This window comes from Polistes canadensis, unplaced genomic scaffold (genome assembly GCF_001313835.1).
Source record: "Polistes canadensis isolate GaletaPanama2010 unplaced genomic scaffold, ASM131383v1 scaffold_47, whole genome shotgun sequence".
Classification (NCBI taxonomy): Eukaryota; Metazoa; Arthropoda; class Insecta; order Hymenoptera; family Vespidae; genus Polistes; species Polistes canadensis.
Window position 1 is genome coordinate 2744 of NW_014569594.1, and position 144179 is coordinate 146922.

Sequence of the window (144179 nt, forward strand, 5' to 3'; positions counted from 1 at the left end):
ATAGCAGTTTTAGGAAGAGCATTAATTTCCAAGTAAAAAATAAGTATTAAACATTGTTTGTTCTAAAGCTAATAAAAAATCCTCAAAATACAAATAGCAAATCGTTAACCTATTGCAAGGTAAATAAAAAATGTAAATGTCGGGTTATCGAATTAAGCGGCGTTCACAATCAAATAATAATTTCACGAATGATTTATTCGTTACGCAGTTTTCTATACAGAAGATCATTTCAGTTACTTGTCGAACTTAAGAAATGCTTTCTTCGTCACAAGCATGATTAAAATTCGTCTAAGTCTAGGAAAGTAAGGTTGCCCGCAGGTAGGAACCTCGTACAGTTGCGAGGGGTTAATTACATTCTTGCAAGTCCGCACGAACGAGTGAAACCGCATCTGCTTCCTCGATTGCACTTTAGCAAACCACAGTGCAATAAACGGTAGCATTGTGGGACCCCAACTCGGAGACCTTTAAAGCGCCCTGAAACGTTTTCGCACGTATGCGCAAACTCTTCGTCTCTTCTTTCCCGTGGGATCACTAAATTTTCCTTTTCTGCAAAAGAAACAGGTATTACACAGGACATTGAACGCTCCTTACATTTCTTTGTCAATATATTTTCATTAGTATTTTTTTACAAATTATTTTATCATTTTTTTAACGCACCTGTTACCGAAAAGTAGTTTTCTATAACATTTAAAAGTATTTACTCAATGGAAAATATATTTATTTGCTTTTATTTTATGCAACAGATATTTAAATGATCGATTATCGTAAAAAAAAATTCCTATGAATTTAATTCAACAAATTTTTAAGCATTTATTTTTTCATCTCGTATAAAAATTCTTAGAAAATATGTTTCTTAGGAACAAACATTTGTGAAAATTTTCGTTAATTATCGTTAACAATTTACCTGTAATTTTCTTCTTAGAAGAGGAATTTTTAGTTAAGGATCGACAAATCTTAGTTACTTTCCTGTCGAACACGAGATGAAAAAAGAATAGAAATGGAGTTGAGATAAAAGTTAAAAAGAATGATCAAGCCATCCGAAAGGGGTAGAGAGGCGCGAAGGAACGAAATCTCGCGGGGGTGGGGCTCTCCCGATTCGCGCCTCGTTCGCCCCACCCCCACCTGCTTTCCCAATGGGAAGCTCCGCCTCCAGGAGGTTGCGTGACGTCACGCGGACACTTGTTACGCCTTGCCGTTCGAACGGCGGGACCGCCACCACCACCTCCACCACTGTTCTGCTTGGATTTTCTATGCAAATGAATGGTGTATATACGTGTGTTTGTAAAAAAAAAAAAATTTATCCGCGATCTATATCTAAGATAATTATTAATTATCCTCTTTCTTTCATTTTTTTATCTCTTCGTTGAATATTTTTTATTTTTAATTATTTAAAAATTATTTCGTTCGTTTTTTTTTTGATCCAAAAGGAAAAATATTCCCCTATCGTTTTCTAATTTAAATAAGGTTTTATTAATTTTTCTCGTTAACGCGGTAAATTTCTTCGAAATCTAAACGTTCTCCTTAGAAACCACACGAATGCGATAAAACTTGGTTACCGCAAGAATCTTTTGTCTCAGGGGAAAAGAGTATGATAACGCGTGAGTCTTAGACGATACCGTTTTTTATTCTCTTTTTTTTTTTTTTATTATTCGTCACTCTCTCTCTCTCTCTTTCTCTCTCATCAGTTTTATAAAACGGGATTTAGAAATTAATTATTCCTACGATCATTCATCGCTTAGGATCATCAAACTAAGATAATGAACAATTGGTATTAGTAATCTCTATTATATTTGCAAAGATTCGATACCCGATAGCGGGAAAACTTATAAGTCAGCGTATAGGAAAAGTGTTTGAACGGATGACGCACAGGGAATTACCGTAAGATCTTTACGAGAATTCCCATTTTGCATTTGCATTTGTATTTGCATTAGAGTGTCTTGCATTCTTGTTAGCTCCAATAATTGGAGTCCAATCTTTGATAAAAATTCTGACAGAGAGATAGATAGAGAGACTCGACGAATATATCGGAGTTCCCGAAATTGCGAGCATTGAAATCCTGGAAAATGAGTGACCTAATATAAATTTAAAAAAAAAAAAATAAAAAGAAGATTTGTTATATTTAAAAAGAGGGTCTAGTAAAAATAAATTGTCGTCGTCATCGTCATCATCATCGTCGTCACTGGTGATGGTAGTATTAGTAGTGGCGATGGTAATGGTGGTAGTGGTAGTGGTTATGGTGATGGTGATGGTGGTGGTGGTTATGATCGTAGTGGGGAGATTGGTGAAGGAGCAAGAGCGTGTCCCGTGGCGAGCACGAGTAGGGTGGGGGTGGTGAGTTGCAGAGGAGAGTTGCAGAGGAGAGTTGCGGAGGTTATGCCGACCCGGGCCGCTTCCGCGGAACACGCGGCCTGCTCAGCCGCGGCATTACGTCGCGCACCGTCGACCGCGACTGACGTTAGTCAGTAAAATTGTTCACGTTGTTATACTATATTATTAACATTTTTTTCCTCCACGCCTCTGTGTGTATATTTATTTTTAATTGATTTCATTCGAAGTTATAGAGAAAAAGAAAGAAAGATAGAATAAAAAGAGACAGGAGAATCAGTAGTGATTAGATTAACGATTCATATTATACGCGAAAACGATTTCGGTTGATCATTGTAATAATAATATTATAAGATTATGCAAACTTTTTAGTGTTCGGAGTGATGATAGTGTAGGACGATTATATCCAGTGAGCCACGTGCTTAGTGATTCCCGCGCATTTTTTTTCTCTTTTGAGTGACTTATAAAATAATAAAAGAAAAATTTGGTTAAAAAAGACTTATTATTTATTGGTTATAAGTTAGTTTGAAAAAGGGGCTGATTAAATAATAGTGATTCGAATCGTTTGATGAGAGATAAAGAAAAAGGAGATATAATTTTGGTGAAATGGATAGAGAGGAGATTTTGATTAGATTTTAAAGGATGTATCGGTGAACCCAAAGGATGCGCTCGATCGGAGAAGACGAATGCGCGAGCGGAGGGCAACGTGGGGGTACCTGTTGGTAGCAAAGTGGTGGTCGCTCGTCGACGGGTCGACTAGATCGGCTCCGTCGGTAAGGTCCGCTTGAAGTAAAGGTCACGACGTCTCGCGCGGAGGATACGTGTTTGGTGGGTGACGAGGAGCGGCTACTGGCCGATGGGATGCATCTACCGGTGGGTTCCGTGGGCTGCGGGGAGAATTACGGCACCGTCGGATCTCAGGAAGGCGCCGGCCCGTGCGGTCCCTCCCTGGCACCCCTCCAAGGGGTCAACACCAGGTACCATCAGGGTGACGACGGCGAAAACGGCGGTGGTGCAGGCGAAATGAGCGAGAGTGCCGCCGTCGGCGAACTTTGGTGGACCGAGAGACTCGTCGGTGAGGCACAAGCTGAACATCCCGGCGAACTCGTTAGAACAGGTACGGTCATTCTTTTTCTTTCGTATATTCGATTAATTACTAATTTTGTGAAAATTGGAAAAATAAATATTATCTTATATATTTTTTTTTATTATCACAGGTTCGCCGTACTTCCTCTGCAGTCAATTGCCAACTCACTGGAGATCCAACAAAACCCTACCAGTGGCTTTTAAAGTAGTAGCCCTAGGCGAGGTTGGCGATGGAACCCTCGTTACTGTTCGCGCTGGTAACGATGAAAACTGTTGCGCTGAATTACGTAATTCGACTGCACTTATGAAAAATCAAGTCGCCAAATTTAATGATCTTAGGTTCGTCGGTAGAAGTGGAAGAGGTGAGCACGATTACACAGTTCATTATTTTACAAATAAAAATCAATATTAGATATCATTTGAAAAAGTAAGATAACAATCGATAATATTTCATTTATTTTTTTACATCGAGAAAATGATTTGTAAATACACGCGCGAAAGTAAAACGAGTCGAGAAGGGGAAAGTACGAGCGGTCGGGCAGTGATTTCGAACTGCCTAAAATCACGGTTATTGTGATCATTATCATTAACCACCCTCGAGTCTCCCGCTAGCCGTTCGGCAGCCCTGCGTTCGCGAGTTCCCGTTCCCGCCGCCCCCAGAGTCATTACTCGATGTCCGCCACGAGCCCCGGCTGAACGCACGAAACAACTGGCCGTTAATCAGAAATCATCGTCCGTCTGCTAGGGAGAGAGAGAGAAAAAGAGAGACATCGAGTCCCCAAAATCAACCAGATCTTTTGATCGACAGTTTCGAGTCATTTATTTCCCCAAAGCAGAATACAGACAAGGGAAATCGGAAATGCAACGAGATCACCGTATCTCTCTCTCTTTTCGCGATCATCAAAACGGTTAATAACGAAACCGAAACGATAAAGGGTATGATGTCAAGAGCAGTCATCCATCGAATTTATAACGAATATCGAAAACGTCCAACTTTATTACGACGCGTTTCTCCGTTATTCTTTCCCTTTGATTTTTATATGAAAACCACCCTGCGTGCACTTTACCATCAATTTATTTTCTTCTATATTTTGTTATTTAACTAGGATCACAAAATTTCGAAAGTTCTATCGTCGCGTATTAAGTAGCGACAATTATTTAGAGGACAGTCGGATAGATTTGTCAGGAGGTACAAATGCATTTTGCACCCTGTGCGAACCTACCATCGAGGGTCCGGCGTTTATGAATTAACGAGCTGTACTGCTCGTGCGAGCCGTTCGTTGATGGCACCATCTATGTTTCATTTGATTTCATCATGAAACGTAGGGTCGACGATTTTCACCTACCAGTCCTGCCTCCTCTCCTCTGCCTTTCCCCTTCCATCGATCTATCTTTATTTTTTCTTTCTTTCTTTTTTTTTTTATTCTCTTTCTCTCTGTCTCTCTTTCATTCTCTCTCTTTAACATTGATAATGAAATCAATTAGCATGAAAGACACTTCTCTCGTCAAAATTCTTCAATCCCTTTGTAACAACTGTTTTTTTTTTTCCTCCCCAATTCCTCTCCCACCTTTTCCTCTTTCCATACCCCAACTACCCTCCCAGATAATCCGTAATACTCAATTTCGACGATTGACCAAACTGCCCACGGTGTATTCGTATCAGCCGCGACCAAATGGAACCTCCTATCATGGAGGTTTTGTTTCCGCGACTTATTAATTTGATTGAACCGCGCCGCGTATCGCTTCCATCGACGATAGTGGCTTCAAGAAATATCCACCGAGTATATTTACGGATAGGAATATTGTTATGATATTAACTCGCGTTTCTCTCGTTTCTTTTTTTTCTATTCGCATTCGTAAAGAAATAATTTACCGGATGCACATATTACATATATATATATATATATATATATAAATATATCATCGGACTAATTGTCGTAAATTTCGAACCGAATTCGAATCGAATTCGTTAAATCAAAATAAGAGAGAAACATAATAGGAATACGGGAATGGGAAAGAGAACAATGTATTAAAGTTACAATTAGGCTGGTCTAAACGTGCCACGCTTCTACCTAGAGAAACTAGTCGAGGGTTAGGAGGAAAAGATAGAGAAACGAGACGAGGAGAGCCGATAGTAGCCGGATCAAAGAGGTCTGCGGAGACTAAAGCGGTCGTTCCATCATCGGGCGCGGACCTACCGGCCCGTGCCTATAATTAGTAATATACCGCAGTCTATATCGACACGGCTGAAATTACCAGCGATAGTAATTATTTGACAATTGCAGAGACATCCTGTTTCGAGACTATCTCTCTCTCTCTCTCTCTCTCTATCTCTCTCTCTATCTTTCTCTTTCACCTTCTACGTTCATTCCGCTACCCTTCATAGTCTCTCTCTCTCTCTCTCCTTCTCTTCCTCCTCGCCCAGAAGACCTCCTCCTCCACCTCTTCTTCCTACTCTTGATGCTCGTGTCCCCTCCGCCTCGTCGCCACGAGTATTAACGGACGGTTTCGAGTGGTTTCGGGTGGTTGTGTGGGCGGTTTGGGATGGCACTCATCCCATTCCTCGCTGTGTTACCAACGCGCGCGCACATACACACACATATATATTCGTACACGAGCTCGCGCGCGAGCGTGCACATCATACATAGCCATAGACATAGACACACATACATTCACCATTTGGATAGAAGCGTGCTACGCTAGGGACAGAATCATCGCGTACGGGATAGAGAGAAGCAAGCAAGCAAGCTTGGTGCTACTCGCGTTATATAGGTGACACATACGCGTGGCCCGGTTTTGTCCTACCGTCCGATCTGTCCGTCCGGTCCGTTCGTCCGTCCGTCAGTCCATCCGTCCGTCCGTTCGTCCGTCCATCCACCCGTCCGTCCGTCCGTTCGTTCGTTCGTTCGTTCCTCGCTCGCTCGCGAATGCACAGCCCGGCTCCTGTCTCTGCAGATGACCGTTCCCATCATCGAGTATTAACCGCAGCTCCGGGCACGAAGAGAGGGGGTGGCAGTCGGCTGTGCGGCATTATTAGCCCCAAATGCGATGGACTCTCTAGCCGTTGTCATCGGGGTGGGGGAGGAGAAGCTCGAAACTCGAAACGATCCTTTCGACTTAACTATGATTTTATATAGAGTTCTTTTTTAACTTTTACTATAACTTGAAGAAAAAAAAAAAGAGAATTCTTTTTTCTAATATTTTGTGTTGATTACGATCGTTAAAATCATACGTGTTTTCTAACTAGTTGCATCATGTTAATCGCATTGGGTAGAATTTTTGTATTTCTTTATCTTATATTGTTTTAGTTTATTAATTTGCTAGAATCTTTCATAGAGGGGGACGAAGTGAGGAAGGGGGGAACGGGTAATATTATTAATAGAATTGGATCGAATTGTAAAGATTGTTCGTCTCGTGTAAATCTGTAAAATCGTTTCGCGATGCAGGTTTACTCGGACTAGGTAGATTAGATTCGTCGGGAACGAATCATATTTTGTATCGTAACAGATACAAGCGATGACGGAGACAACAAGGATACAATGACAATTGGTTGAGAGAGAACAGCGACAGGATCGGTGATAGCGCGATCGCAGAGAGTAAAAGATAGAAAGAGAGAAGTTTAGAGGGGAAACGATATAACTAGGATATAACGCTACGTAACGTTCTCTCTCAGTTTGCAGTCAGTTGCAGTTCCCAGGGGGTGGGCGGGTGGGTAGTGATGCTGATGGTGATGGTGGTGGAGGTGGTGGTGGTGGTGGTAGTAGTGGGGTTCGGAGGGTGTTTGATGCCGGTTATCATGTTGACAGACACAGCGAGGTGGACCTAGGTGCACCAAGGGGAGACAATTACAAATCGTTGACGTTTACGCCAACACAAACGAATACATGTCCGCGACGCGTTAGATCGTGTCTCTCTTCGCGATCAACAACGATAGGACGCGTATCGTTTTTCAAGCAATCATTTTGTTTTTTTCCTTTTTTTGTTTTTGTTTTTGAGACCAACCCCCCTCCCGCCACGGCCCCCCCCGCTATTTTTGCGATAAAAATTCGATCTTCTTTAGTGATCGGTTAAAGGATACCGGTTTTGAAATTTACCAACCGGTCGGTCCGCCGAACTTTCTTTAAAGAAACCGAGACACAGACAATGTTGTAACGTTCGAAGAAACGTCCTCGTGGATTCTATCGGTCGAATGAGACAAGATGGGACTTCTCTCTCGTTCCATACGGACGAGAAGTTAGGAGCGGCGGCGAATTACCAAATGCATATTAGCGCGCGATGGGCCGTTTAAGAGCGCGTAGTCAATCTCTCCGACGGACATTTATGGAGAGGGAATTAATATACCGGACCTTCAACCTCGAGACCTTCGCTGGTGATATATGTACACGCTCGCTCCACCCCCTTCTAAACGTTCGTTTCTCTTCCTTCAGTTTCTTTTTTTTTTTTATTTTCTTTTTTTTTGTTTTTTTTTTTTATTCTTTTCCCTATCCTTTTTCAATCTTGCTTCTCTTTTTCTTTCTTATTTTTTTTTTACTTTCACCTTTTTAACGACTAACGAACCAACGAACGAACGAACGAACGAATAAATGGTATCGTATTGAAAACGAAACTAAACGAATTTTCTTTTATTTTCATTTTTGTCACCAGGAAAAAGCTTTAGCATCACGATAACAGTCTCGACGAGTCCACCTCAGGTAGCAACTTATACCAGGGCGATCAAAGTTACCGTCGATGGACCGAGAGAACCACGTTCGAAAACGAGTAAGTAAAAGACATTAAAAAAATTATGCGCACTCCTCCCGTGGCATAGTGTTCCGCGATAACGCGTTACGAGCAACGATCAGATCCATCTAATGGGATGTGACCGGCTGCTACTAGTCCCAGCATCCCTAGAAAATGTACCGATAATTCACCGAAAGTCCCTATACGCGGTAATAGCGGCGTCATTACCGAGCAGATGGTGCACGATGATGCAGTGGTCGAGCTACGTTACTCTCTTGCGTGTATGCGTGTTTTGGTTTTGCTATTCAACGAACGTCGCCCGGCGACGGGACCGACCAATGGCTTGGGCTTGGGTTTGGGTTTGGGCTTGGGTTTGGCTTGGCTTGGCTTTTCCCGTCACGGAATTTTCCTGCGAGAAAACTTCGCAACGTTTTCGACAATTAGGTATGAAGAGGTTTTCTTTTTTCTTGTTTTTTTTGTAACCGGCCAGTTATTTTCAGATGTATGCATTTCTCTCTTACTATATCTATGCACGACGTGTGTCCGTACACGTGTACGTGTGTGCATATAATAAAAAAAAAATAGAAAAATAAAAAAAAGAAGGGGGATCGTTATTTCGATATCAGATTAATAGCCGCTGCGGAATCGACCGCGGAGTACGGGCAGGTTTTTGCGGACGATTCGCATTTGTTGGATAAAGTATTGATGGGCGTAGGGCAATGCGTACACTCGCTGGACTCGCGAGTAATTTTTTTTCCTTCCTTTTTTTTTCTTTTTTTTTTWCTTTTTTTTTCTTTTTTTTTTTTTATTTCTCCTCCTTTTTTTATTTTTATTTTTTCATTTTTCCTATGTGTGTTTTTTTTTTTGTTATTTTATTTTTTTTTTTTGATTTTTTTATTTTTCGAAATGCTCCGTTTGATTGATTCAGCTCATTCACCAATTTTTCAGTTATCGCTCGGTATTATTTCAAAAAAGGATTAGATATTCATATCTATGTATATATGTAGATGTATTACATTTATATTTTGAAATGTTTAACAATCGTAAGGATCATTAACAAACGTGAGAACAACGTTGACAATTCTTTTGAAATTTATCGACGATTTCATAGGATTCTCGTCGAATCGTATCGGTCATTACCCACAATGAATTGTTGTATTTACATTGATTAAAAGTGTCGACATAGGAGAGATGCCCCGTAACGAGCCACGTTTACATATCGATGTCCGCCCCCGATATGTCAGAAATTAATATAAAATTAATTAACTTCGATTAAATAATTAAATCTATATCCAAACCGTGAGCGAAAACAATGAACATTTCCATTCCGTGTTTCAAAATAGCAAACTGACGTGCGACAGGTTATACGGATATTCGAGCGACGCGACGCGACGCGACGCAACGCATCGCAACGGAACGGAACGGAACGGAATACAACACATGCAACGCAATGCAACGCAATGCAATGCAATGCAACACAACACAACTAAGCGATGCAACGTGAACGAACGAACGAACGAGCGCGTGCAATGATGTATTTGTCAGAATTCCTCGCTCGGCGTTTAACAGTTTACGCTTCATTAGTGACCGCACGGTAAATATATTTTTAAGCTGTACGCAACTTTATAAAGAGCGTCCGTGGCATATAAAATTTTGTGTGAAAACAAGAAATATATAAAAGGGAAGAGAAAAAAAAGAGAGAGAGAATGAAAATTGTATAATCTCGTCTTATTCGTTACAAATTAATTATAAATATCAATGAATATACACGAAGTACAATATTAGAATTAAAATTAGTGATATTATTTTATTTCAAATGAAATTATGGTATCATTTTGAAAATGGATGTTCGATCAAAACTAAGGGAACGTCGCCAGCCTACTGACACTTTCGAGGAATCCTCCTCGGAGAAACAAGAGAAGAAAGAAAGGAAAGACAAAAGTAGTAGTAGTAGAAGAAGAAGAAGAAGAAGAAGAAGAAGAAAAGGCCGTGTCGCGTGGAGAAACGAAACTAAGCGCGAGCAGCCCCACGAAACTTTAGCCACGCACAACGACATATTGCATATGTGGGGTTGTCAAGGATAGCGTGTTGCTTGAACGGCACGCACCGTATGGATGATCTATGCGAAAGAAACTTCTACATAGATGGAAACGTATACACGTATTAGATATATTAGTATGGGTAAAGAAGAAGAGAAACGGTGGGATGCATCGACGGTTCTTTGAGCAGGCAAAACACGAGGACCCGAGCGAAATTTCATTGTCCTGTATCTCTTTCTCTCTCTTATTATTCGGTCTGACTCTAAACACGGCAACGAGACAATGCATCGACGCCCCGCAGACACCTGCCGTTCCTCATTATTACGCGGATAATCGCGAGCTTTTTGTTAAGCGAAAATCGTCCGTCCTCTCCCTTTCCCTACATCAAATACACCCTCCTTTCCTCCCCCAGCCCGTCGTCGTTTTACCTCTTCCACCCTTCCCAAACCTATAGCGCATGCCGTCCGTCCGTCCTCCTCGTTCCACTTCACCGGTAGGCCACCGACGGTAATCGAGCAATTTCTGTAATTCCTCGTTCGGCAGCACGTGGAAATGCGAATTGGAGGGGTTGTAACCGTGCGAAACGAGGTCGATCGTCGGAGGGATGAAACCTACAATCGACGGGAATTATTATCAACGTTAAGCAGCGAGTTTATGTGTTTTTTTTTATAAATATTTTGCGTGATTTTTTTTTTGTCACCAACCTTCTCTATATGTATTTTCTGTAATATATATATATATATTTTTGTTTTCTTTATTACAATTGAGAGACGCAATCGTTGAATTCGATTTTTCTCTACGAAATGTTTTAATTAATACGTCGTTGAATTATATATCTATCTATTTCTCTCTTTCTCTTTCTATTTGCATATATATATATATATATATATATGTATACATTTATACATATACATGTATAGAGAGAGAAATAGATGATCGTAAAACAACAAATGAATTTCCCGTCGGGAGCATCGCGGCGAATCAGCGAGCCGAACTTGTCAAGCGAACTTTTATCGTCCGGCCAAGCTCGCGTCCTCTTTGATCTAGTTCCAGTTCGGATCAAACGTGCGCGCGAGAGAGTTTCTATCGAACAGCGTAAAGCAGAATAGAGTCCAAATTGATATTTCGAGAAAGAGAAGAGAGGGACCGAAAGAGAGAAAGAGAGAGAGAGAGAGAAAGAGAGAGAGAGAAAGAGAGAGAACGATCTCCTCTCTCTCTTTCTCTCTCTTTCTCTCTCTTTCTCTCTCGCGAAACAAAGTGGCCGCCAGCCGTCACCCGTGGTCCAAAATCATCGAAATGTTCCCGACCGAAACAATATCGATGGACAGATGCTGTCAGTCAAAGGTCGAAATTGAATTTGCTTCGTTGGTAATTGCTCCGCGTTTGGAATATCGTCGATTAGCATGGGCATATCCCAGGGTCTCTGAGTCCCGCGAAATCATTACTGGCTTTGATAGAAAAGGAATACCCCCGTGATATCTAATTGTCGATGAATTTTCAACGATATCAATTGCTCTATCCCACGTTTCCGTCGGTTTCCCCCAGACCCTTCCCTTCCCTTCCCTGCCCCTGCCCCTGTCCATGCCCTACCTCCCTCCCGTCAGATATGCGAAACTAAATAATACAAACAAACTATTCAACTTGTGTTTTCTCCTCTCTTTCTACCTCCCACCATCCCTCTCCTCACCCGAGCGTTCCCTCCTTTTTTCTTTTTTCGTTTTTTTTTCATATTCTAGTTGAAAAAGAAATATGAAACAAATGTGTGCAGTAAGCGTTGCAGTAGGTATACTCTTGTCTATCGCGTACAACGATATTCGATAAATTGTCATATCGAGAACATGAGTCTTTAAAAAATTTCTTAACGCGTTAGAGATCAACGTTTTTTGTTTTTTTGCAAACGAACGATTCTAAATGAAATACTCAACGATGTAGGATTTCGTTAAAAAAATTTGTATTAATGATTTCTAAATGACGTAAGAGACTATACGTTCACCGGTCTCCTCCACCAAAATGCGTTAATAAAATAACTTTTAAATCAAATCTATAATATAATTTAAAAAAAAAAAAAAAAAGAAAATGTGTATATAAAATATATATCAATGACCGACAAAATTCGTTCATCCGTTGTGCGTGCGTGCGTTAAAAAACTATGGTCGAATATTGATACCATTACGGACAAAACTTTTTAAACGGTAAAGAAAAGAAATGAAAAGAAATGAAAAGAAATGAAATTCGAATCGAGATCCTCGCAATATTCGTGCCAGTTACAGACCCCTAGTGTCAAGAAGGACGTAAGATGCGGAGGGGGGAGGGGCCCGTTTATTAGAGAGGAGGAAAAAGCCGCGCTATTTCCGTCCACCGGGACCGCCACATTTTGATTAGATAAGTCGACTACTCGTGCTTGTAGAGATTGGAATTATTCTCTTTCGCTTTCTTTCTTTCTTTCTTTCTCTCTCTTTCTCATTCTCGTAGTTTTTTCTTTTTCTGTCTCTGTTCGCGTTTCACTGACTTAATTTGTATCGTTTCGAAGGTGTGTGTGTGTATAGCATCGAATTCTATTATTTAATTAAAAATTATTTTCGAAACTTTTTTTGTCTCTTTCTTTGCAACACAATGTCTCTCTCTCTCTCTTTCTTTCTTTTTATTAGGTCTCACATAAAACGACTAGAAACAATTCGTTAGTTCCCCATTATCCTCTTCTTCTCTAGCTCGTAGATACGATACGAACCGTTGTTAACCGATAACCGCCTCTGCGACTACGGGGCGTCGAAGAAAACGCACGGATGAAGTAAAAAGAGTCTTATCAATTATACGCAACGTATCCATTGGCGTGTTACGATAAGAATTCATGTAACTAGTCCAACCTCTAGAGAAATTAAACGAGTCAACGTTGGAATTTCCAACGGGGTACGAAAAATGTTACTCGTTTAATACGTATTACGACGAGATCGATTTATACCAAAATTTAATATTATCACGTGATTTGTGATTAATTCGTTAAAAAAAAAAAAATAATAACGATGAAAAGGAACGCACGATTGATTCGAATAATCAACGTACGTACGTACGTAAGTTTCAGTCGTTGTTCGTTTTGAAACATTCGACGAGGGCTCGACCATCTGCGTCTTTTGCAACGATTTAGCGTAGTTTGTGGTCAAACTTTATTTGTCCTTTCGCCCTTCTCTTTTTTCTTACCAGCCTTTTTTTTTTCTTTTTTTTTGTCGTCGTCTGGTCGATAATAATAATTTGTATTTAATTGTAATTGTGTGTAACTTCCTTTTCTATTATATTTTGTTTTCCAAAACAACGTAACCCTTTCTTTTTTTTTTTAAATATTGCAACGTTTGTCCATCACGATCTAGGATAACAGAAGACTAATAGATATTTCGGAATAAATAGATAGCCAAATGGTATATAGAGACATACCATAACAGGCAAGTTCTATCAAGTTACGGTGATACGAATCCGCTATCCGTCTTTGAGGGTAATCGTTCGATACCGCGCATGCATTGTGGCCTTCGACGATAAACTCGCTTCACTACAACAGCGGATTAACCTATCGGCGATCTAGTGCGTAGATGCCGCGATACTTGGATCCGAATTCTGTCGGCTCACGAATGGACGGAATGCGCGGAATGCTATTGAAGTCAATCGAGATACGGACCACTCGAGTTTCTTAATTATCCTACTCTGCGAGCTTAATTATACAAACATCTTCCTATCTCACTCTACCTCTCTCTCTCTCTCTCTCTCTCTCTCTCTCTCTCTCTTCTATCAATACAACAACCTGACGATGATACTTCGTTTTGGTAATCAGTGAGAGAGATTAATTAATTCGAGTTTAAATATGCAACGTTACAAAGCGTTTTAAAATCAACGACGTATAACCAAATATTACAAAAGACCCATTTAAAGATAATGACAATTAGAGAATGATACGATTGAAATAATTATTAAGGAAAGAATACAAATCGATCAATTCGATGATTGTTATTTAAGGACAACAGCATCAACAATTTCGAGCACTTGGTTTGGGTCAAAGACCATTCTTGGATGCACCAAACTCGTTCACCTCCCACCTACGAGAACTGGAGTCCTACAGGAGGAATAAGCATCACCATCATCACAGCAGTCACTTACACGGACAGCAGACTGGCAGCAACGTCACCGCGAATTCGGTTAGCGGTGCCTGCTCCAACCCCAACAACACCGACCCAACCGCATCGCCCGCTTCCAGTACACACCTCGGAGCTACCGGAGGAGGTTCCTCTAGTACTGCTCATCAGGATTGCTACAAGCATAGTCCTCAACACGGTGGTAAGTCCTCTTCCTTCGTCCTATCGATTTACTAACGATCACCCTGCAATCCTATCCTTCCTTATCTGTTTTCTCGACACGTGCCGTGCCGAGGAATGGCACGTATCATCGGATACTTATCTACCCTAACAGGTATAATCATCTTCGTACAATTTGCAAATCGTTCGATGCAAAACTTCCTCCATTTAAATTTAAACACAAGTTGAACTTATACATTTTGAAATCAATTTCTCTCCTTATCATAGTGTAAACAGGGGGGGATCCCAAATTTTATGCGAATATTAACACGTACGAACAATCATAGGATTGATTCGTTATACAAAAAAAAAACAAATAAAAAGAACAAATTTGTTATCCAAAATTTGTTCAGTAAAATCTCGAGTATAGTGTTAGATTTCAATTAAATTCCTGATAGAGATACAATCCGCTGTGCGACTTTCGATCCTTGTTATCCTATCTGAACGACTTCAGTGTGTAATGAGAAAGTAATCGTTAAACGATTTTAGAAACTCGTCGTACCTTAACCCTTTAGAAAAGTGTAAAGCAATAATAAAGAAAAACAATTGTAAGCTTTCGAAGGAAGAAAAAGCGACGGACGTTTGTTCATGATGAATGTTTCAACGGTATATCATAATCTTTCTATCTCTCTCGGTCTCCCTTCTTCTCGGCAAGCATCCTCGTGGCTCGTGAAACTACTACGCACTAAACCCACCCACCACCAGCACCACCAGCCCTCTCGCCAAAGTGGGGGAATGTCCGTTGTTGAAAGGAAGAGGTAAAGAGAGAGAGAGAGAGACAGAAAAAGAAAGAAAGAGAGAGAGTGAGAGAGGGGGAGGAGGTAATGAGGGGCTGGAAGGAGGGAAAGGGGTCCGCCGTTTCGCGAGGTAATAGTTTCATACCTCGTTCCGGCTCTGCACCCTCTAATTCAACGTAATAACGACATTCAACCTGCCGTTTCCATCTCTCTCCCCTCCCCCGTCTCTCTCTCTCTCTCTTCTCTCTCTTCTACCCTCTTTTCGATCTCTCCAGCCAACTCGAATTCACCATTGTATCTCTCTAGCACGAGACAAAAGTGTCCTTTCCATGGATTGACTTGATCGTTGATTATCTTTCTCTCACATTCTCTCTTTCTCTTACTCCTGTAAAAACATCAGTTAATATAAATATGCCATACTGCATAACGATGTGTTTTATAATCGATGATCGAGATGATATTCTTATCGTTGATTTTTTCTTCATTAAAAAAAATTCATTTATTTTCTTAAATATCCGAGAACGCGTACGTGACGACGACTTGTGTAAAGTCGCTCATTTGCTAAGAATTTTTATCGAAAACATACATGGTAATCAGAATAGTAGCAAAACGATTCCGCGAAAAAAAAAGAAAGGAAGAAAGGAAGGAAGGAAGGAAGAAAGGAAACGACGAGTCACAAACGCTAAAGACCTCCAACGAAGAAGTTTTGTACTCTTTTTATTTCCTCGTTTCTCCGAAAGTATTACATTATTGTTATCTTAATTACACGCGGATACTGGTCATTGTTTTATTCGTTTCGGTGAAGAAGAAGAAGAAGAAAAAGGAAAAAAGTAAGAAAAAAAGAGATATTTATCTAGTCGACGTGAAAAAATTCGCGGATTAAAGAAAGAACCATTGGTGATGGTGGTGGTGGTGGTGGTGGACAGCTCGATATCACGAGTTCATAATAATTTCGGATGCAAAAAGGCAGCTGGATGGATCGGTGGGCTAGTTGGCTGCTAGCTAGCTATAGCTATAGCTAGCTAGCTAGCTCAGGCACTTTATTTTCTACGTTGGTGCTCGTCTCGGATCAGCGGTCTCGACCTGATCAAAGTTAAGTAGACGCGCTTCTGCTGGCGAGACCTCTTTGAAGCTACGTTGCGGTTTCTCTTTGCCCTAATCTCCTCCTCCGCATCTTTCTCCCTCTCTTCCTTTCTCACTCTCACACTCTATGTCTGTTTCTCTCTCTCTCTCTTTCTCTCTCGCTCGCTAACTCAATCTCTTGTTCTTTCTTCGTCGATCAGCACCTTCCCGGGCGAACAACTTGACTTCACCCACGTTACCTTCCTAGGTCGCGTTGTCGTCTTCTTCGTCGTCGTCGTCGGCCATCACCACCGTTTCTAATTAGCTCGTTTATACAAACTAACGCGTTTTGGCCTTGTTCCAACCGCCCCAAAAGAATAAATAATACATTGTAGAAAGATTGTAGATGATCCGAATGAGAATACCTACATTTCGTGGCTACTTCGACGGGTTTCATCATTTCAAATCCTTCATTCATCTTATCATCTTTTTTCTTTTATTCATTTTTTTTTTCTCGATTTTGTACACCTTTGAACGACGAGTAGCTGCTGTTGAATCGTCGAAGCACGTACTCCTCGAGGAGCGTAGTGCAAAATGATCGAGCAAGCAAGCAAGCAAGCAAGCAAGCAAGCAAGCGTCGGTGGATCCAATTTTCTTTCTCTTATTCCCTTCTTCTTTCTCTTCGAAACTGACAGAGAGAGAAAGATAAAGAAAGAAAGAAAGAAAGAAAGAGAAAGAGAGTGGTCTCAGCACGTTCATCTTTCGTTACCCTACCGATTCGAACAAGCATTCGAGAGAAAGAGAGAGAGAGAGAAAATGGTTGGTACATGATCGGACTCCTCACGTACGACTCACGCGCACATCTGCGTAATACCAGGGATCGATCGGTCGATCGAGAAACGATCGAGTGCTCGATCCGTGTTGTTTTTGCCCTTCGCTCCTCGCAACCATCTTCTCCTTTTGTCTTGTGCTCGCTTCGTTTGCGATACCAGACATCGTACTGAATCGAAGCCTCTTCTTCTTCTTCTTCTTCTTCTACTACTTCTTCTTCTTCTCTTTACCTGATTGCTAGCAACCATCGGGAGAAGAACCCTTTGCAATCTCATCGATAGACATCGTTCCTTTGAAAAGTCTTCATCCAAAAACATCCGGATAAATCAGTTGAAATTCTATATCTCTCGCGGGTATATATATATAATTCTGATTATTTTACTAAATAAGAAGAATCGAAGAAAGAGACATCGTCGTCATCGTCATCGTCTTCTTCTTAGTAGTCGTCTTAGTAAATTGTTGAAAGAGTTGGCGGAGGAGACCTCGAACGGAAGGTCCTCGGGTGATGAAAAAAGAGGAAGCAAGCATTATTCCTGTCTCTTATAATATAACCGTGTCCGTTTCTCTCTTCTCTCGAGTTTCATCTCCAGTCGTGATCGGGGTAATGAGGCTTTGCCAGTAGCAGCGGCCTCACAGCCTGAGGTGGTGAGATACGGAGAGAGTGGAGGAAGATAAAAGATGAAGAAAGAAAGAAAGAAAGAAGGAGAGAGAGAGAGAACTCCTATGGTAGTTTGTACTACCGAAGAAGAGACGGAAAATGGAAGGTGTACAGTGAAAGAAAGAGAGAGAAAGAGAAAGGGGGAGAGAGAAAGAGAGAGAGGGTAACGCGAAAAGAGAGAAGCCGCGTTGGGTACCAGTGGTAGGGGTAAGGACGCTGATTATGGGGTGTCAAACAATCACACTGATTGTATATTCTGTTCCGACTCCTTCTGTCTACCTTTGCGTCTACGTCCGTATAACAGAACCACTCTTGTTTCCCTTCTCTCTTTCTCTTTCTTTCTCTTACCTTCGTTCACCTTTCATCTAAGTATATGCGTGTGTGTAAGTGTCTGTAAATGTGTGTTTGTATGTGTGTGTAGAAAAGAATTTAGAAGGAGAGATGTATTTTGTTGCCAGTTTAAAAAAGAAAATACGAAAACAGGAAGAAGATGAACGAAAGAAAAAGGAACAAACACCTTTCTTTCTCTGTCTTTCACTCTTGTAAAGATAATCGATAATAATGTTTTTTTGGAAATACACTTTTTAAATTTGCAATAATTTTTATTACTCTTGTTAAACACACAAAGCTTGCACAACTATTATTACTTTTATTCAAACTTATTAACTCGCTTTTTTTATTATTATTCTTTCTTTCGGTATTATTCTTTTGAATCTTTTTTACACGATTTTAATCAATCTTACTTTCGTTTTGACGTTTCGTGTTAATTAAAGAAAACCTAGAATCAAAATTGAATCCTTGTATCTAATTTTCCAAATATTTCATACTTTTCTCAATTACTTATTTATCTATTTTCATTCATTTGTACAATAAACACAAGACAATACTTATTTATTCGGATAAATGTCGTTTCTCAAATATGATGATGCGATTTTCTCATAGGAAAGTGAACGCTATGGGAATACGTATATATACTCGACTATTCAATCCGGTAAGAAAAGAGAGAGTGAGTGAAAGAGAGAGAAAACAAAGAAAGATCTTACAACTCTTTACCTGTTTACCAAGGAAGAACGGAAAGGAAGAAAATCGTTGAAGGGGTTGAAGGGGGGAGGTAAAAAGAGAAATAGAAAGAAAGATAGTAGCAGTGTGGAGGACCGATTTAGCGATTCCCACGTGCCTCCTCAGTAGCCATAACCAGGAATGCGGCTAGCTAGCTAGCTAGCTTGCTTCAACTTCAGCTTTCCTTCAACAAACATTTTTTCTACCTACTGATTGTCCCGCGCACAGAATCCTCTCGCTGAAGGATCATCCTCATCCTTGAAACGTTACGCCGATGCGCGTGCACGGGCCGGGCCGGGCCCTTAATGGAAACCAAGTGCACGCTTGTACAGGATTATTACTTCTTCCTGCAACACAACGTGGTTTTAGACTTTCCCAATGAGCGAGTGAGAAAGAACGAAAGACGATCTCTTTTCGTGAAGGAGGCAAGAGAAAACTTCAAGTCTTATTCTTAACTCTTTCAATTTCTATATTGCTTCCTTGTTAAACGATCTCTCCCTCTCTCTCTCTCTCTCTCTCTCTCTCTCTCTCTCTCTCTCTCTCTCTCTATTTCTCTATTTCTTTCTCTATCTTTCTCTCTTGATTGTTTCGAACATATCCGGATGATCGAAGAAATTCCAAGTAACGGCAAGTAGGAGTAACGGGTGGTTAAGGGTTGCCTTTCTTAAAGGGTGCCAAGTTGCTAGGCAATTAGGAAAGTGTCACACACACTCCTATCACGAGTCACCCTCGTGACGCAACAACAAACCCCTATCATGTTTTATCGCGAGCTTATTAACGTGTATACTTTCAAATATCTGCGATATTATCGAATGCCAAGATATAATAATTAGTCATCCCTCATCGTCCGTCAACTTTTCTTTTAAAAGAAACAACTAAAGGAAGGAAACATAGAACTAGAAATATTATTAATCCCCTGAAGATAAAATGTTTCATTCGATTTGTGTTTCTAGATAAAACTGTAGTTTTTAGAACCACCACTACTAGTTTTACACGCGAAAATATTCATTCTCTCGCGATTCGTACGACTCTTAGCTCTGAGAATCGAGAGAAAAAAAACAAAAAATAAAAAGAAAAAGAAGAAGGAGGAGAAGAAGGTGGTGGAGGAGGAGGATAAGAAAAAGGAAAAAAATAACGGAAGTTCAGTACCTACGGGCCGTCGCAAACGAGTCTTCGATGCCTGCTAAAATGACGAACGCGACCGCAGAACTTAATTAAACTCGTAAATCCGCCGGCACCATCGTCGTAGACAGCCACGAGCGTTGTCGTTGCTGCTTCTCCTACTGTACTTTATTTAGCATGCCGTGTAACATGTTTTAACTTATATACATGCGTATGAATCTATCAACGTGTGTGTGTGTGTGCGTTTGTATATAAAATATACCGTGCACGGACCAATCGAAACGCTTCGTGCGAGTAATAACTTACCCTCCTTTCTTCTTCTGCCATATCTACCAGGACACTTTTTCTTATTCTTATTCTTCTTATTTGCTTCGTGAAAGATCATCCTGTAGATCATTTTTTGACAATATATTCGTCGGAACACGAAGATGAAAATTGTAGTGATTTTTTTAATTGAACGCGTTTCCCTGCCTTCTTATTCTTATTCTTATTCTTATTCTTCTTCTTCTTCATCAATGGAATTTCCGAAATCCTCAAGTCCTCCCCCTTCGAGTCTGCCTTTATCCGTCTAACTTTATCAGGCCTCCGGTTTATCGCGTATCCTGGTGGGTACAACATCCTTCGTGTCCGTCCAATCAAGCCCGCACTTGGTGGACGGCTTAAGGAAACCCGTGGCGACCGCTTAAACTCAGACCGCGATAATAAACAGGGCCTCCAATTCTCCTCTCCCGCTCTTCTCCAACGTTTATTCCTTATTTCTGTATATAACACACGTTTACCGCAGGATCCCCTGCGAAAGACTTGTCCGCCGGATAAACGGAAGCGTTCTTCCCTCATTTTTATTATTATTATTATTATTATCGTCATCATCATCATCATCATCATTGATTTCTGTCGTATTTTCAATCGAACAGTTTAAATCGCGTCCCTCGACGAATTCATCTCGTTTTCATCAACTCTCATCTTTCTTTATATTCTTTTTTGTGTTTATTTTCTAATTCCTTTTTTTTTTTTTTAAGATTTATCGAAATATAAAATTGCACGCTCGTGAGAGAAACCGATCAGGAAAGAGGAAAATTTGTCATCATTTTAATCGTGCTAAACGATAAGAACAGTCGTTTCCTAGGATTAAATTTTCCTCGTTGCGTTTCTACTTTTGCCAAAGTAAAAAAAGTCCCGTAGTATTTCATTTGTTTTGTTCTTTTTTTCTTTTTCTTCTATCTATCTATCTATCTATTTATCTCGTTGTCGTCTCGTCTCGAGGATTCGACTACTACGAGCTATGGCACTCTCGTACTCTAGAATTTTATATCTCTCAATGAGGATGAGTTACATCCAAAGCGTTAACCTCTTCCTCCTCCTCCTACTCATCCTCCTCCTACCTTCGATCGAATCCGAACCCTTCGCTCGGACGCATTCACGATTTTCCCACGGCCATTTCGAAGGGTTCCAAGCCATTGGGTTTCGTTCGGATTCTGTTACTTCGAACGTACGGACTTCTTTGACCGATACTCGATTATCTAATATTTTATTTCCGCTTTGTGACAACGTTGCGTTAAGTAATCCGAATTAGAGATCGATTATTAATATATATTTTTTTTTCCTTATTTTTCTTTTTCTCTTCTCGCGTTTTTAGCGATTAACCCTTTGAGTGTTGAATAACTTTTAGCTGAAATGTTTTATTAGAATGGTATAGTTTATTTTTAGTGCGAATGTTTACCCCTTGATTGATATTATTGATCCCAGATCTAATAAGAAATTATATTTAATAATTAATGTGTTTTTTTTTGTATTTCTTATATATAATTTTCCAAATAATAATCTATACGCAAAACAACATTACATTATTTTACGTTGATATCGACAAACACGTATATGCATCGATAGACCACTCTGGTAATATTTATCAAACGCATATATGCGTCCATAGCAGTCAAAGGTTTAAACGTCGCGTAGTTTGGTAATTTATTGGCGTTGATATTATTATAAATGATAATTATTTATCGAATATTATTAAATGTATTTATGAGAAACAAAATTAAATTCTGATCTACTCTCTTGTGATAATAATAATAATTTTTTTCGCGAACAAATCTTTATTAGAAATTTCTGTTTTGCGTGCACAACAAAATTTATCAATTATTCTTTTTTTTTTGTATATTACGATAAATTATTTTGTAATACAAAAGAGATTCGATAATATAAAGACATAAATATTTAAGAATAATAAACAATGATCGTTTTAACATCGATCGATTATTCGGAAACGATTTATGTTAATCGAAGAAGGATGATGATCTTTCCTGCGAATCGATCAAGGTTTCCTCGAAAAAACGATCGAAAATTATAGAATCGAATCGAACGAGTGAAGCGGAAAAAAAGATTCCTACGTCTAACTTACCGAGAGGACATTAAAAATATTTGTTTAAACGACACGAAAAAAAAAACAAGAAAAGAAAAAAAATTATTAAAATTCCTCTCGCGAAAAATAAAATTCTTTTTATTATTTTTATTTTCTCACATAACACGCGCGAAAGAGACGAAGTTCGTCAGGGAAAGAATAAAAAAAAATGATAATACGAATGAAACGATTATTTAAGAAAATTTCTATAAGAAAACTCATTCGAATGTTAGATCGTTTTCTCCGTAATATCTTCTAATATCTTAACTAGAAGATGAAGATATATTGCGCATGTGTATAATATAAGTAAGAAGTAGTCTCTTAACGGAATCTCGTTCGTCGTCAGGTGCAACGCGTCTTACGCGAAAATTGTCCGTGGTCAAGATGAGAAAATATTCATAAGGAAAGGATAAACAGTAAATATATTATATATGAATGCATATAGAAATAGGGTGGAGGAGGGAGGGGGGGGGGAACTAAATAGAAAAATAGAATAAAATAAGTATCGTACAACTCCTGGTACTATCAAACTTTTTGTTTTACAATAATACATTGAGAATATCAAAACTTAAGATTACTTTAGTTCAAAATGATTATTATAGAATTTGTCAAATATTAACATTTGTGCCGATAATTAAAACAACAAACTAACACACAATGAGTTATAGAAATAAATTAATTTTATAATTACTACACACACACAATAATTTATATATAATAAAATATATATCATAAAATGAATTTTTTGACATGCATCCGCTGTCACAAACTCTCACGCAAATAGGGAAGAATATTTCCATAGTCGTAATATTATATTTCCTAGAAATATGTCGGAATCGTTGAAAATATTTGTACATAAAATATAGAAACGATAATTAAAATAAATAATAAAATATTACGAAAGATGTGTAATAGAAAGTTTCGAACTAATGAATGATTCAACAACAAAAATAGAAGAGTACAAAATCTTTCTTTTCTTTTTTTTCTTTTTTATAATAAGACTGATTACAAATAAATATATAATTTGTTAAATCGTTAATTCGCTTATCTCCTAACGACAGTTAAAATATCTTCGTGACGAGTTAACTCGTTTTTCCTGGTTAACAGGTTAACAGAACGGAGAGGTTCTCGCGTCTCATTACCGATTCCTACGGTTACTTCTTTTCCGTTATTTCTTATAAACCCAACCGTAAATGACGTTGGGTCTCTTTGGGATTTAAAGGTCCAGCCACGATAACTCGTAATCGTCGACGTTCGCGGAAACGGTTGCTCGGTTATGCGACGAATTACCATACTATTTCTTAACGAGCCAAGACTTTTCAAGAATTCCCCTTAGTTCGAATCAAAAATTCTAAGCAATGCCTTCTATTACTACTGCAGTTCCCCCTTCACCTCCTCCTTCACCTCCTGTACCCCCACGGTCCCCTTCTTCTTTCGAGTGAAACGACTATCGAGAACCCTACGATTATGCAAAAACTTTCATTCTCTAACATAGAGAAAGAGAGAGAGAGAGAGAGAAGAGTCATTTACATGAGCATTACGCAGCACAGATGTTACCCATATAATTTCTCTCGCGATCATTTTCACGAATAATAATGAATGGTATGCTTAAAAGAGAGAATTCTGCCTGGTTGGTTAGATGGATGGATGGATGGATGGATCGACGGAGGATGGTTGGAGATGGGCTGGGCGGCTTTGACTAGTAGCGTGACACGCGATGTGACTTTTGGAAAGAAACAAAAATCAAAGACATAAATTATTTCTATCGACGTTTTTTAAACGTGGGAATTTTTTTTTGTTTTTTTTTGTTTTTTGTTTTTATTAGCAATGCGTTAAAGTTATAATTATCTCGACGTTTGATTAAAAATTTACAAATATATATATATATATTATATTGTTAAATTAAAATAAACATGAATAAAAAAGAGAATAATATAACAACGAGATTCGTGTAATTTAGAAAAATAATTCAATTTTTATTGATTGTGCCAAATTAATTATAATTATTTGTAAAATGAATAAAAAAATCAAATGATCATTCGAAACTAATCTTTTTCGCCACCTGATCCTATCGAAAAAGATCGGACAGATGAGATTTCTTTGGTGAGGGAAGAATAGGTGAGAGGGAGGGAGGACGTGCAGGAAATTCCAGAAACGCCAGCGTCGTCATTCGACCTCGGCGATCATCCGTGACCCCTCCTCGGTATATAACTCAAGCAAGCAAGCATAATCTCTCATCTAAGGGATCAGAAGATTTTTGGCTCGGTAGAATTTAAGGAGCACCACTGAAACGTCCAACGGAAGTACCGAGCACGATGGACGAATTAGGATCGGGAGGAAGCTCTCTTTCGGTCTTTTTTCGTACACCAAATGCCTGTACTCGTAAGATCGTGCCAGGTACATCGACTCGATCGTGTCGATCCAAAAAAAAATATAGGGAAACAAAAAGAGAAAGATATAGAGAGAGAAAGAGAGAGAAAGAGAGATTATGGGATGAAGAGAGCAAAGAGAAAAGAGAATACAAGAGAATAAGAATAAGAATAAGAATAAGAATAAGAAGAGAGGAAGAATAATAAGAAGAAGATAGAAAGTAAAAAGAAAGAGAGAAACGAGTGGGATGATGAGGAGGTGGAGGAGCCAGTTACGTGATCCACGCTCGAGAGAGCACGAATCTTTTTCTCTTTCTTTCTATCTTTCTTTATTTCTTTCTTTCTCTCTCTCTCTTTCTTTCTCTATGGACGTTAAGATCATCTCATTTTACCTGCTGATGATTTTGGTCACCCATTATCGTCGCATGTTTCTTTTTGACCTACGACATTATCACCACTTTTAGAGAGACTACTTTTCTTTTCCTTATTAAAGGAATTAGCAGAAATCGTAGACAGGTAAAAATTGTTAATTTCATTTGATTTGATTTGTTTCGTTTCTTTCTTTCTTTCTTTCTTCTGTTCCCTTCCCTTGTTTTTTTTTTTCTATTTTTATTCCACGGACAAAAATCTAACTAACTATTTATCGTTGAACGTTTATAATCGTGAGAAAATGTTATGTTAGAAACTAAGTTGCGATAGAATTGTACGTAATAGGTAAACTGTTAAAGAGAATCGATATTTCTCAGTGTTTTACCACTATGCTGTTAGACTTTGAACGAAATCGAAAAAGAAATCAACGCGCGTGCACTCTCGTGTGCGTATGCGTGTATGTGTAAGATAAAAAAAAGTAGGCTCGGTGTTCTCTTACGGAAAAAAGAAAAAAAAAGAAGAAGAAGAAGAAGTTAAATTACAACAAAACAAGGAATTCTCTTCTTCGTCGATAAACAATAACGGAATCGATCTGAAGTTCGAGACGATTCTCGAAGTGAGTAAATTCGTTCCCAGCGAGAAACCCGTTCGTTCTCATTTTTTTTACCCCCCTTCCCCCCCCCCCCCACTCACCGACTCTTTTTTTCTTTCATACATCCATCGATCCTGTTAATTGATCGATCGCTTATTCGACGAATCCGTTCGGAGCGTGATCAATTGATTAACCGATTTACATCGTTTTCGTTGCAATAATATCTTGCCAAATGGTTTTCTCGGTAGCTCGTTGTAAAATTCGTTTCTTTAGTTGTTTCGTCGAAAAAGTATTTCACTGTAAAGAAATCAAAAAGCAAGAGATTTTGACGAGATTCTTCTTTCCCCCACTTCTTCTCTTTCTCTGTCTCTCTCTTTCGCTGTGCACCCCAATTATCCATTCCATCAAAGAACATTGCAAGGCAATCTCTCGCACGGTATAGCGAGCATCAACAAAGTACAAATTTGTGAAAGGGTTGTATAAGACAAACGTGAAACGTGAAATTTCATTCATTTCAGTACAAAAATCCTTGAAAAAAATTTCAAGATGCGGATATATTTTTAATCCCATTCGTATATTTATCTTGTTTTATATAAAGAAAAAAAAATTTTCAACCAAGTTACGAAACTCGTTGGAAAAAATTCTAAATAGAAAATTGAAAAAACAATAGTCACGTGTCCGAATTGTGTTTCGCGAAAGAAACCGAACGGTAGATGATGATCGAGAATTTAGAACGTACATACTACTACTATTACTACTACTACTACTACTACTACTACTACCGTCACGCGAAGAAAGAAGAAGAAGGAGGAGGCCTTCTTCTCGTGTTTCCGGACACGCCAGGAGGCCCAGTCCATTCATGCTCGGCAACTCTTCTTCTTCATTCACCCTTAAAATCGTTCCAAGTGCGGGAGAGAGGGGAAGGGGGAAAGGAAGGGTAGTCTTGAGAATGGGAAAGATTTCTTTCGGGACCGTTAAAAGATTACGATGGTAAACGCGCGCTCATGGTAAATGGAGTACGAAAAGATCGAGTAGGAAAGAATGAGAAAAGAAAGAGAGAGAGAGTGAGAGAGAGTGAGTGAGTAAAAAAAAAAGGGGGAAAGAGATAAGAAGAACGAAAAAAAATACAAGTCGATCTCTTAGTTCGTTCGTTCGGTGCCTAAATTCGAAGCAAAGAGAGAGGAGATGCATTGTTCGAGCCTCCAAGCAAAATTACCTTCAAGAGAGAGAGAAAGAGAGAGAGGGGGAGAGATTCGTGCGTGCGAAACACAACGCCCTGTGGCGAAGGTTGCGCTAAACAGATTTCCTTCCCTTACAAATTCAGTGAGGTCTGTTCGTTGAATGGGTCCAACAAATGGATTTGCCTGTTCCAAAAGTTAAGAGAGTGTATGAGAGAGAGAGAGAGAGAGAGAGAGAGAGAGAGAGAGAAAAGGAGACACTTTGCGAAGAAAGCTTAAAGGGAGGATACGCGAGGTTGTAAACAGGATGACCGAAATTACTTTTCGGCAATGGTCATTGAAACCGTCATCAAGAACCAAAAAGCATTGTGAGTTGGCAACTTGACGAACCACCGCCGTTCGATCGTATTATTTCTTTTTCTTATTCTCATTTTTCCTTCTTCTTCTTCTTATACTTATTCTTATTCTTCATCATCATCATCATCATCTTCAAGAGGAGACTCTTTGAGTTGGCGATTCTGCGGTATTCGTACGCAGGAAGAGGACGTTCGAGTTGGTAGTACATCTACACTTCTCTTGTGGTGAAATAAAAATCATTCGATGCACGGAATCGTTGCAACGGATTATGGGAAACTCAAGGATACTTTTTTAGGAACTTTTATAATCGATTTTTATTTTCGTTAATTAATTGAAAATTTAATTGTATACCTACGTATCCGTATCCGTAGAATGCAACAACAAAAGTCAGAGCAAAAGTCAGAGCAAAAGCTAAAGCAAGAGCAACAACGATACAGCAAACGCCGCTTCCATTCTCCCTCTCTTTCCCCGCATCCTTCGTCGAATCCCGTCGTCCCTGCGACGAAGAAATACTATCCTCGAGACAGGATACTCGGTATAAGAAGAAATCGTTGATGGTAAGCGATACGCAAGGAGGCAAGAGTTTCCTGAGCTCGCTCGTATGCTCGCATAAGACTTCTCTCTCTCTCTCTTTCTCTTTCTCTCTTCTTTTGCGACCGTTGAATATGCAGGTTTACGCTACTCTCTCTCTCTCTCTCTCTCTCTCTCTCTCTCTCTCTCTTTTTCTTACTCTTTTTCATTTTATCTCTCTTTATTTCTGTTTCTCTCTCTCTCTCTCTCTCTCTTTCTCTCTCTTTTTCTCTTCGTCTCTCGTCGTACGCGCGAGTGTTGAGCAAGTATATCGAGACGACGCAATATCGACTTACCTTACACGACCGAGCGAGCATCAATCTCGGTGGGAAACGAAGCCCTATGCTTTCGTACTCTTCGTTGTCAATATCTCTTTTTCTCTCTCTCTCTCTCTCTCTCTCTCTCTCTCTCTCTCTCTCTCTCTCTCTCTCTCTGTCAGATTCTGAATTCCGTCACAAACTTCTCCCTCTCTTTCTCTATCTCTCTCTCTTTCTATCGGAGACAAGATTTCTCTTACACTTTTTTCAAGAATCCATCTTCTTCTTATCGAGCAAAAAGCCAACATCTACGTTGAACGTAGTACACGATAGTAAGTTGTTTATTTCTCAAGAATTGTCTACTTTAAATCTTCCTTCTCTTCTTTCATATATATGCATAGATATCATATTGGAAATATTATCTCTCTCTCTCTCTCTATTTCTGTCTGATTTCTCTTCTCAATAAGATCGTCGGAAGATGATCTACGAACGATCTCAAGTGTCGGTAGCACGAAGAAGATGATGAGCTCGATCGAACCCACCGGACGATGCTGTTGAAACAAGAAAGATGGAAAGAGTAGAGACCTGGGGGAGGAGGAGGAGATGGTGAAGGAAGAGGTAGGGAGAAAGAGGGAGGGTGTTAGGTGGGAGAGAAACCGAGAAACGACGAAATGACGGCGGTCGATGGACGGTTCGTTAAGTAGATGGCTGGTCGGGGGACTAAGCACCAAAACCACCTCACTGTGGTTTCACACCCGCAGAGCAAGAGAGAACAAGAGATAAAAAGAGAGAGAGTGAGAGAGAGAGCAAGAGAGCAAGAGAGTAAACGAGAGAGACAGTAGGAAAGAGAGAACAAGAGAGTGAAGTAGTAAACAACTCGGAGTTCCTTTGGTCAGGACTCGTGCGTTCCTTCTGGTCAGGATCAACGACGAGAACCTTTACACCTTCTTTCTACGCTAAAGAATCCGTTGAGAATCGATCGTCTTGCGCCGATGCCCATTGCCGTGACCAAGACTTCCACCTGGTTAGCGGATCTACGGGCCTTTCTTTCTTTCTTTCTTCCTTTCCTTCCTTCTTTCCTTCCTGACTTACCAACTTACTTACTTACTTACTTACTTACTTATTTATTTCGATCTGCTTCAATCGAAAAGAACTGAGAGATCATTCGAGACATCGAGTACTATTTCCTTTCAATTATCTTCTAGCTAAGTTTTGTCGTTTGTTCGACACAAGATGAAAAATATTGTGGTTCGCCGTTTGAAAGAGTATAAAAACATTTTTATGTGATATTTTGTGTTTAGTGAAATATAGATTACTTTTTAACGAAATTGATTTATTTTGCTCGTCGATATTGTTTCTTTTTTTTTTTATTTTATTCTATATATACGCAATCGATTAATTTTATTTTTTTTTATTTCGTCTTCTATTTCTATTATTAAGTCGTCAAGTATGAAATTCGTGATGCAACGTATTGTCAATTTTATATTGTTTTCTTTTTTTTGTTACGTGTATTTTATATATATATACTACGATCATATTTAGTTTCAATATAATTGTTACGCAGCACAATTTTGATATGATATACAAAAGATATCACCGATTAAATACGAAATTCGTAACCCTTATCTTTTTTATTATTAACATATATATTACAATACAAAAAAATATAATAATAATCGGCATTGTCCAACGACAAAAGAAAGTGTTTGTAGTTTTATTAATATAGATTAGAAAAATCGAAGACTTTTTAACTGACCATCAGCAGTTCGACAACAGATGGTCGTCCCGAACTGGCGCACGCTGGTGTGTGGCTTTGTTTTGTTACCGTTGTTCCGGTAATTGCGGCAAATACACGGCCATTTTCGGTAATCACCCGCACGCCCCCTACCCTGCCCTATCCACGGCGGTCCCCTTTGAGAATTCCGAAACGACCTCGACCTTCCGCCGGTAGGCGTAACGACAGTTTCATCCTCGGTGGACCCACGCTGGCTACGACCTCGACTTTTAACTTAACCGTCCTATGTCAAAACTATATCTTCTAATATTTCTTTTTAATCATTTTCTTTTTCTTCCCTTTCATTTCTACTCTCATCGGTTATGTTCTTCTTTTTTTTCTTCTTCTCTTCTTTTCTTTTAAATCTTCCTACTCGCTTTTTAAAAACAAATTATATTTCGAGAATTAGAACGAGAAATTCACATTCGAATCGATAAACATTTTTTTTTAAACGTTATTCACATTCATTCATTCATTCATTATTAATGTTTTCGGATGAATCTTTAAATTATCGATTCGTCGAATAATAAACAAAACTTATCTATTATTCTTTTTCTTTACGATGTAACGTCAATAAAATATAAAAAAAAAAAAGAAAGATCTCTACCGATGATGGATCGTCTACTCTGATCGCGTGCGTCTCATCACTTAATATTCGCATTCGCGAGCATGCCATTAGCTGACCATAATTATCACCTCGCGCTCGTACGAGTTACCATCCGATGTAGACAAGTTTAACGTTTGAAAAGTATTTAACTGTCTTGTCTTAGACTGGCATAAAGTGTCAACGATTTATGTGTCTTCTTATTCGAGAGAAAATATATATATAATAATAATTTAAGATTAATATTTTCTTTTTTTTTTTTACAAAAATTACGAACTGCTGTTAACGTTTTCTTTTTTTTCTCTCTTGCCATTTTAAACGAATTGAAAAGGCGTTAATTAAATAAGATTTAATTGTTAAAATATAAAAATGCGATGATACACAAAATTGTTTAAAATGTTAATAAAACAACGATAGTTATCAAAATCCTGACGCGAATGTAATAACAAAATAATTCCCTAATGGAATTCTTTGTCGTATCTTGTAAATTTGTAAAGAAGTATTACGGAAAAAAATCGATAACGATTTAAAAAATAAAATTCAACGAGATGTGCTAGGTTTTATTCTCTTTTTTTTTTTTTCAAAATTGGAACAAAAATTCAATGCAAGTTTTGAAATTTCGAAAGAAAAAATTACGAAGAAAGGAGAATTCTGAGAAATGATTGGATAAAACAAACGACTCGCCCTTGAAAGTTAAGTTTTGTCATCGACTTCGGTTATAACCCGACGAGAATCGTCAATGCTCGGACTTTCCGTCGACGGCTACGTTTCTCGCCAGTCAACAACGATTTCCTTCGTCACGTATATGTCTTCTTTCTTATTCTTTATCCTTCTCTTTTTTCTTTTTCTTTTTCTTATACATACATACACACACATATATATACACATACACAAGTTAAATTCACGGAGATTCCAACAGCAAACGTGTTTTACGTTTCTGAGATTATGAATGATAAAAAGTATTATCGTGTACTTTTTTTTTTTCTCACAACGATGATGACGACGACGACGACGATGATGATCGAGTCTAACAAGAAGAGTATGAATAATTTCATTTTAAAAAAAAACATATGCCCTCATTTCGATGCATCGAATAAATTAAAATTCTTCAAACGCACGTTTTATAATCTACTTTCAATTTTATTAGAATTTTCACATTGTTTCAGTATATTTGCAATATATTATGTGTGCGTGTGTGTATCTATTATAATAATGATTCGTCAGTTCGGATTTAAAGAGAGAATTAATAAAGACGAAATTTCACTTTGCTGACTCATACAATTCCATGTTTCGATGTTGGTTTCTGTGAACTATACCCACGTTTTCTCTCTCACTATCATCCTATCTCTTTTCTTTTTTTGTCCTTTCTCCGGTGCTTGGAAATTCATTCATCGTACGACGTCGGACTGGCTAATCATGAAAAGTCGCAGTTGACTTTATAAAACTTTAAATCTACCGAGAATTTAACGTGATAAATAATAAACTCGTTCGGCATTGAAATTTCGTTGAATATTATATTATTTTGAATTCACCATAAGAATCATCTCGTTTCTATCAAACGATACTATAATACAAATGGAGTAATCAATTTATATTTAATTAATGATTTTTTATTTTTTTTATACTAAGCAAAAATAATTCCACGTATCGTCGGTCGACGACAGTTTATCGGCAGTGAACGTAAACGTTTGTCGGTAAAAAAAACCACTGTAATCTGTTAAAAATAGACAATATAAATTAATGACAACTTTGTTTTCTCGTTAGACGAACGTGTTTAAATCAGGAACGTTTAAAGCGAATTTATGAACATCGATTTCCGACTAACGATTTCAAACTTCCGTCGCGTTTCGACCAATGACTCATGCCAATTAATACATTGGTCTTACTCACTCGAAATCCCGTTACCGACACTCGGATTCTGAACAACGGCGGATGCTGAATTTTAATGAACTATTTGCTAATATCGATATTTGTATATTCAGTAGTTTTGGTTTTCCGTTCGTCTACAAAATTCGTAACTTTCGATTTCTTTCCAATTTCAATCAGGATTACTATTAAAATTAAACACATGTATCGTTCAAATTGGATATTTTATTTTGATTGTAGACACAAGTACGAGCACCACTGAATGGTCTTATCCATCGACAGCTCCTTCTTATCCAGCTCCACCAGTAAGTAGCGGTGGATCGTATTCTCCAATTCCAGGTGGTGCATTCTCTTATCCCGGTGAATCCTTATCTCATCATCCAACAACGGAACCTGTACCATTACCAACCGGTAAGTCGATCGATGTTCAAGATCGTTCAATTTTCAAGCAAGAAAAATCTTTCCTCATTTTATCATACATTAGCGCGTAATTATTTCGATTCAAGGATTATTAAAACCAATATGATTCACGAGACGCGTTCCAGGAAAAAAACGTTCATTCTTTATTTTTTCTTTTTTCTTTTTTTAATGACACAATCGAATAATATAATTTAACTTGTAATGTAGTAAACATAAACAAACGATAATAATTTTCCATTTTAATTCGACAATTAAAAATGTGGTTATCAAATCATTGCACTTGAATCACCTGTTCTTTTAGTTTTACCACCGGAGAGTCAACAGGACACCTACACTCCAAACTGCGTTTCCATGTATCCCGGTCACGGAACTTCGTCGACGTCGTTACCTCTGATACCTGGAAAGCCTAGTGACCCTGATATCTTCGCAGGTGGTGGAACAGGAAGCGCAAGTCCAGGATATCATTACGGTTCCTGGACACCTGGACCAGCTACGCCGGTACCGGTTGCCTCGCACAACTACAATCCTAATTATCAAGGCTATTACAATAATCCAAGTCAAAATTACATAAGTCCGGCCCCTATGGTTCTTTATCCGCAGCTTTACAGTACGGTCAATCAGAATCAAATTCATTTGCATCTACACGGTGATCTTAGCGATGAACAAGTAACCATTGCTGGTGGTAATTTGACCATCAGTAGTAATCGTCTTGAGATTGGTGTTCTCGGTGAAGAAAACGAACAAAGGAACGACGTTTGGAGACCTTATTAATTCAAAAGCATAATTTTAAAAGAGAAAAAGAAAGAAAAAAAAACAAGGATTTAACGAGATGTTTCATTGTAGGACCAATTTGTTTCGTACTATGTTGAAAATGTCATAGTGAAATATGTTCGGTGAAAGTGTGTGAGAATATGAACGATGAAAGAAAGTGTGTATTTAGGATATTTTCTATTACCGACAATTCTTTCTAATAATCAACGTATTGCGTTTGTGGGAAAGGGAGGGGGTGGGAGGTAATTGGTCATAAATTTGTTTTAAGGAAAGGCTGTTAATCGATACGATTGCTATAAATACGTACGAAAATTTTCGTTGTTTCTTGTATAGTGCGAGAGTTCTCGCGAAAGAAAGAAAAAAAGGAAATAATAAAAATACTTATAAACTATCGTAAGTCAATCTTGAGAATCTGATGTTGATTGAAAAAAGACTGAATATTCATGATGTCAGATTTCAAGTATTATCAAAGCTATTAACACGCTATCTTATTCGATATTATTCGAAAAAGGGATAGGAAGAATGTGAGTTCGTTGGAAGAATAAAAATACGAAAAAATAAACAAGATAATAAATAAATAAATAAGAAAAAAAAAAAAAAAGAAAAATGGTAAGGCTTCTGGTAGAGTATACGTATGAACGTTGGTCAACGATATCGCCGTTCGTTCTACAATCGTAAAAAAAATAAGAAAAAATATAAAAACGAAAGAACAGTCAGTGTTATGATGTACTTATCGAAAGAAAGAAAGAAAGGAGGAGATGATGATGATTAGTCAGATAATGTAACACACGTTGTAAATATACAAATATTTTCCATGAAATAATAAACACGTACCTGGATAGTTATCCTTACGTTTCCCCCACACCCTTCTAACTATAATACATCGTAAACAAATTTGTACGTAGTTTGATCATTTTTTGAATTAAAAAAAAAAATACACAAATTAAACGAAAGAAGAAGAAGAAGACCAGAAGTGTCAAAAACGTTTAGGATACAATTCGATATTACAAAACATATTAAATAATAGCCAGTGCGAAAGTAAATGGGGCGGGAAAAGTGGGGGAGGGGGAAATGCAAAAAAGAAAAAAAAATAGAAAAATAAGCGAGATGGATCGTTAAAAACGGAGCTGAAGGCAAGCAATCTCGAGTTTAATCTCGAAGAAGAAAGCTTCTCTTCACTTCTACTGGCTGCCGCCGTCATTCCTCCCCTCTTAACCACCCCCTTCCACTTGGTGAACTGAGTTCACACTTTGGAGTGATTTCTACGTTCTCCCACTTTTCTTCCGTGATGTTTACAGCCCCGTACACTGCGTCCTGCGAATAGGACGCGAGGAATAAAACCATGGAATAAGCCGAGGCGGCCGTCGCTCATAAGCTTCTCTCTTTACGAGGATGACTCGACTCGTCTTCAACCGCAGACGACGACGATGACGACGATGACGACGACGACAACGACGACGACGACGAAGAGAATCGTCTCCCTTTCCCCCGGGTTCTTCTTCTCTTCTTCTTCTTCTGTGTGTATGTGTGTGTGTCCGTTAAGAGAAACCGAACTGAAATACGTTTCGTCTACGCAGGAAATGGTCGACATCTCTTCGCACTCTTCCGACCATAAATACTGACACAAATTTTTACCTTCTTACTATTTTTTTAGTTTTTTTTTTCTTTTCTTTTCTTTTCTTACCGACAGTTCTAATACTTAGGATAGATTTCTGTTTTTTTGTTTTTGTTTTTTTTTTTAATTGTAACTCTTTGTAAAAGAGTATTTCTCATTTTATTTCCAATAGAAGAGAGTCATTTTTCTGCTCTGCATGGGGTGAGGGGTGTTTATATTTGTTTTTAAAAAAGGGATTAAAATTATTCTCATTTTACTTATACTTATTTAACGTGTTATATTCTAGATTTTGGGAATATTAATACTATACTTATTATTATTGTGATAAAACTTACTTTATATAGATGTTGTATTATATATTCAGTATATTAATTATATATTTTATTAGATATGAGACATTTTAAAACACGGTCCTGGTTGTTTGTTACAGGAAAAAAGAAAGCCGGCATGAATCGAGACAAAAATTAATAATATTCTCAATTTATTAACCCTATTAATTTTCAATATGACATGACACCGCTTGATAAGATAGTTTTTCAAAAATATTTGAATTACTTACAAATATTGAGAGATAATCCATGATCGTTAAAAATTATTTTAAACGAATAGAAACACTAAAATGGGATCAATTAAACGTCGATTAATTTTCTCATCATTTTTTTGTTGTTTTTTATTTCTTCTTCTTGCGTACATGTCACGGTTGTTGTTATTTGCTTTTTCTAATAATTAACGTACTCTCTCTCTCTTACAATTTTGATTATAATTTAATTTTACTTTAGAATACTATTGCACAACCACGGACAAAGTCGGATACGTGTGTGTATGTGTGTTTGTTGTGTGTGTCGCGTTTTTTGTGTGATATTTTCTTACGTATAATGATTAAGTCAATTTTCATCTTCTCTTACCGTTAATTGTCTTTTTTGTTTTTTTTTTCTTTTCCCCCCCTCCCCCCATGCATATATATATACACACACATACATACACAAATATATTTATATATTGATAATAATTTGTATATAAATATACATATGTATGTATAATTGATTGGGATACATTGAAAATACGGGAGGATAATACATAGGCACGTTTTATTATCAATTATCGTCATATTATCGAAACTTTTTTTTTTTCAGCTCCATTCTTTTCGTTTTAAACGATCTAACGATCAACAAACATTTATAACATGTACCGTACATTTTCACATTTATAGTGAGTAGTTTCTTTTGCTTTGTTTTTTATTTTTTTATTTTAAATACGAATAGCAAATCGTCGTTTGGTAATCGTCCGTAATTTCTCCTTCCCAAGAAACCAACCCACTTCTAAAAATCTTTAATTTACAAGCAACGCGTGTGATATATCGATAAAAGGGGATAATATACGTAGAAAAATAATAATTAATTCTTCATTCCCAAAAACGTACGAGTTTTATTTTTTAAACGTAATAATTTGTTAAAAAAAAACGGACCAAACATTACCAAACGTCGATACTTTCTTTTCTTTTTTATTTCATCTCATTTCATCTCATTTTCCCGTCCATTTTTAGCATTTTAGACTATTTACAATAAAACATTATATATATATATATATAACGCTGGATTGAAATTAATTATTAATTAAATCGCGTGAATAGTTACGACACATTAGGAGCACCTGCGAAATATATTTTTCTAAGAAGAAATCATATATTAACGAGATTGTTAACGTTAAAAGGCGCGTTAAAATGTTATATACTTTTTTTTTTTTTAATTTTATTTTCTTATATATTTTCTTTTTTTTTTTTGTATTATTTTATTATAGTCCTCGCACTATATATCAATAACTCTTCGAATCATTTTTCTTTCTAGGAATTCTAACCTGGATTTGCTCCAAATAGGCCGTACCTACTCTCTCTCTCTCTCTCTCTCTCTCTCTCTAAAATATTCTTCTTTATTTTTTCTTTTTTTTCTTTTTTTTTCAACTAAAAACATTTGCGAAAGTACGAACATTTCTACAGAAGATATTCTCTCTATTATTTCTAAACCTAAAAACAAGAAGAAGATAAAAAACAAATAAATAGAATAAATAAATAAATTAACAAGTATAGAATATAGACTATATAATAAGAAAAACAAGAAAAATTTATTCTAAATAGCGCGTTTCAAGTAACCGAAAAAAAACGTATTAGCATACCTCGTTTGCTTCTTCTTTAACATAAAAAGAAGAACCCAAAAAATTAGAAAATAAATTCTATTTAAATAAAAACAATATCACAATAGTGTGGTAGTATACTTTATATTAAGATATAACAAACAAAATATTCGGGTGGAGTAAACGTAAGGCGGATTTAAAAATAAATCATATATGGGAATACATTTTTGTATCCCATTTTATTCAAATAATCGTAAGTTATCTGTCAAAACTTTGCATCACGCGCGAATTCGTCGCACATATGTTTTGTTATTATGCGAGTTGAATGCAAAAAGTTCAACATACGTACGTAAGTATAGTTACAACAACAGCATAGATGGCTGCGACTGAACCGCAAACTACAGTTAAGCGCAAGGAGCATAAAAGGAGAATCGAGAAGATGTGCGTGCGAAGTAAATCGTAAATAAAATTTTCTTTCTCTCTTTCTCTCTTTCTCTTTTTCTCTAATGTTAGTTTACGTTGACTGGCGTACAAACGCATGACGAAATAGAGATAGGGCTTACTTAGATTCATGCCTGGAAACAGGACACCGTCTTTCTATGACCGAGAAAAGCAACGAGAAACTACCATCGCTCGTTTATTATTACTCGTTGCCGATCAGAAATCAACGGACACACCATTATTATTATCGTCCCGGATAAAGCAAACTCGATATAATTGTTTCTAAGTATATTACGAGTTATTCGTTTATATTCTAACTAATACACATAGTTATAAATTAATGTATCTATATAACACCCCCCGATTTCACTATTTTTTCTGATATCTCGATTATTAGAAAAACAAAAAAAAATACAAATGATTCTATAAAAAAACAGAGAAGACAGGAACGACCTTTTTACATTCTACGTAATATTCAAAGTAAAATGTCAAAGCAATTAGAAATTAGAATTATCTAATATTCCTTTCGTTCTCGCACACGTGTTCATATTTCTAATATTAAACGTCTTATCTCTGTCTCTCTTCCTCTTCTCTCTTTTGTTCTCCCTCTTTCTTGATTTTATTTGGGGAGGAAAAAAGAAAAAAAACAAAAAATTCATTAGCTCATCCAGAGAATGCTTCTTCGTGAAATTCTTAATGGGCCATAGAAAAAAACATTTGCTCCCAGATGAGCTGTAGTTGTTCCTAGTTGTTGGTCAATCCGTAAAAGACAGCAATTCGGTGAAACAGAGATGATAGACGTTGTTTCAAGATCTGATCGATAGCATGTCTGGTTAGAATCCTGACGCCACGGACCAAAACCGGAAGTAACGGCGCCAACCGTTCATCCTGGGAACATTTCGTTATCGTATCTTTTTTTTCTTTTTTTTCCCCCCTCTAATTTATCAATACTAGACAAAATATTTGTCGGAGTTTGTAGACTGGAAATAGAAAAGATAAAAAGAAAATGAAAGAAAAACAATGTGTAGTTTTACTCACCGGCAAAGCTAAAATCCATTCGAGAACTGTACTCAAAGTTTCGGCCCATGCTTTCCTGTGAGCTTCGCTGTCCTTACTAACGTTGCTTTTTCTTCTATATTCAATCTCGTGATTGAATAATTGTCGATCATTATTGATAAAAGTATCGGTATCGTCTTCCTCGTCCTTTAAAAATGGATTAGTTCTAAATCCTCGTTTGCTACGTTCGTAATCCCGTAATAGTTCTTCAATATTGTTAACGTTTTTATAAGAACGATCAATCGATACGTCGTCATCGTCATCGTCGTCATCGTCGTCGTCATCGTCATCACCGTCATCGCCAAGGTCCTCGTCATCTTTCGAATCGCACGAAATAGATGTCTCGTGAATGATCATCTTGGGTGATTCAAGAACCGAAGAATCTCGAGTTCTTCGCAATTCCATTACCGATTTCGAACGTAAATTTGTAGGATCGAAGCTGACCGAATCGTTGAAATTTTCCAAATCGGCAGTCATGATGAATTTTAATGATGTTCTTCTTGATAATAAACATGCCTCGCTTTTTCGTCGTCGAATGGATGGTCGTTGTTTTTCGTAATCGAGTGCATCGTTTAAGGTTGCATTACTGCTAGGTAATATAACTTCTGGTACCGAGATACCCGAAGTGTCAGGTGAGGAAGTAGTTCTCCAAAGGGGATACAATTGATTCTGGCTGTTGATCATTTCCGGAGGTGCCGGTGTCATAGCTACGAGTTTGGCATCGACGTAACCTTCGCTAGAAGTACCTCCGGATCTATCGAAATATACTATTCTCTCAGTGACGGAACCTAATCTAGAAGCTGGCCTAGAATCATCTGTTTCAGGCTCGGAATGAGGACCAGAATCTGTCGAATATTCAGCTGCTAAATCAGACAATCTGAAAGGTCTAAGATCATTTTCACATTCCTGTCCAAGTTCCTCCAAACCGCTCTCGTCGTCCAAACTAGGATTATAAATTTCAGGATCTTCTAGATCCTCCGGATCATCATTTTCTTCTGCATCGTCGACTTGATCCTCATCCCTATCCACCAAAGGATTATGCATACGCAATTCGGTAGGTGCCGGTGTGCTCGTAATGACTCTATCGTGAATCGGTTCCTTCCTCGTGATTTCAGGATAATCGTCGGGTTGGGCGACCAATAGAAAAATTTTCCTTTCGGCAAAACTATCAGCTTTCGTATATTTACCATCGTGATCGCGTATCACTTCGACGTACATGTCGCAAAGTTCTTCGAAAATCGATTGAATCTGTCTCAGATATTTCTTTATCTTCTGATACTTCGAATTGGATTCGTTATCATTTTTATTACCATTGGATAAAAAATTTTTAACGTAATCTAAATCCACTGAGTTTTCCTCAGCCTCGCGGAGAAACAATTCGAACAACGTGATTAATTTGATAGTCCAAGCGGCTCCAGCTTGTCGATATAAATTTGCAGGTTGTTCGAGATCGGCTACCTTCTGTACTAAGAATTTTAAACCAGGTCGACAATCGAATTTCAAAGCTGCGGCGTAAGAAAGATCCAATGCCGATAGAAAAATTTCGATGTGTCGTGAATTCATATACGAATAGTGGACAGTTTCTGTTGATTTGTAGGACACCGATGCGGTTGCGTGTGGTATCACGTGCGATAAACTGAGAAACGTTCGAATGAACGAAAACAAGAAAACAAACAAACAAAATGGTAGAAATTTAATCGATACACGAAAAAATAGGAATATTCAGTTTTCCTTTGCGAAAATCACATTAACGTACCTCGAGATTGAGGGATTAGCACCCTGAAGAAGAACGCAGGCGACACAGTGTAGTAGCATTTGATGAACCAAAAGACCAACCACCAACGCTCGTAGTTGAATCCTGACGATGAACAGATCTGGATTAAGAGTGGCACCCACAGCTGGTGGATACACGAGGAAGACGTACGATCTCTCATCGGGTGATCTTGAATAATCTTCAGCACGTTGTTCCTCCAGGAGGAACACCTGAAGACACAAACGTGGAGTTTTCAATTGAAAACCGAAAGACCGAACCGAAACGTACGTTTGTACTCATTAAGCACAATTTTTACGCGACGTGATTATTGTACAAATAATGTAATTATCAATATTCTTGTCCCAACAGTATATTAATATATATAAGTTTCAAAGGGAAATTAAAGACATTTAATAAATTTGATGAACAATTTATTATGACCTTGTTGTCAATATCAATAACAATATCAATATCAATATCAATAACAAGGTCATAATAAATTGTTCATCAAATTTATTAAATGTCTTTAATTTCCCTTTGAAACTCATATATATGTACAAATAATATTTTATTTTTTAAACAATATTTATTAATGAATCTCAAATAAAAAGACGGAGGATCAAGATCGTGCTTAACGAAAACAATCGTTTCTTTCTACTTCTCTTTCTCTTTCTTTCTCTCTCTCTCTCTCTCTCTCTCTCTCTTTCTCTCTCTCTCTCTCTATCTTTCTTTCTTTCTTAAAACGAACACAACTAACGATGATACCAAAGATTCCGCAAACGTCCTAGAAACGCTCGGCCCAACGAATATGTGTGCATTCTACGAAAGCAGCAGCTTCTAAAAAAGGGGTGTGTGTGTGTGTGAGTATATATATATATATATAAGTATATACACATATATATCTACATATATATATAGAGAAATATAAATGTGACATGTGAAAATCTAGCCATGGACTCAAGCCATGGATTTTAATGGTGATTCGTAAGATCTCGTGAAAAAAAATTAATGCCAAATGAGAGTCTTAAAAAAATTCCAGCGACGGGGTCCTTTGAATTCCACTCGAGGATTAAACGTCGCAGCAAAAACAATAGCAACAACAACGTTAATCCTTTACGAATCGATGCTTTCTTTTCTTTTTTTTTTTTATATAAACAAACGTCATCGCACGATTTCCATTTTTGTAGTTTTGATTATTTTAATTATTATTTCTATCATAATAAAAATAAATCGTGAGATATTTCGATGGAAAAAGGACCTCGTTGAAGAGATTTTTTTTGTAGCCTGACATGTGCCTTCTACCAGCGAGTGCAAACGTCTAAAACGTAATGATTCAGAATTTCCGCTCGTCGAGAAGCGTCGATAGGCTCGTTCCAAATCCTCTCTCTGCTTTTGATTTATTTTATATTTATTTAGTTATTTTTTATATATCAATTTATATTTTTTTTTATTTTATATAATTCACATCGATGGCACACATTTAGAAATTCATATTTTCTTTTGTTTTTCGATTAATTTTTTGGCTTTTTCTTTTTATCTCCCACTCTCTCTCTCTCTCTCTCCCTCTCTGTCTCTCTCTCCCTTTCTCTCTCATTCTCATGCTCTCATTCTTTTTCTGTCCCTCTCTCACACATATTCTCTCTTTCGAACCACGTGGGAGAAGGGTGCAATTGAAGAATCAACGAATCTGATAAAGAAAGCTATATATATTTGAACACATTTTTTATCTTTTTTTTTCTTTTTTTTTTTCAGCAGTACAAAAACACTGAGCGCACAAAAAATAGATGCAACCCTTAAATGTTTACTCTTCTTTTTTCTTTTTTTTTTTTATCTTTTCTATCACGATCAGCTAATTCGCATACAAAAAATATACGAATATAAATATTAATATAAATATAAATATATATATATGTTATATGTATGTATGTGTGTGTGTGTGTGTGTGTGTGTTTATGTATAATTCATTTATACATTTCGCGATAAAAATTTTCACAATTTAACCCTTTCGTTATGGCATGCTTTTAACCCGGGTATCATTTCATAAAAATTCGCTTGTACATAAGTCCCATGATAAAACCCATATATGGGTCAGTACGAGACCTTTGCTTTACTTTAATTACCCATATATGGGTCACTAATAACGAAAGGGATTAAAAACAGAGTTATTTTTTGATTTCTATCATTTTTTTTCTTTGCATTGATTTCAACGTACGAAAAAACGTGTATTTACGTATATATATTTATATAAATATATTATAATATATTCATATAGGCACACGGTACGCATAGGATTTTGTTAGGCATTTAAAAAAGACGTCTTCTCGCACACATTCAAGGGTTTAACATCGTACAAGACGTATACAATATACGAGACGATCGTCCTCATAATCGTTTAAAGCTAATTCATTGAATTACACACTGACACATCGATGACGATGACGATGAAGGTGACGATGATGGTCTTAATGACTATGATGCAAGGTCCGCATGCACCAAAGCTAATGTATAACAATGATATTACGATAGTATTTATAAAATCTCGTTTAGAGAGTATTGTCATTTTTGTTTAATTTATTCTTCATATATATATATATATGTATATATATGAAAAATTTGATCGAAAAAATATATGCGTGTAAAGATCTTTTTCTTAAGATAACGAGAGGTAGGAAATGTAGTAGTGTGTGGGAGATATAAAAAGAGGAAGGGTGAATTGTGAAAAAGGATAATGACGATGACAATGATCGTGATAGTGGTAGTGGTATTGGTGACGATGATGGTGGTGGTGGTGGTGGTGTGGTGTATTCTCGTAAAAAAGATGAGGATTGAAACCCTGCCTCTCGACGGCGACGTGCTGAAAGCTGACCTTGACGACGCCGTGGAATCTCTAAGACGAGCGGCTTCGCGAATTACAAGGATGCCATTTTGCTCGATGTAGATTTGGTTACTCGTTCGTGTATCGTTATGGCTGTATATATATATATGTATATTTTTTTTTTCTTTTTTTTTTTTTTCTTAATTCGAATTATTTTTCGATTGCTTTTCGATTGTAATTATTGTTTTGTTAAAATCCATGACGTGAGTTTACCGTAAACGGCTAGAGCCAATGGGGAGCCGTGTTCGACGTAGTGTTAGTGTAATCGGGGGGTGTCGTGTGCTGCCTACAACCGACGGGGTAGGAAGTAGTGTGCTGGTCGATCAGTGTCGTCTCAATGGTCATCGAATCCTGGAAAGGCGTCGTCTGCAGTGACGACGCGTTCTGCCTCTTGATGGCAGTCAATACCTCACGCAGCTGGCTCACCTGGGAGCAAGTCAGGTCAGGAGGGCACCAGGTCTCTTTTCTTTCATTTTATTTTATTTTTATTTAATTTCTTTTTTTTTCACTCTCTGTTTTTTCTCTTTTCTCTCATACTCTATCTCTCTCACCCTTTTCCACCCTTTCTTTCTTTCTTTCTTTCTCTCTTTCTCTCTCTCTCTCTCACACACACACACATAATGATTCTTCGATTATATTATACGTTTCTTCTTTTGATACGCGCGTTTGAAGATTGAAAAAATTAAATAACAGGAGACATCGAAAAAAAAATGATAAAGAAAGAAAAAAAAGAAAAGAAAAGATATAAGATATAATAAAATATTGGCAAGAAGTGAGAATGAACACAGAGAGATAGAGGTTATACAATAATATACACGTTAGAAGAATTAAATGTTTTAGTAGGATAGGTATACAGAAGAAACGTTCAAAGTGGTCAACGTCTTATGATAGAAATAAAGAAAAACACACCGAATATGTATATATATATATATGTATATATACCGGGTGTCCAGTAATTGTTTAAACTAAACGAGCAGATGGTGATTCAACATGTCAAACTAATACGAAAAGTATAGAATCGAATTTATTTTTGAGAAAATGAAATTCCAAAATTTGTCAAATACGCGTACACTTGATTCAGTTTCAATTCGACAAATTTTTCTATCTTACTCTAGGATATTTCGAAGAACATATTTGTTGCACATTGTCAACGTGACGATATCTATTGCATTTGTGTTCTACACTTAGAACTTATCTAACGTGATTTTTAATTTTCAAGATTGCAAGCTAAAAATCAATTGTTGAGTTTAACTTTTGTCAAAAGCAAAATCTCGTACGAACAAATTTGATTCCACATTTTCGTTGTTAGTTTTTCATTTAAAATCATCCCTCTCCCTGTTCGATTGATACCACAAATTACAAGACACCCCGTAGAAAATAATTCTCGCTGAAGCGAATACATCGATAAGCACACATCGAACGTTCATCGGACAACATAATTGGGCGAGATCATCGGTCTCCGATGAAACCCCGAAGGAAATCATCGCACGATCACTTACCTGTGCAGCTAGTTGCCGTAATCTTTCGGTTTCCTCGGGCGTTGCATCCCGACGGGCAGCGACCTTCACCTGTGCGATGTCACCGTAGAAAGATTCTGATCTTGGTGAGAAAGCCATGGTCAGCAGGCGTAACTCTTGAAGTGAATTTGAACAGGCACGATAGCAAGCCACACCGCAGACCTCCCATTGTTCCGATGTGAGTATCGGCCCACTGCTCACCAAAACGTGTCTAAGAACAATCGAAAACATTTGTGTATTGTTCATTTTAAAAAAACAAATTATTAACCCTTAATATATTTTTTTTCATATTTATTATTACGTAACATTAACAAATATTTATCCAAATTAACATGATTTTAATATCAAACCACATAACGAACAAATATAATATAATCAAAATGATAATATGTTAATATTCATCAAATTTATTTAGAATTGAATTAGCACAACGGTGTATTGGAATATTCTTAAAGTAAGAAAAATTAATTGGACTATATAATTCTTATTCTAATATATATGATAGGGACAGTTTAATGTATATATCTAATATAAATATAGAAAAAGATAGATATAGACTTTTGTGTCGATTAAAATGTAAGCCATCTACCGCAATCTCTCGAGTTGTCGAAAAAGGGGACGCGGTAGGAGGAGTTTGCTCTAGGATTTCAGAGAACGAGATCCCGTTCGTCATTCACTGCCGGTCATAATTTATCTCTCTCTCTCTCTCTCTCTTCCCTCCTCCTGCCCCTCTTCTCACTCTATCTTTCTCCTTCTCCCAACGAACCTGCCCGTTTTTAAACATTCGCGCTGTACATCGATACCTAGCGATCGAACCCTGGCATGGATTGGATTACCGCGTGGATGTGTGACGTGCATTAAGACGAAGAAAATGCACCGATCCTCCCGGTTCTATTTGTCTTTCTCTCTCTCCCTTATATAAACAATATATATATATATATATATATATATATATATATATATATATGTATATATGCGTTTGTGTATAAGAGAAGGTAAAGATATGTAGAAGCTAAGGATCGAAACGAAACGAAACGATTGGAGATTGACTGAGCGAGAAAAGGATAGACTGAGAACCGAAAGAAAGAAGGAGTGTGTGCCGTTGGCACGACGCCCTGGGGGTGTCGAATGTCAGTGGCTACCTTATCCCAGTGGACAGCCTGTCAAGCTTCGTTATCGTCTTACACGCACGCTCCGTCCGTAACGACAACGATGATATATATATATATGTAACCGAGTCAACACAAACGTACATTCCGCCGAAGCTCTCAGGTCCTCTTAGGATCGTGTGAAACGTGTAAAAGATCGTTACCAATCTATGAAATAATGATCAATGATGTCTCAATATTCTTATATCCCTTATCTTAAATGTTTTTTGATAAATAATGAAAGATATAAAATTGATATTAAGATATATCGTTATATCAATCGTGATTATTTCAACGTTAATAAGAATTAACCGATGGGATAGTTAACAGGCGTCGCGTTAACACGTCACCCGTTACGAAGACAAGTTTTTACACGAAGTTAAAACTCGTTCCTATACACGTACCGCCCCCTTATGTATATAGATATATACGTAGATCTTTTTTCATGCAGGATCTAGTTCCATAATTCGATTATCAAGTAACTGAATTATGATGAAACGGTAGATGACTCCGATCAGCTGTTAACGAACGGCCATATTTGGCGAGATATCGACCGGGGTCCTTGCCTACTTCCTCGCATTCCAGATTATGTCTTATTACAAAATATCCGATCTTGTTCTTGTTTCGTTACTTTGTTCTTTTCTATTTCTTTCTCTTTTTTTTTGTTCTTTTTCTTTTTTTTTTTTCTTCGTCATCTTCTGTGATATTAAAAATCGAAAATGATGCTTCTCTCTATCTCGGCGCATAAATAGTTAGTGCGCAACGAAGCGCGTAAATATTAATGAAGGTCGCGAATCGCAATAACACTAAACGAGCGAATGCAAATTACTTCTGCTACGCCGGCTTTTATATATTCTGCATCAGTGGCGTCCCCGTTTGTACGTCTTTTAAAACCCACGAACAGCTCACCTGATGCAAGCGCAACCGAGACGGGCTATACTCTCTGTGGGTTGAACGACGCATTCCCCCATTACCAGTAAAAGCTGTTTCAACATCAACGTCGTAGCTGGCAAATAGGTGTCGTTTCTAACGACTTCGGGACCTGGAATGAGCAAAGTCAAATTAAAATCTATTTCGAAATAGTACGAAATATCATAGTTTAACTGCGATAACGGTTGATAAACGAAACGTACCTTGCAGGTGTGTCAAGTAGTCGACTACGAGATCGGTGGTAAGACCGCAACATTGTTTAAAATTCGGCGCGAAGTTATCCCAACCCCTGAAGATCTTCGATGTTTTCCTCAACCAATTCTGTACCATTGGTAGAAGTAAATGATTCACACAGTAGAGTCCGAAATCTGGTCCAGGTACGTTGAGAATATCGCGTAACAGATGGAACAGTGTTTCCAAAGTATGCGGTTGATAACGTCTAGGACATATCATCGTGGCACTGGCTAAACCCTCGATGAGAATATACCATACTCGAAGAATACCACTCGGCTTATCCATACTTTGTAGAGTCATGCTACTATAAGATTCATTTCCGGGTGGGGATGAAAGTATCTCGTAAGATTTTTCTGATATAATCCCTTGCATCATCGAGTCGGAGTCTATGTCAAACCTGGGCATTTCCATGTTAGGAATCGTCGAATCCACGTATTGAGGAATCGTCGAAACTTGAATTCTCTGAGCTGAGTGGAAAATCGGGCAAGCTGGCATACGATACATCGATGCTAATATGTCGCTGCAACTCAACAAATACTTCAAACTTTCTACGCAGAGTCTCATGCGTCTAGATTCCGTGACGTCGATTTGATCCTGTTCGTCCTGATGAACCTCGTTATCTCCGCTACCCCTGACGTGTCTAAGAAGACAAAGAATACAATCCAATGCTGCGTTCGCGAATACCAATGTATTGTCGGTCGATAGAAATACTCTGAAGACTTCTAAAAGTGGTGCGGATTCAACGGATTCCGAATTACCGACAGATGCAACTCGTAATGCACCGAACAATGGTCGCCATCCTGAACGAATTTCCGTTCTATTCGTCTCCACGAATTCGCAAATACAACTAACGATCTAATTGGAAAAATCGATTAGTCCAATTAATAAATGTGTGCCGGTATAATCATAAAAATAATTTTATGATTTATTTTTAATTATAAATCATGAAATAAATTTTTCATGATTAACGGCGGCAAATATCGATAATATCAGATTTAATAATTCTAACGAGTATTTACCTGATCTTGAACATCACCGTCGCAGAGTTCTAAACAGAGTAAATTTTCAAAGGGCTTAAAGAGGGCCTCGTTGAAATGAAAATGTGGTAGTTCTATTTGTTCGTTTAACAAAGCAGCCATCGAATCGTGAATACATTGTACTGCCTTTTTTGAGATACTTCGATCTTTGTGACAGGCTGCTTCCATAAAATGAGGACCCAAAATACTCCAAACCTACGTAATTAATATTTTATATTCATCAACATAAATTTGTAACATAAAAAATTAATTAACATAAACTTACTCTCATTATATGAATCAATGGTCTTCCACTTTTAACGCATTTCAACATAACTTCGCCTAATCTTGTCAATAACAATACGTTTAATTCGTTTTCTCTTGGTTTACTTCTCCTCCACCAGAATCTTTTGCTGTCTTTTAAACCGTCCGTGGTTTTGAACAATTGTGCTTTACTCGCTCTGCATAATGCTGTTAGGAATAGACAAAGAGCTTTAAGATTTAATTTTAAGGCAGCATCTTCGAACAATCTGTCAACTCGTTGAGAGAGAACGCAAATGATTTTGGCTGCGTAATCCACGGGTAAGATGCCATTGAATTGGTTATCGGCATTAGATTCTTGAATGATTTCCGGTATTGTATCGGAGCTTGGATTTTGGGCATAGGGACTCGATAGAAAACTATATACATCAACGCTGCAAAAAATAAAAAAAAAAAAGAAACAACAATAATTAATTTATTTATTCAACATTATATTACTGGATTAAATTTTTAGGAACAAATCGTACCAAGTTTCTTCCTCGTCGACTATATTAAAATTCAGTCGAAGTCTGTCTTGGCTACCTTTGATATCACCGTTAGCAGATTCTTTCTTTTCTTTCTTTTGATGTGTCTTGGGAAGAGATGGATTTTGATTCCGACCAAAAAAATCGTGTTCTAATTTACTCACGTACAAACAGCATCTAACATGAACGTGATAATTCATTTTTTTTTTTTTTACGCTCTTAACATTCGTAATTATTAGATATGTTTAATGTTAAATGAACTCACGTAAAAACATGGGGCCAACAATCGCTACCGTGACTACCAAGTTCCAATCCTCTACCTAAAAGAACATCCATGCTCAAAGCATGAGAAGTGTGAAGATTCGTTGCTCTGTTTTGTAATTTCAATCGAAGTACATCTTTCGTACGAGTTATCTTCGATATGGATTGTTCTGTACACGCAGCTTTCGCTAATAGAGCAAAAATAGATCCGCATCGAGTCTGCAATCCTAAATTGATTTTTTAATGAGTTTATTTATTATTTTTAATCATTTGTAATATTAAAATAAAAAGGATTAAATATTAAAATAGTATAAATATTAAATATTTAAATATTAAAATAATAAATATTTTAAATACATATTATAATATTAAATATATTGCTATATTAAACTAATAAATATTAAATATATATTAAAATATTAAAATAGTAAATATATTAAATATAATATTCGAATTACCTAGAATATTACTCAAAGTTGCAGCTTTGTGAAGACCTTCCAAAGACAATACAACGGTATCTCTTATCTCTCTTCTCCCACCATCTCTGTTCAAAATCCCTTTATTATTTTCTTCCTTAGGAGGATTGAGTCCAATCGATAAAACAGCCATCATACTTCCCCAACAACAAGTTAGCACACGTCTTGAAAGCTTAGCACCAGCTTCAGCTTCAGGTGTCGGTTCACTTCGAGAAAGTTGAGCTTTTTCTAATCTTATGTAATCCGACAATAGTTGTCCACCTCTCTGACTACCAGGAATACCATCGACGTCTGTACAAAAGTATTAATATATTTTTTCATTAATACGAAATTTATCTCTATATAAAGAAATGTATTTTTTTTTGTAAATTACCAGTAAGAACGTTCACTAATGCACTGTTTTCAGTTGAATTCGGATTGTAACCACATTTTTCAAGCAAATTACATGCAAGTACTTGCTGATATAATTCTGAAAGCCAAGTGGCCGATAAATAAACTAACACGCCAGAACCATGCACTTCTTCCACGAATTGTTCCTAAAAATACAATATTATTTTTGTTTAATATTAATTTATTTTTAATCGTTCATATCTAATATAAGTATGGTAAATAAAAATTATGAACGATACCTCGCTAATTGGCACTTGACGACTATCTTCGTTATAATAATTCATTCTAATTAATTTGAGATTGAGCAGCAATGCCGCATAAGTTGCCAAATAAATTCCATCGGCGTTCATAATCGTTATAAGCGGGCATGAATCTGTATTATTTGTATTATCTGTTCTTTCTTGCATTTTTTGTTGAACTGCAAATACTTATTTAGTAACAGAAGAATTTATTTTAATTATAATATAATTAATTTGTTTATATTAGTTCAAATTATTATTGATTGATTATATATTTTTAAAAATTGTCTATAATTATTTGTAAACGTAATAAGTACCACTAAAGATAGCTCTAACATTTATTTTATATATTCTTCTCATATTTATTTTTTTTTTTTTTTATTTAAAAATCATCTATAAACCTTCGAGTTAAAATTGGTGCATTATAATTATATTTTATCAATAATTATCACGGTAACACCATCTGTCGGTAAAATATTTATCCAAAGTGCATTTATAAATGCACTTTAATACATATTGCACATCACAGGAGTTTAGAAAGTTTCTCGACAGATAACGTTCGCGAGAAAAGTTATCGACGGAGTAAAATATTATCTACATTCAGGCGCAATATATTCAACATATATTTTATAGAAATAATAATTATACGCGAGCGTAAATAAATTATATAAATTCCTCACCTTGACAATATTCCGAAGCAAAATTTTGCAATGCCTCGTCAACTTCGATATTACTCCTAAGTATAAGCACCATTGGTATTAAATCGCTTCGTAAAGTTTTAACAAATTTTCTTGCGTTATGTCTTTCAACGTCAACGTTACACTCATCGGCAACCTGTCGACCTACGTGAAGACATTTAGGTAATTTTTCTAATCTAAGTCTCTCCCGTTCGTTCTCGATAGCATAATCGTTATCATCGAGACTGTTATCCTCGTGCACCTCGTCTGATTCATTCTGAGGACCTTCTGTGTCAGTCGAATCACCATCTTCTGATGGTCCATGACCAGATGAGTCTGAATCTGAACCAATACCCTTCTTCATTAACTCTAATTGTTCCCTGAAAATGAATTCATCGTATATAATACAAATGATTATAATTAAACGATGAAATTTATGAATTTCTTATTGAAATATAAATTACCTATAAGTTTTTGGTAATCTTGCCATACTTTGGTAAGTTAAAGGTCCACGATAGTCACAAGATTCCAAATCCTCGTACAAACTATTGATCGTGCAAGTGTAATTATGATTAATGGCTTTGCCCTCGCAAAGTTCTTGAAGTGCTGAAAGCATTGCAACTATGCAAGAAACACTGGCATGCAATATAGATAATCCTCCTGTTGTTGATTCTTCGATCGAGTCCATTGCTCTGGAAGGAAACATGAATTTTATTTATCATATTTCACATAATGAAAACTATCGCATATTTATTACTATAAGAAAATTTAGAAATATTAATTAACATATTATTTAACTTACAATCTCATTAACGCCATATCACTTTGTATATGACTCGAACGATCTTCCTCGACGAGTAAAGGACCAGCAAAGTCAACCATGCGACTAGGACTGTGCAACAACTCTTTCAATGCTTTCAAAGGTTCTAAACGTTGCTGAAGTGGAGGATATAATAACATTCTATGAAAAACTGATTCTAACACCGGTCTTAGAGGACCTACACAGCCAACCAGTCTCACAAGTTCAGTACCAATGCTAGAAATAATCAAAAAATAAGTTAGATTATCTCAAAATTCGATGTAATATTGTTATTCTTGTTTTTTTTTTTTACAAAATTACCTGTACACAGTCTTTGCCTGATGACTGTCAAAACTTAACGACGTAGCGAGATAACCCGATCCCCTACCAACTTCATTTTCCTTACCCTCTCTCGATGTAAAAGTTTTATCTACTCTAGGTGTTCCTAGAAATGCTATCAAAGCTGGACAAAATTTTTGCCAGAGGAAGGTAGTGAAGTGTGCGTTAGTGTGAATCTTTTGCGGAAGCGACGATATCAAAGTATGAAGACATTCCAAAAGAAACACTACCGTACTACCGTTTCTTGCGTTACTGTAACAAAATATCCTAAATATTGCAACAAACATTTTTCCATGATATCGTATATAAACGCGTTTGATGATTATCGACAAACGTTGATACGTTTCTCTTACTTTTGAGCTTCGTCGAGTTTACTACAAATATATTGAAGAATCGGCAAGGCCTCGTTAAAACACGACACGCCACGTTCTCGTACATTTTTATTCTTTTTCGCGTTCTCGTCCATCTCCTGACATTCTTCGTCTGTAAAAAATATTTCATTCGTTATTTTCCCTTAATTTCTTTTTAAATAAAGAACAACTGTCCAAGATATGATTAATCTATAGCTTGATTAACAAAATCAATTTGTTAAACTAAACTAATTTAAAGTTTGATTGATGAAGAACGTGACTACACACGCGATCTTAAAACTTATCGATCAAACTTTTCTTTAGTTTCTTAAGATAAAATCGATTAGGATATAAAATGAAAGTATATCTATGTATACATATATATATATATACCTAAAAACAAACAAAAAGATCTTAAGGTTTGGCTCGTTGCAGCCTGTGCCGCAGTACGAACAGCTTGATTTCCATTCTCGAAAGCTTCACTGCAAGTCGTAAGAATTGCAATAATTAAACGGCCGTTCATCGTCCAATATGGGGAACATGCTACTTGAAGTAAAACCTGCATTTAAAATGAAAATTGTAATCATTCGTTTAAGATATAATTTTTTCTTTCTTATTTTCTTTTTTCTTTTTTTGTTTTTTTTTTACTTACTTTAAGCATATCCGTTTGAGTATCGTCCGATTGCGAAAGCATCGAACTCATCGTGTGTAACATTTGAGCTGGCAACCATAAGGAATCATCTTCCGGTTCGTACGGAGATTGAAATATGTCGTCTCTCAACATCTTCTGCATTGCGCGACAAATTAAGAAAATAAATGTTAAAATATTTGAATTAATTTTGATAACACATCGAATTGTTATTCGGCGTCTAAGTGAAATTAAATTTTACTAAAGTACAAATATGGCGGTTCTATTTGTGATATCATCATTTTATCGTAGACTTCCGGAACACAACTACCGCAAACGAAAACATTGAATCGTAACGTCAAACTCTTTACTAGTATAATATCACATTGCAAATAAAACAAATATTATAAAACGTATTAAATGCGTTGCATCAAATACTTGAAACATATCTTTCGATTGTTGCATATACGTTATCCGTAAATAACGATAACAAAAAAAATGGTCTCGTATGTATGATAGATGAAAAATATCTATCTATATAAATTATTATTTTAATCGTAAAAAATCTCACATGTAATCCCGATAGGCCAAAAGCAACGAACTTGCTTCTTTTCGTTTCGAGTGCTAGCTGAAGCGCGTGTAAGCATTTCGCTCGTAATTCGTGCGGTGGATCCCGCAACAAACCTTGCTGTTTACCCAAGAAATCTGAAAAAGATGAAAAAAATAAAATGTCCAAATTATCAGGAATAAATTCGATAAATGATTGAGCTGTCGTGAAGTTTGTCGTTGTTTGAAATGATTTTAAAAGAAAAACGAAATGGAAAATCCGTGTGTATACTTTGTTAACCACAATCTAAACGAGCTGTAATCTTGTCCAGAAAAATTATGACGTTTACGTATCGAGTACAAATATTATATAGTTTTTTTAAACTGAAACTCACCGTACGCTTCCTGCGCCGATTTCCGTAAATTTTGTAATTTCGCATTATTCGACTCCCTGATGATCTGCTGCAAGAGATCCTCCATGACACGGCGGGCTGCCACGCGACTGATCGATAGCGGGTGTGCCAATGCACGATACGTATATACGACTTATCAGGACCGTATCAAATACATCTTTTTTAAAGGGGCTTCACAAAAATATTCTCTTATCGATCGAATTTTTATATATTTTATGGCTTTTCTTTTTTTCTCGTTTTATTTTTATTTACGTTATATTCTTTTATAATTGTTTGTCATTTGGTATACACAATGTAAAAAGAAATTACAATTATTACAATGATGTCTAATCATTTTTTATTATTGGTACACCTGCTAACATCTATCTCTCATAGTGGGGATTCCCACTCTATACAATTGAGTTTCTAGTAAATCAATTTATTAATTTTCTCATATTTGAAACTCCCGCTACTTTGATAGCAGAAATCGAATTCAATCAAAATTACGAATCGTTTAACTCGACTTTAATATCGATTTCAAGTCAATACATTTATTAATGTTCTCACTTTTCAAACTCCCGCCATTTTAATAGCAAAAATCAAATTCAACAAATATTACATAGCGTGTCACTTGATTTTTAATATAAATTGCAAGTAATTCAGTTTAAAAGCAAAAAAATAGAACATATTGAATAATAAAAATCAACAAGATGTGCATAATAAATAAATAAAATATGATCTTTATCATATACATGATGTAATCAATATATCTATACAAATAAGTAATCAATAATTAGCTGTCATATTATTGAACAAAATTCAGGAACATGTGATTGCAGGAAAGTAATTTAAATAAAGCGCGCGAAAATGATCTTCAATGGCTATCACTTTAAAATGAAAATAATAAAAATCCTATTAATCTTTTGTTTAATTAAATGTTTATTTAAAATACAATTACATGTAGTTTGAAATAAAACTCGAGTAAAATGATGAGGACGAATGAAAAGTATGAAAAAAAAAAAAGAAATAATTAATGTGTTTATTCACATAAAAAAATATAATTTATTAATAGATTCTCGTGAGTTCGTTGACCGTATTAATAACAAGCATCTGCTTAAGATATAAAAAAACAAGACAAAAACCTACGAACGTCTATTTAAACGAACCTGTCTCGTAGGCGAGGTCATATGGCGAATCATGTCGTCTGTGAAAAAGATGGCGACGACAAATAACAGTAAACCGAAAGGAAGGAGATTATCGAAAGAAAGTATAGATTTTTATCCTCTTGCTGTGCATCTGTTAAGTAAGAAATTTTCTATATTAAATTTCAATGAAAATATAATATTATTTGTGATATCTCATAAATGATTTATTATTTTTTATGACAACAGGTATTGGTTTTGGGTTTCTACACCGGTGGCATGTATCAACGCTTTTTGAAAATGATCGACACTTTTCTCACTTATCAGAGATCGAAAGAGAAATGTCTTTCAGGACCGAAATGGTTAGTTTAAAAAACACAAATTTTATATACAATGTTCATAGAGAAGATTAGTATATATGTTGTTTTACAATGTTATCAATACTATTGGTTTTTTAGGGAATGTATTATTCGTATTATAAAACCATCGTAGGAGCAGAAAGTTTTGCTGATGGTGTTTATAAACTTGCTAAGGATAACATATCAGAATATGGAAATGTGATAAACGCGTGCAGAAAATACAACCTCTTGCCAGAGGTAAATGTTTCTCCAACACAACGATTATATATCTTAACTTGATTAATTTTGAGATTATTAGATGATTTTGTATATATAGATTACAGCCAGTTATTTCTATCACAGTGCCAAGAATCTAGGATTAATATCGCAAGAACAATGTTGGAAAGTAAGTTTACTAGTGTATTTTTTGTTATTGTTATTTCTTTGGAAAGAATAACCATAAGGCAGTTCATTTTAGACAGAGAGAGGAGGTGGTTTACCACCGGTAACCAGCTGTGAAGGATTAGGCGTACCTGTATATTTTTATCTTGAAATAGTTTGGATTACCACCATATATACGGCTGCTATACTTTTTAAATACTCTACATATATGAGTGATTCTGTGTTCGGTGGTATTATTACCATGCTATTATTTTTCTACAATCATAATGAGTGTACACGTGTTCAGTGGACTCCGCCATTAAGAGAAACCTTTGCATATCCAATGTTACTCTTTCAAATGTATTCGGTGACTAAGATCATTGAACGACACACTACGCAGGATATACAAGGAACTATAAGTTGGAGAGAACTTACCGATGGATTATATGTGGTAAATATTCATACTTCTTTTTTGATAATCCAAGTTATTAATGCGTTGACTACTAGTGTCATATCTGCGACAATAATCAAAGCGAAACATAAATTCTCTAAAATATCTTATTTTACTGCGTTACATAATAATTATATTTAATTACAGAATATGCTTTTGGGAACCGTGATTAGTCTGTGTAGTTGGCAATTTTCACAATTTATCTTGGCCACTCAAATACTAGCTCTTCTTATTCTTAAATGGGTTGAAATTATACCTAAGAATCTATTCTTATCGCTAAGTAGAATATATACAATTTCTAGTATTTTATCGGTGGCTGTGATAGATGGCACGTTCTTATTTAATTCTTTATTCGCGTGTATTTTGATCGGTAGTAATTTCGCAGAAGTTCTTGCCAGTAAATGTTCTCGTTTCTTGAATGGCAGAAAAGAAGTTATTTTTGAGATAATTATTGCTGTACTTTTCATAAAATGGTTGAAAACATATATTCTCACCATTGAAGATGACGCACACATTTATAATATTTTAAAATCAAAACTAACAGACTATAAGGATTTTCATACCCTGCTCTATACGTGTTCTCCGGAATTTGATTTCTTGCAATATAAAACTTATGAAGCAATCATCAAGACTTTACTTTTGCCAATTGCAATACTCTCAGGGATATTAGCACTTTATTATTGGTATAGAGAATATGAAAGTGAAGGATATCCTTATTGTATAGAAGCAGACGTATGTTACAATGGATTGCAAACTGGAGCTTTCATTATTATGGCTGTATTCATTATGAGATTAAAACTTTTCATGACACCACATCTCTGTATAATAGCAGGGTTGGTGTGTAGTAAAAGATACTCGGAAAAACTTGGATTAAGAAGTAAAACAATCAGAGGAGCTATAATAGTCTTACTTATAGCTGGTATGTCTTATCACGGTTTGGAAAGATTTCGAGAAGAACGAGGATTCGTTGGTAATTAATATTCATATGTTATTCATGTATTAAACAAATATATTTCCCTCATTGCTTTATAAAATCTAAAGTAATCAATATTTTATATTCATATAGGAGAATACAGTAATATCGAACAGGAAGAATTATTTGAATGGATAAAAGAAAATACTCCTAAGAACGCAGTATTCGCTGGTAAAATGGCATTAATGGCTAATTTGATGTTATCAACTGGAAGACCTATTGTAAATAATCCTTATTACGAAAGTGCAGAAATGCGGTTAGTTTTTTATTATTAATATTTTTGATACAGATAACATATAAATTGATACGAATCGTAATAAAGTTATTATCTCATTTATTTCAGAAATCGAACGATGACAGTTTACGAAATTTTTAGTAGGAAAAATGCAACATCCGTATATCTTAAATTAAGAAATATGAATGTCGGTTACGTTGTATTAGAAGAGCCATTATGTCTCGGATACGCAAATGTGTAAGTTTTATAAACTTGACCTTCTAATTAACATATTAATCCTTTGCACTCCCATAGTGAGTCTCACTATTACAGTTAATACAAAGAACAAGATTGTAAATAAGACTCATCGTTGGAATGCTAAGGGTTAATTAAATGTCTACTGATAATTCATTTTCTTTTTAGGCCAAACGGTTGTCAAATGGTCGATTTATGGGATGTGGTTGATAATGGAATGGCGAAAGCAAGTGGAAAACCACCCCTTTGTCCATTATTATTAGAAGGGAACGCTTATCCCTTCAAACGAGCTTTCATGAATAATCATTACGTAGTTTTACAATTAGTTTATTCGCATTATCTAGAATATAATCCAAAGACTTCCACGCCGCTCCAGTATCAATTTTGAATATTGCGTTCGAGATGACTGAAAAAACGTGACTAATTAATAGATACAAAGATTCTTCGTAATATAATAATATCTCCTATAGGCCTATTTTTCTTAAGAAAATGACGGGAAACAAAAAGTGACGAAAGAAAAAAAGAATTACACAAATATTATATATATATATATCTATAGAAATATTATATAGGAATCAATATATATATATATATTTTGTTAACGCTAATTTGTGAGATAAAGAATGGAAGAATTTTCTTTTCGGAAGAGGCGTACTCTTTTCGTATCTGTATAAAACGTTTCTAACGAAATTTTAATTAAAATCGAGTTAGGAAACGAATCTATTCGATAATGAATAATTCGTTTGAAGATAATACAAGATCCAAACAAACGAGAGTTGATCGTTAACGATTATAGCTTCCGACTGATCGTTCGAGACTGCTCAAAACATTTTTATAATGAAAAGAAGAGAAAAATAAATTAAAAAAAAAAAATTATAAAGTCAAGAGATACCTAGATGGTTTTTTTTAAATTTGCCAAGAAAAGTAAGGAACAATTGGAATTTAAGTATTAGACCTTTTCTTTTTTTTTCAATTATAAATTTTACTTGTAATATAAGAACAAATTTATATTATAGATTCATTAAAGGATTTTCTGTGTGTGCGTGCGTTTTGTGTAAATAATATAATGTAAATATTTAAGTTTCTTTTTTATTTTCTATTCATTTTTTTATTTTTATACATTCCACAAGAAAAAAGTTCGAGAATATAGAATGCTTATTAAACTAGGTTCCTTCCTCGCGCGTCGTCCCTCATCATCGAAGTATTTTTATCGAAGTGCTAACGAAGAGTAAACGATTGGTTGGATGAACAAAGTAGAAAGAAAAAAGAAAGAAAAGAAAAAAAAAACAAGGCAACGAAGAGCGCAAACGTTCGCACCGATGAGGATCGGCCTTGAACGATCAAAGCATGTGCGTGGATTTGCCGTATGGGATATGATGATGGATGAATGTTTAAAAAAAGAAAAAGAAATACGCAAGGGAAATCGAAAAAAGAAGAGAAGGCGAAAGAGAAAATGGGGGAAGGAAAGGAAAAGAATTGGATGGTATGGGATGGGACGGGACGAGAAGCGATGGGAAGGGAAGGGAAGGGTAAGAGAATGATAGAGGAAGGGACACCGAGGGAAAGATCGAAGTATCGTGACGCAAAGATAGCTCCGTTATGACCGACACGGCATAGCACCTTCACTTTGGAGTGCAACAGATAGTATAGTGGAGAGTTCGAAGCGTTTGCTATACTACGTTGTGCCGCTGACCCAAATGAATCCTACTGACAGTCAGTCCCGGGCCGGGCTTCTTCGCGGTGATATTGCTCCCGCGTTCTTACTCTTCAATAGATTTATATTAAAATAAAAATAATAATAACAACAACAACAACAACAATAAAAATAATAATTATTATAAAGAACACAATAATAAAAGTCTGTCGCGTAAAAAAAAAACGTTGTTATCCGCGTGTCGACGAGAGAACATAAGAGAAAGGGATATCTCGTTCGTTTTTAATCGGAGAGACATTAATGCGCACCAATAATATCGTTCCCGCATCGGTTACGTGATAAATTGTTTCCCATATTGTCACTTAATTTACGAAACGCGAAGGAGAAACGTTACCACGATGAAGAAGGGATTCGTGGAAAGTGAAAAATCATTCTCAACGATAGGATAATAGTAGGATTAAATACGGAGTTACGATCGTTTTGAAATTTGTTCGGGAAAAGTATCTATGATTTCGTGAATCTTGATTGGCTTTTAAATTGGTGGAGCTTCGATCGTAAGGCGGGAAAGGAGAAATAAAAAAAAAAAAAAAGGGATAAATTGAAATTTTCAATGAGAGTATAAAGAGAGGAAGATTACGAAAAGATACACAGGATTTATGTTAGAACACGTGTAAGTATGCTAAATCGGTACTGCTGACTGTCGCGAGGAACGAGGGTACACGGTCGATCTGAAAATACGCATTGCCGGGTTGCTTGTGAAAAGGAAAGAGAAATACTACGAGACCACGGTGAAAAACGACGAAGGTGGAGGAGGAAGAGGAAGAGGAAGAAGCAAAAGTAGAAGAAGAAGAGGAAGAAGAAGAAGAAGAAGAGAAAGAGGAAAATTCGTTCGCAGGATGTAAAAGATTTGCTAGAACAACGTTTAACGATAAAATTAAAATAAAAGGCAATTTACTGTCGACATACGAAGGATTTATTTAACGAGGAACCCATAATTTTGTCAACGAAAAAGCAGCAATGCGGTTGCAGTTAACAAGGGTGTTTATTGTTCTACGATAATCATTGACAGCACCGAGTTGCCAGTGAGTATTTAACGATCATTTAAACAAACATTATTAAACGCGTCGTCGAGGGTGACAAAATTTCATTTCCTTCATTCACGCTTGAGAAAAACGAGAGAAACCAAGGCGGGAGGAAGGGTGAGAGGGAGGGAGGGAGGGTAGGAGGTTGGACCTCAAGGACACGTCTTCCACTTTGCGACCTTGTCTGCGATTTACCAACGAGAGCCCATTAATTTGCTCAACGAGTAAGACTCGATGAGCGCTTAACTCACTATAATAATGACTCTTCTTCCTTCATTAGATCATTTTTTTATAAATCTTCTTACGATCTTCTCTCTTTCTTTCTTTTTTTTCTCTCTCTATTCCTCTAATTAACACATTCATTTAATCTCTAAATCATAGAATGCATCATCATCATCATCACTTGCAATAACGATCGTAGGATTTTATTATTAGTCGAGAAATCAGTCGAGTTGGAAACCCTTGGAAGTCGTGCGAGCAGAACTCGTTCCAGGTTGGCCTCGAAAGCGACCGCGGGACAACATAGAGAGAGAAAAAGAGAGAGAAAAAGAAAGAGAGAGAGAGAGAGACGGGTCGTTGCCGTGTTAGGAATTTGGCACGACGCATTCTTCGAGTACGGGGCCTCGCAAAAACTGGTGATGCAAAGAACACACCGAGGAAGAAGAAGAAGAAGCCTTACTAGTTTGTCCTGAATCTTTAGTCGATAGAAGAAGAAGAAGAAAAAGAATTAGTCGATCGGTGAAGTCTCGAATGCCGTTTAATATGATTATCGATTCGAGCATGTTCACATGCTAAGACTAATCTTCGCGATTTTCTATTCGCACATACATACTTATATAAATATACATAGATGCATAGATACATACGTGTATAAATACATTGAGAATATCATCGAGTATCTGTTACTTTCTCGAGCCACGTATTTCTAACCTACTTTTGCAAATCGTAACCCCCCTTCTGAGGGAGGGAAAGAAAGAAAGAGAGAGAGAACACGATGGTTACTATCGCACGGAGATACTCGTGCCAAGTCTTCTTTTATCACGACGGATGATTCGGATCGTTAAATTCGGTGCAGTGGCCCTGCGAAATCGTCGAAAGCCGAAAATTTTTCAATTCGTTGCTGCAGTTCGTTCGAGGAGCCTCGACTTATATTCGCTCGGTAGATCTCAATTGAGAAAAATAATTAACTTTTATAAATAACTTTTTATATTAATTTTTTTTTATACTTTTATAATTATTTATATATAGCCCCTGTTAGAGAGAGATAGAGAGATCTTCGTTTATATTTATACCCACACGTCTCTATACGATTGAAGGTATTTAATAGAAGATCTAAATCAGTCGTACGATTAATTAATTGAACGACCCACGTTCTACGGACGCGAGGACATTTATCGTGGGAATATAAAAGAGTGACCGGCATCGAGTAGAATTCTTTTTTCTCTCTTTTTTTTTTCTTCTTTTTTTCCCTATTCTACGACACACAACCACGTCTTTTCCGCGGTGAAACGAAATAATCCTATTAAATCAGTGAGATTACTCGAGAACGCGGTGCATTTATTATGTTAAGTCCGTTGCACGATTGATTATTATAGTAATTATCTCTCTCGGTTCTATTCGTATACACTGTGGATGGTGTATAAATAACGGGAAATATACGAGAATACCAGAAAGAGAGAGAAAGAGAGTGGGAGAAAAAGAAAAAGAATAAATATAAAGACACCGGTTATAACAATAAGAAATTCAACGACATAATATTTCCATCAGGAAACTGGTGTAATATAATTTCAAGGTAGAGGCCGTTATTTTTCTTTAGCCTTACGGTTAGGATAGATTTTTTTTTTTGTTTTGTTTTAATTTTATTATTTTGAAAGAGCTTTTACAAGCAGAATAAGTAACACTCGCCGATATTCTTTGTATAAACGAGAAATAGAGAGTAGGCATCAAATCTACGAGTTTAAAGAGAAAGAGAAACAGAAAGAAAGAAAATTCCAAGCCGGAGTTTCACATGACCGAGTTAGAACATCCAGTTTTACTGGGACAATGGTTATGACACGGGAGATCGCTTTCACACCACGTTCTACGTGTCTTCTCGCGATACATCGCGATGTGTTACTCCTAAGCTTTGCGCTAAATTAACAGAGGTCATAATCATAAACGTCATTTTCGTCCCTCCACGTACGTCATAACGCAATTGCGGACATTGCCATTTCGATGATAATAATCTTTTAAGTATGTATGTACATGTGTTTAACTCTAATGTTTACGTGTATATTATGTCTGCATTTAAGTATATACGTTTTTGCGAAAGCAAATGAGATCATTTATGAAACAAGATTAGATCATATAATATACTAAAAAACAAACGAAAAAACAATTGAGTTAAATACTTCGAGGTTTTATTTCCTCTTCTTCTTCTTCTTCTACTTCTACTTCTTCTTAATTAATGAATTTACGATCGTTTAATGAAATTAAAGTCGACTATATAAGTTTCCTTACTCGAAAAATGATATGTCCTACGTGGTTTGAAAGTATGAAACAACTTTCTTTGAGATAATTATTAAGGAGAGTATTATATATTATATCGTTTGGACGTTTAATTCTCCTTTCTCTTTTTGCATGACTATTTATAATATTAGACAATTTGTTTATTCGATAGAAAGTTTGCTTCATTTTCAAACCTCTATCCATAATTTTTAATTACTCGCTTACAAACTTGCGTATCTCCGATTTCTCTCTTTTTTTTTTCTTCTTCTTTTTTCCTTTTTTCTACTCATTTTTATTTCACGAAATTATGATTGATATTTCTTTTTTTCATTTTTCGTGTGAAAGATGTAGAAATTATTTTTAATATCGAATATATAATAATTAGTTAACGATCTTTTTTTTTTGCTATTCTTAAAATTGTATTGAATTCTTTTCACCCACATACACGCATTTTACTCTTGTATATATATATTTACGAATTAAATTTATTTTTTAATTTGTTATATGTTTAATTTTTTTTTGTTTATTAATTATTGCTTTTCTTTATCGATTTAATAGAAGACGATTGTTTAAAGTGATTTAACACGTTCCAATTTTTTTGTTTGTTCGACTTTCGAAATTCATAAAATTCTTCTCACCTAGATATACACAAATATCACTCATGTATTCTCTCTCTTTCCTACAATTTGCATTTCACGAAATTGATTTTCCCCCATTGAAAATATGTCAAGGAAAGACATTCATCGATTGAGTACATAACAATTATTTAGATACTTCAACGCTCTCGAATCTTTTTCTCCGACTCTCACAATTCATTAAATTCTTTTCAAATGTATATAAATATATATATATATAGGTCACGTTTATTGTTTCTTTCATACAATTTTTATTTCACAAAATTAATTATGTTTTTTATTCTATATAAAATATTATTTTATGTCAAGGAAACATCTATCCATTTAACTAATGATATAAAACAATGATTTTAATATTTCAAAACTCTTTCAATTTTTTTTGTTTCAATTCTCATAAAACTTTTCTCACTTATATATACATGCATTAGTATTCACGTATTTATATCACTCTTACATCAAATTAATTATATTTCTTTCAGAGAAAATATATTTTGACAGGAAAAAATCATGAAATTATTTTCACTTCACCCCATAATACTGCAAAGGGGATTGATTTGTCCTATTATTAAAAGGAAATGAAAGTGTGTTACAAAAATCTTTCTTTCTTTGAAACATTTTCTCATTCGAAAAGATTCTATTCGCGTTTGAATATATAATAGATATTTTTTTTCTCTTCCTCTTTGTTTGTTTTTTTTGTTTGTTTGTTTCTTCTTCTTCTTCTTTCTCTATTTCTTCCTTCCCGACCTTGGTAACTCTACGGCACCTATCGACATTCCAACTTAATCGAACGGCACGCCTCCCATAACGATGGACCCGAGCCGCATACCGATGAGCCTTTTACGAACAACACACACACACACACCTACACTAATCTCTTTTTATGTTCGACTGACCTATAAGGAGAGAGGCGCAAAACCTTAGAACGAAGAAAACGGATGATACGTTTGACTTCGACCGGATTTTCTTTAATGCATTCAACTATAAACCCCACCGTTTACTCTTTTATAACCCTTTCTCGAAAGAAGAAGAAGAAAGAAAACTAACAATAACTTACAAGATTCTATTCCTTGCTGTTTATCTTAAAAATGTATTCGAAAACATCGTGTAATCGCGCTTAATCCTTTTTTTTTTTTTTTTTAGATTTACAAAGTTCACCTTTCAAAGCTAATAATCGGATTTCACAATTGGAAACATTTATAATCGGGATTAGACGTTTAACGATTAATAAAAATGTATGCTTTTCGTGTATAGTAAAAGTAAAGATAAAATACGCTTATCTTTTTTTTTATTTAACAGTGTCCTATATTGAAGAACTGAAAAATATATTAAATGCAAATAAATCAATCTAGTGTTGTATGTATTTATATGAGCATATATAATTCCATCGAAATAATAAACAGGTATCATCAATAAAAAGATGTAATCGGTGAAATTATCAAAACTTGGGAGAGAGAGAGAAGACTATAGACAGTAAATATAAACATAACGGATCAGTCGTGTTCGAGACGTGAATCAAGAATCGTGTTACATCTTGGGGATTACTCTTTCTTCTTCCGGAAATTAATCCCACAACGTGAATTCTTCATTTTAATTTAATTTTCATCGATATTATAAAATATAACTCGTGCGATCTTCGATCCAATATCTTTGATCGATGTTTTATCTTTCTATGGGAAATGAAGTTTTCTTTTTTCTGCAATATACACATACACATACACGTATGCACACCTTTGAAAAAAAAACCGGTTTAACGTAGCAATTGTCACGGCTGATTTCACTTGGATTTAGAGTGTGCCGCAAAATTGAAAAGCATATTGGTTGCACCGTACTCTACTACACTTTGAATTTTCTTACCACGGATGGTAGATATCGAGAGAGAGAGAGAAAGAAAGATATATCGGAAACAGGAATGTTTTATGATCATACACAACCTGGATAAACGCGTTACGTAACACTTGAACTATGATTATTGGCTTACATTGAAGAACACCGATAGACTTCAGAAACTTGTTAGAATAATCACACGATCGAAAAATACGAATGATTATAATAATAATAATAATAATAATAATGGCAACAATACAACAACGGTAACAAGACTTTCGAATTCTTTATCCCGTCGTCTCGTTTCGTTTCAATTTAAAAATGTAAAATGTTTTTCTAATCTTTCTTCTTATTTTTTTTCTTTTTTTTTTTAATTTATATAATCTTAAATTCATGTATATATATATATGTGTATAATTTTGTGGAAATTATTTATGGTACGTTATTGTGTTTAATAACTTTATAGAAATTTGTTCATTTGTATCGTTGATAAATCGTTTTGATCAGTATTCGTTGGAAAATATAATAATTCGAGTAGGCTTTGGCAATAAATTAGACCGCAGTTCTGTGCGGAATAGAAAGTTGTAAAACCGTTGCATTAAGAGAAGAAATGAACCAAAAGTGAAAGAGAGAGATAGATATAAACAGGAGATTTATAATATAGAATATATATATATTTATAAAAAAAAAAAGGAAAAAAAAGAAGTGGACAATCTCTCGCGTGAAAAATAAGCAACGCGTAAATCGTCTTCCCATTCTCGTATTCTTCCGTCTTGAGATTTAACACGTTACACGGAGAAACGAAAAGATTCCGTGCTTCCTCGTTTCCATTATAATGCGAGTTTCCATTTGTAATACACAAGGAGACTTCCGATTATATTATTAATCTCATCCGACTCTCTTCCTTGTACGTTATACAAAAATACATGTGTGTTTTTCTGTGTGTGTGTGTGTGTGTATTGTACGTATGAACACACGGTAATTACTAAAGCTTTCATCGAGATGAAGACGTCGAATAAAAGAGATAAGAATCACTCTCACTAGAAATCATTCTCTCGTTTTGGAAACGCGAAAAGAATTCTTAACATTGAAACATCAAATCTGACGAAATTCATTGTAGAAAACTTAGATGTTGTGTTTTTTATATTTGACTAATAAGCGTATACGATGATAGTTCTCAAATATAATTATCATTTTTATTTAATACGAATATCCTTGCGGAATTTGTGGATCTAATGTTAATTAAAAGTTAGATAAATGTTAAATTTAATAATTTAGTAATTAATTTCATGCTTGCTTAGATTTAGTAAGATTTCGTAAATAATACTTGCTTGATTCGAAATGAATCTAATTTTGGATGTATTTCATATAATTCTTTTTTTTTTATTTATTCTCGTAAATTACCGAAATTAATATGTCTTTGAACTTTCTTTCTTTCTTTCTTTCTTTTTCATATTTTTCTCGTATTAATTTATTTTAGAGATGCGAAGCGAGGTTAGCGAATGGTTGGCAACGTGCGTTGGTTCGCCGATATGTATCCTCTTGCTTTCTTGGTCTTTGCTAATCTATCAAAATCAACCATCCTCGACGAAGAGAAGAATAGACGTATTAACGGTGGCAATTCTTGCGGAGAGTCTCGTTCATCAACTTGGATTATTATTTTATGCTATCCTTACTTTAATTCGACCAGCCAATCATTTTGGAGGTAAGGTCTTTTTTTTATTATAACTATTAATTATATATATATATATATATATATATATATAATATGATACATGGAAACATATTACATATATGTGCGTTAATATTAATATAATTGAATTAATAACTATATATAATAATATATAATAAAATAAAGGGGATGAAGAGAAGAAAAATATTTCTATATATATATTTTTCAGAATTATGTTCAACTTTAGTTTGGATCCTAAATTCATCGAGCATACTACAAGAATTGACCTTGACGTCTATCGCAATTTTCGCAGCAATAGGGAGCAGAGATGAGAGGTTTAATTTAACAAAAAATCATTTGAAGTATCATTTGGTCAGTTTAAGCGTAATAAGCGCTTGCATTGGTATAACAGGCGTTCTCAACTTTGAACCAGACGTATGCGTATTTCTACCGCAAGAAGTATCCATGAAATATGGAATATTCGTTAATTCTTTAAGATGTTTACTCTTACTTGCTTCGCTAATTGGTTTATTGATAACAATATTTAAAAGTTTGTGCCGTACCCCAAAAGCAGAATTATTAAAATCTGTTTCGGATTTGTCCGAGACAAGTTCGAAAAATTCATCAGGTGCTTTCGAGTGTCATCCTCATCAATGGGATCCATCGAGCGGATCGTGTACCAGTGGTTCGACCAATAGCAGAGCTTGCCTACGTAAGAAAAAAATTCACGTCGATGAAAGTGGCGAAAGATCTACGGTTTACAGCATTCTATTCGTTTGTTACATCTTCGAGCATCTTCCAGTACTGGTGAGTCCAATCGAATCGATTCGAATCGAATCAAATCGAATCGAATTGAATTAAATTCAATTAGATAATCTCTATTTTATTGAAAGATAATAAGAATTGTATTATAATTCGCGCTTATTCATCATTACACGTTAAAATCGTTACACTCAGATTTGATAAAACTATTACAAATCGTTGAAATCTAATATAGCTAAACTTTCAATAATAAATTCTATTATTATTCCTGGTTATTGCGTTAACTTTCTTTCTATCTTACTCTTTTATTTAACAACTATTTGAAACGGAGATAATCGAATAGAAAAATAGGTTCCGATGAACAGTAAAGCATTACGTAATCGTCTCTTAATTCGCGTACTTCGAATCAAATCCATCGTACGCTTTCCCATTATAAACGCGCAAAGAATTTACAAAAAAAAAAGAAAAAAAAACTAATGTATCTCTTTTTTTTTTGTTGGTTTTTCTTTTCACCCTTATTTGGACTAATTATTATACTTTCGAATCTATTTTAACGAGCCTAAGGCGACGTAATTTGTTACCGCGACCGTCGATCAACGATTCAAAGAGAAAGCAAAAGACTCGTTGAATTAAACGTTTCGTATTTGTTAACGCGTGTTTCTTACTTATATATATANAAAAAAGGCAACTTATGAAATGTCTAAGACATGGGACAATACTATTGAGGTATTATATATTTTATGAGGTTTTTTATTCATATTTTTTTATTTTAATTTTTCCATTGAAGAAATATTAAATTTATTATTTTTTTTTTTTTCTTTACGATCCACTTGTTTCTCGTGAAAACATCAGAGTATAACCAATCGAAGAAGAGGATGTTTCGAGATCGCCTATGAAATTACATGCGGCACTTCGTGCGTAACCGCGTTGTATAATTTACATTAGTCAGTCTACTCTTCACTCTACTTTTTCGGATTACCGGAACGGTGCATCCAACAGAACAAAGTAGTTTTCATTCCCCCTTCGAATACTTGCCCATCTATATAACAATCTAGATTGCAACCGTTGCCTATACAAATACATCCAATAACCTGCAATTTAACGATCAACGTAATAAACGTCTATCTTTCTACTATTACAAATCAATTAACTTGTTTTTTTCTTTACAATATAACTGAAAAAAGATACATCGTCTAATATATATATATATTATACTAATAAGTATATTAATAATTATAATTAAACGTGAACAAAAAAGAGTTTAACGCGTAGGGTACTACAATTAGTGTTCGAATGAAAATATTTTATTCTTTTTTTTTATTTCAAATCGACTTTCTAACGCATATTTAGTTTCAAGGATATACATATATCTATATATACGTATTTCAAGCAAGCAAAGTATAACGAAATATGAAAGATAATAGATACAATCGTCGGGTAGACGTTTGCGTATAGTAGCTGACAATGAGACTATCAATGTGAATCGCACTACGAGCATAAGAGGATATTCGTGCGACTGAACTCAAGCCGGAAACGAGTCCGGTCGTGCCTCGATGATATATCCGGAAACGCATATTTCTTTTTCTCTCTTAATTTCTTTTTTTTCTTTTTTTTTTTATTTAATTCTTTCTTCTCGTCGCGTGTTTTTTTCTCTTCTTTCATTTTTTCTTCCTTTCTTTCTTTATTTTTTCTTTTTTTTAATCGTTCACAGGAAACCCATTTTAAAACGTGAAAGTCCGCCCTCTTCTATCCAACTCCCTAAAGAGGAGGGGGTGGGGAAGGGGGGGATCCCTCGCGCGTGGTCGTTGCAATTTGTCGACGAAATTCGAAAGTGTTAACTTAATAAGGACGACGACCTTAATGTACGATCCCAATTATGATTCGAGTAACGTCGTATGATTCGTCAAACCCAAAATTATTTTCTACGAAAGAAACTTTTCTTTTTTATTTCCCTCACCCCTTTCCATCTCACTCTCTCTCTATCTCTCTCTTTTCTCTCTTTCTTTCCGTGTTACTATCTTCATGTATCCCATTTTTTATTGACTTTTTTCATGAATATTTATACTAGGATACTTTACACGCATGACGCATACTCTGATTACATCTCGTAGGAAATCAATTCTCGCGTCAATTAGGTTACAGTAACAGAGATACAATGACGTTGTCTTTACTTATTACAATGTCACGAACAAGACTTTGATCATTTTTTTTTTCTATTCCAAAAGATGAATATTTATTTTTTAACACTAGACTCACCGACCATGCCAATTTGACTCATTTGTTTGCTATATTATATATAAAACTTAAATATTAATTTTTTGTTAAATGTATATTGTCTGTGTGTGTGTGGCTTTTAATATCATAACAAACTATCCTTCTTTGCTAATATCTTCATTCAAACAATATTTGTGTAAGTCTTTAAAAAATAATGTGAACAAAACATCCGTAAATCTAATATTAAATGACAAACAAATATTTAAATTGTGGATATATATGTGTTTGTCGAACAATGTTATGAGAAAAATATTTTTTCATTCGTAATGGCGAGAGTTGTTTTTTTTACGCCTATGCATTAAGAAGAGTTGCACATACGTACGCGTGTTTCAATCGTTCCATTCCCTAATTAAGGCAGTAGTTTCGATTTCATAGCACGGACCAGACTAACTATTACTCACGTAACCATCGGCCCAATGCACGCACACACACACACACGAACGACGGTAAGCGAAACAAACTTCTAAAAGTCCCCCACCCCACCCCCACCAACCCCATACGAAGAAATTTTCTTCTACGTGATCATAATTCTGCCGCGAACCTTTCCGTTTCGTTCGAGTTACCAAGCAACCAAAAATTTTGCAACTAGTCGATATAATATAATATATAATAGTATAAATACGAGACGTGTGTGTATATTATATTTGCGTGTCTCTTGAAAGAAAAATATAGCAAGTATTTTTTTACGAACAACAAAATCATTAAACAAACAAAATAAATCGAAGTATACGTATCGTTCATTTTGAAATTGATGCAAGTCCATTTTCTGTCCTTTCGAGAAAATTAAAAGTATGCGTATTTGTCAATGATTAAAAAATATTAGTTAATTATTTCAAGTCTGCCCCAATGTTTCTATTAATTTATCAATATGCAATTCGCTAATTTTTTAAATTTAAAATAACGTATACATTAACGTGGTTCAAATGGACTTACAACAATTTACATAATAAACGGTACATAATATATTATTCATCGTAAAAAAGAAGAAAAAAACATTTAAATTAACATAATCGAATCGAATCGAATCGATATAAATCCATTAACGATGATAAAAAAAAAAGAAAGAAAGAAAGAAAAGATTGCATTACGTGAGCTGGCGGCTTACAGTAAAATCGTTTTTTTTTATCAATCGATCTGTTCGTAAAGAGATCGAAAGAATTCGACTATAAGAAACGAGAACACTTTTATTCAAGCCAAGATGATCGAGAACAGCTACTACTATTTTGTAAGAAGTAAGAGAGATCGTTGAAGTTACATTGAATTTTCACCGTAAGAGTCTTTCTCTCTCACTCTATCTCTCTATCTCTTTTTCTCTCATCGACGTGTGTTGAGATGCGCAAAATTGCATGATAACCGCGAGCGTGTACTTTTGAAAGCGCGACCAACGAGTTTTCACCGTAAATTCCTTCCTCCATCGACCAAGTTTCCCCCCTCAACTCCCCTACCCTACCCTACCCCTCTCCCCACGCCACCTTCTTCTCATTTTAACCATTACCGTCAAAATCGAGCGACTAAAATCGAAAGTTGTGTGTACACGGTGTGCATTAGCGTTCCAACATATATATATATATATATTTTTGTTGTTGTAACATTTTCGTGAAAGAAAATGACTGAATTGGTAGTTAAACGAATGAAACTAACCACACGTAGAGGTGCACGGGGGTGCATCGACGCGTAAAAAAAGCGCACGGCGATGTACTCGCTTTATGCACGCGCGTGCACGCGTATGTGTACACGCACATGCACACAGGTTACAATTAACAGTACGTTTAATTAGCCGAACCCGATCGTTTCTTTCGACGTTTACAAATTCCGCTAGGTGAAAGCCAAGCAAAATTCTATCGTTCTCTCGAGGTTTGTTCTTATTTATTATATTTTTTTTGTTTTGTTTTCCTTTCTTTCTTTCTTTCATATATATATATATATAGATTTTTTTTCTTTTTAGATTAAAATCTCTCATCAAAGAGAATTTATTAAAGAAAATTGCGGAGAGAATAAATTTAAAAATTTTTGTAATTTCAAGCCTGAGTACGTACTAATCGACGTGAATAATCAGAACGAATAAACATTTCTTTTTTTCTTTCTCTCTTTCTCTCTCTCTCTTCCTGGTAATAGTAATAATTTCATTTTTCTAATCGTAAATATGTATGTTTATTACACGATAGATCAATTTTGTTACGTTACAGATATTTTCCATCAAGCCGAGTCTACTGAGAAACTTTTGTACCCCGCAAAATTTGGCAATGTGGTTGCCACTCGTCAAGGATACACTTTTACCTGTTTTCTTGGCGATTTTCGATAAAATGTTTTGCCGTTACGTCGCCAAAGTTTACACGAAACAAGATCATGCGAGAAGACTCTCACACGGTACTGTCGTCTTTTTTCCTTTTCTTTCTTTTTATATTTAAGCACAAAATTATAACTGTTTCCACTCGTGTATACCCAATTATTATTTAAATGGATTACCTTGTCAATGTTGAACTCATTTTTACGTTTTTTCTTTAATATTTGTATATTATATCGAACCTTTTTACTTCGAGCAAATATTTACGCTAACCTAAGCATAGACACTGTACTGTATTCTATTTCACTATTATAAATTCATGAAGTGTTGTCAAAATAATTTTGAATTAATTTTGAATAATTGCGCATAGAAAAATTGGTTAGTTTTAGCTCAAATTCAATAAATTCATATTTTAATAAATCTTGCTGTAGATAAAGGGGTGGTAATGTATGATATATGTAATATTTATTTATATAATAATTAGCAAAAATAATATATGAATTTATGTAAGGAAACGATTCTAATGAAATTATCTGGAATATGTTTAAACATTTTATTAAATAGAAAGAAAATCTAAGATGAATGTTTTCTCTTGGTATAAGAGAGTTTCGTAACATAAGAGTTCCTAAGACAAAACAGATGGTTTCCATCCTTTTCTTTAAAAACATGTTAAGCTCGAGCTCGCGTGGGAAAGGCGCGTAACTTTTATACTCGTTCGTAATACGCGTCGTTGTTCTACGTAAAAACATTATTTTCTTTGACTTCTCATCATCTGAATGAAGTGATTTTCTTTGCTGAGTGTGATCTATGTTTAAAAAAGACAAAAAAAAAATAGGAAAAAATTAAAATAGGACAAACAAAAATGATTTCTAGATAATTCAATATTTTCTTTCAGGCGGCGTTGATGGAAAATTTCGACATTTCGAACACGACGCTGAATACAAATTACAATTGAACCTAAATCACGGCTTGAAATTTCCCTTGACAAACGGAAGTCTTTATGGTAGATTGCACAATCATCAAAATAGAGGTAAGATTATATTATTCGGAATGAAATGTTCAAATCGAGACATTCTCTAATGTTTCTTTTTTTATTTTTTATTATATCAACATCGAAAAAAAAATGTAATTTTATTATAAATTGTTCTCGAAATAGTAATTTCGAATGGAAATGATATTTCTATTCAATAAATCGCAGTAAAAATATTGATTAATTTCGTTTAAAGGTGATACGAACTATATGAAAATCTATTCATACATTTCCATATACATAACTTACAATAAGATGAAAATGAATTTATCAGAATATTACGTACGTTTCATATTCCAGCCTTGAAAGTAATTCCTCGTATGCACGCGCAATAAGAAACTATACTGGAGGTCTCGTTTTAAAAAAAAACACGATTCAAAATGAAAAGTTAACTCGCGATTAATAATTTCGCGTTAATTGAAAAATTTTTCAAAGTAAAACAAAGATCCTTTTTTTTTTGTATTTTTATCGTCAGTTATTCTCGAATAATACGTAATTAAACACGTACCCGCGAATTATAGGATGCAATTTATGTAAAAAAAATAAATGGATGATGGATGCATTTGTTTCGAAGTTAATGAAAAAATGCTTTCACGTTTCTCCGCGTGTTAATTGAACTGAGATAAATATTAGGATTATATTAAAAAGTAGAAAATAAGTAGGTCGGATGTATATTTTCTAAAAATCTTCGTGTTTCTCTTTTTGATTTGATTTGTATTTTATATTTTTTTCAGGAAAAACGGGCACGATAACAATGGGTGTACAACATTATCCAAGATCGCAATCCGTAAACGAGGACAGCAACTATGCTTCGCTTCCTGCAGAATTATCATCGTTCACTAGTTCGACCTTCGAACCGCGTCAAGAAATTCGACATAACGAATCACCGAAAAAAAACACGATAGACGATCGAGCCGATCGATTGTGCCGAGCTAATGATAATTTCATCGAATTAGCTGGAAATCGTAGAAAGATCGGTAGTACAGACGTTTTCGGACAAAATATGGAAAATCTGGTACAATTGGATGATTCCAATTGTAAAAGAAAATTTGCCAAAAGTTTAGAAGAGATATGCGAAGAACCGCAACAACGAAGACACGCCAGAAGTGTTTTAGGATTGGATAGTTTGGTAATCACTTTGGATAACGGTATGAGAGAACAACAGCAACAAGGGAGAAATGCTCTTAAAAGAAATCAGAGTTTTGATCATGCGAGGTAATACTTTGTTTCAATTCGTATTAATAAATTAGTTGTTATGAAATAGTAGATTATTTTTTAAATCATTCAATCACCTAAAAGAATTCTTTTTCAAAATTAAATATATCTCTGTTTGTCGTGTTGTGTAGAAAAAAACAAATCAATTTTGGAAATAATTCAAACGCACAAATTTGTATTATTTAGACCATTTACAAAATCACAAATATTGTTTTCATACGAATTTCTTGAAGTTTCGTTAATATAATTAATTATAATGAATCGTTAGATTGCTTTTTCACGTTCGACAAAGTACCATTTTCGGTAACTTAACATTAAATCATTCAATTCAATTCGATATTACCTACTTACGGTGTATATATGGATACTCTATAAATGGTGAAGTTAAGTGTCGGTCTGATTTTCATGCGTTGAATTGAACGCACTACACGTAATCGTATCTATTATTCGTAGTCGTTATAGAAAAAGCTGTTTAACCAATTATGGAAGTTTAACAATATTAAATTTATGTATACGTATCTAACAACGAGTGAAAGCAAAGTAAGTAATTCGAATCGTGACTATCCTCAGTTTATTTCTCCTTAACGTTTTGCACGGTGGTAGCAAGTAGAATAGTTGTTCGATTTCTCGATTATCAAAAGTTAATGGAATCCTGTTGCTTTCACCCGACATTTATGTTCCATTTACTTTTTGATCTTTCCTTCTTACGCTAATAACTTTAAACCGGATTAATAAAACTAAATAAAGGGACAAAAGAGAGAAAAAAATATAACGCGTATACAGAGTGTCCGATATTTTTCTTGGAAAACGAACGGTATCAGCGTATTTTTGAATTGAAACGAAATATAAGATTTGAATGATTTATTTTCGTGTAACATTTTTTTTCTTATTCGAATACTTTGACACTGTTTTAGTATGGAAAAAAATATCAGGCAATCTGTACAATACATTTGAACATTTTTTTGTTTGTTAGGTACCATCGACCAATTCTCGATACAAGAACTTACGATTTAAAGAAAGATGAACACAGAAGGGAACAACAAAGTATTCATCAGAGACAAAATAGTCAAGAACTTGGAGATAATTACGAGACGTCCGATGACGAAAGCTGCGATTTAGAGAACGGAGACTTCGACACTATGAGTTCCTGTAGGAGCAGGAGTAGGAGTTGTTGCTCCGTTACAACGGTTGCTAACGACGACTTCGAGTACTTTCAACGTAAGGGGACCAAGGTAATTCTTTTACGATCTCGGCATTCTTTTCCAGCTCCATAATCTTTAACTTGTTATCACAATTTAACTTTATTCGTATAAGCACATGTATATCCCTTTTAGTTATAACGAAAAATACCAACCAATTTGATGCAGTTTTGTAAGATCTAAAGGAAAAAAAAAGAATACTACTAATCTTTTGTCGTGAATATATAATATTATTATTTTGCGAAATATTCTAACTAGGAATTTTATTGAGAAATAAAGGAAGAATAAATTATTAACAAATTTGTTCAAAATTGTATATACTAATCGGTTTTATTACAAATTATTCGAAAAAAGTAGAAAAAATTGTCATTTAAATATTACAAAACAATGGTAGAAATAGAAAATAAATTTTCAACTGTTAATAAACGCGTCGAAAATATTAAGCTAATAGTTCCGATTAGAATTATGCATCATGATACTTATTAACAAATATCGAAAACAATAATATATCACATTGTTCAATGCTAGAAGGAATATACATACATCTAATAAATATAAATGAAAAGTTGTCAATCTCTAATAGCCAGTTAACAGATTTTTCTTATCACTCGAAAATAAAAAACAAATTTATATTTCTGAATAATAATTGAAAAGAATCCTGTTTACTCTCTTAGGAAATTAGAATTCCGCGAAGATCGTTTAGAATCGCCTGCATGTTGTTGTTGTGTTGTTGTTAGTTTGCCTTTCCTTTGGTTTTGCTTACGTAATTAGTAATCGTGAGAACGTCCTGTATTGCAGGTGGAGCTGTTGCCCTCGAAGCGAAGCAGCGAGGTAAAGGTCAGCATGCGATCTTTCACGCCGAGGATCATAGAGAACGATACAATCGATCGGGAAGATAGAAGAATCGGTAAAACGATCATCAACACAAAGCCGAGTATACAATCGTATCATTTGAAGAAAAGAATTGGACCAGGCTTTTCTATGAACGATCTCGACAAATTGACCACCATCGAGAGAAAGTTTCCAAACTTGTCGATGGAAAGCCTGAAAAGTATCCTCAAAAATTCCGACGTTAGTTATTTGGACAATGGTGATATCTGCAGGCACGATATAGGTGGCTCGGCACCGGACTTTAAAAAGATCTTTGTCACAGAATTTATCTGAATGTAATTTCTAAAGTATCGTCTGATTTGTTTTTGTTTTTTTCTTTCAAATTTATATCCAATTGAAATAATATCTTACGTGAGGATTTTCTCAAACGCGAATCATTGCCAATGAAATCTTTTTTTTTCGAAGATTAAAGTTCTAATCTATTATTGGATTTGTAAAAGAAAATATATCTTAGATTCGATTCGGCGTGTTCATTCTTAAATCGAATCAATCGTGACTAATAGAGGATATTTATTATCTAAACGAGTGAGACAGATTATTTCGATGGCAGGAAGCCAAAATTCGTATATAAGAAACTTTGTTTTATACGTATGAATGTGTTATACGTATAGAATATACACGCGAGTACATATATTATATACGTGTGCGCTATGTAAAAATATTGTAAAATATATTTCCAGTGTATTTCAGTGACTTCCCGTAAGAAGTTAAGCTGGTAACAGGTCGACACGACGCGTACGATAATATCGCATTGAATTTGTTTTGTATATAGCTTGTACATTTTTTTATTATTATTAATATTTAACGCTATATATAAATATATATGTGTAAAAACACAGGCGCGTCATAAATTGGCGCGTGGGTGTTCATTCGATTACGTCGTAGAACGATCATGTTCTTTTGTTTTTGTTTCTTTTTTGTAACATATAATTGCGAATAAAAAGTCTCTAATTAGGAATTAAGCACGATTCTATTTTGTACAGGAAGTAAAAAAGAAAAAAAGAAAAAAAAGAACAGAATTATATCGATAAACGCGATAAGCTAACGTTACGTTTATTCGAGTTGTTAGAAAGTATAGCGAATTTAAAGTTATATGCATAAAAAATATATGAATATATCCACATTCAACCAACATATATGTTCAAACTTTAAGAAATGTTCTCTATAATCCTGGCTTATGTGATAGAACGACGTGGAAAAGGCCATTCATCGGTGAAACTAATAGAAAACTTGCAGAAACCAACGGAATTTTAAAATCACGCAATTTGTTCGGATTAAAGAGTAAATTCAATGTTTCTGGGTCGGATGGAAAAAAAATTCATATAGGTGGAAACGTAATGCGAAATTGCTGCAAAATAAGAGATGTTGAAATATTTTTTTAATCTGCTTTATACATCATCGTATTTTTTTACAGATTTATTTATATTTGGTCCATGACTACAAAATCACATATAACAACGTATATTAAATTGTACATGTAAAAGCGAGTCACGTTTAGGATTTAACGTTTATGTAAATATCTTACAAATTATTTTGCATTTTAAATGCAAATAGAACACAAGTCTTTGGTAGAAAAAAAAAAACAAAAAAAAAAAAGTTTAATCAAGACAACGGCATGACATTTCGTCGACATTCAACGAGAGTGCATAAAAAAAACCTATCCTAATCTATTACACATCCTGTGTCACGAGTATTTTTCTCGAGATATTTATCGTTCGTATATAATTAATTAAACACGTAAGGTTTTCTTTTTCGTAATAGCAATCAATGCCGATACAAAATGATAATCTAAATACATAATATTTGTTTCTTTTTATACTTAAAGAATTTAATTTTATTGCATGGTCTACTGACTAGAAAGTGCAACAACATTTGATAGAAATGCAACGAGATAAACGAATATGCATCCGACAAATGTATACAAATGTAAAGAAAATATTAATTGCTATTGTGAGAAATTGTCAGCTAATTACAAGTATTAAGAGGAAACATTTGGTTTCGTCAGATACGTCAGAGACTTTCTTCTTATCCCCATTTATACTAATCACGAGTATTATTCGTTGCAGTTATTTTACTATACGACTATTAACTTATATATTCTTTGGATTTTGTAATATACGAGCATAATACAATCATTTAATATCAGTTTGGGTGGTATAGCAATAGTAATAAAAATCTTTACTAGCCTTTAGTATCTTAAATGTCGCTATATGATAAATTTGAGAAAATAAAAACTGACATGGTCAGGTGAGAATGATTCATCGAAGGAAGGATGAAAGTGACAAGGATGGTGATCGTAAGTGGGGGGAATACTTTGTTCAATAATACTTATGCTAAAAAATAATGACTGGTAATTCGAGGATAAGTTATTAGATCTGAACGAGTGTTGCAATAACAAATATTACGAAAACGATGATGATGGCGAAGATGACGTAGAATATGATGAATAGGATGAAGAAGGTCGCGAACATTCTTGCGATTGATTATCATTCGTATAAAATAAATCATCTCCGCGAAAAGTAGATTCTATAATGGTCTGCATGTTGCACTTTTGCCCGTTAGCCTTGAACGCTGATAAAAGCCATTCCAATCTGGACCACGCCATAGGAGATCGATGATCTTGAAGCGAACTTTTAGGCAAACTGTTATCCCATTGTCTTGACTTCTTCTTCTCCATTGTCATTGGCATAGGAATATACTGTGGATTATCTAAATCCGGGATCATCTAAAAGAAAAGAAAAAAAACGAAAACAATAAATAAATATCTTTTAAAACAATCTTTTTTATCTTGAAATTGGGTTCGTTAACATTGTTGAGAGAAATAATAGAAATGCTGGAAGATCGATTAAAATGATAGGAAAGTTATGTCATCGTGTTGAAATAGGGATAACTGATGTTTGTAGGACGTGTAATGCAAGCCTAAAACTCTCTCCTTGTCTGAAATCAATACTCGAAGAGCATTACACTGTTACTAAGGATTCTCAATCCCCCTCGGATTACCAGATTCACGTCACCCCCGTGCGAATAAATGAGAGAAACAGAGAGAGAGAGAGAAAACTAAAGAGAGAAAGAGATAGAATGAGAAAAAGAGAGAAAAGGGAAACAAAAAGGAAGGGAGAAAACGAGCCAATGCGACTAAACGTATAAGCAGAGTTCAACGATCAATGAGAGAGGGAGGGTTGGTTGTTCGTTGGTAAAACGACGCCTTAACTACGATGTCACAATGGAAAACCTCTTTCTGTTTCTGCTTTACTGATGGAGAGATGAAACGAAACAGTGAAATAGAAAAAGAGAGAGAGAGAGAGAGAGAGAGAGAGAGAGAGAGAGAGAGAGAGAGAGAGAAGAAAAAATAAAAAGAAGAACAAAAATAGAGAGAGGAAAACTTACCGGTTTCTTCTCATCTTGGTAAGGTGGGATAGACATTAAGTAGCCGGATTATAATTAATTTCTCTCTCTGATCGATAAACAATAATATGTTACTAAATGTAAAAGACAAACACACACTTTGTTTTCTTTTGAACACTATAACTCTTCTTTCACAATCGAATTTCTTTATTTTCTCAATTAGAAAACCTTCCTTCCTGCTTGTCTTTGAAGAGAGAAAAGAAAAAAAACATTCAAACTGAATTGAATAAAACAATGAAAATAGGAGTATTATAGAAGCGTATACTTGGAATTATATAAATTCTCCTAACTTCACAGAATGATTATGTAACTACCAGTTTGATTCATTTTTGTTTCAATGCACTTACAATTAGTTACTTTCTAATAGAGTTTCTCAAATGTAAGCGTAGCTTTATAAATCGAACAAAAGACGTCCAACGACGAATGAAAATCAAAGTAAGATGTAACAATGGGAGGGGTTTTAATGAATAATTATTAAAATGACAAAAGGGGAATCGCAAAATACTATAAGTTTTAAATGTAATTGAATTATAAGTTATAAACAAAAATCGATATTATCGTGCTCGAAATATCTAGAACTAAAATCCCATGAACAATATTTATTAACAATGGAACATATTAGCTGACAATGAAACGAAAGAAAGATTCGATAGATTTATCGGATTTTTATTTTCCAATATATATAGATAAGAATTTATCACGAACCAGCGAAGAAAGGATTCAACCATTGACGAGAATAAAAGATAAAAAAAAAAAAAGAAAAAAAGGAGAACAAAAGGAGAATAAAGAAAACGAAAGAAATGGGAGAATAAAAATACATTCGATCGTTCATTGTTTTCACACACTCTCTTCACCCCACATTCCTAATATTGCGAATACGTTTTTAATACAAAAAAAAAAATCAATTATCTCGTCTATCGAGAAAAATGGATAACGTAACTTCATCGATAAATGAATAAATAAAAAATAAGAAGAATATATATTAACTAAACGATCGCGTTTCCAATAAAAACGAAGATGAAGGAAGGTGTGTTTAATTATCGAATGATATGTCTTACCTTGATCGCTCAGTTTCTCCTTCTTAAATTGACCTCGTTCGCAAAGGTCAAGGTCGTCCTTTCGACGTCCAACGAAGAAACTCGAGTAAACTCTTCGTAGCTTCAGCTTTATCTCGGAAGCACGGTCCAAGAGTAACTGAACAAGGGCAAAGTCGGCAGAAAACATCAGCTGGCTTGGCAGCGCTACACAAAGGGTGCTTTTCTCACTCTCACACAGAAATAATACAGCACACACGTGCAAATACACAACATGCACGCATACACATGCAACGCTCTTTCCCTTTCCTCCTCTTCTCTTCTCTTCTCTGCCCTTTCCCCTCAACCCCTCCAACACTCTATCTTTTCATATAAACTTTGTTCTAACCGAAGAAGGAACCCACATATGTTGGTCACATGGAAGAGAAAGAGAAGGGGAAAACTTTTGGAGAGAGACAACACACGTCGCACACGGGGCAGTGGGAGGGAGTGGGAGGGGGAAGTCCTCCAACTCTTTCCTTTTCACCCTCCTCGTCACCACCAACAAACAACACCACTTTCGGCTTCCGGTTAGTTGCAAACCGTTAGCTACTCTAACCGCTCACGTGCCACTGATTTTTAATCCTATTTTATTTGTATTTCTTTTATAAGTTATATATATATATACGAAATGAATTTAACGTATATATTAATTATTACTTTTTATTCCTTGACAATTTTTTTGTTAATATCGTTTATACTTTTCTTGTTCTACAAAAAAAAAGAAAATCACAATTATATATATGGTAACAAACAAGGTTAGTATTCGCGACGCACGTGTAATACAAAAAGAGGAAGTTTTATATTCGTATCAAATTCTATACGAATTAAAAACTTAAATTGAATTTATGTTAAATGCAAACTCACAAATTTAGCATGAAAGTTAGAAATACGTGAATTTTAATATTAACGAAAAATATATATTTTTGTTAGAAAAAAGAAATGTTCTTACGTCCGTTCGGTAGAAAATCGTAGGTCAAAATGAATCATTTCGTCGTAGCATCCCTACTATATTGGGTCCTAGTAAATCTCGTTTCTAAATTGTAAGGCTTTCCTATAAGATTTTTATAGTTTATTTTTCTCAAATGTTCCTAGTATACCTGGATTGTCCTTCCCCATAAAATTTATTTTGTTTATTTTTCTCAAATGTTCCTAGTACACCTGAAATCTCCAATCCTGTTGTATTTCATCTTAAGTCATAGGGCTTTTTTCGGTTGTTTTTTTTCCAAATTTTAGATACCAATGTTGCATTCACACAATTTTTTTAAAATTAGTATACGTATCTTAATTTTATCATGGCAAACAAAGATTTTTTCATTTTTACGTAGCATAATACAGGAAACTGTTGTATATTAGGGTTCCTACAAAATTCTATTCTATATACAAATCTGTGTTTTATATTAAATAAAAAAACTAATACAACAAAAGAAAGAATTGGATTTTAAAAATGAAACACAAGCTTACTATTGAAAATTTGATTTCACGATATTAGACGTCATATAAGGGTATCCTATTATTATAAAGAATATCGTGTAGAAATATGATTGAACGTTATTTAAAAGGGTATTAGAAAGACATCAATGAAAAAGAGGTGTCCCGTGAAGAATAATTGTCAATGATATGGGGGCTGATGACGGTCCATTGTACGTGGACGTTCAGGGAATCAAGTAAATTGGTTGAATTGCCATGTCCCAAGGAATATGTGTATACTCGTAGACTACACGTATAGATGCAGATGTGCGATAAACGTAGTCTCGGATTCGATTAAAACTAAAACTGGACGCCAGTAGTCTCCTCGAGGACGCTCTAACATGTTTCTTATCTTTTTTCTTTTTTTTTCTTCTTCACGAATAAAAATAAATGAAATATTGGATACATTGATACAACGAGTCTCGATCAATTTTACACACACGCGATGATAAGTTTATTATTATTAAAAGACAAGGATCGTACCAGGGGGGAGGGGGGAGGGAAACCAGTATCCGATGATCGAGATCGTTAAATATTAATCTCAAATGTAATAAAAAAAAGAAGAAGAAGAAAAGGATAACGCTATCGTCATAATTCGTCGTTAAACGTCGGTCGTTTAAACTACTACGAATGGAACCAAACGAAAGACAAAAAGAAAGAAAAAAATGAAAAAGATCGGGAGACAAGATAGTAAATTATACGTTTTCTACGTAGAGTGTTTTTTATTTTTCTTGTTTTTTTTTTTTTTATAGAGCAATCGTTATAACGTTGTAAGAAAGAAGAAAGAGAAACACAAGCTGCAAGTAGTCGAGCAAGAAACGTCATGTATCCGACAGCTGGCTACAGCATGTCTTTCGTGCAACGAAAAGAAGACACGAGATATTAAATAAGAAAAATTAAAAAACAAAAGAAAAGAAAAACGGCCAAAGGAAGCTGTAAATTATTATTATTTTGTTAACAAAAAAAAATACAATGCAACAAATACGAGTGTTTTGCATCGTCTATGGTAGAAAAAGAAAAGAAAAAAAGAAACACCATTTTACGATATCCGTTCGAGGGATCATTTTTTTTTCTTTTTTTTGGTTATTCCAACGAGAGATTAAATGAAATGCAAATAATTCTCCGTTTTAATTATTAATAATTAATTCGTTTGTATGATAATGTAGAAATAATAAATCGAGAATAAAACGCAAGAGAAAAAAAAAAAAAAAGGGGGGAAAAAAAAAAAAAAAAAAAAAAAAAAAGAGAGAGAACGATGAGAAAATGGAGAAGTTAATTTTCGTCTACCTTAGAGAATTCGTCAGCTGTGCCCATTTTTAATGTCCAATCGCGGTGTACTGCTGTTATATGGGAGAGGGCGCGTGCACCATAAAGACACACACGACAACGTAGTTCTCTTACAGCTGCCGGAAGTATACATCTGCCAGGATTCTCTACTAACCGTACGTTTGAGATCAGCCCCACCTTCTTCTTTCTCGTTCGTTTGCCAAAAATCTACGAAAATCTATCATAATAAAAAGAAAACTAAAGCAAGCAAGGAGCAAGCAAGCAAGCAAGCAAGCAAACGTACGAGAGAGTTAGAAGAGCTTTTACAAGGAAGAAGAATCTCCTAGTTTTCTTTTTTAAGGGGGGGGGGAATATAATAAATAAATAAGAAAAAAGTAAAAGTATAAAATGTTAGGATATTAAAAATTTGTACACGAAATAAAAGAATAATCAGCAAGGAAGGGAAAAACAAAGAAAATTAAATGATCAACGTTGTCTGTCAGTTTTTTGAGTAAGGCAAAAGGTTGTGTGATGCCACCACACCTTTGAAAGAAAATAATGAAAGAAAAGGAGGAATAATGGTAAAGAAGGTTCCTTTTATTTTTGAAAAACATCAACAGCTGCCCGGAAGAAAGAGAACGAACGGATCTTACTTATGGTTAGATTAACAAAAAATAAATAAAAAGCTCGTGCCGAAAGAACACCTTTGCTTCTTGCTACCGAGACTCGTGCCTATTGACGGTTACAACAAGTCAGTTGATTCTTTTTATATGTTAAATCGTATACAATTGTACAAATTTAAGATGTATATTCGTCCGTATATATATATTTTAATTAGAAAAATTCAAATCAATAAGTAAAGAAAAAAAGCTTGAAAATAATAAATCGAATTCTTCGAAAGGAATAATTCAACGAAAAATAAAGTTGATTTTCCGATCAAACTATTAATGGGCCGGTGGTAGGTATTTTGTTATCGAACAATATAAACGGGGGAGAAAAGTAAGTCTGAGCGAATCCTCTCAACCCTTTTTTCGTATTATCACCCCCGCAGCTGACGAAGCGTCGGCGGTTTACCACCTGACGATTCGACCAGGACAGCTGTTCGCTTCCCCTCTGCATCGGTCAACCACCCGTCCACTTCCCTTGGCCCTTCTCTTACTCTTCTGAAACTTGGTTGAGCAGCTCGGTGTATTAAAAAAAAAAAAAAAAGAAAAGAGACCTTCGGAAACGTTGCTGGGTAGAAAAAAACGTTCTCGTTGATCCACCAACTGACAGGATGTCCCACGATCGGAGTAGACTCCTATCCTCCATAACTGAAAAGTTCAATTTGATTCATCGAGAATTTTTGGTGGAAGAAATACATTTTTTTGTGTATTATCTTTTCACCTCCCCCCCCAACCCCTCCTTTTTCCAAAATTTACGAGAAATTGATATAAAAACGGTCGGGATGAAGAGGGGTGGCCGGGGGTCGACGATCAACGAAGATCAAGGAAGGTTTTTAAACAAGGTATCTTTTAGGGGTTAGGTAGGAGGAAGGGAGGGTTCGGATGCTAAGGGATTTAGCAGAACATCTCGTAGGTTTCACTTGGTAACGGTGGCCACGTTTGCCTTCGGCTTATTTTCGCCGTACGAACGTTGAAGACAACAAAAGTACCTTGATGGTGGAGCAGATGCATGGCATGTGCTGCTACGAGGCAACACCAGATGCCCCATTGGCGTAGAGGGATCCCTCCAGGCGTTCTCGCTGATAGAAGTTGCTAAGGGGGATCCTTTTTCAAATTGATCGCGTGCCCGATTCAACCTTTCCACCTTCCTCCTCCTCCTCCACCTCCTTCTTCTTCTTCTATCTTCTCATTTTTCGCTTTCTATTCTACGACTATTTACACCGTGTATCGATCCACCTTGAAATCCTTGGAAATATATTTCAATTATCTGGAAAGATCCTTTCGATTGTTAATTCGTATATTTATTTTCTTTCGATTAACTTTTAAACGATAGAAAGAAAAAAAATCAATGGTTGTTGACCATTAATCTTGTGGATCTTGGACAGAACACCGTTCGGGTACCTCAATTTTTGGATTAGTTTGTTACGATTCATTAGAGCCATTTTATCGTCAAACATTTCTTTTAATTATATTTCTTTTTGTTTTAAATAAAAAAAATTATAAGAGAAACATACATAGAAATAATTTTGTTCTTTGATTCGAGGATGCACTTACGATTAAATATTTTGATATTTCATTAAAATCTAATAACGTTCTGCTGAACAACGATTTATTATCCTAGGAAATTTTTCTTAAATTGTTCATTTAAATTATTTGTTATATTTCGATCGAACGGGGATGGGGTTGCACAGCTCACGAAGGTTATACCAAAATCCGGCCCCACAAAAAAAGGAAATAAATGAACGAATAGTGGAATTAACTTAGTTCTCGTTTATTTTTAGTGGTCAATGTTTATCTACAATGATTTATTGTAAAAGTAACAATAGTCGTGTATAAGTTAAAACGATATATCATACATATGTACAGATATGCCGATTTTACGATCATCCCCCGCCCCCTCCCTCCCCACCCCTATGATCCATCTCGTAAAAACTTTCATACGCCTTTTTTTTCCCCCGTGATTTACGTGATCGATCGTAGGGTAGAAAAAGAACTCGAATTTGTTTGTTTGTTTGTTTTACCGAAGCGAATGATAAACGATCGAAAAAAGCCATGATGCGTCGATCCTAAATCATTCGCGATGATATCTGCAAATTCTTTTCATTGATTTCATTTCACCGAATCTATCTCCGATTTGTTATTTTTTTCTAATAATGGGGGGATTCGATTCGTCGTATACGAGAAACGATGGTCGTCATTGTATATTATTGTTTCTAATTAATAATTTCATCGATAAGTGTGATTATTATTAATAGAAATAATTAACACGCTATCTATGATTTACCGTTCGTCGTTAAAAAATAAAACTCATACGATTAAAACGTGTAAGTTAATCGATGATAAAGCAAAATTCAAATCGACACATACGTAATAATATATTCTACAATAACAAAACTTCTCCCTCTCTATATATATATGTATTTTATTTTTCTCGAGCTCATTCAAATCGCGAATAAATAAATGAATAAAATAAGAAAGTTAGATAATTATTTGAAAACGAAAATGATTAAAAATCTAATCGTACGATATTGATATTAACGTTCATCGTTCTTTTTCATTTGATGATTTAATTAATCTAATCTCTAGTATCGGTTTATAGGTGTGTGTGTGTGTGTTTCTGTATCGATTACGTGTAATATTCGTGTGTAAAAGTTTTCATTTGACTATAGGTAATCCTAATAATTTGTTCTAGGTTTAATTAATTCCAATCTAGCGGACGTTTATCTACGATTCGCCACGACTAATGTCACACCTTTGATTCGCTTAGTTTATCGTAATACGAAAGTTTCCTCATCGAACTTTACGATGAGTTAACTCACGTCTCTCATCTGATATCAGCGTATTCTAACTTTGTCACTTATAGAATCCTCTTCAAACTTTACAGGATCGATTATATTGACATTCGTATTGACGTTCGTTAAAAAGTTAAACCAATACTAACGCATTCAAATGAAACGATTAATGAGAATAACGAAGATAATATAAAATCATCGATGAAGAATCATATATTTGTTGTAAATAATTCAATTCATAATTGATTGTCGGTTCGCTAGTTTAACAACGCATCATTAATCAATTATGATACTTATTGAGAAAAAAAGGAACCCAGAGAAAAAGAAAACAAAACAAAACAAAAAAAGAGAGAATAAGAGAGACAGATAGATAAAACAAATCCGTACATAACTTTAACGCTCTTCATCTTCAACTTATTATTCGAAGAAGAAACCGCAACGCGACAAACGCAAAATGAATATTATTATATTCTCTTGATATATATATAATTTGATAATTAAATACGCCAAACGATTAAGAAACGAAAAAAAAAAACAAACAAAAAACTCATCTTCTAACCTTCGTTTTATCAAAAGCGTATTTTTAGCAGCTCCTGTCCAAGTTGATTCCATCCATCCAACTATCCATCCATATCCATCCATCCATCCGACAGGGCCGATTTTATAAGCGTATTCCATTTCTGAGTTGACGATGAAAAACTAACTGCATGCATGCATACATGCACGATACAAAATGCAGTAGCGACGATATACCCCCGCGATATTTGTTACGAGGAAGTTGAGAGGGGAAAAAAAAGAAAAAGAAAAAAAGAAAAAGAAAAAAAATAAATAAAAAAACAAATCGTCTTCCTCCTCCTCGCGGGTTTTTTATCGTCGGGGGTATATATCCATCGATCACGGATTCGCGCACGATTATCACAATATGGCTGTACAACAGCCCGTACAATAAATGTGAATCGGGACACGACGATTTCTTCGCAACTCGTTAAACTCGTTTATGCTGTGTACTGGGCGAATACTCGTCCTCTTTGAATTTCAAGATGATTTTTCATCGCCAGGACGGTCGGGTGATGTGCCGGTAGTCCTTCGTCTTCCACGAGATATCTCAGAGCTTCCGTAGCACAGGCATCCCATCCGGAACCCCATGATCCAGGAACGTGATCTCGATGAAGGATCATCGATCTCTTCTTTTTTACCATTTCCTCTTCTTCCTCTTCCTCTTCCTCTTCTTCTTCTTCCTCGTCATCTTCATCATCGTCATCATCTTCTTCTTCTTCCTCTTCTTCATCATCTTCGTTTATTTTCGATCGACGATGATGATGATGATGATGGTGATGATGGTGGTGACGATAATGATGACGATTAGAACTTTTCAAACTCTCTTTAGATTCGAATACATTGAGTTCATTTGAATGGCCTTGAAATGAATAACCCAAGGAATATCTTCTAGTAGGAACGAATTGTTCCTGAGCAGTAAAAGGGGATTCACCAGTAAATTGACTGTTAGACATATTTAAATCGATTTGATTTCGAAAACGATTTGGTCCGAGGAAACTAGTATCTTGCACTATTTCCATTGTTTGATCCCTATCGTCGAATGGTACTCCTCCTCCCCCTCCCCCTCCTCCTCCTCCTCCTCCTCGTCCTTGAGCTAATATCCTCGTAGCTCCTGGATCGTGTTTCTGTTGTGAATATTTCAATTCTTGTGCCAACGATGCAGCCAATTGATGAAGTAACCTTGTGTTTTCTGGTCGATCGTCGTCCTCTTCATCTTCCACGTCCACTTCGACACCCTCGTCTTCGGAAGAGGATAAAAGATCCTCGTTGTCGTCGTCCACTCCTAGTAACGTCAGTAACCTCTCAGCAGCATCTACGTTATCAGAACAAATAAAGATAAATCATTCATCGAAACGATTTATTATATCGTTAGGTCATTAAATATGAAATATCCTATTACGAATTGATACGCGTAATGTTACATTCTCTTAACGATCTAATACAATAATAATTGTTTAATATACGTCGATTCATTTCAAATTCTTTTTGGATTATCTAACAGATTTATAGCAATGAATATTCGGTGTCTTTATTAGGGCTACGTTTTTTTATATTGTGTTATAAATTATTATTATAAATTGCATAAATATGAATTTGTTTTTGTAGAAATTTAATTTTGAAACTTTTGATTCACCCTAATACATTAAATTCAAAGTTATTATAATCAATTGTTCGAAGAATGGATTAATGTGTTATCGAAAATGATAAAAATCATTTGGAATAATAACAGACGTATGAATGAATATTAAAATTTGTTAAAAAAAAAAAAGAATCGAATCAATTGTCAAACGTAATATTTAGATTAAGTAGATCGAGGCAAGCAAAAGGGAACAAAAATATCGTTCCGAAAGAATAATGACGAAATTTAGGACGGAGAAGACCCGGTTTCAAGATCCTGTGGGAATTCTGCTCCACAAACGTTCCATGGGAACTACCTGTCGCGATCCACCCCGCCGTTCGTCCTAAGAAATCCATCGAATTTCGCACGAGTTTGCCCCCCCCCTCTCTCTCACTCTTTCTTTCTTATTCACTTATTCTCTCTCTCTCTCTCTCTCTCTCTCTCTCTCTCTCTCACACACACATACACACATATTCTCACACGAAGAAATTCATGTACGTAGTACACGAGGTACTTTGTTCGCACACCATCGTGAGAGTGTAAAGGGTCGACAAATGAGGGTAAAGTTCGGGGATTGAGCCCGGTTCCTGGGAACAGAAAAGGGGGACCTTGATCGTCCATGGGGGGTGGAAGTTGATCGAGTTATTTGGACCTGACTCTTCTCAGACACAAGACGAACCTAACGAAGTTGTCGTCTACTACATACTTACTCCTTTCAAATAACATGGGAACGAAGTATTACTCTTGGTGATCTTTTCTTTTTTATTTTCTTTTCAAAAAAGAACTTACCGGTCGTATCGAGTTGAACTACTTAAAAGACAAAATTTGCGGGAACCTTTTTTATATAAACGGCAAATAGTAGATTTACTTTTTCTCTACGCGCGTTAACAATCAATTAATTATTCATTTTATATTTTAGATCGCGTTTCATTTTATTTATATTCTGATTTTTCTTGTTAAATCGAATTCGAATTACTTTGTTCATCCTATTTAAGAAGAGGAGTTCGTTACGATCATCAGATCCGTTTCCATATCTCTCTCTCTCTTTCTCTTCATTCTTTTTCATCTCTCTTTCTTTTTTTATCAGGATTGTGTCTGGACCAGCCACACAGAAACGAGTTCATTGTTTTTTTCTCTCTCTCACACCCTGTGCCCCCCATCCCACCGCACCTCCTACCACTCTTTCCATCCTTCTTTTTTTAACCCCCCCCCTCCCTCGATGAATGAAACGTTCAAAAGGCGCCAATTCGACTCGTCCTGCCGGACGTTCCCACAGGGATATCAGGATTTAAATGTCCGTGCCTTTTTTTTTTTTTATAACATTCGCAAAGAAACGAGTAGACCGGATTGCATTTAAGTTGAGTAAATTAAATTTAAAGAGAGGAGGACAAGGAAAGGGATAGAAAAAATGATCCCATTTTTTTAGGGGGGGGGGGGTTTTCTTCTATTGACATCAATTTTGTTTCTTTCCATTCAATAAAAATTTGATCTTTCTTTTTTGCAATAATACGAGAAATATAAAAGGGATAAAAAAAATAGAGACGAAGGGTTTAAAAATAGTTATATCAAATGAAGTATTAAAATGCATACTCGATCGGGATTCGATATAAGAGTCATTCGAATGATTCAAAATCACAGACGAGTAAGGATGATTTTTTTTTTCGAATGAATAATGCAACGGAACTTGAATAAGAAATAAGAAATAACTTTTTGAAAGTTAGTTTATTCGACGTCGTTGAACGAACGAATAAATGAAGGAACGAAACAAGATTCTGACGAGGAGGAAGAAATTTGAAAAGAAACGTTGCGATTTGTATTCGCGAAACACATAAATAAGTTTATTCCGATGCAACAACAATAACAACACAACTATCAAAGCCATTTCCTGGCTACCGTATAAAGCAACAGTAAAAAAAGAGAGAGAGAAAGAGGACGGGAGGGGGGGAGCTAAAGAACACGAGTAAAAGCACCTTCAGCATTGGTTTCAACGATAACTTTGAATCGCCATTAGCATACAAAGTTAATATTTCAAAAAGAGGTCGGCTTATTTGAACGAGAATTCTACTTTCGTTTCTAACTTGTCGTCGTTAATTTCTATCATTTTCCTCATTACGTAAATACACGAACAAACCAACCCTATTTTTATGATTAATCTTAAGAGCAGAATTTTATTTTTTGCTTGTTATTGTTGTTGTTGTCTTAAAACGAATCTACAAGAGTCTAATCACCGTATAGCATGCATAGAAAGAAACTTATAAAATCAAAAAAGATTTGATTGAGTTGCTTGTCGGTTGGTTCGTAATTGGATCGCAAGCGGTTTAAATTAATGTAATCTCAGTTTTTCTCATTTTATCTATCCTTGAGTCGTTCCAACTACGTTACATTTGATCATAAAACAGTGTTACTATACTTGTCGTAAAGTTGTAATTTATTCAATCGTGTCGTGCGATCTCTATGAAAGTGTATAGTCGTATTTATGTATCAGTGAGTGTGTGTTTGTATATAGGTTTATACAAGAATAACAAATAAAAGGATAAAAGGTAAAATTGGAAAAGGAAAGGGAGAAAGAAAAAGGAAAATAAAAATAAAAAAAGAAAGGAGAGAATAAAGAAAAAGAAAATTCTTTTAAATTTTCTCGACTATACAATGAACGGGGGAAAAATAAAATGACCTCTACCCTTAAAACCATTTTTTCGGAATAACCCTGAAATATCATTTCTCAAGAATTTCTTTTATTTTCTACAGAAAAACGTTAGGTAGTTTCGTTTAGGGTAACATCAAATATCTTTACTTTTCTCTCCCATAACATTTAAATCGACAAAAAAATCTTGTTTTTCATGCGAATTCAAAAAATTGTTTTAATAAAAATATTTCTTTTATTTTATCACAACGTATATGTATAAATTCGAATTCGTGAGGGTAACACGATGAAATTATACAGAAATTAAAGAAACAATTCGATCGAATTATTCGTACGGACGGATGAAAGTTTTGACATTTTTAATAAACAGTTTTCTTCGATTTAAATGGGGGAAAATATTGCGTTGAGGAATGGTCTTGAAAATTGACGTCACAAATTGTCGGCGTCGTTCGTTCAATCGCAATTGCGTGATCATCAAATTTATCGTATCGCGTATCGGACCCGTATATGCAAGTAGAAAGGAAAAAAATAAGGTTGGTCCGAAATGACAGAGAAAGAAAAGCAAAAAAAAAAAAAGAAAAGAAAAGAAAAGAGTGCAATTACGTGATGATTACAGACGAGAGGAAATTCGGGTTGGTCAGACAAAGCGTATACAAACTGGGTCGCCCAATGAAAACTGATCGATCTCTAATAAGCGAACGATCGAGACGAGTAACTGTGATAAAACCGGAGAAGTATAGCTCCAGGGAAAAAAACCATAATCTTGATCATCTCTCAATTGCTGCTCCTGTTCGATTTTCAATCGAACCTCGCTAATGCTACGTTTTCTCGTCCATTTATTTTCAATCTCTTTCTCGTCTCTCGCGTTAAAAGAAAAAAATATATTTTAATTTTATACTGTGTGGGCTGAAGAAAAGAGATAGGTATTATATCCTTGGTAAATTAAAAATAATCTTGATTTTATTTTTAATAAAATTCTTTCTATAAATTAAACTTTACATTTTTCGATTCGTCAACGTATACGTGTACCGATAATTATAACAGTGTGTGAATTAAAAGTTAAACAAATTAATTTATGTTTCTTATTATAATTGTGATTTTCAATTTAATTCACAGAGGCAAATGAAAATTACTTTTCCGAGTATATCCAATAGATTTTTCTTTTTATTGCGACCAACTCCGTTCACGTTTATTTAATTTTTTTTAACGAGAAAAAAAACCAGTCGAGGATAATTAATTTCTGTAAAAAACAATTAAAATAAAAAGTAAAAAGAAACAACACTTTTTTTAAATCTCATTAAGAATTAATTGAAAGATTTGCCCGCGATTGCAACGTGAACATTAAAAATGAGTCAACTGGTCAAACTAAATGTATAATCTTAGATCTATAAATAATGAAGGAAGAAATAATAAAAAAAAAAAAAAGAAAAAGAAAGAAAGAAAAAATAAAAAGGAGTCAATAATGTAGCTTGTAAATAAGTCGACTGGATTTGAATATTGATCGGATATGCGACAAAGTTGAAACGCAAAACAAATTGAACGCATTATCCTTTACATAAGATCGAGATAAAATCTCACATGGAACGTGATAATAAACTGGTTAGAAAAAAAAATCTAACGTTAATTACTCCGCGATAATTTTGGCGAATGAAAAAATATAAGAAATATAATTTGTATTATTTGTTATTTTAATTACCTCGTATGGTTCGCGAGGAATCAGCAATGTTGGTTGCCAATTCAACGAAATCTTCTAGAGCACCACCGCCATCCCCTCCGCAATCCATCATGGTGTCCTGCAAAAATATAGAAAAAAAACGAAAGACCATAAAACAGTAGAATCCTTAATAAAAACGAGTATATTTGTCTTCTGAGATAATATTTCTTTTAGAATATTTATTAAAACTCGAAATATTACGAATTTTTTTATTATGACACAACGTAGTACACGCGAAAAATATGAACTTTCTAAAAAGAAAGAGATCTTTTAAAAATGAAAAAAAAGGAAAAAGAAATGAAAAAGAAGAAGAAAAAAACAAGGAGATGAAAAAGAAAAATAAACCCGAACGGTATATAATATAATATATTTTCTCGAATTGATTTTCTTTGCCACTAACTTTCCTAAACGTTTACGGTGGTGGTGGTGTAGTGGTGGACGAGCTTCGACTATTGTCTCCTTCGTATAAATTTCGAAAATTTATCCTCAAGACAATAGATAAAAGCTGCTTGGTGTGGGGTCTTTCACGAACAAACTTTGGTACAAAAGTTATATACACAGTGACCCACTCTCACGGGATGACGATAAACATGGAAAACCAAAGAGACGTGCTGCCATAATAAAGACAGAAAGATAGAAAGGCTGTTTAAATTATTGTACGGCAAACTTTACCGTAACTTTTTCTTAGCTCTTTCCGTGTGTATAAAAGAAGATAGGAAAATTATAAATTTGATGACATCGTTGTTGTTGTTAAAGTTATCTCTAACACTTTTCAAAACTTTCTCTTTGATTTCTCAAACAGGAGATTATTCTCAACACGTTGTGCAAAATCTTACAAATGTTTTTTTTTTCTTAATATACATATTTCGGTCACAAATCAAATTTTCTTTTCAATTTTTCTTTCCACGCGAAGATCATTTTGCTTTGATATTTTTTTAACCCTGATTACAAAATCTTTAAATTCGAATAGAAATATGTATTCAACGCATTCGAATATCATCGATTTTACACCGCGAACGTGTTTTATTAAAGTAGAAATTAATAATATTCGTGCCGAATAAAAGCATATCTAACCATATAAGTTGGTATATACTTATTATACACGTGTACACATATAAATCTGTTTTCATGCAATATCTTATATGTACGGCTTATCTCTAAGTAACATTCATTATTTTCTCATACTTTTTACAACTTATATGTGTACGTATACATAAATGTATTTATATGGAAAATTTTAATTTAATAATCCATAGGATTTAAGGCTGGGACCAAAAAACATGGTAACGTTTGTTAGAAATAGAAATAGAAGAATAATTAGTATAAGGGATTTCTTGTTTTCTTTTTCAATGTACACTCATAGATCGGTTAAGAGTATCTATGTGTTTTTTCATTGAGAGAAACCCATCAGGAAAGATACGAGTACTATAAATAGGACAACGATCGGAGAATGTTCCGAAGTATATGCGATTATAGTAGTAGAGTGCTGTGTGTACGTAGCAAAAGGGACACGTTTGACCACTTCGGAGCAGTCATCTCAAGAGATCAAGTCGATATCTCGCTAACCCGTTGCCAAGCGGATGTCTTGTAAAGTGCAGAACAACGATATTTCGCTTTTGTTAAATTCGTTGATTTTGCAGGTATATAAACGAAACAATGAAAAAAGAATACCAAACAAAAATGGGAGAGAAACAAAAAAACAGGAATTATTTCTATTCGATTCGAATGTTCCCCCATTACAAATTATTCGTACGAATTCTAACTATGGGGGAAAAGAAAAAAAAAAAAGGAAGTTAGCGAGTACGGTTGTTGTTGTTAAACAACGGTCGAAAGTAGAAATGCAGTTCGATGGCGATGCATTGAAACAACAACGTCGCTAGAACGCAAGATTTCCTCAAGGCCACGAGCCATGACGCCCAAACGAAGAAACCTGTTCTACGAGAATCGGAAAATTTTCCTCCTGGTTAGCGATCGCGATCGACGAGTTCGATTGGTGGTGGTGGTGGTGGTGGTGGTTTGTTATTAGATCTTCGAATAAGATTTGTCCATCATTTTTTTTTTTCGTAATTTATATACATACGAACGGAGGATAAATTTAATAATTGAACGAATATATTATTATAACGATAGGAAATAATAATACCGAGGAACGAGTGTGATGGTGGTGTGTGGTGAGGATGAAATCAATTGTAAGATTTGTATAATTCGATTCGTATAGTATCATAAGCAGCTTAATACGAGCTATCGAATAATATAATAGTTGTTTGCATAAAGAAGTGTATATGGATTGGAGGATACACACCGATGGGTAATAACGATCGCGAAATTACACCCAATTACTCGAGTTAATACGAGGAAGGGGTTAAAAGGCTTGCTATTTCCTCGTATAACGGTGAGGCACGCGTAACATCAAGGAGAAAGAGAGACACCGTTAATGTAATTATTCCCACCACCGTCGACAAAGTAACATCCCCCTTTTTTAATGGAGATTTAAATCATCGAAACGAGCGGACTACGCTCATTCGGAGAACCGTAAAAGAAACGGGGAATATAACAACGTTTCTTCAATCGTTATTTTAACGAGATTAATTCTATTCTCCTTTCGGTAAGAAATGAAATGAAGAAAGAGATGTAGGAATTATGAAAGTAAAACGTAAGAAGAAGAAAATGAAATATGGAAAATAACATTTTTAAATTATCCAAAAATTAGATGCATTTATTTTCAAGCTATTATTTCAAATTTATTTTCTTTTCCTTACTTTCTTTTTATCTATCTATCTTTTTATCTATCTATCTATCTATTCTTATTCTTCTTATTTTTCTTCTTCTTCTTCTTCTTCTTTTTCTTCTTTTTTCAACGATCTCGAACGACGCTAAGAAGAAATACGATTCTCCTTACTAAAATCGATTACAAGCAGGTGCAGTGCATGTTCGAAATAAGAAAACGAATATGGCTCTTCGAGAAAACACGACGATAGTCTTCTTGCCACGAGTCCTCGTAAGTCAATATTATTTGCGTCGAGCGCAAGATGAAAGAGATTTTTTCTTTTTTTTTTTTTAACAATACTCTTTTACATCCATTTACAAATGTATATATGAATATATAATATGTAGATTTATAAATGCATATATAAGTCTATTGCAGTTTTAATAATAGTTCGAATGAACAGATCGATAAATATACAATTTTTATCATTTGTTGTTTTTCTCTCTCTCTCTCTCTTTTATTTTTATAATATTCGAAATACCGGAATGCGTTAAAATAATGTTTGTATTTATTCCGAAATAAATCGATGCACTCGAGCCAAGTCCTCGCCGTTTCTCCCTCTTTTTTCTTTTTTATGGGAATATTTATGGCCGCGACGACAATTTATTGGATATTGCACCAAAAACTTTGGTAACGATTTTTTAATGAAAATACAAAAAGTAAATAGAGACAGAATAATTTTCGTATCTACAGCTAAATATTTGTCGAATAAAATCTTGAATTAAATTCAACGTTTTATCCGAACATTTAAAAATATGCAAAACCTTGCTAATAACCAACCACTCGTTGGACATTTATCGAAAATCATTAACAACTTTCGGGGGACGGGGTGGGGGGCTCGTAAAAAAAAGAAAAAAAAAGCAAGCTGATAACTTAATGAACAACTTGGTATCGACGTTTAAACGCGTTTATTTAATAAGATTTCGCGAAGTAAAATTGCATACATTAAAAAAAACACCGAAATGAAAGGGCAATGAAGTTTCACCGTCCTTCTTTTTGTTTTTTTTTAAAAACATCGTAAGTACACGTCCGGTCTTAAAAACCTTTCACACCAGAAAATTTTCAAATTGTATCGAACGCAATTCGCGAAAGAGTTTGTCGTTTCTTCGATCGTTAATGTAACGTTCTCGTTATATTTTCATATAAATCTCATTATCATAAAATTCTTTCTCTCTCTCTCTCTCTCTCTTTTTATTTTTCTCTCTATTTCTTTCCTTCTCTTTCTGTGTTACACTTTAAGAAAGTTTCATTACATATATATATTTAGTTTCATGCATCGAATAAACGATCGTTAACGCGATCTCAATCGACTTATTTAATTATCGTCTATACAATATAGTCTTCGAGATAATCGATTTATCGCGTGACTCGATTGAAAAAAAAAAATAATAAAAAAAAAGAAGAAGAAGTCTATATATTTTAAAAAACACGGCTATTAGTACTTTTAAAACTACGAGAAGAAAATCAGTTTGCTCGACCAAGCGTACAAATTTGTTAACGAGATATTCTTTTAAAATCGACCCCCTTTTTCTTGTTTTTTCTTTTTTCTTTTTTATCCAATTTCTCGACGAAGCGATAAGAAAATCGAACTCGTTTATAAAAAAAAAAAAACAACAACCCTGCTGCTCTTTCGAGTTTTCAAATTGAAAAACAAAAATAGAAAGCGGATAAATTGTCGAACGAGTTATGGGTATTGTTTTTTGTACGTTTGTTTCTACGATACTTTCTTTTGTTAGACAAATTTTCGAAAGGATTTTTCATACTCCGATGAAGAGACTTTGTTCCTAAAATTGTTTGTTTTATTTTTATCTTTTTTTTTTTGTTTCCCCCGAGTAAAAAAGAAAGAAAATTGGAAAAACATAATCGGCTTGGCAATGAATGTTACACGCGCACGCACACACACAACGGGACGAATGATTAATTGGAAAATAATTAGCCTCAACTTCTCGTGTCTGGATTTATAATCGATTAAGAAAAACTAACATTTGTATTCCCGTTGTACGTCGATTAATATTTTCTTTTTTCCTTGACCAATTTTCAATCAAAGTTCATCGATTCGATTGAACTTCGATTAGTCGTGAAATCGTTCGAGATGATTGAAGAAAAATAACGGTTGAAAAGGAAAAAGAAAATAGAGAAAATTATTTCTCGATGGAGAAATAAAATAGAAAAGAAAAGAAAAGAATAAAAAATGAGACCGCGGGAGATTTAACGATTCAATTTTTTCGCCCCGTTTATCGTATAAAAGTATAAACCAACCCCCCACTTCTCCTGTTACATAACGAATCGACATTAAATTTCATTTCAATTTCCACGATTGTATTTTAAAAAGCGAAACAAAGAAAAAGTAAATAAATCAAACCGAAGAAATAAACCAAACGGAATAGAAATGAATCGCAAAGAATAATTTTGATCTTTCCTTTGCGGGCATTGATGTTTCCATGGTTAACCGATTGCAATGATCAATCGTCGAAGGAATATAATTGATCGGGTTTACGTAGAAGGACTCTCTTTGAGAAATAAATATTATTATTATTCAAAAGATTTGTTTAACGTGTCGTTATTAAAATAGAAAATAAATTATTCAAATGTATATAGAGAGACCATTTAAACGGAAGTATACCTTTTTTCTTTTAAATTATGATTTTTTCGATTTAAATACTGACGATGTTCGAATAATAACGTTCGAGTAAAATTGAATAAAATGAAGAACACACACACAATTTCTAGATAAAATATAAATTTCTATTATTGCATACCTCTGACAGGGCGTCCTCCGTCATATCGCTGGTATCTCGCATGACTTCCAATGGAAACTGGCCAACGACGATCACACAATCACTCACCGCCCACGAACGTATGTAGATTTATTCTTATTCTTTTTCTCTCTTTCTCTATCTTTTTTTTTCTCTCCTTTTTTTTCTTCTCCTCTTCTCTCCCTCTCTTTCTCTTTTTTTTTCGTTCCCTTTTTATTACCGATCTACCTGTGCCTTTTAATTCGAGACTCGCGTATCAATTTTATTTCTCTTAGAATCGTATAAATCGAAACGTTCCTCCGATGGTAGGAATAAATCTAAAGGAAACGGAACAGGGATATATAAAAAAAAGAAAAAACTCGACCAAACTCGAAAGAGAGTTTAAAACGATGAAGATTACGACTTCGATGGATAACTACGAGGACACAACGAGGACGATGACGAAGTTGGAGAACAGAATAGAAGGAAAAGAACGAATAACTGGCAAATTTCTTCTTCTTCTTCGTCAGCGTCACGAACGAAGACACATCGTGTCTTTCTTCTTCTCTTCACAAATACATACGTTCTTTTCTCTTTCTCTCTCTCTCTCACTCTCTCTCACTCTTTCTCTCTCTCTCTCTTTCTCCGGTAACTTCAACGTTCGGATCGATTCGTATCGCAACGTGTTAACTTCTCTCTCTCTTTTTCTCTCTCCCTCTTTCTCGATACACGTATAGACTTATACACTAAAAGTTTATCTTTCTCGTTTTTTTTTTTTTTTTTTAAATAAAATATGCATACATTTATATATATATGTGAGTGTGTGTGTGCTGCGTGTACGTTATATATTTATATGTNAAAATTCGCGATAGTTAAAAAGAACAAATTGGGAAATAAAAAAGATAATGAGAAAAACACGACTTCGTAATTTTGTCTGTTTTTTTTTTTTTTTTTTTTTAAATAAAATATGCATACATTTATATATATATGTGAGTGTGTGTGTGCTGCGTGTACGTTATATATTTATATGTATTTACTTATATTGTACGTAAGTATGTATATCACACACGCGAGGTGCCAGCTTCGCGAATTATACGAACACGATTACGAGAAATTCTAATCTAACCAATACGAGAGCTCCTCCGACGCGCTCTCCAGGAGAACGTCGTCTCTCTGCGAGTTACGTCTCGCTGGCGTGGCAGGAACGTCGAAAGCTACAAATGCATACTCCCCACCATCATCACCACCACCACCACTACTTCACCCCTATCTGTCTGTCTGTTTCTCTGCTTTTCTCTCTCTTTCTCTCATTCCCCCCACCCCCCACTCTATGGTTAGACCATGTAAAACGTCGCAATCCAGAACTCTCAAACTGCACGACTAGATTCGTTCTTGGTTGCTCGTTAAAACAACATTCGAGACTCGATCTATCGAAACGCGCGTCTTTCGAAACATTGACTAAAGTTAATTCTTTTTCTTCCCACTACGTATTCTCTGTCGCCACTATCGCTATACGTACGTAGGATAAAACAGGACGGTTGATTAATCAAAAGACATAATAAACGCGGACCCGCCTTCCAATTTTATTTTTCTTTTACCTTAGTAACATCCCATCAAACATCCCTACTATTTCTTTAGAAACGTCATCAGTAATGTTAACACCTGCCCTTTATATTCTCTTCTTCCCCACATCGTTTGAATCTTCTCGATTTTTCTTCGTCGAAGCAGCAACGACTCCTCGCGGAATTTTTCGAAAACATTTCGCGAATCGTGTTTTTCCCCGATGATAATTCGCCAATCAAATGCGATACCACATTCGCGGGATTTTTCAAATTCGACCAATCGTTCGCTAGAATACTGCTGGTTAGTTATTCGAATAAAGGATTGAAATAATTGGTCAAATGCATGTAAAATAGTTAGAAACAGTTCAAGGTTTCTATGCACGTAAAAGTAGAAAGTTTATTTTTTATATTCGTTGATTTGACATAATTTATGAATATATACATTTTACATAAATATAAATATAAGTATTGAGTAATTATTCATATATTATACATATAGTCAAAAGAGAAAGAGAGAGGAAGAAAGAGAGAGAGAGAGAAAGATACATCTTGTTGGTCGAGAAAAAAAAACATTTATCAAGAGAAAGAGAAAGGTAATGGAAACGAGGATCACGATACTATTTATAATTCGAGTCGCATCTCGAGGAACGAGGCTTTCGTCGAAAGAATTTACGCGTACGCATTGTTGGCGCGTTTTTACTTCTATGGACATGTAATACAAGAAAAAGAAAAACAGGCGGAATGAGATAAAATAAAACTAAAAAAATTAAAAATAAAAATAAATACATAAATGAATTAATAAAAAAAAGAAGAAAATAATAGAAGAAGAAGAAGAAGAAGAAGAAGAAGTTTCAAGGAACGTTTCCGCGGCACCACAAAGAGATTCACGCGTCCTGCGCGCGAGGAGGGCCAAGGAGATGCGGACGAACAGCTGCTATTTCACCTGTTCGATATATTATTTAAATGCTTCACCTGCCGCGATCTCGAGATACCGCGAGATAAGCGACCAGCATTTCCTGCTTTCTTTAAGGATGTCCCGCACGATTCTTGGCTTCTCTCCGTAAAAGAAAACGAAAGAGAGGAGAGAGAGAGAGAGAGAAACAGAGAGAGAGAGAGAGAGAGAGAGAGAGAATCTCTTATGAAATCTATCTCGAGAAAGTTTCTTTTTTCTACATTTTCTTTTCCATAAGTTTATGATGATTTTTATTTACACAATTTATAAAATCTAATCATTCACGATATGTATACATTATGTTCGTCGTGCACGTAAAGAAAATTAACACGATTATCCGTTTCTGCCATAATGGGACTCATTTTATGTACGTATTTTTCAAAAAGATCAATATCATACGAACCAACTTTATGGTTTCGACCCATTTCTTTAAAAATTTTAATATTATCTCCGCCATTATAAAGAAAAGATGGGACTACAAGTCTGTACCATTCGTCGTCAGCAACATCCTCGTATCTTGGTACTTCGCAAGCACGGCATCTAAACAAAAATATTAAAAATTGTACATACAAATTTACAATATGCTATTAACACGTTGACCATCACGCGGATCACCTGTAATCTGGTCTTATTCTTTCAATGAAATTATGGGGGTCAACTGTGACCAGCGTTACTATATTGTTTTATACATTATCTTTGAATCATGTGTCCTTTGAAAAACATGTAAAATTTACTTGACAGTCAACGTGTTAATATGAGAAATAATATTTGAATATTGATGTTAATTAGATAGAAGATTACCTAATTTTAACATCGACCAATCTACTGGGTGCATTTTTCGTCATATTATAAATTACTTTGAGTCCGGACCAAACCAATATTCTTTCATGTTCCAGCAACTGAAAAACATATTGTGACCTATATATACATTGTTTTCAAGTAATGTAATTTTCTTCTACACTCAGTTGATTCAAAATCTTTAATCATAGATAACATCTATAATCTTCTTAATAATGTATGTTTGTATGCAGGCAAACATTGATAAAAGTCCACTTCAATTTAACGACAAACAAACTACTTATTTCATAATCAAATAATCCTGATAACGTTCAAACTTTACGACAAACAAACTACTTATTTCATAATCGATAACGTTCAAACTTTAATACCTTATCTTATAGAGATAATAAATAGAAAATATTACGTATTTGATAGAGCTGCCAGTTATCTCGACAGTGTCCCAGGTATTTTCAAAAGGTTGAACCATCAATAAATCACCGTAAGTAATATCTACAGCAAAATCTGTGATAGAGGCACGAATTCCGCCTGTATTGGTGCATGATATTGCTGCATAAGTCCAATATGTTTTGTTCTCTGCCATATCTACGTACTGAAATTGAGAGAGAAAAAGTAATAGGAAAAAGATTTGGTTTTTTTTTTGTTATCTTATAAGAGAATATGAAAAACTTTTTACCGCATCGACCATAGCGTCTGTTATGAAGTTACCCAAGTTGCACTGTTTCCCTCTACATTTAGAATCAAGGAAAACTTTAGTTTTGCCAACTTGTTTCCATGCAAGTGCATCGACATCCTTTTGCCAAGGTACCAATGCTTTTAAGATATCCGGATCTGTTCGAAAAATCATTGATTTATATTTCCTTAATCTTCCTTATCTTTCTTTTTTTTCTCAAACTTTTACCTTCTTCGATAGTATAATCCAAGAGAATTGGATTCCCTTCCCAGTCTGCAACTTCTCCTTGCTCGTCAAACCACACTGTCAAATTGCCGAGATATCTAACATAAGTATAGCAAAATCAACTAATCAAGTAATTTATAATTCATTTTAATATAATACTAAAGATAAATAAAATTATTTTAATATTAATTCGTGACTTATTAGATTAATGTAACGCTAGCTAATGTAAATTGACTTTTTGGCGTGACATCTGCGATAAGATAGTAACACGATGGATGATATTATACAATTAAAAAAAAAATATAAACCAATTACACATACTTTGTAAAAGCAGCTGCTTGTACGATAAGCACCGTTCTATTAGTTTTTTTTTGCGTTACTATCACAGGATAATCATCCACGGGTAAATCGATGAATGGTGGTTTCCCTAATTAATGTAATTTTACGTTAATTTAAAACTGACGCCAGAAACACTTCATAGATGTGTAATTCTTTCTATTTTTTGTTTTTTTTTTTGGACACACCAGAGTATAAAAAAGTATGCGAATGTCCTCCAACAATAACGTCGAGAAGTGGACAATTGGCAGCCATTATTCTATCTATGTCTAAACCACAATGAGTCAAAGCAATGATAATATCCACTCCTTGATTCTTGAGTTTTTGGGCTTCCTCGTTAACGGAATCTACTTCGTCCAAAAATCTCAATTTTTCTGTGTTCGATATGGTCTAATAAATAAATATATTGTGTCGTTAATATATTTAAACACTTTTTTTTTAGTTTTTTTCTCATTATTATTAATTGAATAATATAATGAAGAATATACCAACGTTCGTAGTCGATAAAATGACACCGATTATTCCGAGCTTTTTACCTCCTCTTTCGATGATCGTACTATTTTGATAAAGACCCTGGAAATACAAACAAAAATAATTGAAATTGTTGTATAAAAGAAAAAGATAAAGATAAAGTAAAAAAATGACTATGCAACAAACTTGAATAGAAGGTTCTTCGCTGTCATCGATGTTGGTTACAACAACAGGTGCTTTCATAGCTTTAAGAAAAGGTACTATGCCAGCCATTTTATCATCGAAATCATGATTCCCAAGCGTCTGTAGATCGAAGATACTTTAGATTAGAATGTTATTTCAATAATTATTCGTTAATAATAATTTACCAAAGCGTCGTGAGGCAACATATTCATAAATGTAGCCGTGACATTCCATCGATGAACATTGTACCACAAAGTACCTTGATAATGGTCGCCAGCATTTAAAAAAATAGCATTTGGTCGTTCATTTTTCAATTGATTGACAGCAGTATACACTCTTGCAATTCCACCAACGCAATCCTTTTCCTGTCCTGGATGGCAAATACCGGAAGTTGGATTGGTTTGCTGAAATCTTCCAAAATGATGTTCGTTTTGTTACTTTTTTTTTTTATGTTAGAATAAAAATCGTACGCGTATAAACAAGACTTACATATGTTACATAATTTTTAATTCACATGTATATTCACTTTCCATTGATTATGTAAGACGTAAATATATAAATAAAATATTACGACGGAGTAATCAAGATACTTTTACTTACGTGAAAAACGTATGATACGAAAGAAACCCGACGAGTGTTTCGTAATTAATTAGATAAGTAATTGTATATAATCATTAGGATCTCTTACCTCGCATGAAAATCATTCAAATGTATGATAGATAATTCAAAGAAATCGGTCTGTCCAGGATAAACCAATCCACGACCGGTAAAACCTGAACATGTTTGAAACAGTATGCCTATTAACAACAAAGTATACATGTTGCTTTCGACAACTGTACGACTGTTGAAAAAATTGATATTAACTAGTAAGAGTAATATAAATATTATTTAAAATTGCCAATCGATATATAATTCATTTTATTTACCTGATACTTGAAATTAAATAACTCGAATTAATTTAATAATAATAAAACGTTCCTTTATTTCCAAAATATATTTCCAATATATTTATAAGTTATATGAGTGTGCCTGTAAAAAAAATAATAAACGTGACTCCAACGAATCGAATAGTTTAAAGAAAATGCTCGCGGTGACTGACGTAAACGCGTGGTCGCTAGAAACGTATACACAACAAAATGGTTTACGAATATATATGAGAAGATAAAAGAAAAAAGGACGTTGTTATCAAGATATCATTATTGGTAAAGTATAACAATTTATTATATATTTTTGTTATTAATATTTTTTCCCCACACGTAAAAACCTACATTCTCATTTCTCCGATATTCATAAGTTTTAGCTTGAATCAAATTATTCGATCAAATGTAATCGTCATTTTCATAATTTATTACTAGCGTAATCGAACAATCGTTTATACTGACACCACGTAAGAAATATGATTCTAATTAGTAAAAGTAATTGTCCGTTCATAAGAAACTTACGAGTTTCAAATTTCGATTGTGACATTTCCGATACGACGATGCGAAGACAAAGTGTAGAGAAGATGAAGAAAAAAAAAAAAGAAAAACAAAAACAATCCCTTCCTTTGAAATTTGTAAGAAGACAGAGAAGAGAGAGAGAGAGAGAAGGGAAGGAATTGAGGAGAAAATTTAGAGACCTTGATAGAAAAATTGAAACTTACTTGCACTCTCTTACCTTTCGTAATGAGCATAACAATCGTAAATCAACTGTCAGCACCGAATGTTCGTTAAGAACTGTTTCCTTCACCAACAACGATACATCTTAACGCCTTTCATGGAAAAGCAAACACATCCATTATCACAAATATTCATTATACAAGACGTCTCACTAATTATCTATACGCTGTTATTACAATTATCTCGAGAACGTATACGTCGTTAGATTCGATAACGATGAATTATCTTTTTCCATTTCTTTTTGTCAAATTTTACTTATCAATCGTTTAAGAATTCTTTAATAATCAATACGATATCCAACAAACACTATGGAAAGAAACTTCATTAGTAGAAATGTAATAGAAATTTGATCGTATCCTTTGACAAGGTCTGTCATAGATGAATACAAATTTTTTTCACGAGTTTAACGATTCACACAATTGTACAATTGTACATTAACAAAATTAAAATACAATTACTGAGTACACCTTACTTATACAAAGTTACGATAAAGAGGATGTGTCGAAAGATTTTATCAAGCAATTTAAACGTAGTTTCTTTGTCTAGAACGAATACCATTGGTTATCGTCTACCTCTCACACTTACCTTTCAATCTACCAGTAAAAATAGATATCGTAACAATAAATCAACGCATAAAAGTCGAACTATGCGTGACAGATCGAGTTTTTACTAGAATCGAAGCGTTCGGATTTATACAGGTAAATCATTTGAAATACTTTAAAATATTTTCGAATCGTTAAATTACGCTCAAATCCTCGTCATTTATAAATAATACATAAAATTGTTACTAATAAAAAAATAACGATATGTGACGTATTCAATTATGAAATTATGAGCAATCATATGACCGTCCGCATTCATTAAACCTGTTTGATAAATTATCATAAACATACGTAAAATTGATCGCATTTGCTTCGCGTATTTAAATTAACCTTTTAGATACTACGCGCCACTATAGTGGCTTTCGCGGATATCATTTTTCAGGACGACGCGCCACTTTAGTGGCTTTCGCGGATATCATTTTTTAGGACGACGCGCTACTAATGTGGCTTTCGTGTATGTTATCTCTTTGAACGACGCGCGGTTTCAAACAAAAAACGTAATAATGCGAACGTCTTATCTTACACTACAAAAAGAAATTTCGAGAAAATACGGGGATATGAACAGTAACATTAGCTGCAGTAGATATACCGTGGACTAACCGYTTAGACTAACTGAGAAACATTTTCCATCCYACTGTAAATCTAAAAATTCTAGAAAAAYGTTACGAAATTGTATAGTGTGTTCCAAAAACGATACAAGGCGAAGATCTCGTTATCAATGTAACAATTGTGACGTAGGTTTATGTATTGTACCATGTTTTAAAATCTATCATACTTAATTATATTATTAGTTATTAAAGTGGAATGTTATAGTTAAAGTATGTGTAATATAATTTTCAAAAAATTATGACTTAATCATCAAATACTTTATTTGAATGTTCTCGCGCACAGAACGGAATTGCCCGCCACACTTTGCAGTGTTATATCAATTATACGTTGTTCGCAGCAGACTTGTTCTGCTGTCCAGAGAAATAGCCACACGTAGAGTTCTGCCGTATCTAAAAGGTTAATAAGTATGAAACCTATAACCAGAAAAATGATTAAAATTCGCATTGCTTTTCACATTATATCTTTCATTATCTTTCATCGATTCTTTCTCCTTTCTTATCAGTGTATTTTAAAACATTCGGTTATATAATCATGTTAAAATCATCGAGTCAATTGTACATTGGCATTGTTTTATCAATGCGTGATTACGAAAATCTAATAAAATACTAATAAAATTTGGTACTATCAAGATAAAAGAATCGAATGATAAAAACTATTCAGATAATTAATTATTTAAGCGATCGATCAAATTAACGAGCATGATAAAAAAATAACGAAAGAAAAAAAAATCGTATTAATTACTCAAGTGTTTCGAAGTGTTTCTGTTTAAAAAATTCCAAGTCGAGGAGAGTAAAGCAACAGGAAAGAGAGCTTCTTTATTGGCACATTGACAAAAGAATAATTCTATATTCGAATTTTGACCGTGGCACGCTTCGTAAGACCGTGACTATGATACTTACGAGATATATTCTAAAAGATAATAAAGAGTTTTATTACTGAAGGTTTGCTTATATCACCGATGACAATGTCAACTTAATATTTAAAAAAAAAAAAAAAACAGACAAAATTACGAAGTCGTGTTTTTCTCATTATCTTTTTTATTTCCCAATTTGTTCTTTTTAACTATCGCGAATTTTCGTTACCTGCGCTATGTGGTAAAAGAAAAAGAAAAAAAATATAATTAAAATAACATAGAAACAATAACAACAATATCGCAAATATTATTATCGCGTGAAGTATATTCAATTTCATCCATTAAAAATACAACCTTGAGTGCAATTGCGTCATGATCAATTTAGAAAGTATTTTAAATTCTTATCTTACAGTAGATACAAAGTCCATCGGAAGGAGTAATTTTAAAAGATCGAACGTACATAAGTATAACCCAACACTTTTTTATCATGGCTAATCGTCGACGATCGAAGGAATCAAGATTCGCTGGTCCCACTTGAAAAAAACCGCGAAGATACATGCTCGAACCTAAGAAATAACTTATGATCGATTTCGAGTGAAATTACCGAACGAAAAATAAAATGATGATGATGATGATGAGGATGAAAGAAATTCAAGTAGATATACTGTAGTATGCTTCGGCCAAAAATGAAAACACCATACTAACTCTCTTCGATATCGTTCGAGAGAGAACAAATAAATCAATTTTCTTTTTGCGTTCTTACAATTACATCCGGATATGATTTCTGAGTTTTTTTTGTTGTTATTGTTGTAATTTTCCTTTTTCCTTTGTTTTTTTCTTTCTCTTTTTACCTTTTTTGTTAGAATGAAAACAAGATTGCCATGAGGAATGACTTCGAGTTATTACCGATCGGTCGAAGATAATAAAAATTAACTTTAATGAGATCCTTCTCGAGCGATATTTTACAAATAACTCGAAGTCGTAACTCGTAAGTATTGAAAATAAATAAATAAATGTAGTCCGATACTTTGGATTTTGAGAGGATATGTATGTTCGATTATCGATCAATGTTAAATCTTTTTTTTATTTTCCTTTTTATTTTCGTATATTGCCATATTTCCTTATTCAATTTAAACGCAATATGCACACGACTCTTAAGCCTTTAAATCGTGTTATCAACCGTCGGATAAAATAACAATGACGACAATATAAAGATAAAAAAAAAATTTTCCAAATCTAAAGATTGAAGAAGACTTAATTGAACAACCATTACTTACATATATAAAATGTATAATTTCATCGATAGTTGTGCAACGCGACTGAGGAAACGTTTATCTTTTTTTCCGAAGAAAATCGATAAAACTAAATGGGAAAATAAAATATTCCGGCTTAATAATTTTCCTCGTTGAACGTAAATTATAGAAATTTAATAATTCGTCCAGGTTGCAAAACGAATTCTATATCATATAAATATTTTATTTCCGTGACACGCAAAACGTGACTAGCAAATGAAAATAACACGGACAATTCAGGTGATTTATTATCGAATAAAATAAAAATGTATAAATAAACTAAAACGAAAATAGGAATTTCTAGTTGACATAAACAAAAATTCTACGGCCTTTTAATTAATATAAACGAGAAAAATGACGACGAGTTACGTTTTCAATTAGAGGCATTCAACCAAATCCAACAAAATGCCTCGAGTTTTATTTTTGCATTAAGCGGTTTACCAACCCTTGAATGGTTGAAAAACCGAAAAGGGACTGTTCATGAACTAACGGAACGAGTTTGCCCCTCTCTTTCTTTCTGACGACAATTCTACTTGGAAATTAAAATACGCTATAATCACCACCTCCGCCATCTTTTCAAACGTCCATTATGTTCAGTCAACGCTCGTCCCTCGGCAAAATCACAACGTATCTTTATTGACTCTGTTCGTTTCTTCAAGAATCGCGTGTTTCTTTTCCTTCTTATTGTGTTAAAGAAAATTGTAATAAACCTAATCGAAAATCACACTTAAACTTCACGTTGTTCGATCATATACATATATATATGTATATAAATATATATATATGTATGTGTCGCAACTTCGATCGTACCTCAACTTCTTTATTACATTTTTCTGCCACGTGCTCTTTCTCGTTACTACAATTATTACTTATAATTAATCTTTTTTAAAAATTACACATATATCTCTCAAGAAAGATCAATTATTCTTTTCGACCGATAGGAGTATATTTTGTAAATATTTTGAGAGTGTTAGCAGCACGCGATACTTTAGTGTTTTATTTTAAGTATATGAAGAATGATATAAGTGAAAGATTAATTGAAATAAATTGAATTGGAATAGAGGTGATTTATCTATTTTTAAAGTAAGGTAAATTTTTCTTTCTCTCTTTCTCCCTTTACCTTTTTTTATTTCTAAAAAAAAATGAACAAGTGACTCTATTATCGATGTTAAATTTATTAAATTAACATGTATTCTATGGAACATATGTCATATCTTTGTTATATATTTGTATTACATAATATATGTTATATATCGAAAAATCGTATTATTTAAATATAGATATATTTAAAGATAAACGCTGTCAAAGAAATAAATCATTGCATTGAATTAATTCTCTCATTCGAATAAAACAATAGGTATTATTTATGGAATATCATAATATATAGACCGTGACGCTTGGCATCGTTTCATTCGTTTCTTTCCTATAAAATATTTTAATGAAAATGTAAAATATATTTTTGTATCATAAATGACAAATTGTTCTTCATATTTTATAAAAACTTTATTAAATCGTAATGTTTATCTTACAGAATAGTAACGAACTATTAAAAGAACTAGTTCTCCGAAGGTTTTATTATATCAAGGACAATCAGTTTACTTATTATTAACATATCGATAATAAAAAAACTAACAGCAATAAAGAAGGTCTCAACGAGTCGTAAAACAACATTTATCGGTACCGTGTATTTACGTTGCAAGGCAATTATTTCAATATTAATAAGATACAATATTAATGAGTCGTAACAATGTTTGTGTTACTGTTACGTACGTTTCCAACGATTTTCATACTACTTACGGTAACAAACGACGTGGTCTATGGAAATCCTGTATCTTCGCAGAATGAAAATGGGGGACTTACTTTCCACATTGTTCACACTAATGATATGCACGCCAGGTATTATTTGAAATTATTCTAATTAAAAATTTAAATAATAGAAATTACACAAATTACATTTTAATTATATATTAACGTAAACAGCAATTTAATCTTTAACTCTAATTATTATCGTAGGAATCTGTGTGTGTCAATTAAAATGTCAATTAAAAATAAAATCATACGATTCTCACACTTCTTCAATTAGTTCAATGTACTCACCAAAAAAATCTATAACGTTTTTAGATTCGAAGAAACTTCTAAAATGTCAGCACCAATTTGTCCTAAACAGGATGTCAAAGCAGGTAATTGTTACGGTGGTTTCGCCAGAATAGCAACATTGATTCGCCAAGCTAGAAATTCGTCCATACCAACGTTATTTTTAAACGCTGGTGATACTTATCAAGGTTCTGTTTGGTATAATATTTACAAATGGAAAATCGTAGTTAAATTTCTCAACATTCTCGCGCCAGATGCAATAGTAAGTATCAATGTCGAATTCGTTCCTCCTTATTCCGTTAATTATCTTGAAAGCTAGACATTTCTCTAACTTTGTTATCACGCTTCGCAGAGTCTTGGAAACCACGAGTTCGATGACGGTGTGAATGGTTTGATACCCTTCATCGAGAATGCAAAGTTTCCCGTTCTCGCAACTAATCTTGATCTATCGAAAGAGCCGAAGTTAAAAGCGACGAAATTAGCAAATAGTACGATCTTGTTAATAAACAATACGAAAATCGGTGTGATCGGTTATCTCACGCCAGAGACAACGATCCTATCGAGCACCGAAAATGTGATAATTAATGACGAAATACCAGCAATTCGTGAGGAAGCTAAAAAATTGAAGAAACAGGGTGTCAATATTCTCATTGCTTTGGGTCATTCCGGATTCAACGTTGATAAAAAAATTGCGAAAGAAGTTGAGGACATCGATCTTGTCATCGGTGGGCATACCAATACTTTTCTATATCGTGGCAAACAACTTGACATCGAACACCCAGAAGGTTTTTATCCTACTGAAATTATACAAGACAATGGCAGAAGAGTCTATGTTGTTCAAGCATACGCTTATACCAAATATCTTGGTAACTTTAGCGTTACATTCGATTCAAATGGTGAAATTACTCACATAGAGGGTAATCCGATTCTCGTAGATCATAGCATCGAACAGGTAAGCTTTCAAATGATAACAATGAATAATGTAGTTATATACGATATTTATGTTATTTTTAAAGACAATTCCTAACAGGCACCTGACATTATCGATGAACTGAATATACTCAGGCCTGCAATCGCTAATATAACTTCGATAGAAATTGGAAGGACTCGCGTATTGCTCGACGGTGATAGTAAAACTTGCAGACGGAAAGAATGCAATTTAGGAAATCTCATTACAGATGCTATTGTCAATTACGTAAGATCGTAATAAAAAAATGTTGCTATTATCGCTATTATTTCAAAGATACGAATCAATTATTGCGATTGCAGAATGCCCAGGAATATCTTGTCAAAGGAAAATGGACCGACGCTGCTATTGCTGTTCAGAATAGTGGAAGTATTAGAGCATCTATTACTAGAGACTTAGACGATAAGGTTAATATTTCAGATTACGCTCCATCTATTTTGATTTATTTTACATATTTCTGAACCTTTCCCGTTTTTTTATATAAAAAATATTTAGATCACAATGGGTGATGTACTTGGTGTTCTACCATTTGGCAATACCATATTCAAAGTTTCTATGACAGGAGAACAAATGCTTTCAATGTTAGAATGGAGCGTATATAATCTTCATTACAATTCTTCAGATAATTTATTTGGTGCATTCCTTCAATTTTCTGGCCTTCAGGTTTTATATAATATTTCTCGTCCAGTTAATTCGAAAGTTGTTTCCGTTAAAGTACGATGTGCCGCTTGTAATATTCCAAGTTATAGTGATCTCAATAAAACTGCAACTTACAATGTTCTGATAAATGATTTTATGTATAACGGAGGAGATGGTTACAAGATGTTAAAAGACCTTAAATTTACAGCAATAGGTACGGTTAATTAATTTTTATTTTAAATTTCACAAAAGGTCGTCGTTTTTATTAATCATTATCATGTTTTAGGTGTTACCACAGCAGATATGGTTGGTCAATATTTGAAAAAGTACAGTCCTGTTTACACTGGTGTTAATTGGAGAATTAATTATGTTCACGGAGTATATTCTGACAAAGTTAATAACGAAAGTAAATTATATATCACAGATACAGAATATGTTAATAAAATTAAAAACAAAGATACATCATCTGCCTCGGTAAAGGGATATTCGATAAGACTTATAATTTTGTTAACGATATCTATTGGATTGTTAACGTAATCGTTCCGTTGTAACGGTAACTTTACGTTAAGTTTGGCAGAAGAAGTACGACATTTGACAGTATTTACAACATAATTTAATGACATATAAACGACACAGTTTAATGACATAATTATTAAAGACGAAAAATATGACACGTTGGCGTGTATACGTTACCATAAAAGACCGAAATTGGAAAATGCCAAAATTCACATGTTTGCTTGTCAACACATACCAAATACGTTATATAACAACACATACCAAGACCGAATATTTAAGTTAATTTTTGTATATTAATATTTCGGACATACACAAAGCGACCACGATAACATAAATACAAGTCATTTACGGATAATTTGAATATCCTTTAACATTTATTAATTGATAATATATTTTTAAGGATATATTATTCTAGTAATTACTTTTCCACAAATATTCATTATCTTATTACACGTATTAAGTAACTTACAAATACTTTACAATGTATAATCCGTATTTGTATTAGTACTGGCAGTATGTTTCATTATTGAATTATCTACCTCAGAAAATATAAGAATTCGAGTAGTTTATTTTTGCAATGTATAATTTTTAATGAATATATAATAAAATAATTAGCAATGTAAACTACTTTTCAATAAATTCCATGAGCTATCAGTTACAGGACTATAAAGTTTTGATTATTTTCATTCTTTCACAAAATAATTAATATAAAAATATAAAATACCAAAACACATACAATAATTTATAATGAACTCATTTCTTTTTTTCTTCTATTTTTATTTTAGGAAAATAATGTACGTTGCCAAGCATGCTATAAGCATGTCTTAAAGTTTCCGTAATCTTACTAAATTCTAAAGAAGGATATAAAGAATGTTCATATAATGTTGTTAACATTTTAAATAAAGAATCTCGTATATCTTTTCTATCTTCAATAGTTTTCGCACTTGCAACACCAACAAAAACGATGAGATAATCGAGCATTTCTAAGGTTCTTGCAATGAACGATTTTCTAAGCGGTGGTTTTAACAATTCCTACAAAAAAAAAATTTACGTGAAAAGAAAAAATTGTAAATAGAATATCCCATAACTGGTAGTACAAGCGAACATGAGATGATTCTAAATAAAAAACTAAATTGAAAATGCATTAGTGCACGCTTACTTGACAAATATTCAAACTTATTTTTCTTAAAAGCAAGTCTTATATGAATATATATCTCATTCTGGATTGTTTACTTAGTTTTTCGTGTAGAATCACCCTCTGCTTTGTTGTATCACCAATTATAGGTCCTTTTGTATAATTTATAAGATATAACTGAATTCATAAATAATACATACATTGACAGTAAGTAGTTCAGGACTTGTACGCCAATTTTCTCGGCATGGTAAGCATTGGCAGAAGAAATAATATTGTCCTAGAAGTGCCTCTTGTCTTCTTGATCTTACTGTTACAGCATAATGAAAACCATAATTATCAAAAAGCTAAAAGAACGTAAAGAATGAATTTTATGTAGAATTTTTGTTCACAAAAAGTATAGAATGATATTACTTACGACTCTAGAATAAATAAATACCTGTTCTCCTTTCTTTATAGGATATACAGTATGCAAAACCATGGTTGTGTTTACAGAATATCTAATTACATTAGGCATACAACTGTGATTAAACAAACTGCAAAATGCCAAAGATACCATTCCTCGATTTTTAGAATTATGAACAAGTATTTCCTCTAACTGTAATATAATTCTAATTACAATATGGACAAAAAATAAGTAGAAATAAGTAGAAAACAAATAATTACATCATGAAAGTTACTAGGTATTAATTGTTGATGAGATAATATGAGACCACCAATGAATGTAATATCTTCATCTTTGGCTATTTCGGATAATTTCATTTCTTTTTTTTCTCCAAAAAACGTAGAATGCTTGACTAATAAATATAAAAGAATGCAAGAATTTACACCTCTTCTAAATAAGTCAAAAGATGATCTTTTTTCAACATTTTTTGTAAGACTATATATACTTGTATATTTATCACTGTGATACTTCATATTGGAATCAAATCCTTGTGTTCTAGGATCTTTAAAAAAATAGTTAATTAAAAATCTAAGTAAAAAAAAGAGATAAAACTATTATTTAATAGTTGAAAAGAAATAAGTTATAAATTGTAATTACCAAGCTGTTCGTTCCTTTCCTTAAGATGAAGAAGTTCATTTCTTAAAGATTGTATACTTCCAAATTCTCTAAGTGCTTGTAATACGAGTCTTATACAGAAAGAATTAAACATAGCGTCACCGTTGTCTGAAATCTCATACAGAATAGAAAATACACGACATTCTATTTCATGAAATTGCTCCCAGTGTTCAGTTCGGCATTTTTCTGAACAGTACATCGCAATATAGCAATAATCGCAAGGTATAAGTGCTAAACAACACTCCGTGCAATTTGCACAATGACTATAACAACGTATTGGATCTAAAATATAAGAATAACCTTTCTCTACAGCAATGAGTTCGCCAGGTTTAATATCGCGGGCAGCAACAATATGTCTCCCATATTCACTATTGTAAACAACAGAAACTGCATCTGATGCAGATGGAACTTCTACGTTTGGCGATTCAATTACTGGAATTTTTACTTTGTACTTTTGTTTAATTAGTTTCTTTTTAGTGTCTGTTTTTTGTGCTTGCTTTTGAAAACTTTCTAATATTTTCAGGTATTGATGTTTGTTAGGAGTCTCTTCTGGTAACTGTTGCACCATATTATGCATATTGGTATAATCATTCTTTATAGATTCTCCTAACTCCAACAAACACTCTATTCTTTGCAATTTTATTTGGATTTTTAACTTATCCTCCAAATCGATGGTAACTGCTCTGTCAATATCACTAATGCAATCTTTAAATTCTTTCATATAGAATAAAAGAGCAGCTCTGCTAACATAACTCAGACCAATTTGTTCCGATAAAGGTGCTCCATGAGCAACACTCTTTGTATATAAAATTAATATTTCCTTGAGATTCTTTGGATCGACGGGCTCTTTAAGAAACAAACTGTCTGCCATGTTTTGATACTTTTTCGAGAGAATATTTTCTTTTGTTAGTAATGGAACTTTAGGAGTTATATCGAACTGTACCATTACTTCGAGAACTTTTTTTATGCGATCATGATCATTGTCCTTTTTATTAAAATCTTTCATAACTTCTGAAACCTTATCCTCATCCTCAATACGCCTAGTTAATAATGAATGAACAGCAAGCATATCGGATATTTAAATAAGACGTAAGAAACAAATCTAAAAAAAAACTGTAATGCGAAAAATAATAAGTTTCAATTGAACTATTGCATTTTATTATAAATATAAATTAATATAGACAGATTTAAATAGTAAAGATATTTTATATCGATCTGTGATCGATTAATCAGAAAATCGATCTTAGTAATTCAAAACTCGACTGGTTTATTTTATTCTTTGGTTATATAACAGGTTATAAATAAAATCTTGTTTTATAGGACGAAATTTTAACACAACACATCCACTATGATGTAAAATGTGAACACCCGACAATGTCAATATATAGGTCACTATAATCTCAACAGATGGCACTGACTGTTTTGTTTACTGGTTATGCTGGGATAGGACGTTAAGTAATTGATTCAAATGAATTAATTGATAATATACATTTAACGTTTATTAAATTTAATTTAAACATATTAAATATGTATTTTTAATTAATCCACTTAAAAAAACAGATTGATTTTCAAACAATCTATCAATTGATCTTCGATTTGTTGATATTTGATTCGAATCAATCTAGATATCGATTTTTTTCGGAAAGAATCGCCCCCCCCCCCTATTCTATATATTATTGGATTAATCTAACTAAAACAATTTCTAAAACATTTTACATTCTAGTGAGAGACATTTTAAACGTAACTTAAAACCTTCTTGTGTTTCAACTGTTAATACTTTGACTACTACGTTGATCATATGTGACACGTTTTCTCCTGTGACGCCATGGTGGTCATTTGCAACCAGCGCGTTTGAACATTTACAATTATGAAAGTTGAATGAAAATTTACAGTTAGTGCATTTTGAACATTACCGCTAATTAGAATATACTTTAAAATAAAAAATGACCCATTGAACAATTACAAATTTTTATTGGAACATCGAAAATAAAAGATTTATTTCTATGAAATCTTGAATAATTAAAATACTACCGTGGCGTCCTGAGCGAAACATGTAAATTCGGTATGGCAGTCAAAACGTTAAATAGTTTTTTTTTGGCCATTGTATTAAAAATAGAAAATCAAAGTCAGCATCTTAATAAATGTTATTATTAGAACGAGTACAAAGTCCGTTCGCATCTTTTTATAAGAATACTAAATTTTCATAATATGAAACGACAAAAACAATTAATAACAGCCAAATTTGAACTCTATAAAAAATATTTTTGATTAACCATTTATATATCGTGAACAGCAAATAATCCCTAACACAAATGGACTTTTTACTCAATTTAGTCATCTCTACAACTTCATAAATAGTTCCGAAACACAGTTTTAGAATAAACTGCATTTTAGAATAAATTACGTTTTAGGATTTATATTTTTGATTATTCACACTTACCCGATTTTCACAAAGAGATGAAGAAAGGAGAAACCGACTAAAGTGTTAGGCCAATGTTAGCTTTAACAACGAAATAACGAGTGCCATTTTTGTTAGATTTGAATATTCAAACAAATGTCGGACGTACGAAAATTAAACGAAAATATTATACTCTCTCACACGCATCCAATCTCCAATATTATGTCTAGTAATTTTATTTTAGACATCAGATTTATTTTCGGAATATAGCTAATTGTAATTTAACATTCTAGCACCGATGAAATTTGGTCTTGGCGCTGTTGTACCACTTTGGACCACTTGCCGCCATTTTTAAATTACACCAACGTAGTACTGTGAAATTTCAAAAATTAATAGAAAAATGAAATGAATTTAAGTTTTGTATATGAGCTGTTTATTTTGAATAGTATCAAAGATCATTTTGTCTTTAAATTGCAATATTTAAGGGTTCATATATTAGCCTGTTTATAAAATAGTTTGATTTTTACGAATAAACTATTCTGTAACTTTTTCTCTAATCTTTATTTCTTGAATGAGACCTCGTTTGTCAAAATCGTTTAAGAATTATATCTGGTATTGTCCATGCCACCAACAATGTTTTCAATATTTTACACAGCCTTAAAGAAAATTTATGTATAATAATCAAACATATTTAAATAAGTAATAGTTATAACTAGACCCTTTTAAGTTAAAATTTCAAGATATTCATCATTTATTTTTCATCGCTTCAACATTAAACTTCTATATACCTTTACATCAATGAAAAAAATATGTTTCTTTAGAACTAATATTTTAGTAACATGTGTTAGACGTGTTATTAAAAGATAAATAAAAGTGTCAATATATTAATAATTATTATTATATAAAGATTGTATTATAATCGAAATATACTTAAATACATTAAAATAAACATATTTCGTAATTCCGGCAGTATATTGAAATACAATACCATAATTGCATACGAAATATAATATAATAAAAGATAACAATACAAAACATTTTTTATCTAACGAAATGTATCTTTTATATATCTAATGGCACTGATATGCAACTTATATATAAATAACCAGTAAAATAAATAAAAAAACATTAAGATATTGTCAATATTATGCAGAATGCTAAGTGTATATACTTATGTGTATATATTATTCTCAATATTGTAATGAAATTTCTAATTCTAATAATAATAAACGATTCTTTTAATGAAATTAAAATTAAATATTAAAAACAACATTGGTGATTTATTTAAATTAAATTTTGAATACTACAATATAAATAATTAAAACAGTCCATATACCTACATATATATATATATATATCTTGCCTAAATATTTATTATACGACACTAATTCTATTTACAGATTTGAATAATACCATTTAAAAAGTCGGATGTATTAATTTGCAATTAAATTCAAACGTACTTTATAAAAGTGTTTTACAAGAAAACAAAATTATTATTACATATATATATATATCTGTTTGTTATTGCTGCGATGAAAAGTATTTTAATTTTGTTATCGAATAGCATATAGTAATTAGCTTTCATTTGTGTTTTATAATAATCACTTACATATACATATTTATATATATATATATATATAATGAAACATTTATTCGTCCTATCAACGATATAAATTAAATTTTAGTTTCATTAACTATCAATCAAAAAAATCTAATAAATATGCCAAATATCTAGTTATAAATCTTTGTCACGTTATAGTAAAAAATATTTTTTTGTCCAAAATAGACATATCATATAGAGATGTAATTTTAATCGACACAATCGTATCAATTTCTAAAAATTTTTTCTATTAATTAATAAATATTCTTATTAAAGCAACAATTCTTAAACGTAATTGCACATTTTTTTAGGCTTATTGTTGCACAAAAAAATACCTTGTTACAATCGAATGTGGTTGTTGTTTCCTGAGGCTGCGCCTCTCACTTGTCGTCTACTCCTGATCAAACAAATGCAACAATTTTTTGTTACTTTAATATCATAACAAAACAGCACTTTGGTTCTACTTTTTATTTATTTTAATATAGTCAATTATTTAATTTCTACAATCCAACTTACCGCATAAATATACACGAGTGACGTTATAAAATAAGACACGTTTTATATGATGTTAACAGCATATATTTATGCAGCCGTCAGATATTAATTTTTCTTTACACGAATATGACAAAATAAAAATCAATTTTTGTTTCATTTCAAATAAAATTCATGCAAATGATGTATTGTAACTGCTAAACAAATCTTACTTGCACTACGTGTTGACAATGATTTAGTATCTAATTAGTTATTTGAGCCATATATATTTACATACATCTTTATATTATTTGCAATTAATAGTTCGAGTTATTTATTAAAATAGAATAAAGTAGCACAACAAAAGGATTACTTTCGAATTAGTGGCTCAACTCTTACTTATAACAAATTTTATATTAATGTACAGTAAATTATAAATTACTACAAAAAATACACTGTAGAACTTATAAAGTAAATAATATAAAATTAAATTTCATAATAGAAATAAAATCTTTTTATCAACATCACATTACAATAAATACATGTGATATTTTGGAGTAAATATTTTAAGATGTTATCCACATATATAAACAAAAAATAAGCATACGACAAGCATTTAATGCGTGTAATGAAGCATACGTCTTGTGAAAGAAAAATTAATGTTATGTACATATATTTGTAAAAATATTTTCACACGTATTAATGTTTTATAATGACAAATAATATATGTATATATATACAGAATGTCTAAGGTTTTTCTATATAGATTCATATTTATATAATATTTTTTCATATTTTTGTGCATAGAATATGCTGACACCACCATTTCGAAATGTGAAAATCTCAGACATCTTGTATATAATGTGTAAGATATAAAAAGAAAATTTAGTATGACAAAATGTGCTTTATCAAACATCCTAAATTTTAAAAATGATTTATACCCTTTCACAAAGAAAAATTTTATAATGTTATATATAATATATCATTTTAAATAATTTCCTGATTTTTATTAATATTCAATTATTCAGATAGTAAATAAATACAATGATATAAGCTTTTAAATTCTCAGATTACGGAGTCATCTTTATGTTTTTTACAGCAGAGATATAAAAAAAAGGAAAATAAATGAATATTTATCTATGAAATTTATAGAAAGTATCATTTAATAATTTAAAAATTAATAAAAATACAAAAAATAAAATTTATTTGAAAAATTATTAAGGATTCTTATATAAAAACATATAGTCTTACAATTTATGTTCAAAATACTAAAATAAAAATCTATGCGACTGAGACATAGTATCATTTAATCTCTTTCATATCAAAGAAAGAAATGAAAAAGCTATACGACTAAAATAATATGAAATTAAAAATTCGATATGAATTATTTCATAAAAAGCGATAGAAAGTGTATACACAACCAGTGAATTAACTTAACAATAAGTACACTTTATTTCATGTTGCTAGAGTATTATGTACCTTTCTGATTGATTAGTTTGACAAAATTATTCAATTTGAATATATTACATGTTATATATAAAACAATTTTGCAGGTACATAATATTTACTTTTCCAGGTTATGCAACAACAGCACAAATAAAGAACAGCACAATTCCATGTGAAAGTTTGACAGAAATGTTACCTGTAGAGATCACGTACAGCTTGGTCCTCTCGAGACGCATTTCTGCATGTATTCAATTTGTTTTCCAAAGCCTGCCATAAACAAATTTTTGATTATCAGTGAAATATTTCATAAATATTCTATAAGAGTTAATATCAAAGTAACTAAAAATAAAATATAATACATAATTTTAATCCTGCATAGTAATTATTTTTTTTTTAATGAAATAATTAATTTTCTTTTTATGAGATCTTTTAAATAAAAAAAAATAATAATATTAAATAAGAACAAACACAATGCGTTAATATAGCATAGTTTTTTTTATATTAATGAATTAGTTCTCTCTAGATTTGAAAAAGAATTAAATTCGGATACAATTTAACTGAAAGAAATGAAAAATATTATCAAAAAGTAATCCTAATGTAATAAAACGTGCAATACATCAATCTTAATTCTCAAAGCCTTGTAACAAAACATGCACGAGCATTTTATTATTTAGCATATAAATAGAAAGATATTGAAATACGAATGAAATACTAAGTATTATAAAAAAAAAATAATAATAATAATAGATATTTAAATATCTACCATCAGTAATGTAAATAAGCATAGAGTGAAAGCATTGGAGAACGAAAAAAAATATAAAGAAGAAAAACGAATAAAGACCTGTATTAGTAGTTGGAAAATAATTAAATGACGAAATCACGAAGATTGTCTGCATTTGGTTGGTCTAGGTTGTTGTCTAATACACGGTGCAGGTGTACAAACTTGAACCAATGGTGCATTATTTGGCGGAATAGTATTTGATTTTTTTCCATTTGGACATGTACATTTCACCCTCCTACAGTCCATGCAGACCCATCTGTCAAGCTACCAAAACACCAGCTACTAATAATAACTACATTCTTATAAAAAAGAAAAGATACTAGTATCATCAATTAAATAAAATAACATAGTTTTATGGAATGTTTGAAAAATAAAAAATATATATATATATATATAAATAAAAGTATACTAAATGCTCTTTCCCAATAAAATCTAATTTATATACAAGATATGATATAAACAAATACACGAAATTTACAAAATTACACGGAAATACAGGCCATGCTTTAAGCTTTAATAACAGCACTCATTTTTTTCTGTTACAAACAACTATTGCATACTAGTAACTAAATGATTGTACTCACCCCAACTTTTCGCATCAGGTCTCCAATCATATTCATTGCTAATATTCTGGTACATGGTGCCAATGGCGGATTTATGTTATTATTGTTGTTGTTGCCAATTACACCTCCAACTACTCCATTTCCAACTAATAGTAAATAAGAAAAAATATATATTACTTTAGAAATAAAACCTGAGCGGCAAATATTATATTAAATACAATCTAACATTCAAATAAACAGATCGAAAGCATGCATGAACTTGAAAAACTGGAAATACAAGCTTAAAAATAAATTTTTATTTAATATTTAGCAAAATTATATTTACAATTTAATATAATGTCAAATATTAATTTACTTATAATAATTTACAATTTAAATAATGCAAGGTTTGATAATTCATGTTATTGAATGAATAATAAAGAAAAAATAGAAGTAGTCAATTCATGTTTCTAATAAATTACTTTGAAGTAATAACTAATTAAGAACATTAATTACTAATTATTCTGTAAAAACCTAAAGTTTGTTTTATAGATTTGAGGAAAGTTTTTTCTTACTTCCAAAAAAAAGTATACGTCTAGATTTACGAAAAGCGCTATGAATCTTACTTTTCAATGATGGAGCTGTATTATTTGAAGGTATAGATTGTGAAACTAATGGACTGGAAGGTGGTGTATGCGTTTCTAGTTCGACTTGTAGTTTATTACTATCTACAAGATTACGAACTCTATCCGCTGTCTTATCGTTATCTGGTTGATGTCGCTCTTGTACTTGAATCTCTTGTTTCAAATCTATAAAATAATAATTAATTGAGAATATAGAGTATTAATTATGAAAAAGAAAGAAAAATAATGTACATATATAACTGTCATCAATCAAACCTCTAATTTCATCCATTAATCTTTGTACTATGACCTTTAAGCCCTCCTTTTCATCAAGTTCCGATTCAAGTAGAGCATTCTTTTCTATTGCCAAGTTAAATTTAGCTTCTATCTCTTCTTCCGTTACTCTATTTACCCTGTAATATATAATGAATCGTTAAAAATATATATTGGCAGTAGTATATTATCATATAGTATAGTTTTCAACAGTGTTTTATACTATAAGCAAAAGAAAAAAGATATCTGAACCTATACATGGAGTTCCCAAATTCAAATGTACTCATATGTGTGTGTGTGTGTATCCGATGATGAGAAATAATATTCTATCTTTATCTAATATTTATAAAATTTATATTGTTTATATTACTTTTCTTATAAGACTCATTATATACCTGTGCGCTCGTTCTAAATCATCATTTTTCTGTTCTATTTCTCTGATGTATTTCATCAATTGCTCCTGTTGCAATTGCAAATCTTGCGCTTGTGATTGAAACATAACACAATCTGAAGTTTGCTGATCTAATCTTGTTCTTAATTGCTCTACCTCTGTTGCAAGTCGCGAATTCCTCTGCCTTAATTCTCTGTTAGCTTTTTCTGCTTGTTCTAAAGACGTTTCTAATTCTTTCTCTAACATTTGAGAATTTTCTTGAAACTCTTCCAATTCTCTTTCGACATCTTCTTTTCTGCGTATTAATAAATTATTAATAACCATACTTATAATAAGTATATTCCATGTTACAGGAAAGTTTTTCAAATTATATATCGATCATACCATAATCAAAAATTAGGCTTCACAATGACAGTCAATGCATAATCTATATTTAGTTTTTATAATACAGTTTCTTATAACATGGATCATTTGTATAGTAATCTACTGCAGATAATTTTACAGTAATCTACTGTACTCTGATTATAATATAAGTTATGCATATATTTTCTGATTATCTATATTGTTTTTCTATAAGAAAATGTTTTACCTTTGATGCATCTGATGGGCAAGATCCATCCAATATTGAATTTCATCATCTTTAGACAAAAATTGAGGAGGATCAGTTTCCATCATCTTGAGAGTCAATAGAAAAAACCCCAGATATTACTTTTCAAATATATACTAGTTCTTTAATAGTCTTGTTGAGAGGAAGTTATCATTCTGAGAAACATAGTCAAATACACATATATATAAGTTAAAATACATTCAATTAAAAAAAAAGGAGTAATCATATTAAAAATAAATATATGTAGAAACTTCTGTAAACAATAAATTCTGTACACATCTTGTATATACTCGCACTGAACAGTTTCATCGATAAATTGTACAAATAGAACGCATTTGTAAATAATAGTATTGAAGTTAATCGACATTGCATTTCAATTTGTAATAAAAAGGATTTCAAGAGAAAGTACGATAATGGTAATAAAAATAAATAATAAAAATGTTAGTTATGTTCGAAATAAATTGTTGCTTGATGACGCTTTACTCATTAAATTCTTAGTATGCAAAATGTAATCATACATATGTATGTACATATGACATAAATTTCATTACCGTGCAATAAATGAATCACTGCTAAATACCGCAACGCATAAAAAACTGGTACAGTAGCGTATATCGTTGAAAAACTCTGAATCGTTCTACTCTTTTAATTATGCGCAAAATGTAGAGGTTAGCTCGACAAGATCGTCGAGCGAACCCTTGCACAAGAAACCACGATGTAACATTTGATAAAATTGATCGAATATTAATCGCAGAACGATATGTTTACGAGTCGCAAAATGGCAGATACTTAAAGCCACATACAAAACTAACGATCAAGCAACAGCAAACCACCTAACGGCCATAAAATACCTAATGCTAGACTACCGGCCATTAATTCGGTGCATTAGACCTGTGACTCCTATTCTAATCCGTTTCTAAATTTTACTAAACCTCTGAAAGTTAGTAACATTTATGAAAATTTTAAATATGAAATAATATCTTGTTAATTAAATAATGAATTCAATAAAATATGAAAAATATTTATAAACATAAATATTAATTTATATAATAATTAAAAAAATTTAAAGATCAAGCGTGTACATGGAAATCAGTAAATGGAGTAGGAATTTATGTTTACTCTCATGGGGATTCCGATCGCCAAACTCTGCCGCTTGGTGGCAGCATTTTACTAAGATCATTTAGCGCTAAATTTTAAATAGTATTTATAGAAAATTAGAAATAAAACTGATTTACATACATAATTCTCTTCAGAATAAATTATTTATAAAATTAAAAATTAAACAACACCGAGTTAATTGAATTCATCTTTGTTCTCTCAACTGTATTATTGTCATCTTTATCATGTTCAATATCAAAATTTTTGCTTTAAACGATCTTAGTACAATGCTGTCCTCTGGGCTAAACTTGACAAAAATGGTTCCTAATTATTCTTAGGGTCTCCAGATTATTATGGTATAAAAAATAGGTATACATGAAATCGAAGTTAGGTAACAGTCGTTACATAGGTACTCACCAAATTTTGCGAAGTGGAAATGTAACAAGTTTTCGCGCGTAAAATATTGGACTTATGAATTATTGTGTTTAATGATATAATTAATAGAACTTTTAATTAACACAAAATTTAAATATGAATGTAGTGCAAGATCTCACGAGACGTTTGGAGGGTTTTGGTAATTCAAAAAAAATTATATCTACATTATTATAAAAAATTCAAATTAATATACTATATTTTATATGAAAGGTTATATCTTTCATATTTGTGCATGTATTATATTATCTTGTCATGCAAGAATTCTTATGCGTACTTTGAACATACCATTTCATTTGAAAATAATACATATTTATTATTCTTTTAAATTCTAATAATAAAGAGTTTATAATTTCTTTTGTAGCATTTGTAGGCGATTATGACATAGCACTGTATCGTTTAAAATGCCTTCGTAATAATTTATACCGTGGAATATCTCCGAATATAAATGCACATCATTATGATTCAGTACCACCGGTTTTTGCTTGCCGTTTTTGTAAAAAGAAAGGATACGAGCAGATACTTGCCTTAGCAAACGAAGATGGAAAAATTGCTTTACAAGATATAAATATTAGTGAAAGGCGTGATACACCATTAGAAGGAGTTCAAGTATTGTACCATTCTTTAATGACGTTTATACAGAGTGTCCTTTAACTAATAGCAAGCAAGGAATATTTTAAACTTAGTTTTTCATGTAGAATCATCTCTTGCTCGTTTGTATTATCTGTTATAGGACACCCTGTATACTTTATTTCTTCATTTTATTATGTATACATAAAAAAAAATTATATGAAAAACAGTATATGGTAATTATACAATATAATGTTAATCATATGCTCCTTCCAGGCACATGGTAATGCGATTTTTGATGTTGCATGGATGCCTAATGATTTAAAATTAGTAACAGCATCAGGAGATCACAGTGCAATATTATGGGATGTATCTCAATCTGAAATAAGAAAAATCGATTTCTTTCAGGCTCATTTGCGTAGTGTTAAGACTGCAGTATTTCGCCCAGAAGATAAAGGTATAAGAAATATTAATTGTGTATTAATGCATGTATTTTATAGATGTTCTACATTGAATTGTATTTTTTTTTTTGTAATTCTTTATACCAATTATATTGATATTAAATAGAATTTATATATTTCAGCCATTTTTGCCACAGGTGCTCGTGATGGAATTATAATGATTTGGGACATAAGAGCAAGTCATAGTGGTCAACATAAAGCAGATAATTGTATACTTAATGCACATAGTAGCGTACCCACTAGTAATAGGCATCGTAAAAATCTCAATCATCTATCTTGTACGCAAAGTATTACCAGTCTTGGCTTTCAAGATGATAATTCATTAATATCGTGCGCTGCCGGTGATGGGTAAATAACTTAGAAATAATCGAGTTCCAAATAAGAAATAGCATCGAAAATAAAATTTAATCTTATATTAATATATTTTTAATTATAATAGGGTAATCAAAGTTTGGGATTTAAGAAAAAACTATACCATTTACAAAAAAGATGCAATGCCTAAACATTCAATGTATTATGCAGGAAATAGCCTAAAAAATGGATTTTCCTCATTGTTGATATGTCCAGCCAGAATTAAATTATATGCCAGTTGTATGGATAACGTTATATATACATATAATATAACTTCTTATGATGAGTACCCAAGTAATCTAAAATAATATTTAACTTTCATGTGAAATGTCGGTTTTAGAATACTTCATATAATTTTGTTTTTTACTACAGTTGCACAATTTTATGGACATCAAAATAGTACATATTATGTTAAAACTTCTTTAAGTCCTGATGGAAAATACCTTATTAGTGGTTCTAGTGATGAAATTGCTTATATTTGGCATACTAAGCGGTCTGGCGAGCCTATAGTTAAACTTAGTGGTCATACAGAAGAAGTTACTTGCCTTGCATGGTGCGCTGTTGGAGAAACCAAGGTATTTTAATGGTTAAAGTAAATAATAGAAAAATAACACTTTGTCTTACATAAAATATTACATTTTAATTTAATAATTCTATAGATAGTAACTTGTTCGGATGATTCGTGCCATATGGTATGGAGAATTATAGCTGACCATATAACAGAAAATGAAGAATCAGAAATAATAGGTAGAGCAGAGCCTGTTTCCAGTGCAATCTCCTTAGGAAATTTGAAAACTGAGACAACACCGACTACTCACGAGCGGTATACCTTACTACAAGATTATACACCTGAATCCTCGACATCAAGTGAGTATATATATATAGCATATATAGTATACATAAAATATTTATTATAATAGATAGATATAATAAAATATTTTATTCAACAGATAGTACGCCAGGGTCTAACGAATTAAATGATATGCATTTGGGGCATTTACATAGAAAAAGTAATAGCGGTAGTTTTAAAAGAACTTATACACAAATGACACTTAAAGGATCGTATTCGGACGGAAAATTGAAAACTAGTTTATCTCCTATTCACGAAGATTCAGAAACTAGAATAAAACGTGCACACGTAGAAAATCGTGGTGCTAGAAGGCTTTTTAGCCAAAGTACTGACAAAACTACTATTAGCGATAAGGGTTACAACTTCGATAAACCAAGTACAAGTTCATATGTACCAAAACTTCAAACTACCATTTCAGAAAATAACGTCTCAGAAAGTTCCAGTTCATCAATTCCATTTTTACCTATATCAAATCTGCCAAATTTTGTGATAGATGGAACAGCACCTCACCTACTTCAAATGTCTCCTGAAAAGTTCAAAGAAAGTGTCGATTGGTTAACAAAAATACGAGAGAAATTTAAAGAGCAAAAAAGTAAATCATCCGCGAATAAACTGTCTAGTTCTAAAGTGATTACTCCCGCACATAGAAGTAGTAGATCTAGATCAATGGAACCAAAAGGATGCAAAACTTCTTTGTCTCCCACTCCATCTTTACTCCATTTCTTTAAAGCTTATAATAAAGAATGTGATAAAAGTACTAGTCCTGGAAACTCAAATACTCCTTCTTAGTTATCTATGCAATGAACGTGATAATGCAATGAAACATCAAAGGTTTAATATCATTATCTAACAAATATCTTTACAATAGGATCGAAAGTATTGTTTTTAATACTGTACCTTATAAAACAGTATTCACCTACAATTTATAGTATAAATAGATAAGTAATTTTAAGGTACTTGCCGTTTTTATCGATAATTATAAGACTATTTTTTGATAATAATTCATTATTGTATATGAAAAGATAACGCTATAAATGAATTATTTTTTATACATAAATAATCAATATTTTTAGAAAATATTTATTATGGAGACCGAAGAAATGTGATGTGCCTTATAGGAGATAAAAAAGAAATATTTAAATATAATTTTTACTTGCAGTATTATCTACTTAATGTATTAACATCTTTCTCATTAGAACAAAATATTTTTATACAATTTGGAAGTAATTTCATTCGAACTGCCATTAAATCGAATTCCTCGTTATCGATATAAAATACTCGTTCATCAATCTGTAAAAAAGTATACGTTATGAATAAGATGTTTTTATAATACATTGAAAGTACAACAAAACTGAAATTAGAAATCATAAATTTTAGTAAAAACAAAACAAAACTATTTACCTTTTCAGGGTACAATTCAATGTCTTTTGCTTCAAACGAGGAATTTATTAAGGTTCTATTTCCATTTATTCTTTTCCAACCTTCGCTAACGAATGACATATAATCTACATCTTTCGGACCTACAAATGTACATCATATTAAATAATACTATATAATAATTTTGTTACCATGTTAAGTGCCAAACTTATTTTCCTTAGCTTTCAATCAATTTAGGCCAAAATGATCTGTCAGCCATAAAAAAATATAAAAATGTTGGCTATTGGAAACTGACCAATTGCCTGGATGGACAGTCTAACTGCTAGTTCATAGGGATCAGCATATAGCATTTAACATGTTAAATAATTTATTTACTATTGTTTTATATTACCTAATAGAACTTTTAACGAAGAATGGTTTTGATGTTCAGCATCATCTAGAGATGAGGTTTTTATATACAAGTCAGTTGTTGAAATAGGAACTTCATATGAAACGTTACAATTTTCATTCGTAATTTTACTATAGTCGATTACCTTTCCTGAAATAAATTAAAAAATATGTATATACAGATCCAATATGCTTAGTGTAAAGAACACATTACGATAATTAATTTTCTCTTATATACTATTGTTAATTTTTATCCTGATAAATTGTGATAAGTGTATTACTGGGATTCGTAGGAACGTTTATTTGAATTTAGCATTGATCGAGTTATGTTTACCTGACGCTAATATTGTTTTCCTAGGCAAAAATGCATGCCACCACCTTTTATTTGTATGTAAAGATTGATCAATATTTGTATTTGCATAGCATTGAGAACAACCCGCACAAGGTTTAGTATATTTCAATAACCCGTTACAATTCCAGTTTAAGTTATTTTTGTAACCATTAAATATGTAAGTTGCATATCTATAATAAGATTTTAAAGTTAATGTAAATCAATGGAAACAAAAAATATTACTTTAAAGTGTGAATCATACTTTCTTAAATTTTTTCCAAGCCAATATTTATTTCTTCGTGCATATGCATCTTGCCAGGCACCCCATTCTATTGTTCCAGCTGCATAGACCGGTTTTAATTCATTTTCAGAATCTTCCTTGAATATCGATATAATAGAAATGAATAAATTTTATAAATGTAAATTGTGTGAATATGAGAGTGAGTGATAAAGATAAAATTTCAATAGTTATTAGGATATCATAATCTGTGTTCAATTTTTAGCTGCAAAATTGAATAAATCTATTCTCTTATAACTTACTTTAAGCGGATAAACTTCAATAATATCTATGAACTTTTGGTTGCCTTTTATAACAGCCATTGTAGCTTCTGTCATCTCACGTATTTCAAGTAAATTATTAAAGCGCAAAGAATTTAAAGCATGGGAAACAGTATTTGTTTCTCCCAGTGGTAAGACACCGATTGGGCATTGTTTCACAGAATGAAAATTATTTTTGTATCTTCTCATCAAACCGGTTATAACATCAGATAAAGTACCGTCTCCTCCTGCCACAATTATAGCATCGGTTAGAATGTCTAAATTTTCTACTATACTACGGGTATGACTTGTTGATTCAGTTTGTACAACTGTTACTGCAATTCCAGCTAAATGTAACAATGGCTCGCAATAATTCTCGAATAACTTTTTTGCTTTCCTGAAAATTAATAAATCAATGTATTAGAAATGACTTTTTAGGATGCAGTAGTAGTTTTATGTTCTCAACTTAAACCTGTTTTTAGCAGCAGGATTTAAAATAACTGTGACATGGCGAGGTTTTATGGTTGTGGGACAAGGTTCGTTCCCATATTTGACTACATCCTCACAATATTGTCTCATCAACATTTGAGTGCTAAAAATACAACCATTAAAAAATCATTCATTAAAATATAATTATTATATTATGAAACATTATTGAATGATTTAAATTGCTTATAATTATCAAAATATCATACTCGTATTTCTCTTTACTGTATGAAACTCCATATGATAAAACAGCAGCCCCAAATGCAGATTTTTTCCAATTATTTCTTATCGTTTTGAAAAATTTCAGTACTCTGGCCATTTTTGATTCTATGTATTAAGAAGAAAAAAGATTTCATATTATTAATAAATATAAATGTAATACACATTCATTTTCTTTATATGGATATAATGATAAATTAATTATACAACATTTTAGTGTAAATTTAATGTACTTACATGTATATTTGTCACAAAATTGTATACATTTAAAGGTAGATGGATTGAGGTTAACTTTTTACATTACGAATCGATATTTAATATTTTTTATATGTTACAATAAATTTTATTAACAATAATCAAGTATCATTGATATACGAACATTTTTCTATTCATTATATAATTAATATATATGAACTGATTTATATAAAATATATAAAATAACGTGTATGACTGACCGTAGTTTTACTTAAAGAACGCATACATAGAGACATATACTATATATATAAAGTATTAGCGTTAATATAAAAGTGAAAATTACGAAAAGATGACATTAAATTTAGATTAAATTAAATTTCAGACTAAAAAGATTGACAATAATTTATAAAGATAAATATCGCATAATAAATATATTCAATAAAATAAATATTAAAATAATTAATCAATTTCGCGCTTAATCGTTGTTTAAAAGATTGCAGCGAGCGTAGCGGCATATGGCAGAATTATATCATTGGAGCATTTCCAGCAAGTACTTTCAAAAGCTTGTAATTCATGTAGTATTCAGAAGAGGTCAGTTCAAGCGTTGAGCTCGGTCATACAATACGAAGCTGATCAAAAACGTACAGAGTTTCCAGGAGGGCGGTCGTGCCACGATCAAAGAGAAAGAGAGAGAGAACCTTTCTTCCCCCACGGTTTAACACATACAAATTTCTTGATTTGTACGACGGTATACTGGATTTCAACGCGCGTCACGAGAGAAACGTTATTCGTAATAGAATAATGTCGCGTCGTGTGATTTGACAGTGAAGGAAACAATCGAATGGGAAAAGTGCCTCGACATTTAGTGGTTCGTAATTTAAGATCTTCAGTTCTAAACAAGTATACTCCTTTTCGAATACCTCACATCTCTCCGTTAGATTTCGTTTCTTTTTTTTTTCTATCATCTCGGATTAACGACAACGACAAAGTATTTTTCAATCTTAAATCATCGACGAACAAGAATGAGAGAGATTTTTTATCGTTCCTGAAAAAAAAAGGGATAAAAAGTCTATCGTCGAAAACAGTATTCGAGACATTGATCGACAAGCGCGGTATAAACTCTTACAGGCGGTATTGGCCGGTATAGTTGATATATGTATAATATATACACACATATATATGTATTATAGGCGATTATGTTTAAAACTCGAATGAAACAGGGCATCGAAATTTATTTCCTTAAATTTCAAAATCTGATTTTTTTTTTGTTTCTAATTACATAAAATTATTCCTAATTCTTTCAGTAGGATCATTCGCGAATTCGGTTTCGCATCGAACGGAGCACCGACATTTTTGTTCTAAAATCTTATTTTTTATAACTATACAATTGATTTCTAGTTATCTTAGTAGGATCATCGTTTTAACGATCGCGTCAAAAAAAATCGAAGGAAAAGTTAATTTATTAAAAAACTTTACATGACGCGTTTCATTCCGTATAGTAAAAAAATATATAAGATTAATTATTTACAAAAGAAACGAAACATTTATACAAAAGTAAAACAACTATTTGATTAAAAATAATCGTAGAGTTACAGTTTTCTCTTTCGCGTCCCTGTCACATAACCGGTAACATCAGTGGAATTCTCTAAAGAAATCAAAAAACAACTTACCGCTCGACTAGTTTAGTTCGGGTCAGTTTTTTAACCGAGTCCTACATCATACTTATCTTTTTTTACCTTTTCCTCTCCGAGTAAGAAGGTGACCTTCAGCTGGAATGAGATACATCGAAAAGGGTAGAGAAATAAAATAATACGCGCATATATACATATATATATATATATATATATATATATGTACACACGTTTATTCATCATTAATTCGAATAGATAAATTAATTGGACGGACAAGATTCACGGTTAAGTTCGTAGAGAGCACTTGTATGAATATAAAATAGTGCAGTGATAATAGAGAGAAATTTTATTACATTTTTTGCGCACATATTAAAAATCTTTCAATCTCTTTTCATACGTCATGAACAACGAGTAGTTGTTGTCGGGTATTGTCGAGTACGTCTAACGTAAAATCGGATGCATTTGACGGTTAAAATGGATTCGACGTGCATTTATAAAGAGAAAGAGAGAGAGAGAAAGAGAGAGAGAGAGAGAGAGAGAGAGAGATAGGAAAGGGGTGCGCCTTGTTCTCTTTATGTGCCATGTTCTGTTGAGAGAAGAGAAGAGAAGAGAAGAAAAGAGACGAGAAGAGGGTAGAAGGGGTAAGAGGAAGGTAGGAGGAGGGTGTTGCGGGAGGGCAAATACGAGAGTGAAGCCATCGTCGTCGTCGTCGTCGTCGTCGTCGTCGTCGGTCCATCGCTCCAGGGCGTAGCATCAAAGGCAAACGATTAACGGCGTGAGCGTTTACTAATTGCCGTCTCTTGAAAAAATCTTCTACCACCCTCTCGGTCCTCTAAAGTTGGGGTGGTTCGGTGTCCACGGATGTGCGAATTCCACGTGCCACGTCATATTAGGACCTCTTTGATCGGAGGAAGCACGTTAAAGTAGAGTAGTTCGTCACCCTTTGGTAACTTTAGAAGAAGAAGGATCTTTTTCCCCCCATGTCTGGTAGGATAGTAAACAGGATATGTTTACTCCTAAACGTTTATTTAAAAGGTTTCTTTGCTCGTTGAGTCATATTTCGGATTAGGGTAATGAGGAGACGAAATTGAACGGAAAATCTATAAAGATATTTTTCTTTTGAATATTATATTTTAAGAATAGACGAGAGATAATATAAGATCGTTCTATCTTTTTCTTTCTTTTCTTTTCTTTTTTTTTTCTTGTCTTCATTTATATAGATATCATTTGACCGGTCTGATTTGAAAATTACGTTCGTATGTGGTTTCGGAGAAGCGCGCAGTTGTACTCGAACGGACACGCTCCAATCGATTTTCCCTGCTTCTACTACCGCTGTGCTGACTGCACGGGCACACGCACCAAATGGTGCTGGAGTTTCCCCCTTATGGTTAGTTCGCGACAATCTCGCTTATTCTTTGATTCTCTATATTTTATTTTTTTTGTCATTTTTATTTTTGATTAGATTCGACACGAGAGAAAGAGAGAGAGAAGGAGAAACATTCTCGCGTGAAATTCCTTTCGGAATGTTCTTCTTGTTTCGTATACAGACGTAGTATATACACCACCCACTTATCGTTAGACCTGTGTGTTTTCTCGTGATAGATATATAACGGTGAGGATTAAAAAGTCCTTTAAAAAAATCAACGAAACTATTCATTCTATTTATTTGTTCTTTGCTTTTCCTTGACCAATAGCTTAATATCAAACGTGAGATATAGAGAATGTACTATGCAAGTGGCTCGTGAACGTTCTCCGGGTACAACACTTGGTCGTATACCGTTATGTCGACCGTATCGCGTATCTGGCTACCTAAAAATAGAGCCCCCGGAAGAACAACGAAAGTAATTTGGACGGGAGCTCTCTCTCTCTCTCTCTCTATCTCTCCCTCTCTCTTTCTCTCTCTTTCTCCCTCTCCTTCTCTCTTTATCTTTCTCTCGAATATATATACGTCTAGTATAGTTCCCTGAAAATCTTCGATCGGGAAGACTCACTCGTCTCCTTCGATCGATCGTACGTTCGTTCGTTTGTACGAGCACCTGGCGAAAAGATAACATGGAGTAGTTCCCATTTCCGCCGTTGCAAGCAAGCGCACGCATATCACATGAGATTTCGAAAATGACCGAGTTTTATTGGTAAAAAAGAAAAAAAAAAATTTGACGTTATTCCCTTGATTTCGTCCCGAATACCTATCCCCCCCACCCCACCCCCCGTGGTATTCAAATTGGAGAGATGCCGAGGTAGAGAAAAGTGCCGGAGGGTTCTTCCTAAGTAACGCGAAGATTTTCCTCCTCGGGGGCAATTTTCCCATCGTTCATGGTGTGCATTCATTCATTCTTAGCAAATATCCGGATTTTGGATAGTCGAGAGAGACAGAAGAAATTAATTCTTCGTTGAACGAAAGGGGTACGAGAAAGAAGACAAGGACGTCGTGGTGCGAAAGAAAGAGAACGAAAGAGATAGAGAGAGAGGGAGAGAGGGAGAGAGAAAAGAGGAAAATAGGAAAGAAGAAGAAGGAAGGAAAAAGGAAAAAGAAATAAGCTCGTGACCGAGCTCGAAGAGATGACGGGGGAGGAGGGGAAAGGTGGCGGTGGCGCCGGTGGGAATACGAACGGTAATGCGACCGATAATGTGAACAATGTTAACGCTAACATCAATGCAAATGTCAATGTCAACATCAACGCGAACACGAATGTCGTTCACCAAAATGGCGGAACGGAGAAGGCGCCGGTTGTCGGTGGTACCAACGTTGAGACATTGCCGCGTGCTGGAAAACAGGTAAGATGATTATTATTATTATTGTTATTTATAATTATTGCATTGATTTCGAAAGATCAATTGAAAATATCATTTTCTCTTTCGTCATTTATTGTTTCGTAAATTTTGTTCATCTTTTTTTTTTTGAATGTTTTCAAAAAATAAGGCCGATCTATCGATATTATTGTCTTCGAATAATTTGGTTTCGAGGACTAGACACGGCATATAGTTACTTCAGTTTTAAAGGAGTAAAACTCTTTTAGTTTTTTAGTTTTTTTATTTTTTTTTTATTTTTGAACATGTACCCAGACAAGAGAGAGAGAAATGTCCGATCACGTTTTTTTTTAGTCTTCTCTTACGTACCTCAGATCGTTACTTTGCGCAGTGGCATGTAAAGCGACCATTAAGACGAATAGACTGTTGTTGCTTCGTAAAAGGTCACGGTTACCGTGGGCCGCAGACCATTACTATAATAGTAAGCACGATGGTGTACACGCGTGTTTATTTCGATTTGGACTTTGATACTGCTTGTTTCGTAGATATTTTTATTCTTGTTTTATTTTCAATACGCTCGACAAAAATGCAAGGAACGTGAAATTGGTGAAACGAATGCGCGGACTTTCGTAAAAATCAATTTAAAAAAATAATGATAAGTTTTAATGATTATTACGACAGAAAATCGGGACACGCGAGTAATCAAAAATACTTGAGTTAGAAATTCGAAAAATATCTTATCGTTGGAATCACTGCTCGAATTAAAGTGACACTCGTTATTATTGAATTTCTTCGAGGAATAAATAAACTGCATACTCGTTCAAAACATATCGCACCTATAGGGCTTCGTTTACTCGTATCATCCTACTACTTGCTATTTGTTATTGTGTTTCACATATTGCATCGTTTATCCGTTCTCTTTGTGTGCGTGTGTTTACGTCTCGTTATAGACTCACGAATGATTACATCATGGATCAAATCGTATTTCCACGTAAATCTACCACGAGTTTTCAGATCACGAACATTACTGTTTAATTAATCTAACCGAACGCGTAATATCCGCGTCTAACTTAAGATAAACTTATTTTAGATTTATTTTTCGGATAAAAACTTCACCGTCGATCCATTCGATCAAATATAAAATGTTAATCTGAAAATATTTCGAGTATAAAAGGGTTGGTTGAAAAGTTTTGAGCCTCGAGAGACAACAACAACAAAATTTTTATATTAATATTAAAATGCAAACGAATTCGACAGAAAAATGTTTTCATGCAAGACTAAACAATTTTTAATTTAGCGCAACGTATTATGAATATTTTATTTTATGAAGAACAACAAAAAATTTGGTTCGGTTTGTAATTCAATTGGTTTATCATATACGAAAGTAGACCGTGGGTCAATTTAAAATCGTTTTTATGCTTGGTTTAGCTTTTATTTCTTATATCCCTATAATATAAAAGAAAAGAGAAAATAAAATCGGTGAGCTTTGAAGAGTCATCTGAGCCATATGTTACGTAGGCATATTGTGTGGTAGCAAGAAATGCCTGAAGGGCCGACTCGTACGGGTCGTTCCCCCTTTCTACTATCCTTATCGTTCACCCTTTAAACGTTCTCAAGACCATAGATAGGTAAAGTGCTATCTCAAGGAATAAATAGCAACGTAGACATGAAATTTATACGTGCTCTCTTGATCTATAATAATAATAGTAATAACGTTATTACAATAAACTTTTGGTTATGAGTATTTTCCTTGACATTTTGAGATATTGTTCTCAACGTATAAAATAAATGCGTTAATCGATTCTCTTAATCGAGTTTAAACGCGTGCCGCGGATATGATATCATGGCGACACTTGAAATTGGGCCTTTAATAAAATTAACAAAGAACATGACAGTCCTTCCAAGTATAATAAGGGGGATGATGACGAATATAGGTGACCCCAAATCGAAAGAAACGAACGGAAAGAATGATCATTAATTTTTGTGAGATTAAGAAGAAGAAGAAGAATAAGGATCAACGCAATTTCGTCCTAATTCATTTTTTAGGTCGTGATTATGTGCTGCCCACCGTGTGACACGTCAGTTCATAGAAGGCGATGAAAGTACACTCTTGATGATGAGTACTGCTGACTCGTGTGTTACGTGCCGCCGTTCTTAATCAGACGTTGTGCTAAGCTAACAGCTGCCTTATTATATTCACGATGAGATATCTCTGGAATGTCTTTTTCTTTCTCTTAGAAATTAGTTCATAAATTCTCACGAAGAACTTTTTATATATATATATTTTTTTTTCCATGGGAAATAAAAAAATGGGGGAATTTAAATGAAAGGGATATTATTTACATATTTCATTGTGAATTTTTTCATTTGAATTTTAATATACCGAAATGTTTCATTCTTTTGTAAATACTTTTCGAACGAAAAGGGAGAGGGGAGAGAGAGAGAGAGAAAGATAGAAAGAAGATCTTGTTTTGGATTTAATACCTTCCGGCAGAGATTCCACGATATTATTGTAAACGCGAGCGAACTTTTGTTCAGAAGTTTATGCATTGAAAAACTTTTTTCGGTAACAATTGGATGAAAAAATTACGTTTTATGTGCGCATAGGACTAACAGATATCGGCTTTGGATCCTATTTTCTATTCGTTCATTTTCAACCGGACGGAACTGGGTTGTGAAATCGCATTTTAGAGAGAGAGAGAGAGAGAGTGAGTGAGAGAAGGGAAGAGAGAAGAGGACGTACACGTGCACGTTACATAGTATTTCATATATATGTTTAGTGTGAATGCATAGGTGTGTAAAATACATGTATGTATGAATGTACGTAAACATGTATATTTTTATGATGTATCTATGTATATATGTGGATACAGATAACCACCCCTTTTCGTGTCGGCGTAAAAGTAAAGACTGAAAATAAATGTATTTGCGTGTGCACACGTTCGTCTGGTAATGGCGCCATCGGCAAAGCGGAAAAGCACACAACACGGCTTTGCATGTCGAACGAACGAACGAACGGATGAGCTTTTCGCTTTAACGAGTGAACTTCTTTTCCTTTTTTTTTTCTTTGAAATAATTGTCAAAAAGAAGTCAACGGATTTTTTCCTTTGAAAAAGATTATTTCGTTTCGGTAACGCGAATTTCATCAACAAAAAATTTCGTTTTTCGTTTATACATAGATCGGTAAAATATCATTATTATATGTATTATTTGAAATGTCATAGAAAAAGCGCATAATATACGTATAAATATTTTATTTATACGTTGGATAGAGGAAAATAAAAATTATCTTCGTAAGTTTTACTTGAAATTTGGCGAGCTATTCTTTTGATAGATACTTACGCACGGTCGACGATATAGGAAATGTGATTGACCCAGTTCAATAAAGTCCGATAAAACGCTGTTGCCGTTAAAAGCTTTGTGTACGGTTGACCCCGTTCATCGAACGTTACTAGGATAAATCGAGATATAGTTTTATTATTATCTTATATCTCTTGCGACCTTGTGAATTCGATGATAGTATCATGATAATTCGATATTCTTTTATTTTTCTTTTTTCTGTTTTTTTTTTAAGTGAAACTTTTTGGGAGGCGGTAAAGATAATATTTTATGAAATTACGTTAAGAGAGAGGGAGCATAAAGGTAGGGAGAAAGAGAGAGAGAGAGATAAAACCCTCAGTCGATCGACAGTTGAATGAGATTATGGAAGGTTCTAATGTTAGTTGTGGTGAGTGTGTGTTTATATATCAGAATCAGTTTAATACCCGTTAAAGTAAGAATAATATATAAAGTATGTTTGTTTAACAATTACATATATATACTTCAAATAAACACAATTTCAATTTGATATTTTATTAGATGAAAATTTTCAACTTAAAGTTGAAACATAATATTGATAATAAATCGGTATAATAATCAATACTTACATATATAGCAGTTGGGTTAAATAGTTTTGTGCTTAACATAGAAATCATTTATTTATATTTTTCGACATAATCTTAAAATTATTCAACTTATTTTCTCGTAAAGAATAGATCGTTCGAAAAGTAATTTCATTTTTGTAATAGTAAATAACAGACACGTTTCTTTTTATATTTCATATCAACAACTTCGTTTAGAGAGATTTTTGTTTTATATTACACATTATTTAAATACTCGATGAAATTGAGAAATTACGAACAACCTAATATATTAGATGACATTTTTGTTTTAAATTTTATGACGTTTATCGATTAGCATTTGACTTATTTTTGTATTTTGAATCCATCATCGGTATCATTTGAACAACGGAAACCGATATTTCAGCTTTACATTGCAACCGCGTAGAGTTCCCTTTACACATATACATACCACAATGTGTAGAATTACGCTCACGAACGTGTATAACCGACACGAGGGATCGACCCCCTTTTGCATTGTCAATATCTCTCCTCTCTTTACCCGTTACAGTCCTTTCGACCTGCTAACCCGACTGCCGACGACTCCCCTTCTTGAGTCTTTAACAGCTAAACCAAGGTTCATAGCACCCCAATGTCGTTTAATTTAGGCAAACGTAGAGGACTACTCTACGTCGAGAATTAAATTGGTCCTTCGAAGTGGTCTCTCTCTTTCTCTCTCTTTCTGCATTCCGAAGCTTTACATACTTTTATTCTCAAGTGCCGTTAGACTTTGAGAGATCTTTTTTTCCTACTTCAAATTCGTTTATCTTTTCAATCGCATTTAGAATCAATGCCTCCTTTTAATTCTTTTTCTCTTTTTTTTCTTTTTTATCTTATCGAATATAGAGTTATATGCATGCACATGTATAATTAAAAAGCAAACAAGTAAGCGAGTTAAAATTATAAATAGTTATCGTCAAAATATTATTATTCTCCTACAGAGTTTGTGCACGTATTTATTCAAAAATGATAAAAAGAAAGACACCATTTAAAAAGATGAATCCTATTTGCTTCGAATAAAATGTCGTATGGGTTTAGTGTAGTAGTCGTTCGTTCGTTTGTAAGATGCGCGCTCTTGTGTGCGTACAATTACAGTAGTGTTGTGAATCGTACCTCTTTTCATTATGAAAGCACTTTTTAAAAGATACACGCGAATAAATTAAGGACACGTCCGTGATATTTCGTACGTGGGTATGATTCTATGACATTTTGATTTAACTGTTCTTTCATATAATATGATGACGTAATCGTATTCTTGAAGAGACGAGTATTGAATATTTTTCGGATAATATTCTTTCAAACATAAATATATGGATGTATAAATATACGAGAAAATTAATTTAATCGATGAAACAAAAAATACATCCGTTGTACCAGCAGAGAGAAAAAAGTCGTGATATATTCGAATAAAAAATAACATAAAAGAAGAAGAAGAAAGTAAACTTGACACGATCGTTTATATTATCAATAAAAAGAATCGAGACGTTAAAAGCTTCTATCTGAATTTAAATAACAAAGTTACCTGTTGTTGCATCGAATGCAAATCTTTATCTGTTAGAATAAAATATAAGTTGTCATGAATTGACACCGAAAAGTAGTGGGGTTCGGGTAACTAAATAAACAAACGGATATAAGAAGGGAAGGTAAGAAATAAATAAATAAATAAATAAAGAATAAAAGAAAGATGGTAAAACGAGAAACAGAGTGATGTCTGTGGGGAAGGAATGAGGGGGAGGTTTGGTGCAATAGCGCTGCCGCGTTCGTATCGACCCGAAGCTTGAGACTCCATCTTGCTTGTCCTACATATAGCTATGTATATGTACGTAGATACGTACATGTACATGTATCTATTACTCACCTACCTATGTAAAAAGTCCTGCCCTACCTTCATCTGTTCTGCTCTGTTTCCGCAATTTTTACCTTCTCCCTGTTCCTTACTTTAACGTTCTCCGCAAATATCTTCTTTTAATACATCTTTTCGATTATTCGCATTTCAGTATTTACTCGACTAATAACTTTGAATTTATGTATGTATTTATGTATGTACGTTGTTAGTTTATCCACGACATTATACTCGAGTAAAATGTTAAAGTCAAATTAATCATTGTACGTAATCTTTTAGAAATATTCTTTTCTTTTTTTTTTCCTAATTATATATTGTAATTATTCTTCATTTGAATTTGTTCACCAAGAGAATGAAATAATGTACAATAATAATACCTTCCAATGCGTTCCCTTTTTTTTATTCTCTCGAATTTTTTTGTATCGCGTGTTTCTCGTGTCACATTCGTAATATGTATATATATTTTTTTTTCTTTATACGTAGAGATTATCATTTTATTAGCGTGATCTTTATATTTAATCGTAGCTGACAATTTACATCAATTTAATATACTTTCTTTTTAACGCGTAGCAAGTTATAATGGTAATGGATTAAAAAATCGTTGTTATTTTTCTTTTCTCTCTCTTTTTTTTGTTTTTTTTTTTTTTTTTATAAGTTGATTACAATTTAAAAGTTGTATTTGTAATATCAATTTTACGAATGTTGCGATTATACGTTGAAAAATCGAAGATATTTGTGAAAATAACGTACGCGATTGAAAACCATGTATATATTGTTTTGTTGAATTTATTTCAATACACCACGATCAACATTTTTTCATTTTATTGTTCAGTTTTTTAATAGACTCCTTCGTATACAACAACACGAGGATTAGGTATGCGCATGCTTGGTGATAATCATGAATTTAGTTCAGTTACTAACCTAGTTACATTCCTGGAAATTTATAAAATATGTAGAACAATTGCTTTTTTATTATTTCTTCTCGAAAGATAAATTCCTTCACGAAACGAATGAATAAGTACCGAGGTATTGCTTAATCGTTCTCTGCAACCCCTTTATACCTTAACCCTATTCCTGTTTCTTGATATAGCTCATTCTTAATTTCGTTCTTTGAATTCTACAACAAAAATTTACATAACATTTCAAAGAGATGACTTCTCGCAACTAACGAGAATACCTTCTCTCTCTCTCTCTCTCTCTCTCTCTCTCTCTCTCTCTCTTTCTCTCTTTTAATAAGGTATTACGTCAGAGATATTATTTATTAACCGATTATTTGAAATGGAAATAAGAGAATTAAAATAAAACAAAATACAAAAAATAGAAGAAAATATAGAATATTAGAAAAAGGATGTGGATCGGTTGTGAGCGTATTGCAAAGAGTTATCTCGTGTTTTTGCGGTTTATTAGGGA

The 144179-nt window shown here is 33.7% G+C and overlaps 12 protein-coding genes and 1 long non-coding RNA gene across 18 annotated transcripts in view; 6 read left to right on the forward strand and 7 right to left on the reverse strand.

Moving 5' to 3' along the window:
- The first annotated feature begins 2147 nt into the window (after window positions 1-2147).
- On the forward strand, window positions 2148-34085 carry LOC106785258 (protein lozenge-like). The gene is made up of 6 exons (XM_014745558.1): window positions 2148-3442; window positions 3543-3773; window positions 8056-8169; window positions 14169-14486; window positions 32550-32720; window positions 33031-34085. The coding sequence occupies exons 1-6, from the start codon at window positions 3187-3189 to the stop codon at window positions 33498-33500; spliced, it is 1560 nt and encodes a 519-aa protein (XP_014601044.1). The 5' UTR covers window positions 2148-3186; the 3' UTR covers window positions 33501-34085.
- Window positions 34086-37746: 3661 nt separating this feature from the next.
- On the reverse strand, window positions 37747-54222 carry LOC106785257 (brefeldin A-inhibited guanine nucleotide-exchange protein 3). Of its 3 annotated transcripts, none has more exons than XM_014745557.1 (22): window positions 54098-54222; window positions 53728-53861; window positions 53181-53315; window positions 52922-53087; window positions 52532-52661; window positions 52161-52430; window positions 51843-52076; window positions 51505-51732; window positions 51044-51420; window positions 50364-50551; window positions 50108-50270; window positions 49717-50025; window positions 49263-49485; window positions 49001-49174; window positions 48499-48907; window positions 48216-48428; window positions 47166-48051; window positions 46942-47074; window positions 44867-45095; window positions 40496-40722; window positions 38722-40375; window positions 37747-38571 (listed from the first exon to the last, which is right to left on the reverse strand). In XM_014745557.1, the coding sequence occupies exons 1-22, from the start codon at window positions 54180-54182 to the stop codon at window positions 38428-38430; spliced, it is 6711 nt and encodes a 2236-aa protein (XP_014601043.1). In that variant the 5' UTR covers window positions 54183-54222; the 3' UTR covers window positions 37747-38427. The 3 variants fall into 3 exon arrangements, with proteins under 3 accessions (XP_014601043.1, XP_014601042.1, XP_014601041.1); XM_014745556.1 differs by having other exon boundaries at window positions 50364-50542; window positions 52161-52445; XM_014745555.1 differs by having other exon boundaries at window positions 52161-52445.
- A 1008-nt stretch (window positions 54223-55230) lies between these two features.
- On the forward strand, window positions 55231-60113 carry LOC106785261 (probable C-mannosyltransferase DPY19L1). Of its 2 annotated transcripts, none has more exons than XM_014745562.1 (9): window positions 55231-55397; window positions 55486-55598; window positions 55695-55832; window positions 55938-55980; window positions 56057-56406; window positions 56554-57376; window positions 57473-57635; window positions 57723-57851; window positions 58017-60113. In XM_014745562.1, exons 1-9 carry the CDS (start codon window positions 55292-55294, stop codon window positions 58234-58236), a joined length of 2085 nt encoding a protein of 694 aa, XP_014601048.1. In that variant the 5' UTR covers window positions 55231-55291; the 3' UTR covers window positions 58237-60113. The 2 variants fall into 2 exon arrangements, with proteins under 2 accessions (XP_014601048.1, XP_014601047.1); XM_014745561.1 differs by having other exon boundaries at window positions 55233-55397; window positions 55912-55980; window positions 56053-56406.
- Window positions 59543-78793, forward strand: LOC106785259. 2 transcript variants are annotated; one of them, XM_014745560.1, is made up of 8 exons: window positions 59543-60584; window positions 67011-67235; window positions 67432-68009; window positions 72425-72605; window positions 73418-73552; window positions 74287-74767; window positions 75741-75985; window positions 76765-78793. In XM_014745560.1, the coding sequence occupies exons 2-8, from the start codon at window positions 67013-67015 to the stop codon at window positions 76863-76865; spliced, it is 1944 nt and encodes a 647-aa protein (XP_014601046.1). In that variant the 5' UTR covers window positions 59543-60584; window positions 67011-67012; the 3' UTR covers window positions 76866-78793. The 2 variants fall into 2 exon arrangements, with proteins under 2 accessions (XP_014601046.1, XP_014601045.1); XM_014745559.1 differs by having other exon boundaries at window positions 59548-60584; window positions 75741-75999.
- On the reverse strand, window positions 78242-81755 carry LOC106785262. Its single transcript, XR_001381508.1, has 2 exons — window positions 81321-81755; window positions 78242-79582 (listed from the first exon to the last, which is right to left on the reverse strand). It is a non-coding gene; the product is annotated as an uncharacterized LOC106785262 (long non-coding RNA).
- A 4736-nt stretch (window positions 81756-86491) lies between these two features.
- LOC106785263 (FK506-binding protein 3-like) lies at window positions 86492-100376 on the reverse strand. Its single transcript, XM_014745563.1, has 3 exons — window positions 99586-100376; window positions 94042-94138; window positions 86492-89398 (listed from the first exon to the last, which is right to left on the reverse strand). The coding sequence occupies exons 1-3, from the start codon at window positions 99625-99627 to the stop codon at window positions 88524-88526; spliced, it is 1014 nt and encodes a 337-aa protein (XP_014601049.1). The 5' UTR covers window positions 99628-100376; the 3' UTR covers window positions 86492-88523.
- Window positions 100377-102309: 1933 nt separating this feature from the next.
- On the reverse strand, window positions 102310-106501 carry LOC106785264 (apyrase-like). Its single transcript, XM_014745565.1, has 13 exons — window positions 106418-106501; window positions 105688-105790; window positions 105450-105602; window positions 104947-105172; window positions 104765-104881; window positions 104600-104680; window positions 104296-104497; window positions 104093-104198; window positions 103775-103869; window positions 103550-103704; window positions 103280-103465; window positions 102877-102974; window positions 102310-102615 (listed from the first exon to the last, which is right to left on the reverse strand). The coding sequence occupies exons 3-13, from the start codon at window positions 105578-105580 to the stop codon at window positions 102357-102359; spliced, it is 1656 nt and encodes a 551-aa protein (XP_014601051.1). The 5' UTR covers window positions 105581-105602; window positions 105688-105790; window positions 106418-106501; the 3' UTR covers window positions 102310-102356.
- A 3876-nt stretch (window positions 106502-110377) lies between these two features.
- LOC106785266 (protein 5NUC-like) lies at window positions 110378-114610 on the forward strand. Its single transcript, XM_014745567.1, has 8 exons — window positions 110378-110863; window positions 111307-111671; window positions 111897-112131; window positions 112222-112821; window positions 112900-113064; window positions 113139-113243; window positions 113332-113689; window positions 113762-114610. Exons 2-8 carry the CDS (start codon window positions 111523-111525, stop codon window positions 114010-114012), a joined length of 1863 nt encoding a protein of 620 aa, XP_014601053.1. The 5' UTR covers window positions 110378-110863; window positions 111307-111522; the 3' UTR covers window positions 114013-114610.
- Window positions 113704-119246, reverse strand: LOC106785265 (SET and MYND domain-containing protein 4-like). Its single transcript, XM_014745566.1, has 6 exons — window positions 118624-119246; window positions 116166-117296; window positions 115790-116070; window positions 115563-115721; window positions 115327-115470; window positions 113704-115023 (listed from the first exon to the last, which is right to left on the reverse strand). Exons 2-6 carry the CDS (start codon window positions 117250-117252, stop codon window positions 114745-114747), a joined length of 1950 nt encoding a protein of 649 aa, XP_014601052.1. The 5' UTR covers window positions 117253-117296; window positions 118624-119246; the 3' UTR covers window positions 113704-114744.
- Window positions 119247-120266: 1020 nt separating this feature from the next.
- On the reverse strand, window positions 120267-126183 carry LOC106785267 (nuclear distribution protein nudE-like 1-B). Of its 2 annotated transcripts, XM_014745569.1 has the most exons (8): window positions 125867-126182; window positions 125298-125470; window positions 124713-125003; window positions 124321-124457; window positions 124048-124230; window positions 123464-123588; window positions 122295-122365; window positions 120267-120578 (listed from the first exon to the last, which is right to left on the reverse strand). In XM_014745569.1, the coding sequence occupies exons 2-8, from the start codon at window positions 125381-125383 to the stop codon at window positions 120521-120523; spliced, it is 951 nt and encodes a 316-aa protein (XP_014601055.1). In that variant the 5' UTR covers window positions 125384-125470; window positions 125867-126182; the 3' UTR covers window positions 120267-120520. The 2 variants fall into 2 exon arrangements, with proteins under 2 accessions (XP_014601055.1, XP_014601054.1); XM_014745568.1 differs by lacking the exons at window positions 120267-120578; window positions 122295-122365 and adding an exon at window positions 122939-123143 and having other exon boundaries at window positions 125867-126183.
- A 640-nt stretch (window positions 126184-126823) lies between these two features.
- LOC106785276 (protein lethal(2)denticleless) lies at window positions 126824-130095 on the forward strand. Its single transcript, XM_014745588.1, has 8 exons — window positions 126824-126987; window positions 127210-127454; window positions 127692-127872; window positions 127999-128224; window positions 128316-128521; window positions 128600-128802; window positions 128887-129094; window positions 129178-130095. The coding sequence occupies exons 1-8, from the start codon at window positions 126945-126947 to the stop codon at window positions 129864-129866; spliced, it is 2001 nt and encodes a 666-aa protein (XP_014601074.1). The 5' UTR covers window positions 126824-126944; the 3' UTR covers window positions 129867-130095.
- Window positions 130096-130150: 55 nt separating this feature from the next.
- Window positions 130151-132898, reverse strand: LOC106785277 (acylglycerol kinase, mitochondrial). Its single transcript, XM_014745589.1, has 9 exons — window positions 132652-132898; window positions 132405-132522; window positions 132182-132301; window positions 131713-132106; window positions 131435-131550; window positions 131176-131363; window positions 130846-130992; window positions 130479-130597; window positions 130151-130367 (listed from the first exon to the last, which is right to left on the reverse strand). The coding sequence occupies exons 2-9, from the start codon at window positions 132512-132514 to the stop codon at window positions 130239-130241; spliced, it is 1323 nt and encodes a 440-aa protein (XP_014601075.1). The 5' UTR covers window positions 132515-132522; window positions 132652-132898; the 3' UTR covers window positions 130151-130238.
- Window positions 132899-133189: 291 nt separating this feature from the next.
- LOC106785242 (nuclear anchorage protein 1-like) overlaps window positions 133190-144179 on the forward strand; it is a 70373-nt gene continuing 59383 nt past the window's right edge. The window contains exons 1-2 of the mRNA XM_014745524.1: window positions 133190-133477; window positions 136579-137015. Coding sequence (XP_014601010.1) covers window positions 136800-137015 — 216 coding nt within the window. The 5' untranslated portion in view covers window positions 133190-133477; window positions 136579-136799. The remainder of the gene's footprint in view (window positions 133478-136578; window positions 137016-144179) is intronic.

What these genes read in the sequence shown, in the direction of transcription:
- LOC106785258 (XM_014745558.1), top strand. Translation starts at nt 3,187, where the DNA reads ATGCATCTACCGGTGGGTTCCGTGGGCTGCGGGGAGAATTACGGCACC. An exon ending in CGGCGAACTCGTTAGAACAG is followed by an intron (nt 3,443 to 3,542) that starts GTACGGTCATTC and finishes TTATTATCACAG; the next exon opens with GTTCGCCGTACTTCCTCTGC. An exon ending in ACCTGTACCATTACCAACCG is followed by an intron (nt 32,721 to 33,030) that starts GTAAGTCGATCG and finishes CTGTTCTTTTAG; the next exon opens with TTTTACCACCGGAGAGTCAA.
- LOC106785257 (XM_014745555.1), bottom strand. Translation starts at nt 54,182, where the DNA reads ATGGAGGATCTCTTGCAGCAGATCATCAGGGAGTCGAATAATGCGAAA. An exon ending in ATTAGTGAACGTTCTTACTG is followed by an intron (nt 50,026 to 50,107) that starts GTAATTTACAAA and finishes ACTTTTGTACAG; the next exon opens with ACGTCGATGGTATTCCTGGT. An exon ending in CTCGGTTGCGCTTGCATCAG is followed by an intron (nt 45,096 to 46,941) that starts GTGAGCTGTTCG and finishes GATTGTTCTTAG; the next exon opens with ACACGTTTTGGTGAGCAGTG.
- LOC106785261 (XM_014745561.1), top strand. Translation starts at nt 55,292, where the DNA reads ATGTCGTCTGTGAAAAAGATGGCGACGACAAATAACAGTAAACCGAAA. An exon ending in TACGAAAGTGCAGAAATGCG is followed by an intron (nt 57,636 to 57,722) that starts GTTAGTTTTTTA and finishes CATTTATTTCAG; the next exon opens with AAATCGAACGATGACAGTTT. An exon ending in TGTCTCGGATACGCAAATGT is followed by an intron (nt 57,852 to 58,016) that starts GTAAGTTTTATA and finishes TTTTCTTTTTAG; the next exon opens with GCCAAACGGTTGTCAAATGG.
- LOC106785259 (XM_014745559.1), top strand. Translation starts at nt 67,013, where the DNA reads ATGCGAAGCGAGGTTAGCGAATGGTTGGCAACGTGCGTTGGTTCGCCG. An exon ending in GCACAATCATCAAAATAGAG is followed by an intron (nt 73,553 to 74,286) that starts GTAAGATTATAT and finishes TATTTTTTTCAG; the next exon opens with GAAAAACGGGCACGATAACA. An exon ending in TTCAACGTAAGGGGACCAAG is followed by an intron (nt 76,000 to 76,764) that starts GTAATTCTTTTA and finishes CCTGTATTGCAG; the next exon opens with GTGGAGCTGTTGCCCTCGAA.
- LOC106785263 (XM_014745563.1), bottom strand. Translation starts at nt 99,627, where the DNA reads ATGCGAGATACCAGCGATATGACGGAGGACGCCCTGTCAGAG. An exon ending in CGGAGGACGCCCTGTCAGAG is followed by an intron (nt 94,139 to 99,585) that starts GTATGCAATAAT and finishes ATATTTTTGCAG; the next exon opens with GACACCATGATGGATTGCGG. An exon ending in TTCCTCGCGAACCATACGAG is followed by an intron (nt 89,399 to 94,041) that starts GTAATTAAAATA and finishes CTGATAACGTAG; the next exon opens with ATGCTGCTGAGAGGTTACTG.
- LOC106785264 (XM_014745565.1), bottom strand. Translation starts at nt 105,580, where the DNA reads ATGTATACTTTGTTGTTAATAGGCATACTGTTTCAAACATGTTCAGGT. An exon ending in TGTTGCCTCACGACGCTTTG is followed by an intron (nt 104,882 to 104,946) that starts GTAAATTATTAT and finishes TTCGATCTACAG; the next exon opens with ACGCTTGGGAATCATGATTT. An exon ending in GCATACTTTTTTATACTCTG is followed by an intron (nt 104,199 to 104,295) that starts GTGTGTCCAAAA and finishes TACATTAATTAG; the next exon opens with GGAAACCACCATTCATCGAT.
- LOC106785266 (XM_014745567.1), top strand. Translation starts at nt 111,523, where the DNA reads ATGTTTGTGTTACTGTTACGTACGTTTCCAACGATTTTCATACTACTT. An exon ending in TAGATCATAGCATCGAACAG is followed by an intron (nt 112,822 to 112,899) that starts GTAAGCTTTCAA and finishes AATTCCTAACAG; the next exon opens with GCACCTGACATTATCGATGA. An exon ending in CAGATGCTATTGTCAATTAC is followed by an intron (nt 113,065 to 113,138) that starts GTAAGATCGTAA and finishes TTGCGATTGCAG; the next exon opens with AATGCCCAGGAATATCTTGT.
- LOC106785265 (XM_014745566.1), bottom strand. Translation starts at nt 117,252, where the DNA reads ATGCTTGCTGTTCATTCATTATTAACTAGGCGTATTGAGGATGAGGAT. An exon ending in GGAAAGGAACGAACAGCTTG is followed by an intron (nt 116,071 to 116,165) that starts GTAATTACAATT and finishes ATTTTTTTAAAG; the next exon opens with ATCCTAGAACACAAGGATTT. An exon ending in TACCTAGTAACTTTCATGAT is followed by an intron (nt 115,722 to 115,789) that starts GTAATTATTTGT and finishes ATTATATTACAG; the next exon opens with TTAGAGGAAATACTTGTTCA.
- LOC106785267 (XM_014745568.1), bottom strand. Translation starts at nt 125,383, where the DNA reads ATGATGGAAACTGATCCTCCTCAATTTTTGTCTAAAGATGATGAAATT. An exon ending in GCCCATCAGATGCATCAAAG is followed by an intron (nt 125,004 to 125,297) that starts GTAAAACATTTT and finishes ATTAATACGCAG; the next exon opens with AAAAGAAGATGTCGAAAGAG. An exon ending in GATTTAGAACGAGCGCACAG is followed by an intron (nt 124,458 to 124,712) that starts GTATATAATGAG and finishes TATATATTACAG; the next exon opens with GGTAAATAGAGTAACGGAAG.
- LOC106785276 (XM_014745588.1), top strand. Translation starts at nt 126,945, where the DNA reads ATGAATGTAGTGCAAGATCTCACGAGACGTTTGGAGGGTTTTG. An exon ending in GAGACGTTTGGAGGGTTTTG is followed by an intron (nt 126,988 to 127,209) that starts GTAATTCAAAAA and finishes TTTCTTTTGTAG; the next exon opens with CATTTGTAGGCGATTATGAC. An exon ending in ACCTGAATCCTCGACATCAA is followed by an intron (nt 129,095 to 129,177) that starts GTGAGTATATAT and finishes TTTATTCAACAG; the next exon opens with ATAGTACGCCAGGGTCTAAC.
- LOC106785277 (XM_014745589.1), bottom strand. Translation starts at nt 132,514, where the DNA reads ATGGCCAGAGTACTGAAATTTTTCAAAACGATAAGAAATAATTGGAAA. An exon ending in AATCCTGCTGCTAAAAACAG is followed by an intron (nt 132,107 to 132,181) that starts GTTTAAGTTGAG and finishes ATTAATTTTCAG; the next exon opens with GAAAGCAAAAAAGTTATTCG. An exon ending in TTGAAGTTTATCCGCTTAAA is followed by an intron (nt 131,551 to 131,712) that starts GTAAGTTATAAG and finishes TCGATATTCAAG; the next exon opens with GAAGATTCTGAAAATGAATT.